Here is a 139,171-nt window from a genome sequence, read left to right as displayed (position 1 = left end):
CTTCTTGGCTCTTCATGGTCTACCATTCAGGTATACTACGGACCCATGCTCCCCGATTGGCTCTTCGTGATATGTCCTTCCAGAAATATCATGGACCCACTATTCATAGTCATTCCATTCATATCTTTTACATGTCATTTGTTTCTGCATGTTGGGCTCTTCATGGCTTATTGTCATGGACCCCAAATTCAATGTTTGGCTCTTCACGGAGTATTGCCGTGGACCCTTGATTCCTTTCTGCTGGGCTCTTCATGGTTTCTTGCCATGGACCTTAGATTCATTGCGTGGCTCTTCACGGTTTGTTGCCGTGGACCCTCGATTACTTCTTGGCTCTTCATGGTCTACCATTCAGGTATACTATGGACCCATGCTCCCCGATTGGCTCTTCGTGATATGTCCTTCCAGAAATATCATGGACCCACTATTCATAGTCATTCCATTCATATCTTTTACATATCATTTGTTTCTGCATGTTGGGCTCTTCATGGCTTATTGTCATGGACCCCAAATTCAATGTTTGGCTCTTCACGGAGTATTGCCGTGGACCCTAAATTCCTTTCTGCTGGGCTCTTCATGGTTTCTTGCTGTGGAACCAGATCCGGGACGGGCGGGGGGAACGGGCCCCCGCGCGAGTCTCTCTAGATCGTCCACGTGAAGGAGAGCCCCACCAAGGAACTCTCGAAAGAGTGCCCCTCACAGCATGAGCGGCGATGTAAAGTGAGATACCTCTCGATTCGGGGACTAGCCCAGATTCGAGGCGTACCTTAAACAAAGAAGAGTCGCCATCCAAGGAAGTGGGCCCTGGATCCCATGCTGTGCTCTGTCGCAACAGATAACCAGAGATACAAAGGGTTCGTGCCTGATGACGAATGGGGAAGGGATTAGGCGCCCCCAATTCGCCCAAGTGCTAGCACCTGGTCTCTTATGCCATTTATTATTAATTTTGAAGAGTTTTGGGAGAAAATCATGCGAAATGGGAACAAATATCCCCGAGATAACGTCTAGCTAATCATGCATGTCTCGGAGATGAATAAGAAGCACACACAAAAGAAATGAAAGATATGTCGCCTAAGAATAGCTAGGTTATGAGTGCCATGCCTAATTGGTGTCTAAGTTCTGGTGGACAAGCACATGCATGTTACAGCTAAAGGTATAGGATCTGTACATAAAAATAAGAAAACACAGCAAAACACACAACACAACACGACTCGACACACGACCCGACACGACAAACCCTAGACTCTAATGCAATACTTGACTCGGACCAGGATGGCCATCCATCCTAGCTGCACTACGTATCCCGGCCTCGGGAAGAATCAGAGCCAACGTAGTTCGGCGACCTGTGCTAAACTACAATGCCTAACCCTCTAGGACCGCTATCCTAGACTCGATCAACTAGACTCGACTAGTTTTTAAAGCTTTTTGTGCGATTGCTTAAATTCAAGTGAATGGTAATTTTTAGGACTCCCTATATGCCCTAACTAATGCAGGTGGACCTACACCCTAAGTGTGACTAGGCTGTGCGTCCTAAGGAAAACTATGGGTTGGCTAAGCGCATTCTAGTCTAGCCATCAGATCGACTAAGTGTCTAACCGACCACGACTCGAGGCATCCTAACTCTAGGGACACTCACACGACCAGACACACAAAGCAACATAATCAGGACAGACTCCTCACTCTATGACACCTCAAACACCTAGGACAGCCTCCTAACTCTATGGGAAGATCTTTTGAAAATTGTTTGCGAGGTTATTTTGAAGAATTTTTGTAGTTTTGGAAGGTTTTGAAGTTATGAAAAATGGTGAAAGTTGTGAGAAATATTTACAAAATGGTGTCTAAAAATGGTGAAAGGGTGTAAAAATGGTGACTGAACTCAGGGTGCCAGCAGCACGCCTGAGCTGCCTACGTACCCCTCAGCTAGGGATCAAGCCATCCGTAGTTCGGACTTGACTACTCCTAATGACTCGAGATTTTGAGATTTTTGATTTTTAGATGTTTTTGAATTTTCAAGTGTTTTTGGAATGTTTTTTTTTTTAATTTTTGACACAAGAGGACAGAACCCTATCATCATAAGGGTACGACAAGACTCCTGATATCCTGCAAAGGTTGGACAGCATCCTATGCTTTGCGGGGGAATTGGACAGAATCACGACTCTGCAAGGGTTGGACAGCATCATGTACCTTGCAAGAGCGGATAAAATGACCTGATGAGAGGATGGACAGAATCCTAGCCCCTATGATGATAGGAAAAACTCCTGGACTGACTGAAGGACCGACTCCTGTGCTGAAGACTGACTCTGAAAGATAGAAGGACGGAATCCTAAATTTTATGAAGGGATAGGACAGAATCCTAAACTCTACAGGGGTAGGACAGACACCTAAACCCTAGGACGGTAAGACTGACTCCTAAACTCTCTAGGACTGACTCTAAAGAGGAAGAAATCCCTTAACCTGCGAAAACTCTAAGGCAGGAAGGGAAGGGGTTGTACAAATCAAAATGAAATGGGTTGCCATTATTAAAGTGAAGAGGGCTGACATATATTAAAAAAATGAGGTGGCTGCCAATACAAAGGAGGTGAGGGCTGTCCATTATCAAATGGGATAGGGGGTGTGCATATCAAATAGGGCATGAGGGTTGCTTGAATAGTAAAGGTGTGCTTGACTCGACAGAGTCGGTGTGCTTGTGTAGGGCCCGCTGGCGTTGGGTCCCGCTACTGGGGTCCGCTGATGTGGGACCCTCTGTGGGTCCCGCTTTGGGACCCGCTGTGGGACCCGATGAGACCCGCCGCTGTGGGACCCGCTGCGGGACCCGCTTGTGGGACCCGCTGTGGGACCCGCTGTGGGACCCGCTTGTGGGACCCGCTGTGGGACCCGCTGTGGGACCCGTTGTGGGACCCACTGATGTGGGACCCGCTGATGTGGGACCCGCTGTGGGACCTACTGATGTGGGACCCGCTGTGGGACCCGCTGATGTGGGACCCGCTGTGGGACCCGCTGATGTGGGACCCGCTGATGTGGGACCCGCTGTGGGACCCGCTGTGGGACCTACTGATGTGGTACCCGCTGTGGGACCCGCTGATGTGGGACCCGCTATGGGACCCGCTATGGGACCCGCGGATGTGGGACCCCCTGTGGGACCCGCTTTGGGACACGCTGTGGGACCCGCGGATGTGGGACCCGCTTGTGGGACCCGCTTGTGGGACCTACTGATGTGGGACCCGTTGATGTGGGACCCGCAGATGTGGGACCCGCGGATGTGGGACCCGCAGATGTGGGACCCGCGGATGTGGGACCCGCTGTGGGACCCGTGTAGTGCAAAGAATGAATAATTATAAAATAAAATAAAAAAAATGAACTTACACCAGCTATGGGAGGAACAAGAGATCCAGGAAGGTGTTGACAGAGTCGTGCTTGTGTGGGGCCCGCTGATGTGGGACCCGCTGATGTGGGATCCGCTGGAGGTGGGGCCCGCTGGAGGTGGGGTGGAGGAGATGTGGATGCCGGTGGAGCTCCGGTGGTTGGTTGGGAGGATGCCAGAGAAGGTGGTGGTGATCGGTGGATGGCCGGTCGGAGATGGGTTTGGCCTCGCCGGATTCCGGCTGGGTTGCCGGAGGAGAAGACTCTCTCTCTCTCTCTCCCTCTCTCTCTCTACAGATCTCTCCTCTCTCTCTCTCTCTCTCCCCTCTGCAGATCTCTCTCTCTCTCTCCCTCTCCCTTTCTCTTTTTTCCTCTGGTTTTTCCTTCCTTTTTTTCCTCTGGTTTTTCTTTTCTGTTTTTTTTTTTCCTCCCTGGTTTCTCCTCGCGAGAGAGAAGAAAACCATCATGAGTCATCATGAGGGGGAGAGAAAAATGAGAGTGGTTGTCCCCCTCATGTCCCCCCATTTTCTTAATTTTTCAAAAAAAAAAAAAATAAAAAATCATTACATGCATAGGATACCAAAAGAAAACAAAAAACATAATCATTACGCCCGTTTTAAAAATCAAAAGAAAATGATGATGTCCTTATTCTCTCTTTGAATACAAGCGGATCCCACATTAGCAGGCCCCACACAAACGGGTCCCACACAAGCGGGCCCCACATTCTCTTTTGCTCGGATTAATTCCATTCGAATACGCGGGTTTAGGGCCCTGTCAAAATGGGGTGTCTACAGATGCCCCTCTTTGGCAGAGTGTGCTTGTCGCACGAAAGCCAAAGCTGAACAGACAACACATTTTGACTGGCCCAAAATCAGAGGGTTTTTTTTTTTTTTTTTTTTAAAAAATTTTGGATTTTTTTGTTTTTTTGTTTTTTGTTTTTTTTTTTTTTTTTTTGGATTTTTGAAAATGATACTCACAAAGATAACATGGTGAAATAGCCTTTCACCGGACTCTGACTCCACAAACGCTGGTGAGATAGCCTCTCTTGAACTCGTAACTCAATAATGGATATATGGATGAGATAGCCTCTCTTGCAAAGCTTTAAAGAATTGATTTGGCTGCGAGAGAGCCGGGAAAGATATTGGTATGGTTGCGATTGAACCAAAAGATCACGACACGTACTTGACTGCGAATGAGTCAAAGAAACGGGAACTGGCTTGGTTGCGAACGAACCGAAAAGCAAAGGGTTTGACTTGACTGCGAAAAAGCCAAAGTCAGGGATACTGGCCGAGTTGCGAATGAACTATGAGACCGAATAATTGACTTGGTTGCGAATGAACCAGAAAGTCAGGGATTGACTCGACTGCGAATGAGTCAGAGTTAGGGAGATTAGCTTGATTGCGAATGAGTCAAAGGAACGGGAACTGGCTTGGTTGCGAACGAACCGAAGCGAACGAACCGAAAAGCAAAGGGTTTGACTTGACTGCGAGGGAGCCAGAGTCAAGGATACTGGCCTAGTTGCGAATGAACTAGAAAGTGAGGGGTTGACTCGACTGCGAATGAGTCAGAGTCAGGGAGATTAGCTTGATTGCGAATGAATCAAGAAATCAGCAAGAAACTTGGCAGCGAATGAGCCGAAGAGTCTAAGATTTTAGCTTGGTTGCGAATGAACCAAAAGGATGGAATTTGATTTGAGCTGTGAATGAGTTAAGAATTGAAAGATTGACTCGACTGCGAAGGAGTCGAAGTCAGAGAGATTATCTTGATTGCGAATGAATCAAGAAATCAGCGAGAACTTGGCAGCGAATGTGCCGAAGAGTCCGAGATTTTGACCCGGTTGCGAATGAACCAAAAGGCCGGAATGATGACTTGGTTGCGAACGAACTAAAGTCAAAGAGATTAATTTGACTGCGAACGAGTCAAGAGTTTAGAAAACAGGCCTGACTGCGAATGAGTCGGAAACCTAAGATTTTGACCCTGTTGCGAATGAACCAAAAGGTCGAGGATACGAGCTAGACTGCGAATGAGCCAAAACTCAAAGGATTGACCTGGTTGCGAATGAACCGAAAGGTCGAAGATATGCAAACCTGAATTGGGATCTGAGAAGATAGCATCTTGGCAGATGAACAGGGCGGAATGATTAGACAGTTATCATGATCAAACCTATGACCTGGTTGCGAATGAACCGAAAGGTCGAGGATATGAGCGAGACTGCGAATGAGTCAAAACTCAAGGATTGACCTGGTTGCGAATGAACCGAAAGGTCGAAGATATGCAAACCTGAATTTGGATCTGAGAAGATAGCATCTTGGCAGATGATCAGGGCGGAATGATTAGACAGTTATCATGATCAAACCTATGACCTGGTTGCGAATGAACCGAAAGGTCGAGGATATGAGCGAGACTGCGAATGAGTCAAAACTCAAGGATTGACCTAGTTGCGAATGAACCGAAAGGTCGAAGATATGCAAACCTGAATTGGGATCTGAGAAGATAGCATCTTGGCAGATGATCAGGGCGGAATGATTAGACAGTTATCATGATCAAACCTAAATTGGGATCTGGGAAGATAGCATCTTGACAGATCAACACGGCGGAATGATTAGACAGTTATCATGATCAAACCTAAATTGTGATCTGGGAAGATAGCATCTTGACAGATCAACACGGCCGAATGATTAGACAACTATCATAATCAAACCTAAATTGGGATCTGGGAAGATAGCATCTTGACAGATCAACACGGCAGAATGATTAGACAGCTATCATGATCAAACCGAAATTGGGATCTGGGAAGATAGCATCTTGACAGATCAACACGGCGGAATGATTAGACAGCTATCATGATCAAACCGAAATTGGGATCTGGGAAGATAGCATCTTGACAGATCAACAGGGCGGAATGATTAGACAGCTATCATGATCAAACCGAAATTGGGATCTGGGAAGATAGCATCTTGACAGATCAACATGGCGGAATGATTAGACAGCTATCATGATCATACCTAAATTGGGATCTGGGAAGATAGCATCTTGACAGATCAACATGGCGAAATGATTAGACAGCTATCATGATCAAACCACTCTAAGAATCAAGAGCACGAAACTCAAGGAGGAACAATTTTGATTCAAGAAATCGAGATTTCGATCGATTCCATTACATGATTGATTGTCTCTTGCCGAGAACGTTAGGAGTGTGCGATCTCTGCTGAGAACCAGACACAGGTAACTTGCTGAGGTTTTGAGTATTGATCATTTTTTCTGATTTTGCCAGGGATTGAAGGCTGCGCGAGCAAATTCTAGACTCCGCTTGGGAAACTGATTTTCTTAGAGAATTGACTTTTCAGAGAGTGCACTGTCTGAGAAGTTTGAAGTTTGGCTCGAGATATACTCGTACATCTCTTATCTCAACTTACTGAAGACATTGGCACTGATTGCCTTTTGTGCTTGATATCTTTTATGACGCAAGTCATAAAAGATGCCCCTAGTGTGTTGTGATTCTATGACAATGATGGTTGAAGAAAGATGCATCGTTTCATGAAGGCTAGAGGATGCAGAGTTTTTTTGTATGGAGAGAATAGGACAATAACCATGATGGCTGAGTCTGAAAATCTCTTCTTTCGCATGGCTCACTTTTGGAGGCTTAAGGTCTCGGGTAGGTTTGAACAAGATGTCTCCTGCCCCTTCTGATACCTAAACCAGGATTTACTCTGAATTTTTTTTCGCATTTTGGAGGACACGCTCCCATTCTTCTAGCACCCGACAGTTTGGACTTTGCAAGGAAAGGGAACACAAATATGAAGGAGGAACAGATTTCCAAGGACTCAATCAAATAAGACTCTTATTGTTCGAAGGACTCGACTCACTTTTGACTTCGCTCTTGGATCTGATGTGTTATTTTTTAAGGGTATGGCTTAGCCACTCTTAGAGTATTTCGAAAACCGTGTCAAGAGGCACTACTCTCCTCTTTCGGTGTTTATGTCATGGTTATTATCCCTTTCAGATTGCTCGGTTTCAATGCCCCTAGTTTAGAGGAATGTTAAAGTAAGCTTACTGGCACTACTTGGACTCCGAGATTTTACCCTGGTTGAAGACTGTTTCTCCACCTCAATGATTCGCTTTTTGTTGGAAGTCATTGCCATTGACCAGATTGTCTTTTCAGGTTTTCAAACTGACGGACCGCTTGCCCTAACTTTTGCCTGGTTCGCCCTTTCGGGTTTTCAATCCAGCGGGCTCGATACCCTAACTTTTGCCTAAGCTGACTTTTCAGTTGTCAACTTAGCGGGTGAATGACCCTAAATTTTGCCTAGACCGCCCTCCCGGGTTTTCAGCCTAGCGGGTCTTCAGACTCCATCGTTTTTTCTTCTTGACTTTGAACCTCTGCTTGTTCACCAGAAGGACTTTCTAGGCGGGCTTGGGTTCAAAAAGGTTAGATATCGGAAGTTCAAACGATTTGGATCGAATCTGGTCTTGCCAGACTACCTACGTACCCCAAAAATGGAGGATCAGATCCGCGTAGTTCGCTTTGGGGTTTAACAAAGAATGGTTTAGCTTTTTAGCTTCAAAATTTTGAAAGATGGATGATTTAGCTTTTATCCCCAAGGTTTGACCGAACCTGAGTTGATCAGGTTGCCTACGTACCCCCGAAGAGTTGGGGATCAGGTCCGCGTAGTTCGGGTGCATAAAATGCCCCTGGTTTATAATGTGGTTGGAAGAAATATTTGGTTTTAAAACATTGGCTCAAAGGGCTCACAAAAGGATTTTTTTTTTTTTTAAAACGTTGGGATTTTGGCTATAAAGGCTCAAACGTCCAATGATGGCCTCATGGTGTTTTGACATGCAAGCTTTTTTGAAGAATAAGGTCCAACGACTTTGAATGTTTTCATCGAGGAGTCTGGCGGTATTTGCAAGCAAGACTTCAACCACGGTGCCTCATTTGAACTTGTGCGATTCTCGAATATCTTGAATTTATGCTCCAGGTTATGCAGCTCTCGATAGTCTCCAAATGTTGGAGACAATTTTGATATTCAATCTATCTCATAGACTCCATCACTTGGGTCTTTGATTTTTCTAAGGAGTTGTCTTAGGGACACATTCTCTTCTCTTTTCCCAGGCTCTTGTTTCTTCTAGATGTACTCTTTCTTTTGGACATAAGAATTGTCCCAACTATATGAATATAATGACTTGAAATCCCACCAAGATGTACAACTCGAATGTTCTTCTTGTGGATCAAGTTCTATGAATACAACTTCGCATCTGAACCTTCTCTCAATGTTCTCATCAACTTCACTTGATGTCTGATGTTTCCTTCTTTTGAATTTTGCTTTACAACTGATATCTAAAGTCGATGGAGTCTGGCTTTGCACAGGGCGTTCACCCGGTTTATCCTTATAGGATCAAACAAGACTACCTCAAACCCCTATAAACAGGTTTATCAAATCCTCGCTCTCCTCAGAAGATAAAATTTTGCCAATCCATCTTTCCCGAGTTTCGGATTTCAATACCACTATCAACAGCTTTGATTTCTCCTTTGAGTGACTATGCTCGACGCTCTTCCTCCTGTTTGACCCTGTTTCAGATCTCGAGGGGAATTTCGTCTGCATTCTCACCCGAGAAGGGTGTCTTTAGTTATTTTAAACATTAGATCCAAGAGTGAATCATAAAACATTGAAGATATTGAAATCAAACTTTATTGAATTGAAAACTTTCAAGTACATCAATAGTTCTCAACACGCCTCAGTGGGCTCTTCATCAGACTTGACAGAAAATAAAACACCGACTCTAAATGAAAAGACTGACAAACAGGACACCCCCTTCTTTTTTTTTCTCTCTTTTTTTTGACATTGACACTATGACTCACCAACTTTCAACACAAGAGTTGGTATACACTCGATAGAAGTTAAATCTTGAAACATGACATTTGGAACACCTCACTTGAAACATGACACTTGGACGTGGACAAGGACTAGGCACTGAAGTTCAGAAGTACACGTCTTCCTCCATGATGTTGTCGGCTAGTGGTTTCGGTCCTGGTATAGGAATCTCGGAAGAGGTGGTCCCATGTAGTTCTGTCGACCTGGCCCAAACTGCCCCTGAAAACCAGCTGGTGGCATCATGCTCTCTGCCCTGACATTCTTCGGAGGCTCACATTCTGACATTTTTTCTTTCCCTTTCGATTCATCCCTCTGCTTTGATGCAGCATAAACAGAGGTGGTGGAACCTTTGAAGGGTTGAATAGGTCTAACCGGTTCATAATTCATGATAGCACAGAGTTCAGGAAGAAGGGAAGAGTCTCCATCTATCTCGTCCTGAATTTTGTGTTTCAATGCCAGGCACTTTTCTGTTGTATGACCAATACCTCTATGGTACTCGCAATACTGATCTCTTCTCCAGTGCTTGGGGAGTGGGTTAGGAATAAGCTTCGGATCTAAAAGTGTCAAACGACCTTCGCTGACCCATTTCTTCATGATAACTTCCTGAGAACATGGTAGCTGAGCGTATTCCCTCCTCAGTCTCTGACCCATCCTCTCTTCCACTTCTATGATTGGCTTCTTAAAAGGTTGACGATAAGGTTCAACATTCTGAACTTCACTGGGAACGAATACAGGCTTCGTCCCACTATGCAAATCAACGTATCTGTCAAGAATTAAACTCTGAACTGATGTTTCTTCTGTCATAGTACCCACATCGGCAAACTGCTTAGGAGCTGAATCACATCCGGTAGACAGATATCGTATCTGAGTTTTCATCTCCCTCACTTCTTCAGTTAACATGGCCATCTGACCAAAGAGTTTAACCATCCAGTTTTCCATTCGGATGAGGGCCGACCTTTCAAAAGATTCCTCCATTGGTCGAAGGTTTGATGGAACAGGTGGCATTTCTGAGATAGGACGAATAAGGGATGCAGGATCCAATAATGGTTCATCTGTAGAGATAGCTCCTACCATCGGTAAAGGGCCAACTGATCTTTGCACTGGTTTTTTTGTAGCCCCGGGTTCTCCAACAACTACCTTACCATCCTTGATAAGTTTTAGGATCTTATGCTTCAAGGCTTAGCAACTGTTGGTTGAATGTCCATGAACTCGATGATACTCACAGAAGTCTTGTTCATAAAAGTTGCTAGGAAGAGGATTTGGAGGAGAAGAAGGTTCAGGAAGTTCAAGTTTACCCACTTCGACCAATTCTCTCAAAGCTTTTTCAAGATTCTTCGGCAATGGAGGAATCTCTTTATCTAACCTCTGAATAGGCTTGTTTCCTTTCCGAGCCACCTTCTTGAAGGGTTGACGAGAGGTCTCCACATTACTGACTTCTTCAGCTGCTACCATAGTCCTCTTTCCGTCTCTAACATCAGTTGAGGTCCTTGTCTTTAGGCCTTTAGCCAGTGCATCCTCTACTTGGGTTCCCGTCTTGATGAGGTGGTTGAAATCGAGAAAGTATTGGATAGCCATATGATGGTAATACTGTGGAGACAGATTCTTCACCACAATTTTAATCTGATCTTCATCGGACAATCTGTGGGTCATCCGAGCAGCTTTTCTTCTCCATCTTCGGATGAAGGAAGTGAAAGTTTCATTATGCCCCTGTTTCAACATTTTCAGATCCCTTTTGGTTACCTCTATCCCTTCCTCCATGGAAAATTGTTCCACAAACTTGTTAGCAATGTCTTCTAAGGTTCGGATCTCTTCAGACTTCAGACTCAAAAACCATTTCTTTGCAGTTCTGACTAGAGATCGAGGGAATACGAGGGCAATCTGCTCTGGAGAAAGTCCATGTTGCTGTAGAAGAGGAATGACAGATTTCAGATGATTGGTGGGGCATCCCGTCCCATCATATTTGTCAAGATCAGGTACTGTGAACTTAGGAGGAAGAACAACTCCCGGGACTATCATGAAGTCGGACATGTTCAACTTCTTAGGGCCTTGGAACTTCATGCTTTCCATTTCTCGGGTTAGCTTATCCAACCTATCTGTTATCGCTCTGCCCTCATTGGCTCTCTCCAGATGAGGGAGACAATTATCTTCTGCATACTGCTCATCCTCGACATCGTCTTCGACATTCAAAACAGCAGGCCTAGCCATTGCAGGAGGTGGGGGAGGTATAAGTGGAATTTGCCGGGGTACAGGTTCTTCAGAAGCAGAACCTCTATCACTTTTCAGACGGACTATCTCCTCACTCATACTATTCATCTGTTGGAGCATAGACTTCATCAATTCATTCATTTCAGCCAGAGTATTTCCAGATTCAGCCATAGGTTCTTGTGTGGGTTGAATAGAAATAGGTACTGAAAATGAGTGAAGCCAACAAGGTCAGACTCCTGCCATGGAATTGACGAACACTAGAGTTCAATATAGGGCAATCAAATGAAAATCCCATATACAAGCTGAGACAAAAGATGATACGAGTATATCCTCCCATGGATAAAATCCGGCAGCATAACATCTATGCAAGAAAATGTGGTAAGATAAGCACATGGTTTGTCAACGAACCAGAAAAGATAATGATTATGCTCAAGGTTTCTAAAAAAAAATCGGCAGCATGACGGCTATACTAGGAGATATGGTACGGTAAGCACATGGTTTGTCAACAAGCCTAAAAAGATAGTGACCACACTCAAGGTATTTAGGAAAAATCCGGCAGCATGACGGCTGTAGTAGGAGAGACTCAGCAACTAAACATGAAGAGTATGCCGTCATGGTCAAGATAAAGCAGGGCTCTCAGCAAGAACACACACTCCGGTAACGATGATGGCAAGATAAACTCATAATCGACATGCGGAGTGATCTGTTCAGGATCGATCAAATGATCAGGCTCACGGAAAACAGATCATGACTAAAAGAGCCGAGAATCTTATGATAATCCACAGAATGGATGGATGGGGAAAAATTGATTAGATTAGAAGGAAACCTAACTAAAAAGCAAGCCCTAATCTAATAATAAATATATACATATATATATACATCCTAACCAAGGGCACCAACCCTAGTCTAATCTAGCGGAGTCAAGGAAGTCTCGACTCAAGACAGACTGATGAGTGTACTAGGACCGTGCCTGTAGCCACATAAAGTGAGCTACCCTAGTCTAAAAATAGGATAAGGTCCCTAACTCTAGGCTCCACATGTGTAAGCAACACACGTTCGACCCTTATATGAATGCGATATACTTATATACACATGTGTACTTCCTAATTGGATTTCACTAAGTCAGTAAGTATATACATAATATATAAAACAAAGTAGGGCTCCGGACTCAATCTATCGGGTACTATGCTTATGAACCATACTTAATATGTATAACTCAAGTGCACCGAGTGTTATACATAGTATGCTTCATTGCTCATCAGCTGCTGTAAACACAAGTGCACCGAGTGTTTACGGCTGCAGCGCTGGCGCATAGCTTGGAAATAGATTCAACAGCACCATCAGGGTGTAATAACATCCCAGTCGGGCACGCATTGAATCTATCCCGTGGAGCCAATAAAAAAACAATGAAAATCAATGAAAGAAATAAAAAATATGACAATGCCTACTGTGCAGTGTGTGAATCCCTTGTTTTAATTACGCACCTACTTGGTGCCCCTGGATTCTAACGTTAAAGTTCCCATTTAACTTGGTTTTGACCCAAATTTCTTCAAAATTAATTAAAATGGCATTTTTACAGAGTTAGGCAATGTTTCAAGAGATCCCCAGCAGAGTCGCCAGTCTGTGGAACCAGATCCGGGACGGGCGGGGGGAACGGGCCCCCGCGCGAGTCTCTCTAGATCGTCCACGTGAAGGAGAGCCCCACCAAGGAACTCTCGAAAGAGTGCCCCTCACAGCATGAGCGGCGATGTAAAGTGAGATACCTCTCGATTCGGGGACTAGCCCAGATTCGAGGCGTACCTTAAACAAAGAAGAGTCGCCATCCAAGGAAGTGGGCCCTGGATCCCATGCTGTGCTCTGTCGCAACAGATAACCAGAGATACAAAGGGTTCGTGCCTGATGACGAATGGGGAAGGGATTAGGCGCCCCCAATTCGCCCAAGTGCTAGCACCTGGTCTCTTATGCCATTTATTATTAATTTTGAAGAGTTTTGGGAGAAAATCATGCGAAATGGGAACAAATATCCCCGAGATAACGTCTAGCTAATCATGCATGTCTCGGAGATGAATAAGAAGCACACACAAAAGAAATGAAAGATATGTCGCCTAAGAATAGCTAGGTTATGAGTGCCATGCCTAATTGGTGTCTAAGTTCTGGTGGACAAGCACATGCATGTTACAGCTAAAGGTATAGGATCTGTACATAAAAATAAGAAAACACAGCAAAACACACAACACAACACGACTCGACACACGACCCGACACGACAAACCCTAGACTCTAATGCAATACTTGACTCGGACCAGGATGGCCATCCATCCTAGCTGCACTACGTATCCCGGCCTCGGGAAGAATCAGAGCCAACGTAGTTCGGCGACCTGTGCTAAACTACAATGCCTAACCCTCTAGGACCGCTATCCTAGACTCGATCAACTAGACTCGACTAGTTTTTAAAGCTTTTTGTGCGATTGCTTAAATTCAAGTGAATGGTAATTTTTAGGACTCCCTATATGCCCTAACTAATGCAGGTGGACCTACACCCTAAGTGTGACTAGGCTGTGCGTCCTAAGGAAAACTATGGGTTGGCTAAGCGCATTCTAGTCTAGCCATCAGATCGACTAAGTGTCTAACCGACCACGACTCGAGGCATCCTAACTCTAGGGACACTCACACGACCAGACACACAAAGCAACATAATCAGGACAGACTCCTCACTCTATGACACCTCAAACACCTAGGACAGCCTCCTAACTCTATGGGAAGATCTTTTGAAAATTGTTTGCGAGGTTATTTTGAAGAATTTTTGTAGTTTTGGAAGGTTTTGAAGTTATGAAAAATGGTGAAAGTTGTGAGAAATATTTACAAAATGGTGTCTAAAAATGGTGAAAGGGTGTAAAAATGGTGACTGAACTCAGGGTGCCAGCAGCACGCCTGAGCTGCCTACGTACCCCTCAGCTAGGGATCAAGCCATCCGTAGTTCGGACTTGACTACTCCTAATGACTCGAGATTTTGAGATTTTTGATTTTTAGATGTTTTTGAATTTTCAAGTGTTTTTGGAATGTTTTTTTTTTTTAATTTTTGACACAAGAGGACAGAACCCTATCATCATAAGGGTACGACAAGACTCCTGATATCCTGCAAAGGTTGGACAGCATCCTATGCTTTGCGGGGGAATTGGACAGAATCACGACTCTGCAAGGGTTGGACAGCATCATGTACCTTGCAAGAGCGGATAAAATGACCTGATGAGAGGATGGACAGAATCCTAGCCCCTATGATGATAGGAAAAACTCCTGGACTGACTGAAGGACCGACTCCTGTGCTGAAGACTGACTCTGAAAGATAGAAGGACGGAATCCTAAATTTTATGAAGGGATAGGACAGAATCCTAAACTCTACAGGGGTAGGACAGACACCTAAACCCTAGGACGGTAAGACTGACTCCTAAACTCTCTAGGACTGACTCTAAAGAGGAAGAAATCCCTTAACCTGCGAAAACTCTAAGGCAGGAAGGGAAGGGGTTGTACAAATCAAAATGAAATGGGTTGCCATTATTAAAGTGAAGAGGGCTGACATATATTAAAAAAATGAGGTGGCTGCCAATACAAAGGAGGTGAGGGCTGTCCATTATCAAATGGGATAGGGGGTGTGCATATCAAATAGGGCATGAGGGTTGCTTGAATAGTAAAGGTGTGCTTGACTCGACAGAGTCGGTGTGCTTGTGTAGGGCCCGCTGGCGTTGGGTCCCGCTACTGGGGTCCGCTGATGTGGGACCCTCTGTGGGTCCCGCTTTGGGACCCGCTGTGGGACCCGATGAGACCCGCCGCTGTGGGACCCGCTGCGGGACCCGCTTGTGGGACCCGCTGTGGGACCCGCTGTGGGACCCGCTTGTGGGACCCGCTGTGGGACCCGCTGTGGGACCCGTTGTGGGACCCACTGATGTGGGACCCGCTGATGTGGGACCCGCTGTGGGACCTACTGATGTGGGACCCGCTGTGGGACCCGCTGATGTGGGACCCGCTGTGGGACCCGCTGTGGGACCTACTGATGTGGTACCCGCTGTGGGACCCGCTGATGTGGGACCCGCTATGGGACCCGCGGATGTGGGACCCCCTGTGGGACCCGCTTTGGGACACGCTGTGGGACCCGCGGATGTGGGACCCGCTTGTGGGACCCGCTTGTGGGACCTACTGATGTGGGACCCGTTGATGTGGGACCCGCAGATGTGGGACCCGCGGATGTGGGACCCGCAGATGTGGGACCCGCGGATGTGGGACCCGCTGTGGGACCCGTGTAGTGCAAAGAATGAATAATTATAAAATAAAATAAAAAAAATGAACTTACACCAGCTATGGGAGGAACAAGAGATCCAGGAAGGTGTTGACAGAGTCGTGCTTGTGTGGGGCCCGCTGATGTGGGACCCGCTGATGTGGGATCCGCTGGAGGTGGGGCCCGCTGGAGGTGGGGTGGAGGAGATGTGGATGCCGGTGGAGCTCCGGTGGTTGGTTGGGAGGATGCCAGAGAAGGTGGTGGTGATCGGTGGATGGCCGGTCGGAGATGGGTTTGGCCTCGCCGGATTCCGGCTGGGTTGCCGGAGGAGAAGACTCTCTCTCTCTCTCTCCCTCTCTCTCTCTACAGATCTCTCCTCTCTCTCTCTCTCTCTCCCCTCTGCAGATCTCTCTCTCTCTCTCCCTCTCCCTTTCTCTTTTTTCCTCTGGTTTTTCCTTCCTTTTTTTCCTCTGGTTTTTCTTTTCTGTTTTTTTTTTTCCTCCCTGGTTTCTCCTCGCGAGAGAGAAGAAAACCATCATGAGTCATCATGAGGGGGAGAGAAAAATGAGAGTGGTTGTCCCCCTCATGTCCCCCCATTTTCTTAATTTTTCAAAAAAATAAAAAATAAAAAATCATTACATGCATAGGATACCAAAAGAAAACAAAAAACATAATCATTACGCCCGTTTTAAAAATCAAAAGAAAATGATGATGTCCTTATTCTCTCTTTGAATACAAGCGGATCCCACATTAGCAGGCCCCACACAAACGGGTCCCACACAAGCGGGCCCCACATTCTCTTTTGCTCGGATTAATTCCATTCGAATACGCGGGTTTAGGGCCCTGTCAAAATGGGGTGTCTACACTTGCCATGGACCCTAGATTCATTGCGTGGCTCTTCACGGCTGGTCACCGTGGACCCTCGATTACTTCTTGGCTCTTCATAGCTTATGGCTATGAACCCTTGATTCTCAGTTTTTCTAATCCATTAATCACTCAATATCTTTCTTGCAAGGTTCTTCGTGGCTTATTACCACGGACCCCGGATTATGGCTTGGCTCTTCGCGGTTTGTTGCCGTGGACCCTCGATTTCTAGTTTCCTAAAAATAAAAAAATATAAATAAATTTCGTTCCGCGAGGCTCTTCGTGGCTTACTACCATGGACCCTCGATTCCCGTTTGCTTGGCTCTTCACGGTTCACCACCGTGGACCCTCGTTTTCTGCAAGGCTCTTCATGGCTTATTACCATGGACCCCTGATCAAAATTTTCATTCAACTGTTGTTCTTCCTTGTCTAATTTGGTGAAAAGCTGGACAACAACTCTCTCTAGTTATTTTGTTGTCAAGTCATGGTCCGTCGTTCCACAGTGTGCCGTCACCCAAGTGCGGAGTCAGGAATACCTGTGTGACCGATGTGTTACTCGAGTGTGACCGATGTGTTACTCGAGTTATTTCTCTGGTGGGAGGCTATCTCACCAATATGTTTTGAATGCTGAGTTATGTGTCCAGCATTTCACCAAATTAATATTAAGTCATGTTGAATGTGAAATTTTAAAACGAAAGTCTCTCTGAGAGCATCTTTGAGAGCATCAAGCCAATAATCAAAATCCTTTTCATTCAAAACCCCTGAGGCATCCCTTCCCTCCAATTCGAGTGAGACCCCTGAGACATCTGTTCCCTCCACGAGTTCAATCTTTGTAAAATAAATTTTGGGCCAGTCAAAATGTGTTGTCTGTTCAGCTTTGACATTCGCGCGACAAGCACACTCTGCCAAAGAGGGGCATCTGTAGACACCCCATTTTGACAAGGCCCTAAACCCGCATATTCGAATAAAATCCCGAGGTCAGACGGAAAATGAATGAAATTAATCCGAGCAAAAGAGAATGTGGGGCCCGCTTGTGTGGGACCCGTTTGTGTGGGACCCGCCTGTGTGGGACCCGCTTTTGTGGGGCCCGCTTTTGTGGGGCCCGTTTGTGTGGGACCTGCTGATGTGGGGCCCGCTGATGTGGGACCCGCTGATGTGTGGGGCCCGCTGATGTGGGACCCGCTGATGTGTGGGACCCGCTGATGTGTGGGGCCCGCTGATGTGGGACCTGCTGATGTGGGACCCGCTGATGTGTGGGGCCCGCTGATGTGTGGGGCCCGCTGCTGTGTGTGGGGCCCGCTGATGTGGGACCTGCTGATGTGGGACCCGCTGATGTGTGGGGCCCGCTGATGTGTGGGGCCCGCTGCTGTGTGGGGCCCGCTGTGTGTGGGGCCCGCTGCTGTGTGGGACCCGCTGATGTGTGGGGCCCGCTGATGTGTGGGACCCGCTGATGTGTGGGGCCCGCTGCTGTGTGGGACCCGCTGATGTGTGGGGCCCGCTGATGTGTGGGGCCCGCTGATGTGGGACCTGCTGATGTGGGACCCGCTGATGTGTGGGGCCCGCTGATGTGTGGGGCCCGCTGCTGTGTGGGGCCCGCTGTGTGTGGGGCCCGCTGCTGTGTGGGGCCTGCTGATGTGTGGGGCCCGCTGTGTGTGGGGCCCGCTGATGTGTGGGGCCCGCTGTGTGTGGGGCCCGCTGATGTGGGGCCCGCTGATGTGGGACCCGCTGTGTGTGGGACCCGCTGGTGTGGGACCCGCTGGTGTGGGACCCGCTGACGTGTGGGGCCCGCTGACGTGTGGGACCCGTTTATGTGGGGCCCGCTGATGTGGGGCCCGTTTGTGTGGTTTTCTTCTTTTTTTTTAGAGTCTGTCATAGAGAGTTTAGGATTCCGTCCTTCCATCTTTCAGAGTCAGTCTTCAGCATAGGAGTCAGTCCTTCAGTCTTTCAGGGGTCTGTCCTATCATCATAGGGGTTAGGATTCTGTCCATCCCCTCATCCAATCACGTGATTTTATTCACTCCTGCAAGGTATAGGATGCTGTCCAACCCTTGCAGAGTTGTTATTCTGTTCATCCCCCCCCCAAAAGCATAGGATGCTGTCCAACCTTTGCGGGATATCAGGAGTCTGTCCTCCCCTTGTGATGATAGGATTTTGTCCTCTTGTGTCGAAAAATTCAAAAACATCTGAAAAATCAAAAATCTCAAAAATCTCGAGTCAGTAGAGTGTAGTTAGGAAAATCTGGGTCCGAACTACGGATGGCTTGATCCCTAGCTGAGGGGTACGTAGGCAGCTCAGGCGTGCTGCTGGCACCCTGAGTTCAGTCACCATTTTTAGACACCATTTTTACACCCTTTCACCATTTTCAGTCACCATTTTTTGTAAATATTTCTCATAACTTTCACCATTTTTCATAACTTCAAAACCTCCAAAAAATACAAAAAACTTCAAAACCTTTTCAAAAAGATCTTCCCCTAGAGTTAGGAGTCTGTCCTAGATATTTAGGGTGTTTTAGAGTTAGGAGTCGGTCTTGATTTGTATTGATGTGGTGTGTCCTGTCGTGTGAGTGTCCCTAGAGTTAGGAGGCCTCGAGTCGATCGGTCAGACACTTAGTCGAACCGATGGCTAGACTAGGAAGCATATAGTCAGCCCATGGTTTTCTTTATGTTGCACAGCCTAGATACACATAGGATGTAGGGCCCACCTGCATTAGCTTAAGGCTAAACAACCTGCATTAGTTAGGACATATAGAGAGTCCTAAAAATCACAATCCACTTGAATTTAAGCAATCGCAGAAAAAGCTTTAAAAACTAGTCGAGTCTAGTTGATCGAGTCTAGGATAGCGGTCCTAGAGGTTTAGGCATTGTAGTTTAGCATAGGACACCGAACTACGTTGGCTCTGATTCTTCCCGAGGCCGGGATACGTAGTGCAGCTAGGATGGATGGCCATCCTGGTCCGAGTCAAGTCCTACATTAGAATTTTAGGATTTGTCTTGTTGAGTCGTGTGTTGCGTATTTTGCTGTGTTTTCTTATTTTCATGTACAGATCCTATACCTTTAGCTGTAGCATGCATGTGCTTGTCCACCAGAACTTAGACACCAATTAGGCATGTCACATATAATCTAACTATTCTTAGGCGACATATCTTTCATTTCTTTTGTGTGTGCTTCTTATTCATCTCCGAGACATGCATGATTAGCTAGACGTTATCTCGGAGATATTCGTTCCCATTTCACATGATTTTCTCCCAAAACTCTTCAAAATTAATAATAAATGGCATAAGAGACCAGGTGCTAGCACTTGGGCGAATTGGGGGCGCCTAATCCCTTCCCCATTCGTCATCAGGCACGAACCCTTTGTATCTCTGGTTATCTGTTGCGACAGAGCACAGCATGGGATCCAGGGCCCACTTCCTTGGATGGCGACTCTTTCTTTGCTTAAGGTGCGTCTCGAATCCGGGCTAGTTCCCGAATCGAGAGGTATCTCACTTTACATCGCCGCTCATGCTGTGAGGGGCACTCTTTCGAGGGTTCCTTGGTGGGGCTCTCCTTCACGTGGATGATCTAGAGACTCGCGCGGGGGCCCGTCCCCTCACGCCCGTCCCGGATCTGGTTCCACAGGGTTGAACTTGAGTTGAAGAGAAGAAGAAAAAATTAGCCTTCACTCACCTGAAATAAGCCTTTGGAAATAGTTCTTGACTTCTTGTAGTGGTAAGTTGAATGTATGCCTTCCTTTGCTCCAAAATAGACTTGGATTGAGTTGAAGAAGAGGGTAGACTTGTAGGAAATTTAGTAGAATAGATAGTGTAAGTGAAAGTAGAGAAGAGAAAGAGAATCACTTATGTGAAGGTGGAGGAAAAGAAGGTAGGGAAAATGCTATTTATAGAGTTTTTTATTGATTGTGCATTTAAAAATGACTAAAATACCCTTCCCAACAGCTATAAACGGTCACATTTTGAGGTTAAAATGGTCAAAAACCAAAAAGAGCCGTTGCAGGGGCATTGTCGTAAATTCTGCAAGTCAAACTAGCCGTTATGGACGATTTCGGCCGGAATGGAGAATTTCGTCCATTCCAGACGAAATTCCGGATTTCGGAAAATTTCGTCCGGAATGGACGAAATGGAACGAAATTTCGTCCGAAACGAAATTTTGTCAATTTCATTCCGGAATTTGAACGAAACCGGTTCGTTTCGTCCATTCCGGACGAAACGAAACGGTATTTACAACTATGGAGTAAACCTTAACAATCTAAATACAAAAGAAAACAATAGCAAAGAAAGACAAAAACAATAGCAAAGAAAGCCGTGTTTTCTCTCTCTTCCTTTCTCTTACATATGGAAAACCAGAAAATATAAGACTTCCCTAGGCTAGAAGAGGCACCACCTAAGGCCTTGAAAAATTAACAAATGGTTTCCACTTTGGCATTGAATCATATAATATAGCATGAAAAGGGTTCGAGAAAACTTACTCTAACAATATCCCCAACTTGAAGCTTCTTCCAGGGAATACTTTCCCACGTCTGATCTTGCAAAACATCAATATGACTGCTATTTATCACCATATCATTCTGCAAGCGTTTCTGCATAAAGAATTGGCAAATAACACAACCATGAACGTCAATAAAACAAAAAAGTACACACTCTGAAATGCAAAAAAAAAATCCAAAAGATCCAAATAACTTTGGAATCCAAATGAAACCAAACACTTCTGCTAAGCTGTAAAAATAATAAATAGATATTTTCTCATAATCACATTCACGCGTAAAGATATCAATATATCATCATAAAGATCATAAGCGTTGCTTAAGCACAGAGAAGAAGCTCAAATGCCTCCTTAACAAGAGACACGAGAAGAACAAGACTCAATGGAACCACATTTGTTACAGGATGAACAGGGCTGCATACAAAATCAAAATAAAATAATGATTAATACAAAATGCTTCATGTTATAACAACATCCAGAACAAGTGATAAGCCACATATGCTTGGATTTCAGTGGCGTTACGAGCATCGAATTCTCTAGACTAAAAGAAGTCGCCGTTCAGACAACATACGATAAGTAGTATTTGATAAGAAATTTAAATTTAAAAGAAGAAAAAAAACCAATTTGGTTGCGACAATTTGCCTTATTGGTGTCGTAGATAATATTGAAATCATGAGAAAGTACAAGTTTGCCACCCGCCTGAACTGTCAGTGTATGCACAATTACACTTTTCAGAAGAGTATAATGAATGAAACGAAAATCCAACGGTAACATCAAATATGTAAAATTTGAGAGAATTTCTATTAATCTTAGATGAATTACAATGGATCTCAAGGTGTGCTTATATAGGCAAGAGATAATTCTAGAAATCCTACTTACAAAGATTAGCCTAATTGCTAATTTAAGCTAGCTACCCAATCTAGGCAGGTTACCTCATTCGACCCACTTGCCTAATCTAACACCATGATAATCCAACCGTGTGAATTCAACATAATCTGACTGTGAGATCTCACATATTCCAACAAAATATTATTTATTTTTTGTTGTTCGACATGGACGGTGAAAAGCCATACATAGCCAGAGTCCCACAGTCAACGACACTGATAAGTCTTCGTTTCTCTTACCCATGACCCATGACCCAAAAATCAAACCAATGATCAACTGTAACATCAACTAATATGTATGTTTTTTTTTTTTTTTTTCAGCGTGGAAGGTCAAAAGCTATATTTCACAACCAGGTATGCCAGAATTTATATGGGGAAGGCATGCATCCCAAAAACACAGTGGGCCCACATTCTTTTGGTGATCCAAACCGTTCATTTGTCGGGCCCTTTACGCAGATAGGGTGTGCCTAGGAAATCTTCTCCATATGATGATCCTAACCGTATGATGTGTGAAGGTTTAAAATTGACGGATAGGATGATCCTGACCCTCTTATGTGTGAAGGTTTAAAATTGACAGCAGATATGGATAAGATTTCCTAGGCACGCCCTATCTACGTAAGGGCCCAACAAATGAACAGTGTGGATCACCCAAATAACGTGGGCCCTGCTGTATTTTTGGGTTGCACGTGCATGCACGACCTTTCTACCATATCATTTCTCTAACTATACAGTACGACCAATACTCAGTATTAAAAACTGTATAGATGTTAGGTTCATCATATGGTTCGTATAATGTGTTGTCCGTCTACTGATTGGAGGGTTAGAATCATCCTATGAAGATAATTTTATGGGCAACCTATTTATGTTGGGGCCCCATAAATGAGCGGTTTGGAACTTTTAACAAAGCGGGATCAATGTATATATAGAGAGAGAGTATCAGGCGAGGGAAGATTTTATGGGCCCCCAGCAATAGCAGAGTACCTATATAAAAAGTGCTCTGAGAAAGAGGGGTCAATTTTAGCAAAACACCCCCTCCGACTGCGAGGCAATGGTAGCAATCTCTCTCTACAGAGGAACCTCCACAGGGTCCTGACCTCGCACGGTGATGGCTAATGCTAAACCCTCATATCACCCTCCGAGATTTTAGGCGGCTCATTGGCAAGCGAGCCAATGCACTATCTTGACTCTACACTATCACCATCCCCATCACAGAGCAAGAGGACGGCGTGGGAGATAACTCCTCCAAACCCGAAATCACCGCCGTTCAGTTGATGGGCCTCAATGTGACTACTGACTAGACTGTGCATAAAAAATAATCTCCATTGGATGATGATCATAACCTTCCAATCAGTTAGATCATCCATTGGAAATGATTTTTCTTGGTACCACATATTTATGTTGGACCTAACAACATAACATAATGGTTTAGATCATTGAACAAGTGGGCCCTACTCTATTTTCAAAAAAAAGGTTTTTGACCTATGTACAAACATGATATACGGCTTCTTCAAAGATCTAAACAATTCATCCATGAAAGGGTTCCTAACTAGAGAGGTACTACTGGGGATGCCTTATGGCAGGACAACCAATTGGGGGGTGAATTTATTTTTGAAGGGGGCGATTTATCAGCCTCCTAATTTTACGGGAAAGGCTTATTAATGTTGTGGGACAACAAATGAAGGATTTATCAGCCTCCGCAGGTGTATGTATTTTCTTCATAAAATACAGTATCGCCCATGGCCCACCTTGTTCAAAGATCTAAACCATTCAATTGTAGGGGTTCACAAAGGGTTAGGGTTCCGGGAGAGAGATTGAACGGTTTTTCAGCTTCGCAGCCGTTACAAAGGTGACAAGGGACCCAAGAGAAGCTTATATAAAAAAAGAGGTGCCAATTTTAGCGAAAACACCCCCGTCTACCTGCAATAGTGCAATGGTGGCGATTTCCCTCTACAGGGGGAACCTCCACAGGGTTCCCGACCTCCCAAGACGATGGCTAATGCCAAACCCTGGTATAACCCTTCGAGATTTTAGACGTCTCGTTGGCAAGCGAGCCAAAGCCCTATCTCTCCTTTCCACCACCATCACAAAGCAAGAAGAAGAAGGCGTGGGAGATAACGAATCCTCCAAACCCCAAATCACCTCCAATAAAGACAATGAAAATGTCCTAGAGGAGAATCTCCCTCAGAAAATAACTGAAGATGAATCGGAGGACCGGGTCAGAACCAATGATAATGATGCCCTAGAGGATCCCAAAGTGAACGATGATTCTCCCTCGAAGCCCGCCGAACCGGATACTGGGAACGATCGGGAAGACGGAGGTGGGACCGCCACGAATGCTCAGGAGGAGAAGGTGGGGGGCACGGATGAGGCCAAAATGGTGGTGAGGATTCTTTAATTTGTTCCCATTTCCTTTCTTGTAGTTTCAATTTCTTTTTTTTTCTTTTTCTTTTTATTGTAGTTGTGAGGAGTTCTGAATTTGCTATAAAATTGTTCATCTTCACAAAACTATGTACTTCTAGAAAAATATAAAGAATGCCCTAGGATATTGCTGTTCTTGAAAATTTGCCGCAACGTACTAAAAAGGAAAAAGACTGGAAAACTGGCATTTTCATGGTCTCGATTGACAGATGCATTGTGACGTGCCTAATTGGCCGTAACACAGATAAACAAAATAAACAATAGAAAAAGAGGGGGAGAGAGGTTGATTCTAGGCAACCCGAAACGGTTCAATTCGAGAGGAACCATGATCTTCTGAAACATAAGTTTCTGTTTTGGTTGCAATTTCTCTACATTTTCATTATGATACAACTCCTTTACCCATAAAAAAAGATACAACTCCTTAAATACAAACACAAAGATTGCCTTATCGCTACCTTGTTAACCTACTTCAGCGACACATAATCAATCACTAACACCCACAACCCTAAAACACATTCCCACAACTACATAATAACTATGTTACAACTACCCACAAACACCATAATTATATGTACATATTATGCATTTTTCTACTTGTAAGAATTTTGGCACTTTCTTTTAATTTCCATTTTTTCCAATATAGTTGTGAGTTCTGAATTTGGTGGGAAATTGTTCATCATCACTAGCTATTTATTTCTAGAATATGATGGTGGGAAGAATCTTTTAGGATATTGGTCGGAATATTTTTTCGGTTGCTGCTGTTGACTAAATGCGCCGCAACATAATTGACAATTTAGTAATTTAATTAAGCAGAATTGAATATTTGGATTTCATGATCTTAGTGGACCGATAAGTCATGATTAATTGGTCTGATGGAGTTTTTTTTTTTTTTTTGGTATGTTGTTTGGGTTTCTGTTAGTGGTTTGTGATCTTGTTGTTGCTATGTCCACTGTCGTGCTCTTTGGAATATGAATTCTAGTTCTTTGACTACTTCAGAAAAAAGTCTATTCAATTGTTCTTGTTGTACTACTTTATTATTCCTCCGATGGATACATGGAATTTATTCTTCCGATGAATTGACAAGTCTGTAGCTGGTAAGCCTACTCATATTTTTTTTTGAAAGATACCAATTTTATTAATACTGTTAAACCTATTACATCAAAGGGACAAGGTGTCCCACTGTTGTAAGTTGTAACAGCCTTTACATCAACCCTAAATACAAGATTATATCCGGCAACCAAGGAGAAAGACTTCGAAGCCCCTTGGTCACCCCTCAGTTCCAAAGCCTACTCATAGTTGAGACTCGGACATTGAATTAATGTGTTTCCACTACTTCAGACTTCGGGGGCGTTTGGATACACGGATCTTAGAATCTAGGTTTTCGTTTGAAAACAGTGTACAAGAGGGTTCATGATCAAGCTGTTGTACTCTGTCCTGACAGCTCACAGCGTTTCTTGGATTTTAACTAAGAAATCCAGGTTTTAGAAATCTCTCCCCCATGTTGAGATTTCTAAAACCTGGAAACATGGGATGATCTCCTGCTCTCTTGTTGTCAGAAAAAAGGGCGAGAAATCAGAAAACGATGGCTGGTCTCTTTTTTCTCTCGTCTCCCATCTATAATTGTGAGGAAATCCAAGATTCTAAAATCTGTGTAATGTTTCCATTTTACGGAACTGATATAGCTATCTTGTTATGTTTTAGGATACCAGTTCTAGATTCAGTTGAAATGTTTTGAAATTTTTTTAGCCTGAATAACGTATCGGTCGTCAACTGTGCTTCTTTGTCTTTACCATATAAGGAATATGATTTGTCGTATTTTCCAGGAAAACAATAGCTTGGATGCTCTCAATGACAAAGCCAAGAGAAAAAAGGAAGTGGAGAAGAAGTTGGAGTTTCTAAATGAAAGAAAACATCAACTAGTACAAATGCTGAAGCAGGTATCTTCTTACTTTCTTTCTCTAGATTTCTGATGAAGCTGATTCGTCAATGTTAATTGCTCATATCTGCTTTTCCATGGAGTATGTTCTGTTCATTTTTCACTCCTATATCTTTGCATTCTATTTTTTTCTAAAGAATATCTTAAGCTCGGCAAGCTCCAGAACGTTTTTATTAACTAATTTGAAGATGCATATCTATTTCATTTGTGGTGCTCTTGTGACCATAGATTTAAATTTTGGTTTTGGCCAAGGCTGAAACTGAAATTTCGGCCGAAATCTGGTACCCAAAAAAAAGCCAATATTTTTTCATTTACCAAATTTCTTCGGTAATTTCAGCTGAAATTTTTGATAAAATACTACATTTAAAAAAAAAAAATCAATTTCACAAAATTTCGGCAGAAATTTGGTAAGTCCTAAATTTTGGATTTCAAAATTTTGTCAGAAATTTGATAAGTCATAATTTTCGGATTTCAGAAAATTTCGGTCTCGGTCCGAACTCCGAACCGAAATCCAAAATTTCGGATTTCAGACAAAATTTAAAATAATGCTTGCGACTACCTCATAACTTCACGGTGCCCAGGATGGTTCTTGCATGAGTAGTTGTACTGTTGTACATAGGGTAGACACTAAACCTCTTCTGATCTGTGGTTTGACAAAAATAGGAGTCTGAATAACCACATGCCACCTGACATTTGTTTTTTGTCTTAATGTTTAACCACGATAGCCTTCAATTAATAATGATGTACACCACTACAATATGTGTAATTATGGATTTCCTTCTTCATAGGAAATAAGATATTATATAACTTATTGTTCTGATAAGTTTGTTTGATTTCCAACAGATTTTAAATGCCGAGGAGGAAATGAAAAAACGAAATAGCATCCAGGCATCAGGTGTTCGTGGTGCTGTTCCTCTACCAGTGGAAGCAACACTTGAGACCATGGGGTCTATTACAAGGCATGCTATTCCCAAAACGAGTTCAGAGATGAATTCTGGTGGCGATCTAGGTGGAGAATCAGAAGATGTTTCTAATCATAATACACATGCACGCAGTTTGTACCTCATGCACAATACATCTCCGTCTGCTGCTTCTCCACTTAGAAGGCCTGCATTTGGTTCTATTCAACATAATACGGTAATTTCAATAAATTCACGCCCTAAAATATTCACATATTGTCATGTTGCTTTTATTATAGTAAGACTTTGGGGCATATCAACTAAACACTCCTTGCATGTCTATAGCTGTTAGTGACTGTTTATACATTTTCATCCTTCATCTATTCTTGATCTTTGGCTATTGCTGATGTCGTGGATTTGCAGCAAATTGTGTATGCTCTTAGCTGGGTAGATGATTTCTCTTACCTAGTCATCTGGAATGGTTGCTGAGAGGAAATTCAATCCCCCCTCCGGCCTTTTTTTTGAATGGTTGCAATTTTATACAAATATAAAGGAAGACTGAGGAGGTCAACCAAACAGTACAAAGGAAATTCAATCCCATTCATAGCTTAAAAGTTAACAGCATCAAGCTGGAACATCCAGGGATTATTATTATTATTATTATTGTTATTATTATTATTTATTATTATTTTGTTGTTGTTGTTGTTTCCTGCCAGCAGGTGACAATGACGTGTCTGGGCTCTCGCCGAACATATAAATCATTCAAAAAAAGCTATAACCAGCAGAAAATATGCAGCGATGACATAATAATGCTGTTTTCATTGTTTAGTTCTTTTATAGGTCATTTGTGATGTGGTCTAATTTGTGTATGCCTACTTCTAATCATTCTAAAAAAAGTGTATGCGTACTTATATACTTTGTTCTTTTCCAGGTCCTCCTAGAGTTATTACTTTTTGTTGGATTGTGGACTTGAAATTTTAACGGTGGAACATGTTAATCATCATAGAAGGTGCATTCCAAATTGATGCAACATGGGCTGAGCCTCATATGAATCAATGGATCACCTTCCTATCCATTGCTTATTCGCTTCCAGCTGCCGACATTTCATTGTCTCACTTTTAGGCATCTACTAGTAATTTTTTAACTGAATGCGAAGCTCCGATGTCCTGCTGGGGAATGAAATTCTTCCTAAATTTCTATGGGCTCCAATCATAAAACAAAGTGAGAGGAAGTTGGCAGGGTGGAAAAAATAATCTTTCTTTATGTTGGTGAATTATTTTGATCAAATTGGATCTTGAGAACCTTCCAACATACTAATGTCCATGTTTAAAATTCCAAGGGAAGTGGCTGGAAGAATCGAAAGATTAGTACGGAACATCCTTTTGGAATGTCAAAGGTAGGTTAAAAACATCAAACATATAGTCATTTGAGAATTGGTTTGCAAAGACAATAATGATTGTGGGCTTGGCCTTGGCAAGTTTACCCTTGGGAATAATGCGCTCTTTGGCAAATGGTGGTGGAGGTTCAATAACAAGAAAGAAGCTTTTTGGATAAAAATGATTGTGAGCAAATATGGGGATGAGAGGGGGTGGGAAGTCATGGAGCTAGGTAGAGGTCGAGGCTCAAGGGCATGGAGATTGGTGTGCCAAATTAAAGATGACTTTGGCTGGGTGTCCATTTGTTGGGGGGATGTTTGGCTAGGTAGAGTCAATCTCTGTCATAGATTCTTGAGAAAAAATGTAAGGGTTTTTTAGTGTTTCGAGAGAATTGGGGAGCGTGGTGTGGCATTGAGTGTTCTTTAGGAACTTGGAGGAGGAGGAAATCAATAGTACCACTAACCTGATTTTTGTTTTGGAACAATCATATGTCTAACAAGCGGAGAAGGATAAACTCATTTGGGCCCCGGACCCTAGGGATACTTACTCGGTCAAAATCTTTCTTCAAGGTCCTTGACAATGCCACTTATTTTTTATCAAAGATTTTGGAGCAATTTATGCAGTGCTTTTGTGCTCCTCCTATCATTGCATTCACTTAGACTGCATGTTTTGAAATGATAAGCACTCATGATTGTCTAAAGTAGAGGAAGTTCATACTTGCTAATAGATGCCCGATGTGCCATGGTGAAGAGGAGAAAATCAACCATCTTATTTATTGCAAGGTCAGCACATGGATATGGCAAATAATAATCACTTGATTTGAAGTTAGTTGGGTCTTCCCTAGATTGTTAAAAGATTTACTTTGATGTTGGAATCTTAGAGGGTTGGGTCCTCTTGGTAAGATCACGTGGAAGTCTGCACCTTTAGCCATAATATGGTCTATCCAGATCGAGTGTAATGCCATCATTTTTAACGGGGAAAAAACTATTAAGTTCAGGCTTTTGCCGAAAATAAAACTAATGATTATCGGTTGGGCCACAGTAGAAAGGGCGTTGGGGTTTAGCGTTTTCTGAACCGATCTAAGGATTATTGGGAGGTCTTCACGGGCTTCTCATACTTATCTCATGAAAGCAAGACTGAATCACCACATAACCGTGTTGATCTTCGATGGAACTAGTTGGTTGTATATCACCCTCGTCTGATATGTAGGAAACCTGATTAGCCCAAGCAAGCTTGACAAACTTGTCCCAACGATTATTTGGATTTTGATTAGTATGGACACAATGAGTACACAATGTTTAGTCATTGTTATGCTATGCTTTCCTGGACCTAGCATCCAATAGTGTGTGACTATTTGGAAAGGAAGGTGGGTGGGGAGGCGGTGTGGAATATTAAACTTAGGAGGAACCTCAAGGATATTGAGATTACTAGTATTTCATCACTCGTGGACCTTCGTGCATCCTACTACTGTTACTAGTCTTTCATCACTTGTGGGCCTTCTTGCATCCTATTACTTTTAACTTTTCTCCCTCTCACTTTGATCAGAGAGTGTGGGTCCCTATTCTATGCGCTCTTTCTTCTACAAGTTGTCTTTCAAACATTTGGTGATATTCGGCCCCTCAACGGGTGGTTGCTTTTGCATGGATGGTGGTAGAAGAAAGAATCAACACTTGTGATCACTTAAAAAGAAGGAAATTTCACCGAGCACGGTGGTGCATCTTGTTTAAAATGGAAGAGAAATCCTATGATCACATTCGTTTGCATTGTTCATTTGCGCAGAGGATATGGGGAGCCATATTAAGAAGCTTCGGATTGCTATGTGTTTTTTCACAGTTCTAATAAAAGCACCATTCTCCACTGGAATGGCTGCCATAATGGAGAAACAGGTCGCTTTTTTTGGAGACCTACTCCCTTCGTAGTCACGTGGTACTTGTGGAAAGAAAGGAACTCTAGGATCTTTGAAGACAAATTAAGGTGTGAGAGAAGGATCATATCGGATATAAGAGCTGATATTATCTTGGTCCAGGAGCAAATCCCTCGTGCCCATAATAGCACAAGAGGAATAATAGTAAGGAATTGGTGAACAGTGATCTTTGAAAAAAGATCAAAAAAGATTGTTGCTCCAAGGTGGAATCCACCCCCACTAGGATAGCACGGGAGAGTTCCAAAAGGGAATTTGGGTCATGCAGGGATTCGTTGTCTTTTTAGAGACTGAAGGTCAAATCATCCAATATTTTTCTGGACCAGTTGGGTTTTGTGGCTCTAATGAAGCGGAAGTTCGAGAGCTGTTGTGGGGATTAAAGATGGCTTGTGATGTCAATGGCTGGTCCTTTTTTTTTGAAATGGATAAAAAAAAAAAAAAAAAAAAAAAAAAAAAGGAGATTCCTCTAATGCTTTAGCATGGGCGATGAACAAAGCCCAGTTCTTTGGCAGCTAGCTGATGTAATATTGGAGATTCACAATTTAATAATTTATGCTCGGTCACTTGTCCCATTTTTAGCCACATGAAGCGATAGGCAAATTTTCATGCAGATAAGCTGGTGAACGAGTGGAAAAGGAGGCAATCATGGTTTCAGGCCTGATAGTGGAGTAGTGCAGTTTGTTTTGGGTGTAAGAGCGCCATTGCAGGCCTGAGGACGTTCAGTGGCTGTGTGTGTATTTGTGGGACATCTTGTCCCTGCTTATGTTTCGCTTATGCTTCATTTTTATTTTTACCTTGAACACAGGCCCCTCAAGTTGAGGGGACACAAGTTCAGTTCAATAACAAATATGCAGCAAGAAAGAAAGACGTATATGGTATCTCTTTGTTTTCAGGCCTCTATAGCCCCTGTAGAAACAGTAGACTAGAAGAGTAATGCAAGTCCAACCCCATGAACCCTGTATCACCATGGAAACATTTACCAATACCTCACATCCACCTTCACTACCGCCATCATGTTTTACTTCAAAGTTCAATGAGGTACAGAGGGATGCTTATATTTTATATCTATTGGAAAATTGCTGCCTCTGCTTTTTTCTTTTTCTTATCCTTTGCTTTTGGTCTCAACTCTCAACACTATATAGTATATAGAAGTTGAAGCTCTTTCAGATACTTTGATGCCCATCATACTTAGTCTACCATTCAGTTTCAAGGATTGTTGAAATTAGGATGCATTATACTGCACCAATCATAGGCATATTCTAAGTTGTGCATATAGGTATGATGTACATTTGGAAGGATTAGCCTCATGCTGTGGCTTCGCTTATATTTTTAATGCCCATGTGACTGCATACCCAAAGCACATAGGAGTTCTTTTCTCAACTTTCTGTAGTTTAGAAGGTACTCAGTCATTCACATTGTGTATATGCAGGTCTCTCTCACCAGTCAAACCAGTCTAGTAGCTAGTGGACATGGCCAGATCACATCCAATATGTTGACAGGTGTTACAGCAAGCCCATCTCGCTTTGCTCCCCCTGGGCATCAAGGCCATGCTCCGAATGTGCCGTCGGTATCTGTTTCTGGAACCCCTTTTATCACCTCCTCACCATCGCCTGCAGCCTCTGGGGGGACTTCAGTCTTTAGAGATTCCCGTCTGACTAGTCCTACGTGGAACTAGAGACTGTTCCGTTTTACTTCGTCTTCATTTCAAGGTAACTTGTAGCAGTACTTTAGGCAAATTTTTTTTTTTTTTTATGACATAGAGTATCCCAACCCCATTTTAGGGCGGGACTAATGCCTATGGATGCACGCAATTGTAACCATTGAATTGCGATGCATGATGGAATTCGAGGCAATCCTGCTCAGTGTCTTTCATTGTATTCTAATCTTTTTCTTTTATGGTAGTTTAGGGCTTACGTTACATTTCTGCATTGGGACTTTGCCACAATTCAGTGACCATGTTGTACTAGGTTAGTGTATCCGTTCAAATCAAACCTGTAAATCCATTGTAAGAACTCAGAAAAGAGAGATATATACAATTCTGTCTCTACTTGGTAATTATTGGTGGAACGCTGTTGGTGTTCTTGAATTAGAAGGCTTACGTGATCATAAATTAGAACGCAAAAACAGTGAGTCGTACTCAGCTTCATAGTTGTACATGTAGTCACAACTCACGCGTACCATCTCTGATATTTTCGAAAATATCATGATGTTTTGCACTTTTTTGATAGAACAAGAAAGGGAAGTGATAAAACACCCCCGTGTTTTTTCTTGGGACTGCCAGCTCCAATGTATCTATAACTGCAGAGGGGCTTATGTGCTTCACATGAGAAGGATTCATTGGGCCAGATTGCGACGTACACTGGAGCTGGCTGTCCCATGCATGGTTTTAAATTTCGGTTTCGGCTAAAATTTCAGACTTATCCAAAACCAACAAGCGCACGAAATGCCCTTTTTAGGGCAAAATATCGGTAATTTCGGTCGAAATTCTGTAACGGAATAAAAATAATAATATTTTATGACAAATTTTGTTGAAATTCCCTGAAGTAACGAAATTTTGAATGAAATTAACAAAATTTTGGTTTCGGAACGTTTCGGTTTGGTCCGGTCCGATTTCGGTCCAAAATTTTGGATTTTGGTTGAAATTTCATACCATGGTCCCACGCAAAGAAAAGGCGTGAATTTAACATTTCCCAACGAAAAAATCCTGAATTTTTACTGAGATTCTGAAAATTCAGTTATCTTCATATTGTATTTTTATCACAAGAATATCCTGGTAGATTCACGGCACTATTTGTTCTAATTTTGTTCTTAAATTTTATATATTTAAATATTTTACTTTCTATAAACCCAAAATATCCTGGTCTTTTTTCTTTTTTAAATTTTAAATTCCCGCTGTTAGGATCTCTAATCTGGATCATGTGGCAGTTGTCTAGATGATTTCGACTGTTCATGAACAGGCGAAGGCCCAAAGTAGGGGTGCAATTTGGGTCTGGTCGGATTGAGCTTTTGCTTGGAAATGAATTGGAATCAACCCCAAACCTGACCCGATCTTATTGTAAAAGCTCAACCGAAATTCTAAGAAATGCCTTTTTTGCTACTGTTTTTCTTTTCTATAATAGTTTTGCATCAATCTTGCTTAATAGCTTCCAAAGTAGACTCAATGTCTTAATTACAAATAAAATTAACTTAAAATAATTTAGGGAAATGATATCAGCACAACCATATTTTGATATTGTTACTAACCCATCTTGTCTTTTAGTATTTAAAGAGCTGTCAAAAACGTATATTACATTCCCCAAAGGGAAGTGATATATCCGCCCCTTTTAATTACTTGGGACACCCAGCAACAGTGTATCAATGACTCTAGAGCAAAGGATATTACATTCCCCAAAGGGAAGTGATATATCCGCCCCTTTTAATTACTTGGGACAACCAGCAACAATGTATCAATGACTGCAGAGGGGCTGATGTACTTCTCGTCAAAAGGATTCAATGGGGCTGATTGCCACGTACACTGCTGCTGAGTGTCCCAAGTAATCAAAAGGGGCGTATACACTACCCTTCCCAAAAAGCTCTCACAATCTAATAAAAGTAGAAAAGACAGCTGGGTTTGTGCAAATATCAAAATATGGTTGTGCTGATAACATTTCCCATAATTTATTTGTAAATAGTGACCTAGTTTTTGTGGTATCCAAAGAGGTCCCAATGTTAGAAGGAATACCAATATTTAGATTCAAAAATAGGCAAAGAACCCTAATTATAGTGGTTCGCCAATTAGTAATCTGATTTTGTTTGCTCAAACATAGTAAATTTTGAATAAAAAAATACCGAGCATTAAGGAGCCCAAGCATCTAATGGTAGAGATCTTGCTACAGCATTTGTTCTAGTCGATGTCAGAAATGCATAACTACCATCCAAGTGGGTAGGACCAAAATGCAGCATAATAGAGACCATGCCTTCAATTTCAGCTTACTTAGAGAAAAAAGTATTGACTTGACATAATGTAAAGTACATGGTTTATTAATAGGGTGGCTATCTCTAATCCACCAGTCTATGCCGTGTAACCCACTTTAAAAAGGGCCCCTCAGAAAGATCAAATAAAGGAGTAAAATGAAGAAAGAAATCTCTCCCACGCTTACTTGAGCAAATATACAAGGGAGGGTAGACTGCTTTTGAAGGTTCTTTTGGCTTTTGTTGGCTTTCAAGACAGTTTCTTCAATTTAGAGACATGGAATGTTCCTTCACTCAGCCTTCTGTACAGTAGTCTTGAACAAGAGGATATACAATTTATCCATGGAAAAGTAAACAAATCCTCCTACTGAATGTGTCACAAAAGACCCAAAACTGGTCCCTACAATACAATGCCATGCAGGGCCATACACCCCATCAAATTCCTGCACAAAGCCAAAACACATCCTATGTTCATACCTTCAAGGCTTCAACTAACAAACAAAAATAACAAACCACATCTTGTATTCAAAGTTCTACTGATAAAACACTCAATAAGGAAATCAATTTTTCTAGAGCACACATAAGATAGATAGACAAACAGATATATCATGAATTTCAGCCTGCTGTGGCGGTGGCTAGCAAACATACTATGGTGGGTCTCCATAGGCAAATCCCTTTCTATAATTGCAACACACTCATAGGTTCATTAGAAGCCAGCCTCTGCGGCAGTGCATGTCGATGTACTGGAAAACATGCTTTAATGGATCTTATTGATGTTTATGATGGCAAATGTTCGAGACTTCTTAGTCAGCAGTATGAGTTTTACTCTTGCTATAATGGCATCCAAAATCTACAATCATGGGGTGATCATCACCACAAGCACGTACGCACCATAAAGTCAAATCATAGACTTCAGCACTGATTTTGGGTAGCTGAGAAGCTGGTTCATGTGAACTAAAACCTATACATGATAATCCAATGGGACTTTATCCACGCAAGGTTTCAGGTTTCGGTTTTGGAATGCTTTTCAGCCGTGATAAAAATGGAAACATGTCGGTTTTGGATGACGAATGCATACTAAAAAAAATATCACATAAGCAAAAAAAAATAAAAAATAAAAATTCCCATAATAGTTAAAAAATAACGAACACCTAGTGAATACTGACATTCGCTGTCTGAGAATTCAGCTACTACATTTCACATGCTATTCATTAAAATGTTTATACAATGAATCAGCTGACGCATTGGCTAAACTGGGATTGGACTTGGTGGGAATGCGAATTACAGTAAACGATTTATCTGCGGTATAAAGCTTCTTCATCAGGCGGTGGTCCTCTCGATGTGGTGTATCTCTATTTAATGGTATGGTGTATGGGGGGTACCATGAAATTACTATTTTGTGGACATATGGTCTAACGAGTACTATGTTGGTGGGACGCCTTGTCCCCCATGATGTATTTGTTTTGGGGAATTTTAATAAAGCTTCTGTTACTTTAAAAAAAAATGTTTATACATAATGCTTAACATTTCATATGTTATTCATAAAAATATTTATACATAATACATATGTCACATTTCACATCCAATTCATATAAATATAATTATGTAAAGTAAAAGACATTGATATAGCAAACTATTAACACACTTATTGTTTGGGTATGTGTTTCAGTGAGATGGAAACAAAAACAATTCAGTCGTTTATGTCGTTTTGGTGAAAATTTTAAACTATTGATCAGTGATACCTCTTCACTATAAGGTTTGCTTTACAAAGTGATCATTTTCACCTGGCTAGTAAGGGAAATGGGAAAAAATTTAAGTGGAAAGGGAAACATTTGAAGTGGAAATCAATAACACCATGTGCAATAGACTTTAAACCTAGGCCAGTCTTTCAACTACACAGACTTCATCAACTCTGGTAGAATGAGTTATTGATGTCATTACAGAGATAATTGCAAAATCAGATGAAAAGACGAGAGAGAAGAACTTTTCTTCTAGTAAGAAAACCTGAATCAGGCTACAGTGGCAGGAGGTTATATCCACCGGATGGGGATTTTCTCTTGTTGCTATTATCTCTTTTTACAGTTACAGTTGTGAATTAATAACTTCATATGAATTAAGACTTGACTTCATATGAATTAAGACTTGCTAAAATGAATTCTAAAGTCAGGACAGTGGAGTGAGGGTGATTAATAACATCATAGACTCATAATCAAACCCCCACAGTTAAAAATGCTTCAACAATGGCAATGAGAACCCATATAAGAAAATGAAGGCACTTAACACAATTTCAACACAAACTATAAAAAAGCAAGCAACCCACCTAAATACACATGAACCATGAGAAAGCCTAAATAAATATTGGATGTTGGAAATTGGAATCAGTCAAAAAAAAGAAACAGATAGATTGGAAAGGGATGTTTTACCTTCTTGAGAGTAAAAGCAAAGGTCTTAGAGCTAAAATTTTCAAGCCCATCATAAGTCTTCCTAGCACAAGTCACAGCATGGATCAGCATAAAAGGAGGCATATCCTTAGCCATAACCTTTGCACCAAGATTAGAAAAATAACAACCCACTTCAATTTCTGGCTCACAAAAAGACCTCCTCCTAACCCCACCAACATCATTCAACAAAACCAATCTCTTCTCATCTTCATCTGCCTTTTCAATAACCTTAGGACCCATTTTCTCCATCTCTTTGTTTTTTGTGTTTGTGGGTTTGTTGGGTTGTTGATGCTTTTTAATAAGGAGGGATTTGGAAGGACCATTGTTGATGGAGATTGCCATGGCTTTAGCCTGCAAGTGGGCATCAACCCTAGGTGGATCTGCACCTTTTATGGGTAAAGGGGTCTTGTGATCTGTGTTACTTTTTGGGGTTTTGGTGCTGATTTTGTTGAGTGAAGACGAAGAAAAGGGATCTGATGGGGAAGGCTTGATTGGGTTCCTTTTGCGAGTGGGATCCATGGCTTTGTTGCTCCCCTCAGAGGCTGCACAGTGGCCTACTTTGTCATGGGGGTGTGTGTGGATAAAAAAGGAGAGGCAGGGAGATTAATGGCGATTCCAGAGCAAAGGTCGGCGCATTTTAGTCGTTTAATAGGGTGCTTATGTTAATGTACGCTGGGGCATCGAAAAAACCATATCATCTTGGTCAAAGGCTGCTTTTCGGAAGATGATAATAATACTACTACTTTGGATGGCTATATATTTTAGGGAAAATGAAGAAGAAATAGTATTCCCACAGGACCACTTCAGTTTGTGCTTTGACTAGTCTCCATTCATAGAATGATAAGTCATTGATGGGAACAAAAATGGCAAATGCTTCACATTCATGATTCAATGGCATAGATCCGATGAATAAGAACATAAGATGAGTTTTATCGAACCATAAGCCCTCCATATTAGATCTGACGGTTCAATGGCCAACGACTCGCCCCCACATGTCCTGAATGTACAATAATCGCGTCTTGTTAGCAAATTAGGCCCGTTTGTTTGAGATTATGACAACCGATTGTGAGCCCCAAGCCTATTATTGGGCTCAAAATTACATTTAAATTTGGGAAATGATATATGCACGTTTCATTACCTGGGACACCCGGCTATAGCGTATCTATGACTTCAAAGGGGCTGATATACTTGTACTTCACATTTGAAGGAATGAAGTGACCTGATTGCCACGTACAATGCATATGGGTGTCCCAAGTGGTAAAAAGGGGTGAATTTATCATTTCCCTTAAATTTGAATCTAATAATAGGCTCAGGGCTGATAACTGATTGTCATAATCTGAAACGAACACGGCCTTAGAATTTATAGAACCCCCTCTCTCTAATTAAAATATGAGGGCTGCTAGCAAAATCAGATTTTATTTGTAAAATAAAGACAAAATTCCATGTTGTGTCACATGTCGAAATGACCACATAGTTGGTTGATTTCACTTTCATCTTAAGTTTCCAAACCTTCCTGTTTTGGAAGTATTTTAATGCACTGTTATTATTGTTAATGAAAAAACAAGAAGAATTTCTGAGGCAGACAATCAAGACATGGAAGACAGGAAGAGAGGAGTTAGAGGAAGAAAAGAAGGGAGTGATGTAGGGAATTTGCGGGTTGAGAAAGTGTGACCCCCCAACTCTCATCAGTTTCTATATTATTTGTTCTCCAACAGTATAAAACTACAAGATGTCATTAGTGATGATGGGTCCCAACATAATACTCCATAACACGTTCTTCTAAACAGAAATTAAGAAGAAAAATAAGAGGTTCCTCAAGTGAGGAATTACTAGGGACAAAGAGGGTAGTGACTAAGATTCTCCCTCCCTCATGGATAAAAGGAGAAAACTCAAACAAGAAGATATACCATATGGAGAAGTAAAGGGACCTTTAGTAGCTTAGGAACCAAGATTGGATTTAATTTCATTCACAACGGATTCATCTACTTGGAAAGCTTTGGCCAAAACTTGATTAGGAATAGAAGGATTGGAAGCAAAGAGGGCGAGGGGAATGACGTCTACACCTGGCAATTGGCTATTAAAAGCTGTGATTGCAAGTGCCTTCCCCTTCCCCACATTGTAATCGAAGTGTATCATCCCCCTAGGAAACACAAATATATCGCCTTCAAGACCTTTGAGTATAGAACATTACCAGTAGTCACAAACCCAACAAGCAATCTTCCCTTCACTACAAACACAATCTCACTCGCACAAGGATGTGTGTGAGGGGGATTGACCCCACCGGGAGCGAAGTCGACACGGTTCATTGATAACCCAAGTGTGTTAAGTCCTGGGAAACTTAGGACATTGCCAAAAAAGCACACTAAACCCAAATATGTTTGTTGTGTTGCCTTCTTGTTCTAGGCCGTTGTAGAAGAAGTCGTCCGATGTTACTGTAGATGGACCCTTGCAGGTGAATCCATTCAGAAATATATTTGTGGCGTTTGGGAGTCCAACACAGAAGTCCTGCAGAGGATCAGGGTCTGCTGCATGGCATGAATGAAGGAGTAACATTGCTAAGGAGAGGATTAGGAACAAGGGTGAAGTTGCAAGGGACAAACAGGCCATGCTTGTTCTACTTTAAATTCTCCTGAAAAATGACTTCTCAAGGAGTTGTTTTGAGATATGGAGGGGAGATCATGTCAATATATATACAACATATTACTCTCAATCTATGCATAACGTCCATGCATAGACCACTTATATTATTACCATAATAATCAATGTAGAGGACTGCTAGCGAAACAGAAATCCATTAAAAACGGGATCTTGTATCGTGACAAGTGCGCAAAAAGAAAACAGGGAAGAGAGTTTGAATCCACGCCCTACTCGAAAAATAGTGTGAAAATGACTGAAAGGGGATCTTACAAAAGGGGACCTTATATCGTGACATGGTATAAAAAACAAGTAGAGAGCTCAACTTCCCACCTAATGTAAGCGTGCAAATGGATCCACTTTGGATCAGATCCACCTATTTCTTACTTAGAGTGTTTTTTTGGATCCTATTTCCCGTGTCTCAGTCATGATCCATTTCAAATCGGACCGTTCATCAGAGTATCGTAGTAGGTCCTATTTATATTGTACACAGTTAAAATTCTCAGAAGAGGGTGAGGGCGAGTTGCAGTGGATCCGATTAGAAATAATTTTGGATCCTACGATAGGGATTCAAAATGTGTCCATGGATCCTGGTATTGTGTTTAGATCATGTCCATTTAAGCTTGGACTAAGATGGTTCATCAGAGCGTCTGGGTCCATTTACACCCGTAACCAAATCTCAAAAACATTGTGAAAATTACCAAATCATTGGTCATTTTCACTTTCGTCTTTATTTTTAAACTGGAGTTCCATTTTGGAAGTGTTTTCCATCAAGAGGACTGCTACCAAAATGGAAACCTGTTTTGTGAAAAAAAAAGAGAATCTTATATCATTACACATGGCAAAAAAACTAGAGAGGTTAATCCCCACCAAACGCCACTGAAAATGACCAAATCGTTAGTCATTTTCACTTTGGTCCTTATTTTCAAATGGGAGTTCCGTTTCCCACGACCGACTTGTTAGTCACCCCCTTTACTTTCTTTGCCTTTAAAACTTAATGAATAACGTTGAAGGGGGGGCTTTTATCCGTCAGGGGAGGGGGGGGGGGGGGGGGGGGTATCATTTCCCTAATTATAAATGAATTAAATTTTGACTAGGGCTAGGTCAGCTGGTTGTTAGTTGTTCCAATGTGCACAGTCGATAAGGCATAAAAGAGGGATATTTGTTTTGTTTTGTTTTCTCCTAACCCCAGCTTATTAATCAAAAATGAAAACTATGAAAAAAAAAAAAAAAAAAAAACACCAAAAGAAAGTGAAGGAAATAAGCAGAGAAAATAAGAAATAAGGAAACAAACTACCAAACAAAAGAAACTATACCCTCGAGGAGGGTGATGTCTCCAAAGACAATCTCCGAACTTGGAAGCAAGAAAGATAATCTACTAAACTATTGGTTGATCTATACACATGTTGAATGCCACATCTAACCCAACGGATCACATTGAGTGAATTCCCTCCAAGATGATCTAGCGCATCTAAAATCATCTTACCCACTAATCTGATCCCATGGAGTTAGCTATCCTCATTGAGTTGATCTATCCACATGCTAAGATAGTTTCTATTTTTTTGGCTTATTTTTAGAAGGTTTGTTAATTAAGACTGTTATTGTAATTTACTAAAGTTTGAATAGGATTCAAGTTTCTAAGCCGCTTTAGGAGCTCTCTCTCCACATCTCTGTATATTGTAAGCTTCATGGCCATCTACTATAATGATTTAATGAAAAAAATTAAAGTTTTACAACCTTGCAATTTTCATGGATGTGATGTCTACAAATCTGATCTTGTTACCTAATTATCATTAAATGCCAATAATAGAATCCACTCTCTTTAATTAAAATATGAGGGCTGCTAGCAAAAGGGGATTTCAGTTGGAAAATAAAGACAGAATCCCATGTTGTGACACATGCGCAAGAAGACAAGGAAGTGAGCTCAAATCCCCACGAAATGCAAAAAACACCAGGAGTTATCACATCGTTGATCAACTTCACTTTCTTCTTTATTTTCCAAAGAACTCCTGTTTTGGAATTGTTTACCTTGATGTATTGTTATTATTATTAATGAAAAAGCAAGAAGAATTACTGAGGCAAACAATCAAGACATGGAAGAGAAAAGATAGAGGAAGAACAGAAGGGAGTGTAGGGAATTTGTGGGGCAGAAAGTGTGACCCCACAGCTCTCATTGGTTTATTAGTGATGATGGGTCCCATCATAATACACCTTAACACACTATTCTTAACAGAAATTAAAAAGAAAAATAAAAGGCTCCTCAAGTGTGGAATTACAAGGAGAAAAACCACACAAGAAGAACTTTATTTGTAGCTTAGGAACCAAGGTTGGATTTTATTTCTTTCAGAGTGGGTTCATCTACTTGGAAAGCCTTGGCCAAAACTTGATTAGGAATAGAAGGATTTGAAGAAAAGAGGGCGAGTGGAATGAACTCTAGCCCTGGCAATTGGCTATTAAAAGCTGAGATATAAACTGCCTTCCCGTTCCCCACATTGTAACTGAAGCATACCAGCCCCCTAGAAATCACAAAATTCTCTCCAGCTTTCAAGTCTATTGTGTACAGAACATTAGCAGTAGTCACAAACCCAAAACGCACTCTGCCCTCTATTACAAACACCATCTGAGTTGCACGAGGACATATGTTAGGGGGAACGACCCCTCCATGTGCAAGATCAATGCGGTCCATTGATAACCCAAGTGTGTTAACCCTGGCATAGTCAGGACATTGGCATTAGTAAAACTAAACCCGAAGATTGTTGTGTTGCCTTCTTTGGTTAGGCTGTCGGAGAAGAAGTCGTTCGATGTTACTGTAGATGGATTCTTGCAGGGGAATCCATTCAGAAATATATTTGTGGCGTTTGGGAGTCCAACACAGGAGTTCTGCAGAGGGTCAGGGTCTGCTGCATGGCTTGAATGAAGGAGTAAAACAACAATATCAGTCCTTACGTTTTACCCCTTAAGAATGGGTGTAATTAAAATGGGAAATTTTAATGAGTGCAAAGACAGAACCCGAAAAAAATTCCTTCGGTTTTTTAGGTGTTGAGTATACTAGTCCTTACGCTTTACCTCTATCTATGTTATGCAAAAACTCATCTATCAGATGATCGTAGCCATCCAATAAATTGTCTACAGATGACTGGTTCTTTAAGTAAGTGCAATTTTTGGTACATGGTTCAACCATGCATCTTTAATCAAGAGAACATGCTTTTTCTAGAGAAAGCTGAAATGGCTATAAATGACTCGTTCTTTGATTTGGCCTTTAGCTAGAAAATTTTCCATAGTCAGTTCCCAATACATGCATTGAAAGCTAGTAAAATGACGTAGTGTGTTTCTACTCTGAAAACTAGTAAAATGGCTTCATATGCTCTACCATAAATCTGTCCATTTTAAACCTTCACAAATTGAAGGGTTGGGATGATCTTATGGAGATGATTTTTTGGGCACAACCTATCTATGTCAGGGCCCATCAGATGCATAGTTTGGATCACCCAAACAATGTGGGCTGACCCCATTCCTGATCAACGGACCAGAAAATGTGAGCCCATATCTATCTATCTATCAAAATAATAATATATCCTGAGCTTGTAGGATTCCAAAATGTCATTCGTCTTTTTCAGGAAGAGTTTTTATAAGAAATTTTTTTCTCCGTAAGAAATCAAGTTTGCCGCCTATCAAATTGAATTTTCCGCTTTGGATTTTGATTTGCCGGCTGCTATTATTATTAACTTAAAATTTTTTGGTATCTCCAAAATCGAATTTCACCTCCAAAATAGATTTTCCAGCACCCTCCTCCTGATTTGGGTGCGCCAATTACGTCGCATTGCTTTCATAGTAACTGCTGTAAAATCTATTAAAATGATTTTTTTCCTGTTGTATTTTCTACTTCTATTGCCTTTAAATCAGATGCATATGACATGAGATAAAATAGTCATCTGCGTGCATTCCATTATAACTATGGGTTCTTTCCAATATGCCTTTCCAATGTCAGAATAGTCAACTCAATTTGTAATATGGGGAAGTTAGGAAATTTGTTTTCAATGCATAAACTATGAGTTGTTTTACTTTTGGGTAATCATATGATCACTGTGTGAATGTATGACTGTATTTGCTCTTGCAGTTTTTGCTCTCACTTCATGGAAATGATAGCGGAAATGATATATTTCCACTGCTTCTTGCACCCCAGTTTCGGTGGAGTGGGGTACAGCATTTTACACCCATGCATAGCATGGGCCCAGAATACTAGTATGATTATATAGATAGGGTTATGATATCACCACTACCGGTTTGGATCATCCTATGGTGCGGGCCATACAGTACCTTTTAATTAAGTGAGGAGTGCGATCATCAAAATAAGGTAGTGGTGATATCATTTCCCTATATATATATATATATATATATATATATATATATATATATATATATATATATATATATATATGCGAAAAGCGTTGCAAACAACTTGTAGGCAAATATCATTGAAAAAGAATATGACAAGAATATGATGCTCTGATATTTAGCAACTGAATAATCAAAGAAAAACAGAAAATGTTGTGATACTAGAAACAAAAATCACATCAAATGATGATTCCTCAAACAAATCTGTTATCTTATTTCATCTTGTATTACTGCCAGACAGGGCATCTGAAAAACCAAAGAATCAAGCCTGTTAAATACATGTCACGGGCAAAATCATTCTAAAATGGTTCATCCGATACTAAATAACATTTTTTCTAGACCTGATCGTTCGGCATCAGTTGTTGAACTCTCAGAATCTAACTGTTGTACACATGAAGTGCAGTTACTAGGCTATACAATGTATAACGTATTTGCTTAGTCATGTATATGTTGTAGATAATGATAAGAATAGAATGTAGAAACAGAACAGTAGAATTTGTTGGGCAAGGCACTTCTAGGAAGCTATCTTTAAGATAGTAATTTCCCACGTATAGATGCAGATGGACTCTTGAAATTCTATCTCCAGGATACAACACCGAGAATTTTAACAGGACTGCACTACCTGTATTCTCACGAACCAGAACCCACTCAGAAAATACGTTTAAAACTAGTATGAAAGTTAAAAGAGAAAAGACTATAGAAATTCTGGAAGAAGAAGTGTTATAACAAACTCGGATCGAGTCCCTTTTAAGGACTTCGAATAGGTGCAAATACACCCTTCTGAAGAGACTCAGAATCGGTGTAAAGACACCCTCTCATGAAGAGATTAGCACCCTTCTAAAGAAGGGGCGTAACTCTTCAAATATAGCCGTTTAACAAAAACTGGTTCGGCTATTAAAAATTTTTTTTGTTTAAATGACAGTTATAGCCGTTAGGCCTTAACCGTCTTTTTATTACTTGAAGTTCTTTCATGGTGCTCTCTCAAAGAGAAAGAGCTCCAAAGAACTTGAATGAGATGAGAGAAACTATCTCTTATTTATAGATGAATGAGTGAAGGGGTTTGAAACCCAAATCTCCATTTGGGATTCACCAAATTTCAAATACTTCCCACCAAAGCATTTGAAAAGATTCCAAATGAAAAAGATGGAAGGAACTTTGCACAACTTTCAAGACTTTGATTTTTCCCTTCAAATTAATGGAGGGAACTTGCACAAGTCTCAAAAACTTTGATTTTTCCCTTCAAAATATATTATTGTAATATAATATAATTAATAACACCAATTACATTATTAGTAATATAATAATTTATAATATATAACAGTATAGAGATTAGTGAGTGAGGATGCCCTGGATGCTCTAATCAAAGAGGCAAAAACATAAGGAAATCTAAATTGTACAGCATTCAAATATGTGTAAAATGAAAATGTTGACATTCACAATACCTTCTTTCCATAAGTAGAGATTTTCATGACATTAGCAGTTGACATAGGATTTGAGCAAGTTGATTGTGGGTGTGAGCAAACAAACTGCTACATAGTATTACAAAAGCAAAGTTATGTTAAAAGTCTTCCACTGCGGGAATAATTAGTTTACAATACAATTTCCAGTGGCTGATCGAGTTCCCACACGAAAGCAAGTATCCCACATGGGAAAAGTGAAAGAGATGTGGATAGGCTTATAAGGGCTTCAACACCCTCCCCTTAACGGCTAGCTTTTAAGGCTGAGTTCTACCTGGGCCGCAACAAGTAGATTCGATGGCCAACGACTTGCCCACATGTACTGCACCTACAATATTCTAGTCTTATTACCTAATTAGCATTAAATGCCAATAATAGAATCCCCTCTCTCTAATTAAAATATGAGGGCTGCAACCAAAATAGGATTTCGTTTGGAAAATAAAGATGAAATCCCATGTTGTGACGCATGTGAAAGAAGACAAGGAAGTGAGCTCGAATCCCCGAAGAAATGCAAATAACAGTGTGGAAATGACCGCATCGTTGGTAAATTTTGCTTCCATCATTATTTTCCAAACGAAATCCCGCTTTGGAAATGTCTTCCTTAATGTTTTGTTATTATTGTTAAGGAAAAATCAAGAAGAATTGAGGAGGCAAACAGTTCAAGACATGGAAGAAAGAAGATAGAGGAAGAAAAGAAGGGAGTGTAGGGAATTTATGGGGTTAAAAAGTGTGACCCCAACACTCTCATTAATTTATTATTTATTGTCTCCAACAGTAAGGAACTACAAGATGGCATTAGTGATGATGGGTCCCATCATAATACACCACAACACATTATTCTTAACAGAAATTAAGAAGAAAAATAAAAGGTTCCTCAAGTGAGGAATTACAAGGGACAATGAGCGTAGTGACTTATATTCTCCTGCCTCAAGGAGAGAAGTAGAAAGACCATACGAGAAGATATTCTATATAGAGAAGCATTTGGAGTATTATTAGCTTAGGAAGCAAAGTTGGCTTTGATGGCTTCCACAGTTTGTTTGGCTACTAGGAAAGACTTTTCCAAAACTTCATCAGGAATAGAAGGAATTGCACTAAAGAGCTCAAGGGGAATGACTGCTACCCCTGGAAACTGGCTATTAAAAGCATTGACTGCAGTTGCCTTCCCCTTCCCCACATTGTAATTGAAGTGTATCATCCCCCTAGGAAAGACAAAAAGATCTCCAGCCTTCAAGACCTTTGAGTACAGAACATTACCAGTAGTCACAAACCCAACAAGCAATCTCCCCCTCAGTACATACACTAGCTCAGTCGCACGAGGATGCACGTGAGGGGGATTGATCCCACCAGGAGCAAAGTCAATACGGTTCATTGATATCCCAAGTGTGTTAAGCCCTGGGAAAGTGATGGCATTGCCAAAAATCACACCGAACCTAAAGAAGTTTGATGTGTTGGCTTCTTTGGCTAGGCCGTCGGAGAAGAAGTCGCACCTGTTACTGTAGATGGATTCTTGCAGGGAAATCCATTCAGAAATATATTTGTGGCGTTTGGGAGTCCAACACAGAAGTCCTGCAGAGGATCGGGGTCTGCTGCATGGCATGAATGAAGGAGTAACACTGCTAAGGAGAGGATTAGGAACAAGGGTGAACTTCCAAGGGACAAAGAGGCCATGCTTGTTCTACTTTAAATTCTCCTGAAAAATGATTTCTCAATGAGTTGTTTTGAGATATGGGAGGGGAGATAATGTCTATATATATAGGACACATGTGTCTATATTTGCATAGAGTCCATGCACAATCAAATTGTAGACCCAATTATATTGTTACCATAACAATCATTAGGGATATGCCAGGGAATTTTGAGAAAGGCATTTCCCAACTGACTTTTGCTTCAGAGAACAGCCACCTCAGATGTATTAAATGAATAAAACAAAATCTGCTGAAAAGTGATCCTGCGTGGCTGTTCTCTCATGCAAAAATCAGCCACTAAATGCCTTTCCGCAAAATTCCCTAGCAAATCCCCAATCAATAAATATTACATGAAATTATAAAAAAAAAAGGGATTTGCTAGGCAATTTCGCAGCACAGGTCGCTTTTGCATGACACAACAGCCACCGCCATGAATTAAATGAATAAGACAAAATCTGCTAAAAGGTGAGCCTGCGTGGCTATTGTCTCCTGCAATAGTGAGAAATTGCCTAGTAAATCCCTATAAGTTGATTAAATTTAGACTAGGCAAAGAAAAGGGTAAGATGTCTCCCTAATTATTTTCCGATTCTGGTATGTGTAAAGAGGGGTAAAAGCCAGAGAACGACCGTTAATCTTCTTTTTTCTTCCCAAAACTCCGTTGGATTGCCTATGATATTCCTTAGAACCAAAACAACAATATCAGTAATTACGTTTTACCTCTTAAGAATGGGTGTAATTAAAATGGAAAATTTTGCTGAGTATAAAGACAACCCCAAATACTTTTCTTCAGTTTCTTAGGTTACGTATACCAAGATGATTTTTTCCATTTCAAAAAAAAGGTTACGTATACCAAGTCCTTACGCTTTACCTCTAGTATCTCTGTTTCCTTTTCTATATGACACCTATTTCAAAAACTCATCTATCAGATGAACTCAGCCATCCAATAGATAGTCTACAGATGACTGGTTAACACAACATTGACCAGATTTTGTAGATTGGTCCAGTTAGTGCAATTTTTGGTACATGGTTCAACCATCTTTAACCAAGAGAACATGCTTTTTCTAGAGAAAGCTTAAATGGCTATAAATAAATGACTTCTTCTTTAAGTTTTGAATACAACATAGATATATTCTACATGGGTTTGGTCGATACCAACTGCTCAGCAGTCTCCATGCTTTGATTTGGCCTTTAGGTAGAAAATTTTCTCAAATCAGTTGCCAATACATACATTAAAGCTAGTAAAATGATGTAGTGTGTTCTACACTGAAAGTCTGTCCATTTTAAACCTCCAAAAATTGAAGGGTTAGGATGATCCTATGGAGATGATTTTTTTGGCACACCCTATCTATGTCAGGGCCCATCAGATGAATGGTTTGGATAACCCAAACAATGTGGGCCCACCCTATTTCTGGTTGACAGACCAGATAACTTATTTCTGGTTAAGCCCATATATATCAGAAAAGTGTTGCAAACAACTTGTAGGCAAATATCATTGAAAAAGAATATGATGCTCTGATATTTAGCAAGGGAGCAATCAAAGAAAAACAGAAAATGTTGTGATACTAGAAACAAAAATCACATCAAATGACGATTCCTCAAACAAATCTGTCATCTTATTCCATCTTGTATTATTGCCAGACAATCTCCAAGAACACCATCATACTTGGGCATCTGAAAAATCAAAGAATCAAGCCTGTTAATTACATGTCACGGGCAAAAGCATTCTAAAATGGTACATCTGATAATAAATAATAATTTTTCTACACCTGATCGTTCAGCTTCAGTTGTAGAGCTCTCAGAATCTAACTGTTGAACACATGAAGTGCAGCTAGTACCCTATACAATGTATAAAATATCTGCTTAGTCATGTATAGAGATTAGAGAGTGAGGATGCCCTGGATGCGCTAATCAAAGAGGCAAAAACAGAAGGAAATGTAAAATGTACAGCATTCAAATATGTGTAAAGTGAAAATGTTGACATTTACGATACCTTCTTTCCATCTGTAGAGATTTTCATGACATTAGCAGTTGACATAGGATTTGAGCAAGTTGATTGTGAGGGTGAGCAAATAAACCGCTACATAGTATTAAAAAACCCAGTTATGTTAATTGTCTTCCACTGCAGGAACAAATAGTTGCTAATGTGACTATCTACAATAAAAAAGCATAAGATATTTGCTTGCCTCTGATACATATGCCTCGACATTCTGCTTCTGCCAAGAGGGCTTGCTTACCAAACTGTGCTCCTGATATAGTGGCAAAGCTGCATATAAATTGTTGTTTCAGGAAGGCAGAGAGCAGAGAGACAGATTTTGAATGTGACAGATATCGCAGAGGAAAGGTATTAGAGCTTGCAACTAACAAAGCGAGTATAGAGAATATGTGTGTAATATAATCTTACAGGTATTTTGCATGTCGTTTATTTCATTTGCAAACCAATACTAACCAAGTGGGTATAAAGAATGTAATATAATATTACAGGTATTTTGCATTTCATTTATTTCATTCACAATTCTTTATACATTAAAACTAACAAAGTGAGTATACAGAATACGTGTGTAATATAATATTACAAGTATTTTGCATTTCTGTTATTTCATTCACAATCCTTTATACACCAAAAAAAAAAAGGCTTACATGTTGGTCAAGCATATTGTGTTGGATCAAGCACCTTCCTGACACTTGAATGCAGTTCTCATGCATAAAGGAATTGGGAAGAAAGTGAACCTTGACTGCAGTGTGGAGTGTCTCACCAATGCAATCGCACGTTTGCATAAGGAATTGAGAAGCAAGAATTTGGAAGAACTGAATGGAAGATGTATTGATTTTTTGGGGTACGTAAGATGTATTGATATTAAGACATGAAACTAGTAAGGCAAACCAAAAAGGCGTTGTCTGATGCCAAAGGACAAGAATAGTGTTTGTGGGAATTTCTAAAATATAGAAATATGTAGAGTTGCTTCAAGGTGCGTAATCGCTTTCCTTAGACAAATTTCGCCCCCACTAGTTGTGTGCAAAGGGGATCCGCGAATTGCCTCCAAGATACAATGAAACCTTGTAGGAATGTCCTACAAATGTTTGATGGCACTTTGCACAAGCGGAATCAAACCCAAAATGCCTTTCAAGAACTTCAAGCCTTAGAGAAAAACACAAAAACTGTTTCTGCAGAAAACAGTTTTAGTGCACTGTTTAATGAATAAAATAACTTGAAAATCAAGGGTGTAGGAAATTGCTAGAGAGAGAAAGAAAAGTACAGCAATAACTGATTTTCAGTATATCAAAAAGACAGATTTCTGCTCTTTTTATAGAGCATTAGATGTCTATTCATCAAGGGAAACATCCCTTCAAAACATCTCTTGGATTGGTTTGAATAATGACCATTCGATCACAACCTTTTGTGATTTAAGTGGTTTGGATCATCCACAAGATGTCTCTTGTGTTTGAAAAACATCCATGATTGTTGGGGACCAAAAGACATGAAGAATAGTTGAAAAATGGAAGTGAATAGCCATGTCGATTTCTTCCCAACGGATACTTTTTCAAACATCCGCGGTCGCCCGCCAGCACGCTTCTATCCATTTTATTTTCTATGATCCAAAGAACCGTGGTAGACCGGGATACCCGCGGTCGCCCGTCCACACCTTTCTGGAAATTGTTTAAATTTCCAGTAACCAATCTGCGGTCGCCCGGGATACCCCGGTCGACCGGACCTGTCTGGAAATTGTTTTTCTAATTTAAATAAAACTTAGTAAAATTCTTTTAATTTTCTCAATATCATTTTGCAAAATTCTCTAACAAATAGTCCTTAGACAAGAGGCATCACCGATTGACTCAAGCTAGTATTCAAAGTAGCCATACTGGATAAGCTTCCTACTCAGTAATGGTGGAACATCATTTGGGTCATTGCATCATGAAGGGTCAAGGACCTTATGATACAATAATGTATGTCATGCATCTCAAAGCTTATACGCTACAAGCAATAGCAATCTAACTTGTGCATTCTATTATTTTCTGTTTTCTTTTGTTCCTGTTGTCTATCACTGGCTTATTGCAATCTGTAATCGCATAGGCACCATTTTCTGATGTTTGGATGCATCCCATGTTCTTAATATGATAGTAGAATAAGTTTAGTATAGTTTGGTTTAGTATTGTTTGTGCGTACATCTCTTTTTCCTTAAATTTTTTATCAAGTTTTTCAGCATACAGTGCTTCTGGAATTCCTAGCAAGCTTGCCCTAGAGAAAAAAAAGATTGGAGTTATTTGTAGCATCAAATTGAAAAAGCAAATGACATGGATTCAAATCTATCTGTAATTGGTATATCTATGGTTTCATCTTAGAGAAAGAAGGCAAAATAAACCTGTATCTCCCACAGCTCCTTGCCCAAGATTCTTGAATGGTGAAGCTTCTCTATCTACTTGAACCATATCTTCTAATCTTTAAAAACAAATGTAAAATACAATATATAAATGATAATGCATGGGCACAATATGTATATAGATTTGCATTAAGATAGACCTGTGTTTAGTGAAGCTCAGTTATTAATATTAGGTATTAGGTAAGAAGCATCCACTGTACCTATTATTTTCTTCTCTGCTATTCCTTGCACATGCTTCACGACCACGCTCTTTTTCTCTGACTTCTGTGTTCAAATTAGTAATAACAGTATCCTGAAATTTTTGTAAGATAACTCCCAAGCTCTGGATCTCAAAACGCAATACCTGAAACTTCAATGCTTTTAGGAAATTTATCACTAAGTAAACATTATCAGAGAGAGGTTAACGCCAAATTGAAATTTAGAAAGAAACCTGGTTCTCTGCAGTTAAATTCTGTATAATCTCTTCCTTCATTGATAAGGATTTCTGAAGGTAATGGCCATAAGGATAAAACACTGGATTCGAAACATTAACAGGATAGTAGAAGTCATCACTTTGGAAATAAATACCGCAAGTATATTCCCATTTCTCACAAAGTTTAAATGGATATCTCGTCTATTTGTGGCTCAAGGTTGCAGCTAACTTTTGCTTCCTTAAGCTGTTCTTTCAGTTCCCAAACAATGCCATCCTTTCTGCGAAGCTCATCCTGGTTATTTCTCAGCATATTTTCCAGGAATGAAATCTTTTCTGCAGCAAAATGGTTAAGTAATTGCAGGCAGGACCTTATAACAAACAGCATATCAAGTCTGATTAAATCTAGTCTAGCTCAACAATAAAAAGTGCTTGAGGTTTTAATATTAACATAAGAAAACTTCTTGAACTTCCCATCAAGCAACTATGCTTTCCACCTCCACCAATTACTATCTACCTAGTGCCCATTAATATAACAGATAAAGTGACAAGAGTTACTTTTTATTTGTAGAACATGCCAAAAGAACTACTTAATTAAAATTTTCAGACTAATTTTGGTTCAAGTTAGAACATGTTAAGTGCAAGATAAATAATAAGGGTATGATATTTCATAAGTTTTTGGCAGAATAGAACTCTACCGTATACACCTCGCTTTTGCAGAGGCTCCTACAACTACAGGTTCTTTGGCAAATAATTTAACAGGGATCAGAATCCGGCAAAGGTATTTCAAACACAGGCCCAGTTAGCCCACTTGGTGTATCGCATAAGCATGAAACAACATTTTGATGCCTCATTTAAGAGTCTCAATTCTGGTACAGAATTGTCACTAGGGAAAGTTGCAAGGGATTGCCAAATGGAGAAATATTTCCAAAGTTCAATCCTAAGTTTCAAATGGAAAAATGCTTTTTAAAAGCCAACACACTAACTTAGTCAAATCAGTTTAAACAACTGTTGAGCTAGAGTTTAAACACAAATCTAAAGTTTCTTGGCCCTTTAGGGCCATTTTGTAATTTATATTCTGATTGATATAATGAGGGGAAAAGACAAGTCGTGAAGAAAGACTTGAACTCCCATACCCAAGCATTCTTGTGGTTTGTTTGTGTGCCCTGTTCTCTCTTCTTCTCCAATTCAAGGAAAGTTGACATGATTGTGTTGGGAGTTGGGACACAGAACTCACTGGTTTAGCAAAATGGAGTTGAAAGAACAGCAGTACATGAGCTGAAAATTTGTATGACAACTTCATGTTTGGGATTCTTTTCTTGCCGAAAGGGTTTTGTATAACAGCTAGCTGATCAAAGAAGTGGTTGCACCTATTTAGGGATTCTTTTCTTCAATTGAAGTTCATGTACGATGACGAACACTCCATACTTGTGTCGTAGTTCGGTCAACTACTCCTGCTAGGGCCTCCCAAGATAATACAGAGTAGATATATTCCTTAATGAGTGGATCTGTATGGGTCCAAAAGAGGAGATCAAAATTGTATAATTATCTTTTGTGATTTCTTTCCTTCAGGGCAGAAGTTGCAGTAGAAACATATTAACTCATTTTTAGAGTACTTCAAGGAAGGAAAATTCCAAATAATTAACTGCTATGAAACTTTCACTTCATCATATAGAGGTAGTTAATTCAATTCCTATAGTGAGATCACCAATGCGCGTAAGATTGATGAATTATTACAATACAGAGATTATCATCTTCATAGTGATCTGTAGTCCTAAGTGAAATCATAATTAGCTAATAACGAGGATTTTTATTTTATTTTTAAATTGACAAATATTAATAACGAGGATTTGAACTTACCAAAAAAATCCTTTTCAAATGTCGAAATCTTGTCCATTTTCTTCTTCAATCCAGCCACTGGAAAGTGTATGTAAGATCCAAGCGGATGTAAGATCATGACAGATGTAAATTGTCATCAAAAGATCATGACAGATGTAAGATCCAAGCGGGCCAATGCCACAGGAGCTTCACTAATTATAAATTGAACATAGACATGTAAATAGTAGTAGTTTTGTAAATTACGTGCCTACTTTCTCTTTTTCATTCACAAGACATTGCACACTGTCCACAACTTGCTTCACAGCAACAGCTTCCTTTTCTATCGAGTCAAATAATAAAAAATGTGTTTGTAACTTCTCTGAAAGAACAGCAAGCTTTCTATCTCTTGTCTCAATGGAATGTTTAAGCTCACAAGTAGAATCCTGCATATGAATATGCATCAAAAAATATGGAATGGTTTCTAATCCAGAGTGGAACACATGATAAATTAAAGCATTCGCATGGCATGAAGATTCAACTGTGTAAAATACAGTGACTCCATCATGAAACTTCTGCTAGCAGAGGATTTATCAAATGAAAGGATGATGCATACTTGGCACAGGTTAGATTTGATAAGGGAATATTCATCAACATGATATATCCTTTAAACTGTAGGAAAGCAGAATGATATGCATAGACTGAAGATGAAGAAAAAACATCTTGAAGAACATGGGAAAAACTTAAAAACAGAATACAGACAAAACACTAACAGATTGCAGCATATCCCATGACTCATCATGTCAACACCTCAACCAGAAAACTGCACTTTTGAGTATGAAGTAGGTGCCCAAACATGTAACAGCTATCTGTGAAACTTAGGGAATTTCTTCACTCAAGAATTCGAGGTAATGCATGATGTTCGGAACTAATAGCATCATGAAGAACATAAGCAACTTTGTATTTGACAACATTATCTTGACCGCAAATCAAGGTGACATAATGAACCTTTCACTACTTTCAGTTTATATGTAATTAAATTTGCACCTTATATAGCTAATTTCATATGGAGCAATTTATTATTTATGATTATGATAGAAAAGAAAAGAAAAAAAAACCACCATAGAGATTCCAAACAAAAGGAAATTACAAACCTCGTAACGGCTTACAAAAGTCTCTCTTGATTGAAGTAGGCTATCTATAGTTCCCTTTAACTCCTTTTGCTTCTTTTCTTGCAATGCGTTGTCATTCTCAAGGTATTTCACCTGCAAATGATGAAATGCACTGTCACCCATGGCTTAACACTCCAGGGGCTACTGATCACCAATGTTTTGAATAAGGAAGCAAAGACTGAAGCAGTAAAGTGGTGCCTTAGGTCAAATTTGTTCCATAGAAGGTCTGTATTCTGTAATATGACGTCATAAATTGAACTAGAAACGTCTGGTCTAGACCAATCATACCGCCAAGTGGTCCTATGTTTTTTGGGGTTTTGATAATCCATGACCAATTTTGTTCCAGTCTGGATGGAAAGGTAAATTCGGTCCAGCTCTTAAACACATCATGACATTGCACCTATTTGCTGCTTCTACAATAGTCTTAATTTCTAATTCTATGCTAGATCATGTTATGTGCAACAGCATGGTTCATTACATAAACTTAGGTTGGTAATATATGATGTAAATTAGCACTTTATCACTTCTTCCTGATTATCTCATATACAATCTAGCAAGAATGGAGCTGCATGTAAAAAAAAAAAATAGTGGGCCAAACCTTTCCATCAACGCTTTTTCCCTAAGCATTCTGGAAAACTTTGATTGAGGACCACCAAAACGAAAAGAAAATTATAATAGGCGATATTATAGTAGGCTTCCTTTAAGCTTATTCAGGTTAGCCGTTCAAGTCTACACGTGATGAACATATGCTTTTCACCAACTCATGTATATACAAAGTGAACCATAAATATTACTGACAATGTCAAATTAGAGAAAATCCTCAGATTCGAGAGCTGACATCAGACTGAAATGTCATGTTGCAAATCAATTGTAAGCCATTAAAGTTCCCCTCCAATTCTCATGCTCATGGACTAAATATTAAAAATTCGAAACAATACACACAACATCCTCTCTTCTAAAGTTTCCTTTTATCATTACAAAGATTCTAGATTTCTAACTCACGCTGTCACGCATACATAGATACAATTTCAATTTCAACTAAATTCATATTTTGGATTGAAATTTGAACACTAAAAAACACAACTCCAAGTATACAAATCACTCGAAAAATCATTTTCGATCATATACAAATCATTCCAAAAGAAGAAAATCACCATAAATATAATACTCATACCATTAATTGCACAAATCGCACCTTATAATCAAATTGAATTCAAAATGAAATTCACTGACCTTGTTTTCGAGATTATGTTGCATCTCATGGCACAAAGCTAACTCCGCTTGCATTTCCTGAAACTTTCGACCTAATTCCACTTCATTTTGCTTTTGTTTCTAAATCAATCATCAGAAATAGTAAGATCTAAGAACAGGTAGGAAAAATACAAAAGCAGAATCAGATTACTCAAAAGAAAATGAAAATTACACAAAAAAAAAAGGAAAAATCAAATAAATCGCTTCAAAGCAACCTGGATTAGAAGGTGGAGTTCTTCTCTGGCACGCTGCTCTTTTTCCTGAGATTTGGAGAGATCAAAGAGATGATGAGAAAGGAAAAGAGACAAAGAAAGAAGAGATTAGAGCAATTAGGGCAAGAAAAGAGTATTACCTTGAGATCTCTGGCTTCGAAGATTAGGGCAAAAAGCTGGAGCTTGAACTTGGATAGGCTCAGAAGCTCCATTTTCTCCGGATTTTCAAACTTCCTAAATACTCGCGCTCTACGGATTTTATATAGGACGAGTATTTCCGATACGGAGGAATCGGCCGGTACGATATGGCTACTCGTTTAGGTCCTCCCCGAGGACGGGCCGGACCGTTCATCAGGTGGGACCGAGTCTAAAATCTAGCTGTCTGATTCAAAGATATTTATGTATTGAATCTGGACCGTGGATCAACTTCTTTATAATAGCACATTTGAAATGTTAGACATACTTCCTATTGGATGGTTCATACAGTTAGGGTATAAATTAAAACAATTTGTGATGGGTCCTACTTGATGAGTGGCTAGGATCAAGTAGATAAGTAGGGGTTTGGCGAGACCCCTAACAGTGTATTAAGATGAATGACCGTTTCGATTTTGGGTGATTTCGGTGTCGGTCTCCACCCAAATCCGAAATTTCGAATTTCAGTCGAAATTTAAAACCATGATTATAACACATAAGACGGGTTCTGTCCCGGTACTAAATATCCACTAAGACAGGCATACATAACTCAGAATAGGTCATCTAAATAAACCGGCAGGGGTCTCCGCCAAACCCCAGCTTTCCTATCCCGAAAGGAAACAAAAAAAAAAAAAAAAAAAACTCAAAATGTGACCTATCCGCCGCGGGAATAGACATACCCTACTCACCTTATTCATATGGGCTACTAGGGGACTAACAATGGTCTTCATTCTTGGCAATACTCAAGGCACGAAAGTGGTGAAAGAAGAATAAAATTTCCAAGTTCTACAATATTTCATTGTTTGGTTGCTTCGTCTACCTCGCTCTCGCTCTCTAAATCCTTCATATGGTATTTGGACGATTGATGATTCATTGTTCATTATTTTTATCTGGCTGATCCTAATAAATCAATGGCTATTAAAGAATAGTACGATCTAGTGATCAAAATTTAATGGCTAAAGAAGCCACTGAGTACCATAATTTTAAAATAAAGCTATTTCACAGTATTGAAGCTTTAAATTTTCGTGATACATTACCCAATATATTACAACATTTCAAAACATTGTCAAAATATTATGAGATATTAGCCAACGCATCGATATCGAAGGTATATGTTGACATCAATCTATATCAGAATATTGGCCGATATTTCCCGTTATTTAAAAATATGTGATATATTATACAATATATCAAAACTATCACGGAGATGCACCATAGATATAGTTTCAGTGGGCGATAGTTTCCTCAAGGACAATAAATTCAGACTCAGAGATCTTATTTCTTCATCTTGTAGTGAACTAGTGATGCGGTGAATAATTGCGATGACCAATGATGGTGGGCCCATTTATTATCATATTGCTGTACTTTGATAGCGGGAAGAAAGATAAATGTCGAATGTGTAAAATTTGAGAGAATTTCTATTATTCTTGGATGATATACAATAGAGCTCAAGGTGTGCTTATATTGAGCACATATATGATAAACATAGAAAGAGATCAAGCAAACTATGGAAAGAGATAATGATGGAATATTCTAATGTAATCTACTTACTAATTATATCTAGCTGCCTATTTTAGTGGGTTGCCTCATTAACCAACTTGCCTAATCTCCCACAAGAAGATCTAACGGTGAGATCTACACCTAATCCAACTGTGGATCTCACATATTCTAACAGAATGCGAAACTAGAGCGCCCATAAAAATGACAGAAAGTATAATAAAGAACCCACCTATACTTTCGTATAGCCTCCACAAGTAGGCCACATTCATACTCTCATATAAACCCATAACTCCACTCAGTACTCTCATGTGGGCCGACAAAGTAGCTAGGCACCATTCATTCTCACGTGGGCTAACAAGTAGGCCCTCTATTTCTTCACTCTATCGTTTGGGCTAGTTTCCACTTCTCGAGATAAACATATCTTGATATAATCCACACGCAGGTAAGTCCCAAACAATCATAAAGGCAAGTGCAAGGGTATGCTTACCAAATTGTGATCTTGTATTCTTGTGATCATTTACATGAGTGAAACGAGTGAGTACTCCCAGGATTCAAACAATGCAGACTCGAGCTAATCTCAAATTTTAGTTTGCACTGCTAGTAAGCTAAGTTGTGATTTAGTTTGCAACATTCCTTGAAGTTGCAATTCGAGTTAGAGCGTGACTATTATTTCAATGTGACCTAAAACTAACATCCACAACATTACTTAGCACCTCATGCTTAATATAAAAATATCGTGATACTAATCTACAAGCTTGCAAGTCCCTATCAATCACAAAGGTGGATACAGGGTTACCCTTAACGCCTTATATACTTATGTGATCAAATCCACACGAGAGAAATGAGTGAGTAGGCCCGGGACCTGAATTACCCCATTCGAGACCCAATTAAATTGACACATGACCCAACCGACAAGCCATTGGCCCCCATCCATTGCACCGGTGGGAGCATAGTTTCAAAACTCCCCATTGTCATCATCAACTCTCTCGAGTCACCTCCTTTTTACTTCGGCCACATTCGTGTTTGAGTTTGCTGTCCAAAGTAATGATAGAGTCAACCAAGGACTCAGTTGCACTGTGCCAAGTTGACTAGGATTTGCTTTGGCTGCATTTTAACCCGCATCCTCGCTTTGAAACAATGGGTGAGAGTGAAAAGACTATGAATTTGCAAACTCCTGAGGACTACTGAACCAATTATCTCCCCCAATCTCTGAAGATAGGACCAAGGCATGGGGACCTTGGGGTGCTTTAATGGTGATTGGATGTGTCTTGTCAAATTGGATCTCCCCAAATGAGTTTGGCTTGAAACATACTTCAATTAGCGAGTTGAACAATGTGTTGTATCCCACCAAAATGCGTGTTCTTTTGAACAAACCTTTGTCTATCGTCTCATCTTATCTAGGTAGGTTCAAGCACTAAAAGACTTGGACATTTTGAGGAGGAAGCCAAGGTACCTTCCTACATAAAATGCTCATTGTGGTTAGAGAATGGGATGTATCATTTTCTACACGATTGAAGATTTGAACATCATGTCTACACGTCACTTCTCATACCTACCAAATAAAAATCATTTCGCTTATCCACGTGAAGTTATCGACAAACTCAATTCGCGGATATCGATGCGTCGTGTTTGGTGATAACGATATTACGAAATACTCTTCTCCCTGCTCTCACCAAATTTGTGAAAGTTACTTTAAAATCAGGCGTTTTGGCTAAAGAGGCAAAGGGTGGGCCCCATGATATTCATGGTGGGTCCACCATGCTCTCCCATGTTTTGATAATGACGCTTTACTTTCTTTAGGGGCTGTTTGGAAATCTATGGAATAGCAAAACTCAACTCAACAAAGCCTTTTTCCCAAACTAGTTGGTGTCGGCTAAATGAATCCTTTAGAAAAATTTCATGAAGAAAGTGAAATGAATCTACCCGACACTAATCCTAGCTATAGTCTGGTTGGAAATCTATGGAAAAGCACAACTCAACTCAACTCAACAAAGCCTTTTTCCCAAACTAGTTGGGGTCAGCTAAATGAATCATTTAGAAAAATTTCATGAAGAAGGTGAAAGGAATCTACCCGACTCTAATCCTAGCTGTAGTTGGGTTGGAAATCTGTGGAAAAAATTTCATGGAAAATGAATTTTCCAGTTATGGTATAACTTATTTTTGTATGGAAAATTTTCCAAAAATTTTTTTTCCTTACTTTCAAGGAAAGTTGCAGACCATGAATTTTTTCCCCCATAGAATATTATTTATCTCAAAGAATTTGTTTTACATAATTTTTTCCTAGAAAAGCATAAATTGAAGAGAGGAATGTTATTAATCAAATATGGGAGTCCAAATATCATTTCACTCTATATATAGATGATTCTTAAATATTTTTTCTCTATGGATGATTTGATAACTCAAAAAACTTTTTTCTAATAAAAATTTCATGTGACCTTTTTTTCTCGGAAAAATTGCCAATGGGGAACACCAAAATACAAGAATTGCCAATGGGGGACACTCTTTTGAAAATTTATAAAGGGGGTCAAAAACAGATTATCAAGTCTAAAAAGGGGTTATTAAGTACATAAACAGTGAAAACTTGACCAAAATGCCCCTAGTGGTTATCAAGTGTAAAAAGGGGTAATCAAGTATGTAAACAGGGATTATCAAGTTCATAAAGAGTTTATAACCCCTATTTAGAGTTGATAACCCCTTATGAGACTCAACAACCCTATTGAGAACTTGATACCCCCGGGAGAGATTTGATAACCTTGTTTAGGTTAGAGTTGTTAAATCATATGTAGACTTGTTAACAAGTTGATAACCCCCTTTTAGACTTGATAGCCCTTTCTTAGACTTGATAACCCCGAGAATTCCGTTTTCGACCCCAATTTATAATTTTTCAAAAGATTGTCCCACATTGGCAATTCTCCAATTTTGGTGTCCCCCATTTGCAATTTTTCCTTTTTTTCTAATATTTTTTCCTAATATTTATTTATTTCTGATATTTTTGAGAAATATTCGCTAGCTATTTTGTCTATTCTCTTCTCAAGTGAAAATCCCCATTTAGATTTTCTTATTGTTTAAATTTGGGAACAACACAATGATTCAATTCTCATTGTCAAACTTTATATGGGAAATTTTCTTTTTGAAAAATTTCAACAAGAAATTATGAGCAACTAATATCTTTTCAACTTTGAGGTCATGAGGTTTCAATAGAAAAAAAAATTCATGAAACGACATCCATACCCCTTTGTTTTACACTTATCTAATGACATCTTTGAGAACAATTCTCCAAAATCATTCATGGAGAGGAATTGTGGAATCACAAAATCAATGCAATGGAGTACGAATTCCTGTAACTCCTTTGTGCTCCATGAAAACCTTCTTGAAATAGGCATTTCGTACGGAAATATGGGCCCACATTTTTTTTACCAAACACCATTCTCATTCTCTAGGGCTCTGTTCACTTGCCTTCTTGAGAAAGGAAAGGAGAAGAAAGTAAGCCAAATTTTCCCGTGATTGGACATGATTTGACATTTTCCGCTGTTCACTTGTTTTCTCGGAAAAGCATAATTACACAGGTGGAAAATTTAAATAATGACGTGGAAAACCAACTTTCTTGCACTTTCCCTCTAAATTTTCTCACCAAAAGGGTGAGAAAATCACTTTCCTGAGAAAACCACTTTGCCTGCATACTTTCTTTTCTTTTCTCGGCCAAGTGAACAACGGAATTTTCTCACAAAAGGAATTTTCTCACAGATTCTTTTCCTTTCTTTTCCAGTTTTCCACGTCAGATTCTTTTCCTGCAGCTAGAAAACAAGTGAACAGAGCCTAGAGGGAAATTGCTCGAAAGAATGGTTACCAGAATGGATCATAAGCTGTTAGAATATGCTATAATAATAATTCTGAAGAGCTATCAAAGATGTGTCATTATCAACATTAGGGGGATTAAATATCATTTTTAATTTTTAATTTTTAGTATATGAGGGAATTTCCTTCTTTGAATAACTTTTAAATAACTTTCTTTGAATATCTTATTTAAGACATTATAGGCTAATTATTCCATTCTTCTCATGAGATTTCCTGCCAATTGTCGGCAGTCGGCTACCAATTTTTGCTCCCATGAATTCACTAAAATGACGGAATTTCCTTATTTTACAATTTGAATTACATTAAAGTTTTTCTTTGTTTAAGATTATGAGTCCAGAACCAATTATTGGACTCAAAATTAAACATAATTCTAAGTACAATAATTGGTTCATGACTCACAATCGGTTGTCATAATCTTAAACGAAACAGAGGCTAAATCTAAATCATACACGTTGAACGGTTCTTGCACTTTTGTGGATTAAATATGGGCCGTGGCTTTAACACTTAATTTACAACCACCCAATCCAAGGGGTATTTTATTTTTCTAGACTTCGGGACATCAACGGCTGATATAGGTCTCGACTTATCAATGATCCAGATGATCCAATGTGAACATTCCGAATTTTTTAGTATTTCGGATCATATCATCTGATCTTGACACACCTAATAACATATCAATCACTTCACAGCCGTCCGATTAATTTCGTGTTTTGGTCCACAAACACGCGTAAAATAGTACTTGGAACTCGTGATTTCTAGCAAACGCCGCACACAACGGAAACCCCCCATATTATGTTCCCTCTCTGCTCACGAGGTGGGCATGGGGGCGCAATGCGCACTCCTTTTCCGATCCGAAAAATCTCAGGTCCGCTAGCTAAAATGCGCACCCTTCTCGGCCTTTATATTTTTCTTAAAGACCCCTTTACCCTTCCAGTTCTGCTTTCAACGGTTCTCCGAAATTCCTTTCCCTTCCAAAAAAAAAAAACAAACAAGCTTTTGCTCAATTTCAAATGCAGACGAACTGGGAAAACCAGTTCATACACTCCATATATTTTTTCTAGGGTTTCAAAACAATGCATCACTGTGAGAATTCGAAGGAATGTGAAGAAGCTGGATGAGAGAAATTGGGGTTTTTGAAGTCTAGTGTGGTTTTTTCTTGCCAATTTAGGGTTTTAGAGATGGATCCCCCTTCTATGATACACGAGAGCTCATTCCATTCTTCTAACGCGGCGTCTTCGTACGGATTCTCGGATATTTGGCAGTTCCAGCTTGATTCCGGTGGTGATTCCGGCGGCATTCTCGGGATTCAGTCTAGACCGAGGAGGGCGAATTTAGGGCAGAATGTAGGGTTTACAGAGCCGAGGACGGGACGGGATCTTTTGGTCGAGGAATCAACGGTAACGGAGCGGAGTGGGAGTAGAAAGCGGAGAGGCTCAGCGTCCGGGGACGAGTCTTCGAAGCTTGTTTCTACCAGTAGTGACAATGATATGGTCAGTATTCGATTGATTTCTAGGGTTTTTGTTTTTGGGTAATTTAGTATTTGGGAGCTGCGTTTGCTTTCTTTAGTGTATTACTAAGAAGAGTGACTAGGTTTCTTTACAGACAGATTTTTGTGTGATTACTAGGTTTTTGTCTGTAATTCAGTATTTGGGAACTTCTTCTGCTCTCTTAGGCCCTGTTTGGATTGCAGGAATTTTCTGGAAAAGTTTGGAAAGGGAAATTATTTCTGAAAATTCTACCTCTTTTTACACTCAAAAAATGATCTTTGAACCCACCCTAGTCAATTTTTGGTTAGAGAGACCTTCAATTTATGATAATATCCTTGTTAATCAACTATAATTATATCATTTCCCTATAAATCGTGGAAAGAAGAAAAAATTTCCATTAGAAATGATTTTCTTGTAATTCAAACAGGGCCTTAGGGTATTACTAAGAAGAGTGACAGGACAGACATATTTTAGATAAGTAGAGATGAAATACTGACCTTATTTCTTTTCAGAATTTTAAATGCTTTTGATATTACGATGTGTTTTAACATCAGGTTATTCGGGTGTTACTATGTGTATTTTTTATGCTTAGAAGCTGAATTTGTTGTGAATTGGGATGTAAGAGATTGGTTACTTTTATGATTCTCTTAGGAGTGTCTGGTACTGGGTATGTAGACATGGATATTAGTCGGTTTTGTGTTCTTACTATGGTGCTTTTGGTTCTGAATTTGTTGTGAATTGGGATGTAAAAGATTGGCTTATTTTATGATTCTTTTAGGAGTGCCCGGAACTGGGTATCTAGACTCGGATATTAGTTGGTTTTGTGTTCTTACTGTGGTGTTTTTGGTTTCCTTTATGAACAGACTGATTGCAATGGGAAACGTCTCAAAGTCGTGGGATCTAGGGATGAAAATGAGGGTTTGAAAGCTGAGGTGGAAGCGAGTTTGGGCAATGGTGACGAGCTGGCTGAACAGAGTGCGCAACCCTCTGAGGCACCAAAGCAAGACTATATCCATGTGAGAGCAAGAAGAGGTCAAGCTACTGACAGTCACAGCCTAGCAGAGAGGGTAAGGGTTTTTTCTGCTTATTATTATTTTGTTTATTTTTATGTTAGTGATTCATAGTCAGGCCTTTTCTTAAATAACCAGTAATGATTTTTGGAAATGATTGAGTTTGCCTAAAAAGAATGGGATTTAGATCCAAAATGGATATACTACTACCATTTTTGCTACTCATCACTTGGAACTGTTCCTCACACAGATATGCAAACCGTAAAAGATTTAATAAAAAGGAAAAAACTATGATCCACACAATCTGAATGTCTGTTGTCGACTGAAATTTTCATCTATTGAACAGGCTAGGCGAGAAAAAATCAGCGAGCGCATGAAGATTCTCCAAGATCTGGTCCCTGGATGTAATAAGGTGCAGTAAATTGTTTCTATGTTTTTATTGTATGTTCTTTTTTACCAGGGTCTGTGATGGGTAGGCCTTAACTGTTAACTGTACGAAAAACTAACAAGCCTTTGAGAAATATTGCAAACCCCTCCTATTTTGGCCATTTTAGTAAGTGTACAACATTTGACGTCTCCAAGTAACATGAGTGCTAGTTTTTTTTTTTTCTGAACAATGTTCTGACAAGGCTTATTCTGATCAGGTCATTGGTAAAGCATTAGTTCTAGATGAAATAATTAATTATATCCAATCACTACAACGTCAGGTTGAGGTATGCATTGTCAAGTGTTTTGCTAGTTGCTAATTTGTGTTGTAATTCTTTTCTCTATTGATTCTGAGTCATAATTACTGCTTTTTGTAGTTTTTGTCAATGAAGCTTGAAGCAGTTAATTCAAGAATGAACCCCAGCATTGAAGGCTTTCCAGCTAAAGATGTAAGTTGAAGAACACTGAGGTGTCTTTAATTACCTGGTTGATTGTTCAAAAAATGAGGAAGCATCTTTTGAAAACAATTTTGAAGCTAACATTTGTAATGTATTTCCTTTTTCTTGTTGATCTAGTGAAGAGAAGTTATATTCAAAATAGAAGTGGAACAAAAAGGAATACATTAGAGTGAAACGAAAACTGAAATAAGATTTAGGCATATAATGCCAAGGTTTCAAATATTTACATTTAGCTCCATAATTTTACTGGCTTATCAACCAGTATGTTTCCTTCTCGATATGAGAGTCCATTAAGTTCGAATGATCAAATGGTCCACACTAAAGAGTGAGACTTCTGTTGCCCTATCTAGTCCCAAGAAATTTCCCCATTCCATCCCCAAATAGGCTACTTGAAGTAGAAGCCCTATCAAGAATGATGCCTTTAATCTTCCCTCAAATCCAATTTATGTCAAATGTTGCGTAGGGTAGAAGGGGGAAGTATGCACAATAGAAATTCAATTCTCTTACATTCAATTGGATGACGCCCCTACCAACAAAGCAAGTGAATTATTTCAGTTTATACTGTTACGGATCTAAGTAATCTTGGAAAGAAAGCCATACTTGTCTCTCCTAGAGATACAAAATAAAGAGTTGGTCGAAGTTCTTTTGGTTCATCAGGAATGAAATTAATACTAGATGGAATATATTGTGTTTGATTAATTGATCACCAATAAGGCTCTTGTCATCCAGATCTAGTAATGTAAAATCCAAGGCTCTTAGTGTGGATTTGGGCTTCCAATGCTTAGTAGTTGCTAAAGGTATAGAAATATAATTGAAGGCACTTCCAAAAAAAAAAACACTGGATTCCATGTTCCATTTTTCTTGACCTATAAGACAAGTCCTCCAACTTGTTGGGTTCAAAAAGTCCTCCAACTTGTTAGGTTCAAAAAGTCCTCTGGGGTGCATCCCCAACTACCATCATGTTAGAAAAGTGACCATGTCTGTGATTTCCAGAATATCTAGTTAGCCACTATCTTGCAACTTAAGGTCCATACCCCTCCTAAATATGTTAGAGAAGTAAGGGGCATAATTCGTCTCCACACCATCCATCTGTCTAGAAAGACATTATCCTCATTACTAACTCTAAATCCTAGTAGTTCCTTGGGATTCTTAAAGGTGGGTTTCTATCTATTCCACATTGCAGTCCATATGAATTACGGTCGGTACAAACATTGGCCCCTTTTTCTCATTGTTGCTTCTCTAGCTCTCAACCAAAGCCAGACCGGGCACTGGAGATATGCCACCTCCATCTTTTGAGGACGGAAGATCAAATCTCTTGTGTTTCTTAAGCGGATAGCGCTCACATTTTCATTGGCAAACAAGCTCTTAATTGACAAGGTGAATATTCTTAATTTAAGAGTTGTGTCTTCAAAGAAAGTCATGCTACAACTTTTCAAGATTTTTACTTGCTAAGACTAGAATCCTATTATTGTTTGAACTTTAAAGTGTCGAAAATCCGGTCTGTATCGGGCACCCTAGATCTCATATAGATTTTATTATATCTTCCAATATATCTCATTGAGGGCGAGCCTTGGCGCAACGGTAAGGTTGCTCCATTGTGACCTGGTGGTCACGGGTTTGAGTCACGGAAACAGCCTCTCTGCAAAGCAAGGGTAAGGCTGCGTACATCTAGCCCTCCCCAAACCCTGCAATGGCAGGAGCCTCGTGCACTGGGTCACCCTTCCAATATAGCTCATACCTCAAAGGAGACCATCATTTTAAGGTGAATACTTTATGTATTAGACGATGCATTCACATTTCAATGTGTATCATCCAACTAAAATCCAAGGCATGCTCTGATACGTCTCGTATCAGATGGTACTTTAAACCATGGTTCCAATGAATGGACATGTAATTGATACGCCTCATATCAGATTATACTTTAACCATGGTTCCAATGAATGGACATGTAATAAGTTAGTGATTTTGACAAAGTAGACCATATTTGTGTTATTTTACTTGGGTGTGATGGACAATGTCCATTTATGTATCCCATCCCATCCCTCTCTAGACCCTACTTCAAGGAAATGGCTTCCTTGTCCTGCGTCATCACATTTGGCCATAAGGAGCATTTTTGCTCTTCACAGGGTTTATGTGTTTGGTTGGACTGCCTTCCCTGATAAAGATCCTTATGGTGGATCACTTTTAACCACATTATGTTTATTATCCACCACTGCGCTCTATATGTGGAGGTCGGGGAGTCAGTTGATCATATCTTTCTTCATTGCAGGATAGCCAGAGACGTGTGGAGCCCATCGCCAGGAGATTCAGGGCGTCCTAGGTCTTCATTTTACTACTTGTTGATCTATTAGTGTTGGTTCTTTGCCTCCTGAAGCCACATCCTCAAGAGACCTTACCGCTCCCGAGAAGATATGTCTGAACTGCCATCCTCCACGATGAGTAATTTGCCCTATCAAGTTTTATGGAGGTCAACGGAAAAGGAGCCTCCGCGGGAGAATAACTAGATGACCGAGTAGAGGGTGAAGGGGTGATCTCATCAACCTTGAGAGAGGCCATTTGATGAGCAGATGACTCCACGGGATCCATAATGGAGAACAAACACCAAGCAACAAGAACAGGCAACCGACCACAACCTCCAATGGAAAACGCACCAATAATGGCAACTGGCACAGTCACAGATCCAATAGCCATCACCAACAACAACCAATAATGGCAAACACAACTAGCAATCAACAACAACCTCCAATAAAATAACCAACAACTACCAACACCATCAAGGAGCCAACAACAATGCTCCAACAAGAATGCCGATGAGTCAACACCAACCAAACACTACAATGGCACCAACAACAACCAACAACAATGAGGTCGCTAACCACATAGTGAACCATCCACCAACAGAACACCACCACCGGTATCAATGAGAAGCCAACAAATAATGTCGCTAACAACCAAAAACCACCAATAACAGCTACTGAAACTAGCACACAATCACCACCGCCAACAGCACACCATAAACATACAAAGAGTTCACCAACAAAAAGCTCACTACCAACATACACTGTCAAAAGGCATCAAGAAGCGGTTCCGGGACCAACTAAGGATCAATAACACCACACAAACGTAGCATGAAGTAGGGGAGCCCACAAACCGATGTCCCGAAACCAATAACGGGGTGAAACGAGAAAGAATAGAAGTTTAGATCATAAATAAAATGGGGATTAAAGATTGATGTGAAAAGTTTTCGAGTTTAAGGATAGTGTTTGAAGTCAAAGATGTGAAAATTTTCTGTAATTTCGGCCGAAATTTCGGGAGAAAAATATGGGATTTCGATATCTTCTACTGAATTTCGGCAGAAAATTCGGTTTTGGTGAGGACCGAAATTATAGTCGAAACCGAAATTTAAAACCTTGTTGGGAAGATGGTTTCTTCCTCAAATGGGATGTTGGTGAGAAAGTATGGATTTTTTTTCTTTTTTTTAATGGATAAAGTATGGATTTGAGAATGGTGATTTGGGGTTTTGGATGGAGATGTGGATAGAAAAGGGTGAGGGATTAGGGGATTTGGACGGAGAATATGGTAGAATAGGTGGTGGAAGAATGAGGGATTGAGGATTTGGATGGACAAGGGTGGGGGATTGTGCAATGCGCAAATGGGTTATGGGGAAGGAGGATCACGGCAAGAGGGTTTTGCGCAATTGGGTTTTGAGAGAGAGGGTTTTGTGCAAGAGGGGGGAGGGCATGGGAAGAGTGTGTGGGTTAGGGTTAGGGGTGCGAGTGGTTGGGGGGCTAGAGAAAAAAAGAGAGAAATTTTAGGGTTAGTGTTAGGGTTAGAAAGATGGAGGAAAGAAGAAGAAAGGTTCAAGGGTTTAGAAAAAAAAAAAAAAAATCCTAGGGTTGAGGGAGATTGGTACAATACCTCAAGGAGGAAAAATTGTATCTTCAACCTTGAGCTCTGATACCATGTTGGATTCCTACATGGTGATAGGTAGAGAAAGGAAGAGAAGAAGAGAAGAGATGGAGAAATACGTAAGAGAGAGAGCTGGTTACTCTCCCACACGAAAATCATATACATATAAGAGATTATATTTATTTTTTTGAAGATGACAATATATTAATAAAGCCAATAATGGCAATCAGTACATGGGGACAAGACGTCCCCCAAATATATCAGACCTTACATGAGATCCCATTACAGATCAAGGGGGCCTTGAACTGAAACAATGACAGACTCCCGGTCCACCCCTTCCCGCACAAGTTTGTCCGCCATCTCGTTAGCCGATCGGCGCCGGTGTTGTAATTTAGGACGAATCAGAGTAACCAAGTCCCTGATCTCGTCAATTTTGTTCGTAAATTGCCACGGACCACCAGAATTATTGGAAGCCCATGCTATGGTATTGGAGGAATCACCTTCAACAATCACGGGATTAGTTCGGTGCTTCGCATACCATTGAAAACCGAATAGGAGGGTCGATACCTCTGCTTCGTTCGCGTCGCAAATCCCAGCCGGACCGGAGAAGGACATGAGTGTAGTCCCCAAATGATTGCGTAATAATCCACCAATGCCCGCCCTCCCTGGATTCCCACGAGAGCTTCCGTCAAAATTTAATTTCAGCCAATCTTCAGAAGGTGGTTGCCATAGAGGAGATATGGTATTTTTAGGTTTCCTTTCCTCCACAACAGAAGTCCAATGCTGAAGAATGTCACCCACTGGCTAATGGATACCACTTTTAGCTTTGGCCCATTTAATGATAGATAATTTAATTTCCAGGGTCACCTTTGCCGGGTATCTTTCTTTTCCAACAAAAATCCGATTGTTGCGTTCCGCCCATATATGCCATACAATAGCATATGGAATTGACGACCACATATCTTGGCCGGTACAACCAACATAAGCACCTCTCCAATTCATGATTAATTTGAGTATGCTTCGAGGAATAACCCAAGAGAAGCCAAAGGCTTTAAATATCGCCATCCATACCTCGAAGGAGAAAGGGCATAAAAGAAACATGTGATTGAGGGTCTCACCTGAGTTCTTGCATAAGACACATCGGTTGACTAAAACTAATCCTCGCCTCATTAATCTGTCCACAGTGTTGATACCTTTGTGGAGAAGAGTCCACGAGAATGCCACAACGCGAGGTGGGGCAATCGGATTCCATATTTTGGCGAGTCTAGAGGGATTGGCCTGATCGTCATTTAGCTTACGGAAAAAAGACTTGACTGAGAATCCACCTTGGGAATCCGGAGTCCAAATCCATCGATCCTCCTTGTTCACAGACAAGTAAATGGGAGATAATTGGCCCAAGAGATTTCCGAAGAGAACGATCTCCGAATCTTTTAGATGTCGCCTCATTCGGATATCCCAAACTATTTGGCAATTTCCACTGCTCCTGTTAGCGTAGTTGGCCATGGTTGCTTCCGGTACTAATGCAATTCGGTAAATCTCCGGGAAAGCTTCTGCCAGTGATAAATCCCCAAGCCAAACATCGGTCCAGAAACGAACCAGATTTCTGCATCCGGGTCTAAATCGCACCAACGGCAAGAACGCGTTCCTTGATGAGGCAATGGATTTCCAAACGCCGGACCCTTTTGGGTGTAAGGGGCCATTGCATGTCCAATCCCCTCAGCCCCTTCCGTATTTTGACCCAATCACAGAGTGCCATAGAGCCTCTTTCTCGGTTCCGAATCTCCAAAACCATTTCCCTAAGAGGGCCTTGTTCTGGAGACTTATCTTACCAATACCCAAACCCCCATTTCTTTTTTATTTACAAACCTTCTGCCATGCTAGAAGATGACAAAGTCGTTTTCCCCTCTCTTTCCCTTCCCATAAAAAATCCTTCTGCAACTTCTCGATTCGCTTTACAATGCTTGCTGGAGCTTTGAACAGGGACAAGTAGTACACGGGCATGTTTGCAAGTGCGGACTTAATCAGTGTTATATGCCCCCCAAAAGACAGATAAGTCTTTTTCCAGGTAGCGAGCTTCCTTTCAATTCTCTCGATCACCGGGTCCCATTGAGCGGCTTTAGGAATCCCATAAGCTAGTGGCAGTCCAAGATACTTGATGGGTAAGGAAGCATCCTGACACCCAAATAGGCTTGCATAAGATGCTGCCACAGCGAATCGAGGTTAACGCCAACCAGAACACTTTTAGACAGATTAATCTTTAAACCCGAGATGATTTCCAACCACCAAAATAATCTCTTCGCATTCATGATCTGAGAGACATTATCGTGAAGAAAGAGTACCTATCGTCCACAAACTGCAGGTGGGAGATGGTGGATGGCGATTGGCAGCTAGGTTTTAAATCATTGATGAAGCCACAAAGTTCAGCCTTGGTAATGAGTGAGCTTAGACATTCTGCCACTATAATAAACAGGTATGGAGCTAAGGGGGATCTCCTTGCCGGAGACCTCGAGAACACCCAAAATATCCTTCAGGTCATCTGTTAATTAAAATGGAGAACCTTGCTGTCTTTAAACATGCCGAAATCCATGATCTCCACTTTTCCCCAAATCCCATACGTGAAAGTATGTAGTCCAATACCCCCCAATCCACGTGATCTTACGCTTTCTCGAAATCTACTTTTATCATCACCCCCCCGGTCCCCGCCCCGCTTCATGGTGTCGAGGATCTCGTTGACGATTAGGATACCATCTAATATCTGACGATCACGAACAAAGGCCCCTTGGTATTTTGAGATGATGTCCCCCATCACTCCACTGATGCGCATGTCAAGAATTTTCGAGAGCAGTTTATACATGCCGTGAATCAGGCTAATTGGCCGGAAGTCTTGGATCACAAAAGCACCCTCCTTTTTCGGGATGAGAGTAACGAAGGTAGAGTTCATTTCTTTGCTGATGACGCACCTCTCATGGAATTCCTTCATGGACGCGAATACATCACCTTTAATAAGCTCCCAATTCCTCTGATAGAAAGCCATCGGGAAGCCGTCTGGCCCCGGCGCCTTATCTTTCTGCATGGCTGACAGGGCCCCCTCAATCTCTTCCAATGTGAAAGGCCTTTCCAGCCCTATAGCACTTTGAGCAGAAATGCGTTTGAAAATACTTTTGTAAGAACCTAATGTGAGGACCGATGGATTTGAACACAAAAAACTAATGGAGAATTTTCAGTTAGATTTATGTACAAGGCACCGGTAGGCAAAGGAGAAGAAGGGGCAATGATTGCGTCATTGTGGTCGATTCCAACTCTGCCACTAGTGTTAGTATTCAGAATTCAGATGGACAACAGGCCATGACAGAATTCTAACTATCGACCGCCTTATTAAAATGAATAGGAGCATTCAATATTCATGTTGTATGTGCCTGAATGCAGAAGATTCATTAAATCATCTTCTTATCCATGCCCAATTGCTGCTGAAATACGGAATTTTGTTTTTTCTATCAGTTGGCTCATTTATTGCTGCCTGGAGACATCAGATTGGTTGACAAGAGCGAGCTGCTTTTATTAGCTTCAATGTGGAATAGATGGTTGGAGAGGAATGAGAGAAATTTTAGAAGGAAACGTACAAATATTAAGATCTTAAAGAAGAAGCTAATTGGGAAAGTGGTAGAGTGGGCTGTAATGACTAATGACAATCTGTTTTAAAGGAGTGCAGGTTTCAAAGGTGTGAAGTGAAACTTTAATTTAACAAGTGTCATTCCAAAGTTCAAGATATTACTCAGGTGGAAACCACCCCCGTTGGGGTGTATAAAGATGAACTTTGACGTTGCACCTAGAGGTAATCCAAGTTGTGCAGGAATAGGAGGAATTATTGGAGACAGGAGTGGTGAGACAAGACTCGCCTATGCTGGTCTAGCGGGAGAAAAGAACTTCATTGAGGTGTAAGCTCTGGGTCTTAGGCAAGGTGTTAGGCTTTTGTTTCTGTTTTTAGGTGAGGAAGCTTATATTGAAGGGGATTCTCTTAACATTATCAGATTGTGCAAAGAGAGGCAAGGGTATTCATGAAAGTTGGTGGATATCTTTGAAAGTTGATGGATATCTTTGAAAGAGAGGCAAGGCAAGGGTAGCCACCCATGTTGGGTGTATTGGTGGATATCTTCCTAAATTTTTGTAAAAACTAGAGAGCTGCCAAATTTAGTTATGCCATGTGGAAATAGAAGCTAACAGCGAGGCTAATAGATTAGCCAATGAAGGTGTATCATGCACTGATTTGATTATTAGAGACTTTATGCTCGTATATTAATGGCACTTTCAGTTAGGACATAGTCTGTCCATGAGAAAAAGGATGGGCAGCATGGGATATTCCAGATCTTCCTCTTGGCTAACTCCTCTTTCTCATTATCTCCCTAAATGATGGCAACTTAAAGAAGATTTTGCTGAGAGACAAAGCCCAAGGCTCTCCTCCTCTTCCCTCTCCCGCTTCGACTTAAAAAGACCAGGGTAACTCGATTTGGAATAAAGTTGATGGATGAACTTCACCCCCACCATTGGAGTTCCCAGGAAAATCGACTCACCATAGCTGTGTTGCTGCTCAGTGGATCTTACATTTCTAACTAATCTATCAGTTCCACCTCGCTGAGTGATCCATGTCATGTTTCTCACAGGAGGCTACCCAAGTTCACTACTACGTTGTGATTTCACCTCCTTTTTCCTGCCTTTGTAAATGATTGTGGTATCCTTGAAAGGAAGTGTGCCCAAGTTCACTACTCCATTGTGATTTCACCTCCTTTTTCCTGCCTTTGTAAATGATTGTGGTATCCTTACATACATACATACATACATACATACACGCACATGTGCACACTCATATGCGCACACACGCACATATATAATGATAGGGAAATAATATCTACACACTCCTTTTGAGGGTGCATTTTCAGTGGGATGTTTCCTCGTTTGATGTTTTACCAAAACTGTCTTGATTTTCATCAGCAAACAAGTGTTGGATAGATTGGACTCTTCTTTCATTGTATGATAACTACATACATACATACGTGCGCACGCGAGCACACACACACACACACGCACGCATGCACACTCATGGTCACACACACACGAACACACACATAATGATAGGGAAATAATATCCACACATTCCTCCTCGAGGGTGCATTGTCAGCGGGGGTGTTCCTCTTTTGATGTTTTCCCTTCTTCCTTTCTCTGTTCTTTGCTTTGTATATCTCTTGTTTGACCATCTCGGTCGTTGGGCTCCTGCCGCTTTTCTTTAATAAAATTTTAGCTATGAAAAAGAGGGAGTTGGGATATCATTTCCCATTTATAATAAGTTATTTTGATGTTTTAGTTTGGTGTGCAGACATTTGATACCTCTGGTATGGCATTCGGCTCACAAGCGATGAGGGAATATGGTCAGGGATCACCACAAGAATGGCTGCATATGCAGGTTGGTGGTGGCTTTGAAAGAGCAACATAATTCTTAAAATCCCACTATTTATCAATAAGGGCATCAACCAGAATCCTCAGTCAAAGGTAGTGGAAAGATACTTTTCCATTAGCTCGGTTCAGAGAAGATCTGTTCTTAATATTGTTTTCTTCATCCAGTCTGGAGCCATGTTTCTGTTAATATGGTCAAGCTCAGATTGCACATTTGAATTGTCTCCATCTCAATTGATGTTAGAGAATCATTCCTTTATCTTCATATGTCATGTAACAGGATGTCCTGTTCTTCACTGTACTAGTAAACCTCAACAGAGGGTTTTATTAACAATGTTAATCATGTACTCTATATATGAGTGAAATAGGGAATGCTACTTTTCAAAATTTCTGTTCTCCTCATCTTGTAGAAATCTTGTTTTCTAAACTAGGTTTATAGTTTATAGTAATAAGCTCAGGCCAAAGAACTTTTTTGGTTATATATTGATGATATTAACAAAAAAATATGGGAAGTGATATATTCGCCTCCTTTTCTTAATTGGGACAGCCCTTTCTAGTGTATTCATGACCTGGTTTAAAATTTCGACCGAAATCCGGAATTTCGGTTACCGGTGGGGACCGAAACTGGAATTTTCTGAAACTCCATTTTTTGTCCTTTTCGGATTTCGGTTTAATGACATTATTTATTAAAAAAAAAAGTGTTACAAAATTTCAGCCGAAATTTCGGTCCGGAATTTGGAACCAAATTACCAAATTTCGGACCGAAATTTCGGTTTTTGGTGGGGTCCGAAACGGTTACCGAAACCGAAAATTTAAACCTTGTTTATGACTACTCTTCAACACTAGAGGGGGCTTTACCAAGTAAGAAAAAGGGGCCATATCATTTCCCATAAAAAAAATTAAAATATCCCGAGATACACACCCTTCCTGAGAAATTACCGAGACAAATATTTATGACAATTATCAGAATCCCTTCATTTAGTTCATGTCCATACTTCATTCATTTATTAATTGTCACTTTAAAATTCTGAGAATTGCTTTGTATTTTTCAACTTAGGTTTCTGCATCTCTTCGAGTTGAATGATATTTTGTTTTCTAGCAGGCGTCCATATCCTTTAAAGGCCATGTTTGGATTGCCAGAAAAGCATTTCTGGCAGGATTTATTTTTATTTTTTCACAATTTAGAGGCAATGATCTGATTATGACTTCTTTAAAGGATGCCCTTATAAATTGAAGGTCTTTCCAGATAAAACTTGAAAGTTGGTGGTTCAGCTTACTTTTTTCAGGTGTAATCAAACAATAGAAAAGCAAGAAACTCTAAAATAGTTTTTCTTTTCCAAATGTTCCAAAAAAAATAAAAAAATTCATGAAGCATCCAACCAAGGCCTTGAGGAAACTGGAGTCCTATGGTGTAGTAGTTGTAAGTTGTAACAAAGCCAACAGGTACTGAAAACAAAAACAAAACAACAAACAAGTAAAACCAAGAGTCCTAATCAAACAAAAGGAAGGAAATAACAAGCATATGCCGACGCGCATGGTGCCGACCTGCAATTCCCACGCATTGCATGTGGGCAATTGCATATGTATTGCATGTGAAGGCATCATAATCTTTAGGCTAAAACTACGGTATAGTGGGTCCCACCTTTGACAGGCTATGGTAGAAAATCATGCGAATCACCCAATTCTAACTTCTATTAGTATGTATGTACTGGTTCTTGTTGGGCATGGACGGTTAAAAACCTAGTACATATCTAGGCAACCATTCACCAATCAAATCTATGTTAACCTCTCAACTCACACTTCCTAGAATAAATTTCTTCATTGATATGAAAAAAGACCATTAACATGTTAAATAAAAAATGCCGCTCACCATTTCCTCTAAAACACCTACTAAAACCAATCTTGATACCGTAATCCTTATCTCTAAGACTCCTACTCATACCAATCAGCTAGATAACAAGCTCACAAGCTACACAAATCTAAACTAATTTATTCCACCCAAGTGGGACCCATCCGAAGCTGAGACCCACTATGCTGCAGTCGACATGAGCTCTAATGAAGGCATTCCTGCATATGATATATAGGTTTACTATTCATTTGTTGGGCTCGGACGTAGATAGGCCATGGCCAAAAAAATCATTTCCACAGGATGATCATAACACTTCCTCTGTGGAGGTTTCTATACTGTCCATCCATTTTAAACATCCAAAGATCAGAGGGTTAGGCTCATCCTATGGAGAAGAGTTTTGAAGCATGGCCTGTAAGCATTAGGGCCCAACAAATGAACAGTTTAGATGACCCAAATACACGGCCCACACCATTTTCTTCCTTCCTTATTTCTCACGCGACCCTATTAATATAATAAACACTGGTGTGACTGCAGACCAGCCGTTGTAACCCGATCTGACATGAACCGGCCATTACATAATGGGTTGGCATGGATTAAAACTGGTTCAACCAGATGAATAAATCCGGTTCCTCTGGTGACCATGTGAAGCTAGGACTGATGGATCAAGGGTCTAAGATCATCAGATCAAGATGGGTCCCTATAAATCGACTGGGCTTATGTTCGCCGGCCAGATCAACGGATGAATAACATCCACGTGAATTTTATTCTTAGAATCAAATAAGCTTTCAAACCTATTAAGAATGGAAACTTCTACAATAATTTCCAATTTTTTATACTTAGGTGGTTGGTGTGAGATAGGTAACATTAGGTTTACAACTCTATCAACTACTAAACAAAGAAATAAACCTATTTGCCTAGCTATTCTCTTTGGGCCCCACCACTAATCTCCACTGGGCCCCACACACATTCCCACTTAGTAATCACCGCCAATACCATCTAAAAACAACTCGCATACACCAAACACACACGTCTTTTTCCTTCTTGCTCGCTCGTGTATACACCAAAAGACAAACACTATAACAACACGTGGCAGGAATACATAGATGGGTCCCACGACATAAGAAGATGCCGTACGCAGACAACTGCCGCTATGGTGCGTCTATTGACTTTTAGGACTTGGATGGGAGATCTGAAATCAATACAGAGAGAGAAAGAGGACAAAAAAAACAAAAAAACAGAGGAGCTAATAAAAGACCGTCTCTGCTTTCTCCAACCTTTCGTCTCTGAGAGTGCATACACCGAAACATCTGTGTATGTTCTTTCATTCTTTCTTCTTTGTTTCCGTTTTATCAGTTTGGGAATTCTCGTATTTTCTTGTTAGTATGTAAAAATTTAATTTTAGGGTTTGATTAAGGAAAGAAAACATGGGGAGCTGTGTTTCTATGCCTGATGCTTGTGTTGGGAACGGGAGATCGAATGGTTCAAAACAGTCTAAAAAAAGGAGAAAAGTATTTAAGAAAAAGGGTTTGTCTAGGAAATCTATTGGATCGATTCAGAAAGTGGGTGTTACAGTGGCAGGTGTGCCTGGTCGTCGTTCATATAGTATTCAAGGTTTGTAATTCTAATTCAACTGTTTAATTTTTTTTTAATGAATTTGGTGTTGTTGGGTTATTTCTGTTGTTTGGTTTTGTGGGTTTTGATTGATCTTGTCAGAAATTGAAAACCCAATTGTGAATTTGGTTTTGGATTATGTTCTAATATTTGTTTGATTGCGATCGTTTTTTATAGTTTAAAGGGTTTAGAATTGTGGGTTTAGCTTGCTGCATTGATGTTCATAGTGATTTAATTTGATATTATTTCTTTTGTTTAATTTTAAGAGTGGAGTTTTGTGATGGTTTAAGATTTCTTAGGTGAATTTTCTTATGGGCTATTAGTAATTCTTCAAAGTTTGGAACTTAAAGAAAATACTTGGTTAAATTTTTAGAAAATTTTGAGATTTGAGAGAAATTTTTGCCTAGAAATTTGTCGAACGATCATGTTGCAATTTTGTATTGTTATTATTGTTTGATTGTTGATGCCAATTATGTACTAAAGAAACCTTTGAATTTTCTTAATTTAGGTGAAGGTCTCAATTGATTAATTCTACTGTTTCCCTTGGACTGCACAACTAAGAAAACTAACCCATGAGAACATTCAACTTCTCCATGTCTCGTTTACTTGCTCTGGTTATTGGAATTGACTAAGCCCTCTGATCAGCATTCTGTGATCAGAACCTTCACCTACCTTTAGCTTCGTTTATTTACTACTCTTATTTCCATCCTTTTTGTTAATGTAATTTTCCTTGTATCGATAAAGAGAGAATGGGTAGGTGACATTGGCCAATCGTTGTAAATTACTGATTCGAACATTAGATTTGGAGTTATTGAAGCATCAAAGATTCTGAGTATATGTCGGGGTCCTGCCTAACCCCAGCTTACCAATAAAAAAAAATTAAAGATTCTGAGTATATTGACTTTACAAAATAGTCGCATCTTAGTACAAATTAATGACAATGTTCAAGAGTAATCATCCTAAAGAACTTAGCAAAAAGTTTTAATGAGAATAATTTACGGCAAGTTCAAGGGAATCTATGTAGTTATGTAAACACATTAACCCCCCTCCATTCTGAACCCGATGACTATGGTTTTAACCAGGTAGGGATGGCATTCTTCCTTTCATAGCTTCTTCAAAAATTTGATGGAATGGCGAGCAAGTACTTAAATTTTCTTGGTTTGCACTTGGAAGGCATAGTCAGGGAAGTGAAATGAAACCCATATTCATGTAGATGACAATGGTGCTAGGTGACCTCACTGTTCAAGAATGCAGAGTGGCTGCGTCATGTTCCTTGAAATAAAGGAAGGACTATGAAAAGCAGAATCCAAAGGCGGATTTTTGTTTGTCTTTCACTTATGTTTTCTCCTTCTAAGGTTATTTTAACCGCTTTTGTACTTTATTTGGTCTTCATTTCTACAAAGATGGTGCTATTAGTATGTAAAATTAAAAGTTGATCCATCTCTTAGTAATGAATGCCTTCCCTAATCCAATCATTAATATAATTAATCTAATCTCTTGTTGACACTCCATCTTTTGTCACTATTTATGCAGATTCTTTATCTGAATTTATGATCTTATGCTGATTTATAAGTCTAGTTTCAAGACAAATCTTGCTAGAAGGTTCTTCATGATGGAGCTGCTTTATTCTTTAGGAAATTGTGGTTATTATCCTATGGCATGATAATATTTTAACATTACAATGTGATTGAATTTGCAGGAAGTACTGACGAGGCATGGTTTGATTCTGTTGCAATATTTGAGTCTGATTATGATGATGATTTTCAAAGTGTTCAGGACGGTACATGTCATAAACACCATAACCCTTACAATTGTTTGAAATGTTAATTAAATATCCTTGTCACATAAATTTTCGATTTGCACAGATGTATTTTCCTTAAATGGCTTTGAAGGTGCGTCTGTAACCAGTATTTCTTCTCTGAAAGATGCTAACCATGAAGACATTAATGGAACTATTCCAAGCATCCCTTCCTCCACCGACCTGCCAAAACTAGGGGAACTGCATGTGGAAAATTCGGCATTTGAATATGTCAGTGGGTCCAGTAATAATTCAAGACCCCCTGTTTTGCACTCAAGAGAAGCTGATTTTCAATCAAATTTTGATGGCCCTTTAAATAATACTGGGACTCCAGTTTCCCTTGATGAAATCTCTAGACTTTCTGTAGATGAAGGTGCTAACAGGGAGGAAGGGGGAGTATTGAACCATTGTGGTACTCTGCCTACTGCCTGCTTGCCTTGTCTTGTTCATACTGCCCCTTCAATTGACAAGAGAAGATCTCTCAGCCCCGGCCCACCAAGTGCAAGGAAAAAGTCTGCCTCGAAACTTTCCTTCAAATGGCGGTCCATGGAAGGTCATGCTAACCCTACACTATGTGAGTGTCTCCATTATTTATTTGAGTGTGATATTTTGGGTTATTCAAGCATAAGTTAGACATACAGTGTTTGATTTATTTAGTGAACTTGTAATAAAAAAAAAAAAAAAAAAAAAATGGTGAACGTGACTGTTATTCTTATCAGGAAACTACTCCGAAGATTTGATTAGTATTTGACTGCATAAAACTGAAATTGCCTAAATTGTCATTCCTTTATTGGTCCGTGAAGTTTTGTTGTCATGCCTTTATTAGTATGCATTCCTTATGGATTTGTCAAGTACTGGGCTTCATCTTAATGTTTGTTTGTGTTGAAAAGTTGAACATAATCTTCATTAGACGTTGACTGCTTTCTTTCTGCTTAAATATCTGGATGTTCATTCCTATGTTTATGTGCCACTCACATTCTCTGATGATGAGAAATTTTCTTTTGTTGGTTCTTAATATTTGTCTAATACACTATTACAATTGAACTAGTGTACTTTTAAAAAAAAAAAAAAAAAGATGATGGAATTGTATTCAAAAGAAAAAGGGCCAAAAGCCGAGGACCGAGGTGGTCAGATACAAGCTCAAAAAGAAGAGAATTTGGACTAGTTTACTTTAGAGATGAACAGCATCGTTGGATTTAAAGTTCATGATCTCAGAAGGAGAAAAGTCATACAATATGCATCAAAACATTTTATTCATGTTGAGGAAATTCCATTTAAGCTTACTTGTTGCAAGCTACATACTCAAACTTTGAAATTTGTAAATGTTCTTGATTTATAGCTGAGAAGAACTTTTAAGCATGTAATTATGCATCAATTCTCAGATAGAAATCCCAAGACCTGATTTTATATTTATATGTGTGTGAACATAATGCAAAAATTCATTGTTGAATCAAGCTTTCGTATAGAACAAGTTAAGCTAAAAACCCCTTTAGTTATTGACAAAACCAATCCCGAGTGGACTTCATTGCTAGCACCTCTCACTTTTTCAAACATTCTTCTTGTGAAAAATCATTAAACCCTTATCTATTTTGCTTGGAATTGCACATATCTTGCAAAATCTTTAAAGTATCAACATAAAAGTCAAAAGGGTAGCTCCACTGTGCTTCATTTGAACAAGATTTCAAGTGTATCAGCCTATTGTGTAATGAAAATTTTAGAATCGGATCATATTCAGCATTAGTTTCCTTTTTACTGAATTTCAGTAAATTTATATATTTTGGTTTCTTGGAAGTGACTTCATTTTTTGAAAGATCGGTGTCTAGAGCATAGTTAAACAGGTAGAGCATGTTGTATACCTCTCTACATCAGATTTTAATTCAAGGCTTGTTTTTGCATTCTGCTATCTCTTTGCCAATCCACACTTCTCCTTTTTTGCATTTTATAAGGGACTTATAGAGAATTTTCCCATGTCCTCATAGGTGTTGGCTGATGATCTTGCAATATGAATGTGACCTTACATCTCTCTTGGTGATTCATGAAACAGGACCCCTTCACATGGAATCTTCTATGAAGTACTTTCTAGAATAATACCGTGTAACTAAACAAAAAAATAAAACAAATAAACACATCGTTAATTCCACTTGAAACAGTTATTTTTTTATAACGCGTTATTGATAAAGCAAGATATAATAAATATTGCACCCGGGAATATATGGTCCAATACGTATATCTGGCGTAACTGCACCTTCCCTAAGCTAGAATCTATGCCATATCATTCTCTTCACATAAAACGTGAATGAAAGATGCATCAATGACAAATGATAGATCCTTAAGCAAGATATAATAAGTATTGCACCCGGGAATATATGGTCCAATACATATATGTGGCGTAACTGCACCTTCCCTAAGCTAGAATCTATGCCATATCATTCTCTTCACATAAAATGTGAATGAAAGATGCATCAATGACAAATGATAGATCCTTAATCTCATCTATGATGCATGCTGACATCCTTGGGCTTGGGTTATAAAAGTCCCCATAATCTTGAGATAAATAGCCGTAATCCTTCCATGTATTAGCCATAACTTCATTTCAATATTTAATTCCCATGTGGAGCAAAAACGTCATAAAAACCTCTTCATATTATTGTCTTTGAATACTCGTCCAGTCCCTATTTACCGGCCCTGGATTGCTTGCCGAACTCCCATGAAGTATAGTTCTCTAACATTCCTTTAATAGATGATTTTTTTTTTTTTGAAAATAATAGATGAAACTTGTTGAACCCCGAGTAGTTTTTCCAAGAGGGAATTATGTAGAAACAGATGTGCTTTTCATAAGAAAGGATGTGTTGAGGAATGATCCTTATGCATGTACTACATGTTGACCTCTTATAGTTACATCGACAGTTGTACCACAAAAACACTGTGACACACATTGAGGCTGCTCACCCTGTTTAGTGAATGCATAATGCTTTTCAAATAGAGTACTCTTTTTCATATTTTAAAATGCCCCCCTATGCATCATATTATGGATGGATTTTCAAATAGCTGCCTGAAGCTTTTCAACTTGACTGTAACCACCACCCTTCTCTTGACGCTTTTCCTTCTTCCTTGATTCCCCAACACACTGTTTCTCATAAAGACCACTTACTTGAAGGAAAGGCCAGCTCCTTACTCATGTTTTCTTTTTCATATTTTAAAATTTATTCATCATATTATAGATGGCAGCACCTTGATGTTTTAAAATCGTGGATATGAGCTGAACACATGCTGAAAGCGATGATGTAGTTTATCTTATCCTCTTTCTGTTGCTGTCTCAGTTTCTACAAGGAGTTTTGTGGATAGACCATTAGCAGGTTCCCAAGTTCCATTTTGCCCACTAGAGAAAAAAATGCTTGATTGCTGGTCAGATATTGAGCCTGGTACATTCAAGGTTCGGGGGGAGAATTATCTCAGGTAAAGAAGTGTATGCAGTTGGCTGTTTTTTCCATTAATCTTGTTTCAAACATATTTTTCACATGGAAATTGTTGTACCATGAACCTATCATTTTCTACAAGAACCTATCTTAATTTAGCATCCATTTTGGATTGTATGGCAGGGATAAAAAGAAAGAATTTGCGCCAAATTATGCTGCATATTATCCCTTTGGTGTTGATGTCTTCTTATGTCAGCGGAAAATTGATCACATTGCTCGGTTTGTAGAACTCCCAATTACAGATGCACCTGGCAAGTTTCCACCTATGCTTATAGTAAATGTTCAGGTAATCCTATTTTACACTTTTGACAGCTTTTGCTGATGATCCATTTTTATTTTAGTTTTCTTCTACCCTATTAAGTGCTTTAATGCATTCAATGTTTTGATCATAAAAGATAATCTAGCTTGGGTGTTTTAAATTATCCTTTTTGTACCTTTAGGAAAACACAACAAAGCCTAAGTACATAGCCTTCATCAATATAGAAAAATGAAAAGTCAATACCATTTGATCATTATTGACTTAGTTTACTTCTCGTAGCATGAATTAATATGAATTGCGTTGTGTAGAGTTGCTTTCTGGTGAAATCTTTAGACATTTTTTAGTGTTGGTGTTCATCTGGACCACTCTCTGATTTAATTTAACCATAAATTTGTAATTTAAAATAATCCAGAGTTACTTCAAAGGAATACATTATCCTTTGGGCCTTGCTAATCTCTATTTTCTTGCTTTTAGGAGCAGTTGAATTAAAAGCCCATGTTTTCTTCCTTGTCCAGGTGATAACATATCATAATAACACTTGTTTCTGGCTTTTTGCAGGTTCCATTGCATCCAGCCACCATCTTTCAGAATGAAATTGATGGGGAAGGGATGAGCTTTGTTTTGTACTTTAGGCTTTCCGAGAGTTTCTCCAAAGAACTTCCAACTCATTTCCAAGACAACTTCAGAGTATGCCAAACTCACCATCACTTTGTCTTTTCGGTTTCTGCTTATATTTCTGCAGTTTTGATCCCAGATTACCCCACCCCCACCCACCAAAAAAGGGTGGGTTTATATCCACACTAATCCACTTCTAGCCTTGCCAAAATGCCAAATTGCCCTTTGTCCGTTCTCAAAAAAACTCCCGTATGCATATATGTCCATCACTTAAATTCTTCTAAGCATATCATCTACTTGAACCCAACTACATGTGGTAATCTTCATCACATCACAAGTGAAATCTTTATTTATAGAAAACAAATAGGTATAAGTAAGACATGTACTTAGTTTATTTGTCATATACCAAGGCCTTGGAACATGTAGATTTAAAGTAGGTAGTTGAGGATACCAACTAAGTTTCCATATGTGTGTTTTACTGAAATATAAAGTGTGCTGAAATCCAACATGTATATTTTCTTTCTATAGAGCTCTTCTTAATTATCATTAAAAAAAAACAGAGCTCTTTAATTATTGTTTCAAGAGCTCTGTTCTGTTGAAAGAACTTTGCATTTCATAGTGCTGGTGGTTGTATATCCTATTTTCCCTGGCGCCGGAGTAAATATCCATCAGAAATATTTGGGGATTTACCATGTTTTTGTCAATTTATGTCCATGTTCTTTTGGAACAGAGGTTGATAGATGATGAAGTAGAAAAGGTTAAAGGTTTTCCTGTAGATTCAATTTTACCCATCCGAGAAAGATTAAAAATCTTGGGCCGTGTATCAAACGTGGATGATCTTCACTTGGGTGCAGCTGAGAGGAAGCTTATGCATGCTTACAATGAAAAGCCTGTTCTTTCTCGTCCACAACATGAATTTTACTCGGTGAGTTCATTTGATGATTTCCGCGCGCTAATTATGTTTTTTAATGGCAACAATTTTATTAAGATTTCTGCTAATTATTTTACTTTATGATCCGAATGACGTCTCAACATTCATTATCTTGATCTATTTCAAAGAAAATTGAATCATATCCAAATGCATTGAAATCTTTAATGATTTTAGGTTTAAATTTTGGAATGTATTCACAACTATGAAGCGTTAAACACTACTATATCTACACATTTACAGGGAGAAAACTATTTTGAGATTGATATAGACATGCATAGATTCAGTTACATCTCGAGAAAAGGGTTCGAAGCATTTCAAGACAGACTGAAGCATTGTGTTTTGGATATTGGCTTGACAATTCAGGTTAATTGTTCATCCTGAATTTGTGTTCCAAATTAATTGCTTGCCTGTTTACGTGTATTTTTAATTTGTAGATGGTGGTAACACATGTTATTTTGGTGAAACAGGGGAATAAACCCGAAGAATTGCCGGAGCAGGTCTTATGTTGTGTGCGGTTGAATGGGATCGAATACGCCAATTATCCTCAACTAGCAATGACTTACGTATGAGTTGTGCGTCGGTGAGCCCAACAAAGGTTCCGATATTGTATCATTCAATTAATAAACGCTAATCAAGATTAGCATCCCTTTAAGCATCTTCTTCTCCTTGATTTTGAAATGCTAATCATCTCTTCTTTCATCATGCATATCTTGAAGAATTATTTTTGTGGGTTGGAGATAATTATGGTGCTTGACCATCTGCATCCTATAGGTCCATATACATTGATGGGCAAGACTCTGGTACACACTTGGGAACAGAATTGGGAGGCTTCTTTATCGTTCTTCTCTACTGATTTAACTTTCATCATCTTTAGTGAGGAAGGTTTTACTTCTGTATACCTTGATAGAGAACTTGAATGAACAGTCAGCATGATGAGCATGGATGATTAGCTGAGCAGAAGCCGACGACGACACACAAGAAAGTGTATGATCCATTTCATTCCTTTAATAAATGATCTGTTAATTCGTTTACAATCACCAAGATTATAAATGCATTTCATTTCTTCAAGAAGTTTTTTTTTTTTTTTTTTTTTGAAAAGATAGCTTCTCACTCGATACAATTAGACTACTCAACTCAATTAGTCCTCGGGAAACCAAATCATTTTGGGACAGATTGGCAAAAGGACTAGTAAGGGAAAATAAGTGGTTCTGAAGACCCTAGTGGTGTAATCCATGGCACTTTGTGGTAGGCTCCTAGATCTCGAGAGAAATCTTGACCTCTACCTGTAATCTGTCCTGCTGTTATTAATAAATCTGTTACTGGTTACCTTCTAAAAAAACATTCAGAGGTTGAGAATCAGAGTTGCAACCCAAGCCAAAGCATTCGAGGAGTCTGTATATGATTGCGTGAACCATTTTAAACAACAAAGAAGAGCCTTGGCTTCTGCCTCATTGAAGTGTTGGGCCCAAAAAATGTTTGAAATCGTACCTCCACTGGTGTCACAAAAAATGCCTACGGTCCTTACCTTTCTAAGCTTTCCTTTTGAACTACTATCAAAGTTAAAACTTCACCCAACCTGATGGAGGGGACTACCAACCAACTGCTTTGGGTGGGTCTTAAACCGATCGATCAAGAGGACAAATAGGCAATCTTCTGAAGGAATAACCGTATATTTGAAGACAAATCAAAGCAGGTTGGAAAGGATCATCATAGAAATGGATTTAGTAGCTTGAGGTAGGCAAGACCAAGGTTTTAAATTTTGGACGAAATAAAAAATTTCGGATTTCTATCAGCACCGAAACCGAGACGTTCCGAAACCGAGATTGCCAAAATGTACCAAATTTTGTTCAAAATTTTGGCAAAATTTGTGATAAAATATTAACTGTTTATTTCTTTACAGGATTTCAGCTGAAATTACCAAAATTTCAGTAATTTCGGCCGAAATTTAGGCCCAAAAAACCGACATTTCGAGCACGTCTACTGAATTTCGGTTTCGGTGAGAACCAAAATTACCCCGGAAACCGAAATTTAAAACCTTGGGCAAGACAGCATGCTAACATCTTATAGCATGACAGACATACGATGGATCTTGAAAACGGTCATTTTGGAAAAGAAAACAGACAATGCACATGACGAAACCCATCATTTATTTTACCTCACAGTATTAAATGTTGATATTGTTTTAGCTGGTGTAACAAAAACTCTCTATATGGGCAGCAAACTCCTCGACTCGATCTTTCATTTCATTTTGTCGATCCTGCATATTTATTATTTTACATTCAGGGAGTTCATGACGAATTCATAACTCTCTAATGTTGAGCATGGGCGCCAATCAAAAAATGAACCTCTCTCCAGAAAATTAATGTCACATTTCTTAAATAAAATTAAAATTACATAAATGATATTCTCCCCCTCTTCATCCATGGCCACCTTCTAGTGCATCTATGACCATGGTTTTAAATTTCGACTGAAATCCGAAATTTCGGACTGAAATTTTGGATTTCGGTGGAGACCGACACCGAAACCACCCAAAACCGAAATGGTCATTTATTTCGGCTGAAATTTAATAATGAATAAAATATTGTTTTCGGGTTTTGTACCAAATTTCAACTGAAATTTCGAAATTTCAAGGTCCGAAACTGGTGCCGAAACCAAAATTTTAAACCTTGTCTATGACTACTCTTTTACACTACAAGAGGTTGGCCCAGGGAAGAAATGGGGGTGAATATATCATTTCCCTTCAGATAATCTTATTTGCAAGTAGGGAGCAATCTCGATGTCATCCAAAAGTAGCCCTTAACTAATAATCTGACATTGACGCAATAGATATTTCTATTGACTCAAAAATATCATGCATGTATGATCGACCGGTGGGATGTTGAAATGATAAGCTATTTATGTTGGAGGCACATCATCCAGGGTAGTAAATAACTGATCATGATGATGATCACCACTCTATAATAAGGAGAGTGACCAAGGTTCCCAAAATAAGATTTTTTAATACTGAACTTCAAACTCAGTGTTATACACAACTAGAGAAAATTTTGCTACACTTCAGGTCATCATATATCTTCATCCTAAACAAGAAAAAAAATATTTCTTCATCCTAAACCAGAGATAATCTATGATGAACATACCTTGCAACTCTTCCTACAAAATCCAGGTGACTTGGGGGAACCCACCATATAAAGAGGATTCTTTTGGCACTCACCAGCGTCGGCCCATTGGGAGCAAAGCTCGTCTTCATCTACACACTCTCCACTCCCCGTCCGCCTCTTCACATCATCAAAACTCCTCACATGAATCCATTTTGTTGCAGACCATTTCTCACCCTCGATAACTGGGCAACTTCCATGTAAGCTGTCTGGATCGGTCGTTGCATCGGGATGAAGACTGAAGAATAGCAAAGCATCGCCCTTGTTGGCTTTTACTGCAAAAAACAATACCAATATAGAATATGTAAGACATAACAGAAAACAGATCATGGAAAGAGTCCTGAATTTTGTTAGCACTTTCTGAAGCACGCATCAGAATAAACCACAGGTTCATTCTTAGTGATTAGAGTAAATAATAACCTAACAATAACGAACTTCTGTTGCGTTCTTCCTTGGATGCTGACAGGCACATTTAATTTACATATTGCATCTATTTGTGTTAGCGGATGATTAGGCTAAAATATTTTGATTGCTACAAGCATTTTAGAAAGCCTTTGAAGCATTAAAATAAAGCGCCGGAGCATCCCACAGAAATCAGGACCCTACTCTTAAATCACAATCACAAAAGATTCTCAGGACCCATTTCTATTTTAAAGCTCAAACAGCATTGAACGATTAGGCATTGTGACTTGCTTGATTTTGATTCTCTTTCTTTTTAATTTTTCCCAAACTCCATTGCTACAGGGTTTACTCATTTGTGCAGTATGACTTACTCATTTGTGCAAGTGACATAAGCAGTGCTACAGGATCAGAGGATGAATTTCAGTTTTTTTCTCCTTTATTTTTTTTTGAGGACGAATTTCTGTATTCATAGGGTCTTCTTAATTTCCCAATTAATACCTGCATGGCCTTTTTTGGCACAGTCTGACCACGTATCATCCTTCACTTGAGTCTCCCTAGTCTGCAGAGTATGCCGGCTTAATTGATACATGGAAAATAATGAAAGAATTATGGAATTAATTGAAATTACTTACCTCTGCATTAGGGAATATAGTTTCCCCTCCCATCTCAACATTAGACAAATACATGAGCACTGTGGCAATTCTGTGCCCTCCAAGTTCTTGATTGGATTTGTCATGGAAATAATCGAAATGTGGCTCATACTTCTGACCATGTTCATAGTGAAGTATTTGAATGGATTCACCATTTTCTGATCACCACATTGGACACATGATAAGGTTGAATGAGAAGTCATAAGTTAACCAGAAAAGTTTAATAACACTACCTCTTGGAAGGAAGGTCCAAGCAGCAATCCTGCTCTCAATAGCTGCAACAGTTTCATCCTTGAAAGGCAAAAAATGGAACATAAAATAAAATTTCCAGCCTTACAATTAGATAAGGCCACAATCATTGTCCACGAGAAATAAAAACAGTAGAAAATGGCCTCAAAATGCTGATAGGAAACAATTAATAAGGCCAAACAATCCGTAGTCCAGTTACTGACAAATGAAAAAAGAGAACAGCGGAATTTATAACTCAGGTTTCTTCCTTTAAATAAGACATTCAAATTTAACAAAAACCATATATGTCTCAACCAATCACGAAAAACTGCAACCTGCATGCAATGTGTCAAGTTTAAGTTTTGAAACTATGTGAAGAAGCCCACAAATTATGTAGAGAAACTGAGACATCTTTTTGCAAATTGTAAATTTGTAAGAGAAGAGTAGCTGATTCATTAGCTAGAGATTCTGTAAATAGGACTGATCTATGTGAGGGACAACCTCTACCCCTTTCATAATGAGTTTTTTCAACAATAAAATTTCTATTACTACCAAAGAATTATTTTTTGCACTATAATCGCGATAATATTAATTGAAAGAGAAAAGCTACAAAGGGGCAAGGCAAGCACTCTAGGATGCATTGAAAGATTTTTTTTTTTAAATCAATTCAAAAAAAAAAAAAAAAAATTTCTCTAGAGAAAATCCTTCGCCATATTACAAAAGATTTTATGAATTACAAAGTTTGATTTGTTAATAGAAAGAGAAAAGACACAAGGGCCAAGGTGACCCCCGTAAGCCAAATTAAAAGAAAATGAGAAAAAAAAGGCTTAAGCCTGTAGCTCAATTGGTCAAGGCTTTGTTCTTGAACCTTGAGGTTGGAGGTTCAATCCTAACTTACTCGCCAAAAAAGAAAGAAAATTAAAAAAAGGGAAATGATAAATGCGCCCCTTTACATCACTTGGGACACCCAACTGCAGTGCACGTGGCAATCAGATCCGTTGAATCCTTCTGACGTGAAGTACATCAGCCCCTCTGCAGTCATTAATACACTGTTGCTGGGTGTCCCAAGTGATGAAAAGGGGCGGATTTATCATTTCCCTAAAAAAATCCTCTATAAATAATCTTCGCCACATTACAAAAATTTTATGAATCATAATGTTTGATTTATTAATGGAAAGAGAAATGCTACATGCGGCCAAGGCAGCCCACTAGGCTACATTAAAAGAAAAAGTGAAAACTAAAACTCCTCCATAAAGAATCCTTCGGCACATTACAAAAGAGACATGGTACAATGTAAGTTGAAAATGGATAAGTTCATAGCCTCTCTATTGTAATAGAGAACCACCGGTCCGAAGGCCCAAGTTAATAACCTCTATAAGTTACCATTTAACAATATTTTCTAAATATTTGCCCAATTCCAGTGTTTTTATTTATTACTAATAGAATATCTACTTAAAAACATATAGGAGGATCACTACTTAAAGAACCTATCTAAGTTGCATATAGGACAATTACTGCTTAAAGAACCTATGTAAGGTGTCTCCTCAACAAACTAACCATTGGTATAGTGCCTCTTTAATTGAAAGAGATGATACTTTTAATTGAAAGAACAGTTAATCCATTAATTGGGATGATGGTTAATCTTTAGGAGTTCCTCCGATATCAACCCCTCCATAGCAAGATGGTCCCCACATCATTTGACACTCTTAGGAGCTTAAGGCAGAGAGATAACACCCTACTATGGTCTAACACTTCCACAACTGTATTCATTGAACATGAGGAAACAGACTCTTACTTGATGTCCAACCAATCTCATTCACTAAATATCCTTCTAACCCTTGAGGACTCACAGTTGCTCTTCTTAAACTTTTAACCCAGTTAGTAAATAGTGACACTTTGATCTCCTTTGTCTGAATCATTAATGATGATAAGAAGGGAGAAGACTTGCAATCTATGCCACCACAACTCTAGTTACATTACATCTACGATGGTGAGTCGTCCCAGATTACTACTAGATTCTCCATCAAAACTAAGTTATAGGATACTTAGGGGAGATAGGTTCCTTCAGCTATCACCGACCTCATTTGAAACCAAGTCACGAAAAAACTTGTAATTCCAGAGGATGTCACACAGTAACTCGTGCAAAAACTCTTTTCTTGCTTGAGCCCAATGAATATGGAAAGCTTATTTGTTTGTTATGAAGCTTAACATCGATGGTTGCTCTCTTGGCAATCCAGGTTTAGCTGGTGATGGAAGTGATAAAATAGAGAAATTAAAGAGAAAATAATGACAATGAAAAATAAAAGAAAATCAAGAAATCAAGAAACATATCTGTGTGGTTTGAATAAGATCAACACATTGGATAGGCTCAAAAAGCACAACTTCCAATTGGCAAAGGGGTGTATTTTGTGTGCAGAGGAAGAGTCCATAGGCCACCTCTTCCTTCACTACAAAATTGCATCCTCAATATGGAACCAGGTCTACAAGTGGTTTGGCATTCAGTGGGTTGCTTCGAAATCCGCCACATATATCATGATGAGCTGGCACATTTGTGGCATTGGCTATTTGGGGGGCGATTCTTTGGGAGCTCACTCCTTTTGAGATCATGAGAGAAATATATAAGGAACATGCATACCTTTGAGGATAGGTGGTCGTCCAAGCATTGGTTGAAGTGGAAGATCAGATTTAGTGAGCCATTGAGAGAGAGAGAGAGAGAGAGAGAGAGAGAGAGAGAGGGGGGAGGGGGAGGGGGGGAGGGAGGGAGGGAGGGAGGGAGAGAGAGGGAGGGAGGGAGGGAGGGAGAGAGAGAGAGAGAGAGAGAGAGAGAGAGAGAGAGAGAGAGAGAGAGAGAGAGAGAGAGAGAGAGAGAGAGAGGATTTAGTGTTGCGAGTTGGATGACATCGCAGAAAGAATTCTAGGGTTATTCAGTTAACATCATTTGAAGGAATTGAAAGGCTGTTATAATGGGCAGAATTCCCAAGATGGAAGTTAGTGCTAGATGGAAGTCTCCTCTCAATGATTCGAAGCTTAACGGAGGCATAGCTGGCATTGTAGGTGATGAAATCAAGATTATCAAAGAGCAAATAATCACAATAAAAATATAAAAGAGAAATCAGGACACAGATTCAGTGACAGCATGGGCATCATTCTTTAAACTAGAGAATTTCAGCATAATCTCCAACCTCATATTTGCATGTTTATAAGCTAGGGAATTTCTCCTATATGTATTCAAGAGGCCTATCCAGCAACATTCTGCACCTTTGCTTGTTCATGTGGCATTTTGGTCTTTCAGGAAGTTTGTTTCCAGTGTTGGCAAGATACAATTGTTTATCAATTGGTCATTGCAGGTTTATTGTACGGTGTCTACTATTGTCTTTGACCTACGAGTTTTTTTTTTTTTCCTTCCTTTTGGAAGTTATCCTCATTGACATACATTGTTTACTCAAATTTTTTATAAAACTACATATAAAAATTGAGACTAGATATTGATGGTACACATAAAAGATGAAAATTTCATAAAAGGTAGTAAGCAAGTAGAAAAGGAGACAGCCTTTAGATCCCTCACTCATCCCAATTAAGGGTTATGCAACCTCCTTCTTTTGCAATAAACTGAGCAAAAAAAGGACCTCCAGAAATAAAGTCCATATATAATGTAGAAGTTGTGCATGGGAAGAGAGAAGGAAGCAATCAACTCTTCCGTTTTTATGATGAGGAAATTGCATTTTATTCTGTTCTTACAAAATTTCCTAATATAATGCAAGAAGGGCTTCTAGGTTTCCATCAATCAATATAGATATATAGAGATAAATTGAGTATAAAATATAACTGCATTTCTATCCTCAGGAATGCTTTACCCATAAATCCACCTCTTGCTCCGTTGTAAACTTCTATGAGTCATTGAGTTGACAAATAGAATAAGATAATTTTGGAAAGTTAAAACATCATATGGGTCTATATAAATGCTAGAAAAGGAGCCAAATAAGGCCTATAAACGCAATGAAAGGGTATGAAGAGATGAAGACCTAGCAATAGATAAATTAATTTAATTGTAAAATGATCGTCAATAACATAAACATGATGTATGCCATGATGCTGTTCCCATACACCTACACATGGGACATTGGGTCTCTAGAGGAATTTGAAACGTACTACAAGACGGTGCTTCAAATGAATCATTATGAGTGATCCAATACAAACAGTCAAGTGTAACCACAGAACTTCTATTACAATTGGATGCTAAAGATGATAGATATGTTAGTTCATAGGGTGTACAATGAGAGGGACCTCTTATGCTGATGATCATCTAAGATGGCCAATGGAAAATTCCAGCATCACAGAGGCTAATCGAATAGTCTCGCATTTGTGTGTATGGTTCTATTTATTTTTTTCTCTTATACCTAGAAGTGCCAACGCTTTGGCTGACCGTCAAATTAGGAGCTTCTACAAGACGGTGCTTCAAATGAATGATTATGAGTGATCCAATACAAACAGTCAAGTGTAAAGAGAAATGGACCACATAACTTCTATTACAATAGGATATTGAAAGATGATAGATATGTTAGTTCATAGGGTGGACAAGCGGCCCCAAAATGTGAAAAATGGTGGACAATGAGAGGGTAAACCTCTTACGTTGATGATCATCTAAGATGGCCAACGGAAAATTCCAGCATCACAGAGGCTAATCAAATAGTCTCGCATTTGTGTGTATGGTTCTATTTATTTTTTCTCTTATACCTAGAAGTGCCAACGCTTTGGCTGACCGTCTTGCCAAATTAGGAGCTTCTAGCGAATCTTTGTTTATGGGGCAATCTTTACCCCTCGAAGTGCACCTGTAATCCATTCTTGCTGTTTTAATAAATTATTAACTTCCCCCCCCCCCCCCCCCCCCCCCCCACACAAACACACACACACACACAAAAAGAGTGTAGCCCACATTGCCACATTAATTCTCATAGGGTTAATCCATATTTCAGCTAATAAAGTTTCCTAATCTCATAGGGAGTTCTACTCTAATTAAGAAAATGGCTAACAATAGGAGACTAATAAACCCTAACCGCCAAGATATCCTATATACTAAGTACCTTCTTAACGAGATAAGAAAATTACGAGGATTAATATGAAGGTTACTTGATCTAGCAAGGGTAAGCTTGTGATTCTATTGATTCGTGTGTAAGGATTTGCTTAGATTGGAAGATCCTTCCATCGATCGATGTTAATCATCAAAGGGAACATGACAAAAGTGCGCAAAATTCAGCTCTGAATTTATGGACCTAACAATCCAAAATGGGGCCTATAAGTCAGTATGTTTTACCCAATAGAAAATAGTGTCATCACCTATACAAAATAAAACAGGATATCAACAGAATGTGCATCAATCAGAACCCAAAAAAAATAAACAAGAATGAAATCACAAAAGAACCAAGCAATTATAGCAAATAAAAAAAAAAATACTAAGATTAGACTCTGCAATACCTGACCCTTGCTGATGAACATGCCGGAACTCGTTCGCACTGTGCTCATTATACTCTTCCCAGAATCGTTATCCGCCACCATTGATTTCTCCAGCTTACCCTTAGACTGATTTTTTCTCACAAAATAAGAAATCTTCACAAATTCAATTATACTTATACCCAATTGAAAAAAAAAATACCAGTTCAATTAGGTGATCACATTCCTCATCCGAGAGAAAACCCTTGTACAAGAAAGCCCTAGAATAAAACCCACATATCTGAGAGTAAAAATCGGAGGAAAAAAATAGAAAAAAATAGAAAAAAATTGATAAAGATAAGAAAGATTGAGACCTAGGATGCCAGGAGAGTTGGGTGACTCGAGTCGGATCAAAAGCAGAACGCGGGTCCGTCTTCATTTTCAGAACTGACCCATCCCTGAAGAAAAGAGAACAAATGAGAAAATAGAGAGAAAAGAGAGAGAGAGAGGGAGATGAGAAGAAGGGGGCCTACTTTTCTCCGAGCCAACCAGGAAGGTGAAGAGAGGAGGAATGAGAGAGACGAGGAACAATTAAGAAGAGTGAAAGAGAGAGGAGGAGAATCTGAAACCCCATTTTTTTTTTTTTTTCAAGAAAGATTAATGGAGAGCTTCAATTGATCGATAAATGTAGAGAGGAACAAAGGAAAAGAAGAAAATGGGTTTAGTGGCCGGGGGGGGGGGGGGGGGGGGGGCTGAAATTGTAAAAGAGGGGGTGCAGTTTTTTATAGACGCGGAAGGTCTCGGTTTCGTGTAGACTCGACAGAGAGGCGCCCATTGATTTTGTGTCAAAGTCTCCCGTTGATTTTGTGTTCTCTCTCTCTCTCTCTCTCTCTCTCTCTCTCTCTGTCTCTCTGTCTCTCTCGTATAGACATCAACGAACCAAAATGTTGTGCACAGATGTACTTTAGAATCCAGGCCGTTCATATGGTGGACCACAATACCACTTTTTCTTGATTTTACACTTGTTATGCCTATTTCATGATTTTACACTTGTTATGCCATCAAACTATGGAGGGTGAGGATCAACCCTCTAATATTCAGTCCCTCTATAGATCGGGGGGTAAGGGGTTAGGATCAATCTATGGAAATGATTTTTGGGGCATTATCTATTTAGGTTGTGGCCCATCTAATGGATGGTTTGGATCATCTTATGGTGTAGGCTATACCGTACTTTTTAATAAAGTGAGGAGTGCGATCATCAAAATACGGGAGTGCTGATAACATTTCCCTACAAAAGAGGGGGAGAGGTTAATTCAAGGCAAGTAGACCTCCTAAGGATTCAATCGGACTTCCTAACAAAATGCACAAAGATAGAAATAAATTAATCCAAGACAATCCTTACATAAGTAAGGCTAGTCTAATCCTAATATAATTTTGATGAGATACGATGTATCCCATTCATAACAACATAAACTACTTCACAAATACTCTCTCCTAGAGGACATGGGAATCCAGAGATTCTTCACGTGTTTGATGTAGATCCAACGATCCACGTATAACAACTCAACTCAAACTAAGCCTTTGTCCCAAACTAGTCGGGGTCGGCAACAATCCACGTAGGACACAGATGAAAATCATCCTGTATTTGAACTTGATGAATGTAGACAAATATATAAGTCCACGTGCTGATTATGTAATGAAAAAGAAGTTGATAATGTTTGAAACATTTTCCATTAGGGTGATAAACATTGAATTAACCTAGTCATTTACGAGTCTTAGACGTTTTCTACTGGTAGGGTTCAATGGCTGAGTAAAGATCCCGCACTCTTAAGAGTCCAAAATTGCTAAGAGTCCAAGTGCATGAGGGAAGCTAACTCCAATTCATAGGGGTATCCTATGTAGGGGTGCAACTCGGGTCGGGTTGAGGCCAGCCCAAACCCAACACGAGGAGCCATTTACTCAACCCGAACCTGAGTTCTAACCCGATGAGGTTCACCCCCGACCCAACCCGAGGAACCCTTTTTTTTCCAATTCGAATCTGATCCTACCCGAGTTCCAACCCGACCCGACCCTAGTTTTTAAGCTTACTAAAATAAAATAAATAAATAAATAAAATGTTAGGTTTCACTTGGGTCGTTTCACTTGGGTCGGGTTGCCCAACCCCTCAACCCGAACTTAACCCAGGTTAGGAAACCCGAACCCGACCCGAAACACACCCAATCTGATCCAACTTTTTTTCGGGCTGAACCCAACCTGAGTTGCACCCCTAGTCCTATGTGTCAAATACAATGCCTCAAATCCATTGTCAGTCGGATCCTATTTGGATTGTTCTTCAGATCCTACATCCGGTGTCTCGGTTACAATCCATTTCAAATCGGATGGTAGATCAGAGTGTCCTAGTAGGTCCTAGTAACATTGTACATATATAGTTAAAATTCTCATAAGAGGGTGAAGGCGAGAGGTAAACCGCAGCGACACATTGGTTTAAGGACTTAAAATTTATTGGTGAGAGAAGGAAGAGAAGAGGGTGACTTGAGACTCGAGAGAAGAATGGTGAAATACTGAAAATAGGAATCATTTGAAAAAATAGACATGATTAATTTTTACTAAAATATACTTGAAAAATTACTTAATGTTATAAAAATTGGAGGGTATTTTCATAAAATAATATAATAAAATCAGATTTAGAAACGTCCCACGGGCTTTTGTTAGTTGTCTGTATCAGATCGGTAACTTTTTCAGATCCGAAATATGTTCATGAATCCTAGTAGTGTGTCTAGATCCTATCGGTTTAAGGTTGGATTTGGATGGTACATCAAACTGTCTGGGTCCATTGACACCCATACTGATTCTTGTTTATATAAATCAAGTAGTTGCTTAAAAGGAGCAACATACATCAAGGCAAACAAAAGCAATTAGGGTTTTTTCCTGGGTGTTCCTTGTTCTAAAAAGGAGAGGCTGAAAATTACATTGATCTAAGCATAAGGACATGGGTAGATTGGGTCTCTTCAGTGCTTGCCACACAGTGTTCATCGGGAGCATCTTCAACAGTCAGATCGCACACACGTAGTCTCTCAATTCCATCTGATCATCATGGTTGGGTACGATTCATTTTCTGCATAAAATTCGAATGTAGTTAACAGAAATCAATCATAATAGAAGTGGTACGAAGTGATTGCATAGAAGAAAGACAAAGGGGGTTCCCAGTGGTCCAATTTTGTGCGGTCCTAGACCCAAAAGTGCTTATGTGGGCTCAGCTCAATGGGCCTTTTTTTTGTCTTCCTCGGGCAACTCCAAACAAGAAAGGTTGTTCTCCTGATTTGAACCTCAGAATAACAACCACACGAAAAGACATGCGCATGGGGACCATGAAGGGACTGATCATCCCGCTCTAATAGACTAACACCATGAAGTAGTCTAAAAACACAATATGAGAACTCAATCATTTGTGCTAAGTTTGAGAATTGTAGTTTGCACTGGGGGTTTTGTTTATGGTGGCGTGAACAATACAAATCATGAAACTTTAAACAAAATACCTAAAGATTGAAAGAAGTTAATCTAAGATAAATAATCCTAATATAAATAAGGCTAGTCTAATCTCATACCAATTGTGACGACATAGGGGGCACCTTGGGTCGGGTTGAGATTAGCTTTTGCTGAAGAAATGAACTGCAATCAACCCGAACCCGACCAGATTTCTTGGTAAAAGCCCAACCCGTATTCCCAAAAAACGAGATATGGTGTGTCTCATTCACTAACCTGTGCAAGTTTCTTAAACTATGGCATCCAAAGAAGGAAAACCCTTGTTTATATCTTACATTCAATATTTTGTTGTGTCACATATAGACCTAATCTATTCTTAATGAGGCAATGATAAATCGACCCCCATATATCTTATATCGACCCCCATGAGAGAGAAAGACGCATGGGGTCGATTTATCACTCCCCAAAAAGGCCTCCATCTTTTTTTGAAATGACAAAAATATTCCTAGCTTAGTTCGTGCGGACGTTTATTTCCACAAGCAAAAAAGTAAATTACGGCTGCGCCTACTTATTTATGTATATGTTAGTTCTAAAAAAATTCTTCTCCATAAGATGACTCTAACCCTTTAATTTGTGGAGGACCTATTGGAATCACGGACTCCAATGAGGTGTAAGTGAGAGCGGCTCTCCAAGGGATTAGGTTGATTGAGAGTAGAGATATGAATAGCTTTAGAGTGGAAGGTGGTTCTCGCAATGTCATAAGACGGTTGGAAGGTACGAACCCTCACCTATGGAGATTTGCCCACTTTATCGAGGAGATTTTGGATCGGGTGGTAGTTTACGATGCTTCTGTTACATACCCGGATCGGTTCGTTACGTGATTGATCTTCTTTGAGGGAAGATCGGCCTCTTGACCCACTTCGAGGGAAGGGTCGTCCTCCTTTGTGCGCAAGACACAACTTGAATAAATTTCTACAGACCTTATTATCATGATAATGGCTGCTCTTATAGAATGAGAGCCCAATGATTACAATGCATACAAATAGGGAAATAGGTAACACTTCTAACTAATCTAGATACATGGACCTATGAGACTAAGCCACATAAGCTACACACAGCTGGACTCTTAAACGTTACAAGAAACATATCTTGCACACGTCTTTATTGACAGAAAATAAAGGAGAGTAATATGGGAACTAACTCCCCATATCACGCACATAACATCCCTCCCCCCTTGAAATCAACATTGTCCTCAAGGTTGGAAATTAAGTGCTCGCCCAATGGTGAAGGGTTTGCACAAAACCTTTCAAAACTCTTCCCTCTTTTCTTTTTCTTTCTCCTTCTCGCTCCCTTTCTTATCTTCCTCTTGTAATTAGTCACCAAGTGTTGAGGAAGCTCCACCTTTAAATCAATTTAATCGTGTTTTTCATCAAAGCTCCATCGTCGTGCTTGTTTGGAACAATTGGGACTTTGACGCACAAATGGTCGTGGATGGAGATTTTCTTGATGGCGTATAGGCTGAGATGAATGACGAATTTTCGGACGACAACTTTGTTGAAATTGACAACGATTCTTTCTCGCATTTTTCTTTTCTTCTATTTGCTTTCTTTCTCCCTTCTTCTTTTCTCCTCTTTTTCTATTTCGTCATCTCTTTTTCATCGTGCAGGGTTTTCGATCATCACACTTATTTTCTTCAAGCCTTCCGAAAAATTTCTTTGTCTTTCCATCATTATCAAAACCAATGCCTTAATCTCCTGTAGATCTTCACGTATGGATTCTCAAAGCACCGAAGGTGCAGCCATGGCTCAAGATCGATAGCTCTGATACCACTTTGTTACGTACTCGGATCGGTTCGTAACGTGATTGATCTTCTTTGAGGGAAGATCGGCCTCTTGACCCACTTCGAGGGAAGGGTCGTCCTCCTTTGTGCGCAAGACACAACTGGAATAAATTTCTACATACCTTATTATCATGACAATGGCTGCTCTTATAGAATGAGAGCCCAACGATTACAATGTATAAAAATAGGGAAATGGGTAATACTTCTAAGTGATGTAGATACATGGACCTATGAGACTAAGCCACAAAAGCTACACACAGCTGGACTCTTAAACGTTACAAGAAACATATCTTGCACACGTCTTTAATGACAGAAAATAAAGGAGAGTAATATGAATTTAACTCCCCATATCACGCACATAACAGTTTCTTTTCAGCACGTCAAAAGGTCGGCTAATAACGAGGCAAAATGACTTGCTAAAGCGGGGGCCAAAGAGATAATTTGGAGATCTTTGATTTTTCTGTTTACAGCATGTAATTTTCCTTTTTAGCTGTTTAGGGCTGCAACAGGGTCGGGTTTTTCAAAACCCTAGCCCAACCCTAAATCCCATTATCTCGGCCCTGACCCGCCCTGACCCTAAGTCAGGGCCGAAGAACCTCAACCCATGGCCCGCCCTACAGGGCTCAGTGCTGGCCCTAACCCGTCCTGATTGGGCAGGGCCGGCCCTAATTGACCCTAGTGCAAATACCTGTTAAGAGTGCCAAAAATAAAGCAACCACTTATCATATAGAACAAAATGATCAATAAACAGAGAAAGGGAACAAACTAAGACAATATGAATTCAACAACATGACGGACAACAGAGACAATTAATAATAATAATCTAAAGAAACATCAATCCAAGATAATAGAAAACATTAGCAAAAGAAACATACATAGATGGTTTAATTCTATAATAGAAAACTTAGGGTCGGGCCGGGTCAGGGTACCCGAGGCATTAACCTAGAACCCGACCCGACCTGAGTCATGGTCTAAAAAAATGAACCCTGACCCGACCTCAGGGTTGGAAAATCCAGCCCTGACCCTGTTCGGGCTCAGGGCTGACAGGGCCAAACTTGCACCCCTATAGCTGTTTGTATTCTTCTCCTGACCTTCTTAGTTGGCTTGCTTATTATTCGTTTGCTTTTTTAATAAATTTCCATCATTGATTTGCTAGTGTCCATCGCAGAAGGCATTTCGGGGATGGTCTGTTGCATCTGAGAGCAGCCACCTCGTGAATGAAGACAAAATCTACTAAAAAGTGAACCTGTGTGGATGCTGTCAGATGCAACAGATCATTCGTGAAATACTGAAATGCCTTCTGCGATGGACGCTAGCAACTCCCTTAAAAAAATTGTAAGCAATGGTATTTAAACATTTTGAGTCATCTATTTTACACAAAATATATCGGAGGGTTAGGATCACCTGATGAAAAGAGATTTGGGGACATGAAATATCTACGATGGGGAGCAACAAATGAACGGTTTTGATCATCTCAATAAGTGGGCCCTAATGTATTTTTTTGCTCTTATACTTCTATTAAAAAAGTAACACCCTATTATCATATAATAAAAGATGGACAGCCTTGCACACAAGTGTAGAAAAAAGAAAAATATACAGTGAAGCCGCTTTATAGAGTGGTCTGAGCCATTCACTTGTTGGACCCAACACAGGTAGGTTGTGCAATGAAAATCTTCTCTATTGGATGATCCTAACCGTCCAATTTATTAAGTTCAAAATGGAGGGCACAGTATGTAAACCTCAACAGCTTGAAAGGTTAGGATCATCTTATGGAGAAAATTTTAGCACAACGCCTATCTACAGCGGCCCCTGACAAATGAATGGTAGAGATCAACCCCAATAATGTGGGCCCCACTATCACATAATTTTCCAATTTTCACACATGATGAGTCAAACTTTGTATTGAATATTCGGCGCGGCCACGTGACGCAATTTTCACGCATGAAAATAATTGCGTGAAACTTCGTATTTTCATGCATGATGAGTCAAAGTTTGAAGCACACTTCAAAAAATTATGAACTTAAAACAAATTATACTAACTTGACAGAATGCTTTATTGACATCCACTTCCTAACACTATAAACATAAAATCTTAAAGACTATAGCAAAATTATAAGAAAAATAAAATGGAAAATTAGAGAGTACTTACCGAAAGAAGATACTTGCCAGAAATATTTGATGATGATTTTGATAAAGAAAGAAAAAAAACTTGGATTGTAGCTCGGTCAAAGCTCCAGTGATATCCGAAAAAGATGATGAATAGCCTCCTTTCCTCTTTTAATTTCTTCAATTTTACTCAAATTTCTACTCCCAGCTCTCCTTTAATTCTCAGATCTGAGCTCTGGTTCAGCCTTCAATTCTATGTTCATTATACGGCAAAGTATCTTTGACAGGAGATTGTAAACAGGCATCTGCTGGTCAACGATCTGATTCGTGGACGCCTCAATCTGTTCTATATGCCCCTGAGGAAAGTAGAAAACTCTCTCACTTACTCGAGGAATTGTCACAAGCGTGCCAGAGCTCTGTATAGAGAGAGTCCTCGGAATCTTTTCCGGCAGCCGGAGAAGCTGAAATCCGGCACGGCGGCTCCGGAACGGCCTTCCTTGCGATTCCGCCATCGTTTGGCTTGCTACAACCGGAAGAGAAACTCTCTCTTCCACTACAACTATTTCCCTTCACAGAAACTTAGGAAGAAACCATAACTCACAAAATCCTCAACAGATCTCACATCTGCACCTCCTCCTTCCGATTTTTCCTAATCCGAAACCTTACCAGCTCAAACAGCAGAAAAACCGATACAAAACGACAGAAAACCGATACTCCACCACAGATCTCACACCTTCAATTCCTCGATTAGGTCCTCACAACGAAGAACAGGAAATCCAAAAACCTACCAGTTCAAACCACCTCCAAAACACAAAAAAAAAACTAAGATGAAAAAGCCGAAACTCTTCGAAACCTCCTCAAAAGCGATAATCACACCAAATCTGAAACCTCCAGCTTGTAACGAAGAAGCTTTCTTCCAATCGAAGTCCTTGATCCCTTTTCCCTAATTCCTCTTGAATCGTGGATCTTCCTCAGAACTTATTCAATTTTTTTTAGCTCTAATCTACTCTCCTATTCTTTCCTTTTCTTCTTTGAACTTCTGAACTATTTTTCAACAGATCCGATTAACTAGAGCTAAGCCTCGATTGTTTAAATCAGCTCCAAAGCTAGATCAAAAGGTTTAGAAAGTACATCTAGGGTTCCAAGCTTCGAATCTAGGGTTTGGCCATAAAAAAAAAACAGATCAAAGATCTTCAAGGAGATTTAACTAGCATTACAGGTGCCAATGTGATAACAAAGCAGAAATCCGGTGAAGGAATGCTCGCCGGAGCTCCGGCGAATCGATCGGAAATGGTGGGATTAGGGTTAGGGTTCTAAGGATCCTCTTTTTTTCTCTCTCTCTCTAACTCTCTGCTTTAGATCTGAAAAATAAAGAATCCAAACCCTACTTAAACTTATCTTCCCAGATCTCTCTATTCTATTCATCTTGCCATCGAAACGTTTCGTTTCTTAAAGGAGACATAGATCCGCTCCACGTTGCACAGATCCGAAAGCTATAGATCCAGCAGTAGAGAACCAAGGTAAGGTGTAGAGCATGAGCTTTCGATTTCTTCGTTGAACAACCGGTTTTGGAGAGTATCTTTGAGTTTCGCCGTTGCAGAGCATGATCGGAGTCGCGGAGTTGCCGGAACTTGCAGAGGTTACCGGAGAAGAAGATGCCGGACAGAGATTTGCCGGAATGGAGGACAGATTCCGGTAACAACGAGGAAGAAGATAGCAGTGAGATGATTGAGACCGGCAATGGAGAAGCGAAGATGGCCGGAGGAATCGGAGAAGAAGATCTAAACAAGAAAATCCCATTTTCCTCTCTCTCTCTCTCTCTCTCTCTCTCTCTCTCTCTCTCTGTTTTTCCCCAAATTACTCACGAAAATTTCTCTCCTTTTCTGCTGACCCTCGCTGCCTTTTATAAGCATATAGCGAATTTTCATGCCCCCCCTCTTACCTCATTGGACAGCCACCTTGTAATATATTTGGTCGTCAATTTTGCTCTTAAAGTAGTCCGAGCAAGAACAGGGGTTCCAAAAAGAAATGACATATAATCTGCCCCTTTATATCTTCCATGGACAGCCCATTTTAGGTGATTCATCCCCCTTCTGGATTGAACTACGCTCAGTGCTCGCCTCGTTCGTCAGGCAAACGCTCTCGGATTTTGACGAAATTTTATGGGGACCTAGCTGGGACCCTAACCTACCTTGGGACGAAATTTGGGGTCCTAAAGCATTGGTTTGATAGGGTTTTACTCAAACTAGAGAGATTTAGGGTACGGTCAAAATGGGGTGTCTACAATACCTTGTTATCATGACAATGGCTGCTCTTATAGAATGATACCTTGTTATCATGACACCTTGTTATCATGACAATGGTCGGGTTGGGTTTTTCAAAACCCTAGATCCCATTATCTCGGCCTTGACCCGCCCTGACCCTGAGTCAGGGCCGAAGAACCTCAACCCATGGCCCGCCCTACAGGGCTCAGTGCCCGCCCTGATTGGCCCTGATTGGGTAGGACTGGCCCGGGCCGGCCCTAATTGACCCTAGTGCAAATACCTGTTAAGAGTGCCAAAAATAAAGCAACCACTTATCATATAGAACAAAATGATCAATAAACAGAGAAATGGAACAAAATAAGACAATATGAATTCAAACACGGCCTTTTTTGTCATTAGATCATTTTTCTTTATTTCATTTATTTTGTCTCTTTCCTCTTTTCTCTATTCAATGAAAAATGAGTGTCACTAATACATTTCCACAAACATCCCTCTATTATATTGGCAGTGTATTGTAATGTTTTTCTGCCCTCGTGGCCCTCCTATTTTGTAATGTTTTTGTTGTTTAATATATGTGGTCGGGGTCCTGCCTAACCCCAGCTTACCTACCAAAAAATAAAATAATGGCAGTGTATTAATACCCATAAAAAAAATTGTTTTAATCTAATTACTAATATAGTCCTATCAATAGTCAAGATGGTGGGATTCGACTAGGACATATGATGTAGGTCCGTTGGAGCGTCTCATTTGAGACATAAACACGAGTCTTATTTAAACGGATGAAACCCTATTGTCAAAAAAGTTAATCGCAAAGGTCTAGATCCGAATCCTCTTTTGTTTTTTACTTACATGAGAAACGTGATCGTGTATTTATTTAATCACCAAATTGCCATACGTTGAAAATCCGTACAAAATTTCAACTCTATAAAACAATAGTATAACGTAGGACACTCTAACAAGCGCTCTAATTCTTCGTGGGACTGTGATATAATCACAAAAAGTAAGATCTGTGGATTTAACTAAGTACGATCCGACCGAGTTAGGATTAACTATAAAATTTAACCAAACATAGACACGGGTTTGTATTCCTAACTACTCTTATTAAATTTTGAGCTAGTCCCCGATGCATAAAAAGAGGGGGCGGCTAGGGTCCTTCCTATTTGGGCCTCATATGTCTCACATGATCATGATCGGATCTAGTGAGCCGCATGTAGACCATATTTACGAGCAATTGACGGGGAGACCAACTTGAGCATAACCCCTTTGACTCGGTTGAGCGTTGTTTAGGGTTTCATAGAGAAATACTTAAACCTTAAAAAAATGAACCCTGACCCGACCTCAGGGTTGGAAAATCCAGCCCTGACCCTGTTCGGGCTCAGGGCGGGTTAGGGCTGATAGGGCCAAACTTGCACCCCTATAGTTGTTTGTATTCTTTTCCTGACCTTCTTAGTTGGCTTGCTTGTTATTCGTTTGCTTTTTTAATAAATTTCCATCATTAATTTGCTAGTGTCCATCGCAGAAGGCATTTTGGGGATGGTCTGTTGCATCTTACAGCAGCCACCTCGTGAATGAAGACAAAATCTACTAAAAAGTGAACCTGTGTGGCTGCTGTCAGATGCAACAGATCATTCGTGAAATGCCTTCTGCGATGGACGCTAGCAACTCCCTTAAAAAAATTGTAAGCAATGGTATTTAAACATTTTGAGTCATCTATTTTACACAAAATATATCAGAGGGTTAGGATCACCTGATGAAAAGAGATTTGGGGACATGAAATATCTACGATGGGGAGCAACAAATGAACGGTTTTGATCATCTCAATAAGTGGGCCCTAATGTACTTTTTTGCTCTTATACTTCTATTAAAAAAGTAACACCCTCTTATCATATAATAAAAGATGGACAGCAAGAAAAATATACAGTGAAGCTAGACCTGGGAAAAGTGACCCGTGCCCGCGGGTCCACCCGACCCACCCGCAAATTTGCGGGCACGGGTCTAAGTTTTAGTGACCCGTCAAAATTAACCTGCGGGTGACCCAACCCGCAAAAACACCCGCAAAAACACGGGTCGGGTCAACCCGTGGGCACCCGCATTTTTACCGTATTTTTTAATTTTTTTTTGAGAATGTTATCAGCACTACTGTTTTTACGAGGGAACTCCTCACTTTATAAAAAGTACGGTATGGCCCGCACCATAGGATTATCCAAACCGTCCATTAGATGGGCCATAGCCTAAATAGGTTATGACCCAAAATTATTTCCATTGGTTGATTCTAACCCTCCGATCTATAGAGGGTTAGGATCAACCCTCTAACATTCAGATTGGAGGGTTAGGATCATCCTATGGAAATGATTTTTGGAGCATAACCTATTTAGGCTATGGCCCATCTAATGGATGGTTTGGATCATCCTATGGTGTGGGCCATACCATACTTTTAATAAAGTGAGAGTGCGCTCATAAGAAAATAGTAGCGTTGATAACATTTCCTTCTGTTTTTTATTTTATAAGAATTTGCTACCAAACTTCTCCTATGGCAACTTCTCGGCATGCGGCCATCGTGGCGCACATGGCAAATGTCACCACGGGCAAATGTTGCTGGCAAACAAAAAAAAGTAATCATTACACAAAAAAAAAGAAGAGTAAAATAGCTAAAGTTATAAAGTTTTAAATGAAAAATTACCTGAGTTTTAAAATTACAAAAAAATACCAATAAATATTGAAAGTTATGACAATTACGGAAAAAACAGATGCGGTCAAATCCCCATAGAAATGGTGATAAAGTTGTAAAATTACAAAAAAAATACCAATAAAATATAAAAAGTTATGACAATTATGGAAAAAACAGATGCGGTCAAATCAGGAAAATTATTACAATTCCCATATTTGCCGGTGACCCGGGTTGACCCGGCCCACCCGGGGCCGCGCGGGTTACCTAAATTCTGACCCGCAAAAATGCGGGTCATTTCCTCATCCGACCCGTGGACCCGCACCCGCATCACCCGCGGGTTGACCCGGCCCGACCCACCCGTTTGCCAGGTCTAAGTGAAGCCGCTTTATAGAGTGGTCTGAGCCATTCACTTGTTGGAACCAACACAGGTAGGTTGTGCAATGAAAATCTTCTCTATTGGATGATCCTAACCGTCCAATTTATTAAGTTCATAATGGAGGGCACAGTATGTAAACCTCAACAGCTTGAAAGGTTAGGATCATCTTATGGAGAAAATTTTAGCACAACGCCTATCTACAGCGGCCCCTAACAAATGAATGGTACAGATCAACCCCAATAATGTGGGCCCCACTATCACATATTTTTCCAATTTTCACCCATGATGAGTCAAACTTTGTATTGAATATTCGGCGCGGCCACGTGACGCAATTTTCACGCATGAAAATAATTGCGTGAAAACTTTGTATTTTCATGCATGATGAGTCAAAGTTTGACTTATCATGCGTGAAAATTGCGCGTCACGTGGTGACTCTTTGACAGGATCGTCACGTGGGCCCTTTTCCTTTTCTTAAATCCTTTGATTTTCGTGTGGGCCCTCTTTCTTTTCTTAAATTCAGAAAATACTAGAAATATTTCCGTACATGTGACACGTGTGTGCAGGTAATCAGGACCGTTAATCTAAGAGGCCATCTTAGATGATCCGCAGGTCCCTTCTCAACATTTGGGGCACGTTTGGCTACAGTGATAATCAATACTGAAGAGAAGTTCCCTCCCCTAGATAGAATCACCTACCTGTAGCTGATGAGATCATAGGAATGAGTTTTCTTTCTCCACTTGGTTTCAGTCTTTTTTTTTATCGATATGTTTCTGTCTTCTTTCTCTTCTTTATTTCTGAGTCTTGGGTTAAGAGGTGTATTCTATGTGTCTCGGTTTTGTTTATTTTTACTGGGTCCTGGTTTTGGTCTTTGGGTCTCCATTTATTCTCTTTAAAAATTCCTGCTTACTTCAGCATGAAAAGTAAAATAAATGGAAGCATCACAAGGCCCCACCAACTGTCATTTTTTTGTACAAACTGCCAAGGTCTTTAAAGCTCTTCTCAGCTTTTTTTTAATGTGAAATCCCAACCTGGAGGAGAAAATGGAAAAGTAGGAAGGCGTGTAGTTCCTTCCCACCCAACTTCACAATGTGAAATCAACTCAATTTCTGTTATTCTGTATGCTTATATAAGAGGGAGGAGGGAAGTGTAGAATTCTAACAAGCAAGGCAGAAAAAATCTGGGTATTGTAAAAGAGAGAGAGAGCAAATCAAAGAGAAATATAATGGACCAAAATTCTTTGGCTGGACTGGGTTCAACCCTTGCAAGCCTCATGTTCTTATGGGCTGTTGTTAGACAATACTTCCCAACTGAGCTCCAAATCTTGCTCACAAAATACACCGGAAGATTGACAAGATTTCTAAATCCCTATGTTGATATCACAATCCAAGATTACACGGGGGAACAATTCAAGCGGAGCGCGGCCTACACCGACATCCAATCCTACCTGATGGCCAACTCTACCAAAGAGGCCAAGAAACTCAAGGTCCAAGAAGGGAAGGATAGCAGCAATCTTACCTTCTGCATGGATGACTATGAGCAAGTCACTGATGAATTTCGTGGTGTGAAGCTCTGGTGGACTGCCAACAAGATAACTTTCTCCAAGCAACCTATCTCTTTTTACCCAGCCCAAGAGAACCGATATTACCGCCTCACATTCCATCGAAACCACCGACAGCTCATCACGGATGAGTATCTGGACCATGTTGTGACAGAAGGAAAGGCAATTAAGCTGAGAAACCGGCAGCGAAAGCTATTCACCAATAATCCCACCGAGAAATGGTATGGGTACAAGTCTTCGGTGTGGAGCCACGTCGTCTTTGAACATCCGGGGACATTCCAAACACTGGCTATGGAGCCAGAAAAGAAGGAAGAGATCATACAAGACCTCTTGACTTTTAGCAAGGCAAAAGATTATTACAAAAAGATTGGGAAGACATGGAAGAGAGGATACCTACTTTATGGCCCACCCGGTACCGGAAAATCCACAATGATCGCCGCCATGGCCAATTTCTTGGACTATGACATTTATGACCTTGAATTGACAGCCGTGAAGAACAACACAGACCTGAAGAAGCTCCTTATAGAGACCACTAGTAAGTCAATCATCGTCATTGAAGATATTGACTGCTCTCTTGACCTGTCTGGACAACGGAAGAAAGGTGAGAAGAAAAAGAAGGACGGCGATGAGGATGAGAAGCAGCTTCCCCCTAAACCTGACAAAGAGGAGAAAAGTAGCGAAGTTACCCTCTCAGGACTTCTCAATTTCATCGACGGACTCTGGTCTTCCTGTGGAGGAGAACATCTCATTATCTTCACCACAAACTATGTGGACAAGTTGGATCCGGCTCTGGTCAGGAGAGGTCGGATGGACAAACACATTGAGCTATCTTATTGCAGCTTCGAAGGATTCAAGGTACTTGCCAAGAACTATCTAGACCTCGATTCGCATCCATTATTTGAGGACATCCGCCGACTGATGAAGGAGACCAACATCACCCCAGCAGACGTTGCAGAGAACCTGATGCCCAAGTCCTCCATTGCTACTTCTGCTGAAAATATTGAAACATGCCTCATAAACCTGATTCATGATCTTCAAAAGGCCAAGAATGAAGCAATTCAATCAAAGGGAAAGGCCAAGGATGAAGCAATTCAATCAAAAGAAAAGGCTAAGGAAGAAGCCATTCAATCAAAAGAAAACAACAGTGGAGAGACAACAATGGTGAGTAATGGCGACATTAAAGGAGAATGCAAGTAAAGCCACATGAAAATAGTAATCGCACTTTAGAGTAGTGTTCAGTAGTATGAACCATTTATAACATATCCATATTCTCCAGCTGATGTTTTAGGGTTGTTTTTATGCTAGTGTTATGTAAGTGGGCAAATGGGTTGGTGATGTGGCACACCTTGATGCTTGTATATAAGTAGTGGTAATTGAATGAAATGAAAGAAGAGAAATTTACCACAAAAGCAAAGTTATGTTTCTAGGAGAGTCATGTTCCTCTCGATTTGAACCACTAGGAGATCCGGTTGCCTTGAATCAACCATCTCCTCTCTTTTTTCTCTCTTTTTTAAAGAATTCTGTTGCTGCCAAATAGGCACATTACACTTTCCTTCGTCAGAACTATGAATTTTGCGACTAGACTGCAAGTAGCCTTGTTTTGTGGCAGTTGTTTCCACCATAAGCTTGTATTGGCCAAGGAGAGCTTACTTCGTTCCATTTCAACTCATGTAAATTGGTTCTTGATGTGATCTTCCTAGTTCAATAAATAAAAAAGAACTTTCCTGTAATGTTTCAGAAAAGACACTTGGCACATAGGGTTATATGACCAGTTTACATTAATATTTTCTTCCTGGCTTCATGTTTTCTCCTTTGTCCTGGCAGCCGTTAACAAGTGGCCGAATGTTCGAAGATTTTATCCATTCAACTACTAAGCAAAAGTAGTTAAACATGGCCATCTCCCAAATTTGAAACATGGGCCAGGACCACGAGGGTCAAACTAGATTCATTTGTGTAAGCTGTTAAGTAGCCAAATCATAAATAGCAACATATGATACAACAAAGTACAAGATTATGTAATGCTTTAGAAAAGACATGTTCTCTAGAAACTTGAAGTTGTAATGGACAAATACCAGGTCATTCAATCTCTGGTTCTCCAACCTGTTTCCCTTTGCAGAGTGGATGTGTTAAGTAGCAAAACCAGAATAAAAACACATACGAGACTGATGAGAAGGCCTACAAACTCAAAATAATCTCCATCGGATCGTATCACTGTGGAAAGCAGTGCCTACAAGCCATGGAAGTTCACAAAGGGCGCTATCTAAATGCAATTCTCTCTCGAAACTTGGATCTCAGCTTAGAGAATTACTTAGTAGAGATCAAGAAAATGGAGATGCGAGCACGGAGCTGCTACTCAGAAAGCACCAACCACCTTGAGAGCGATGAATTTGTTCAAATGATGGTGGTTGATGGCTGTTTCATTGTCGAGCTTTCCCTCAAGCACAAGGAGGCAGTGAAGGCTAAGGAGAAAGGAGGGTTCGAAGAAGATCCCATATATGGCAGAAATTGGATTCTTCCTCTTGTAGCCCATGGCATGCTTCTCCTAGAGAACCAACTCCCTTTCTTTGTCTTACAGTCTTTATTCTCTTAGAGTGGATGTGTTTGAAAGTGTTTCTTTGCAGAGTGGACCACAGAACTTCTATTACACTAGGATGTTGAAAGACGACTGTGATGTTAGTTCATAGGGTATACAAGAGGCCCCAAAACGTGTGACAAAGGGTGGACAATGATAATCGTCTAAGATGGCCAACGAAAAATTCCAGCATCACAAAGGGTAATCGAATAGTATCTCATTGGAGATAGAAGTGTAGCCCGCATTGCCACATTGATTCTCATGGGGTTAATCCATATTAAGGCATTTACTCAGTAATGGATTTTAGCTAAAAGTTTCCTAATCTCATAGGAAGTTCTACTCTGATTAAGAAAGTGGCTGATAATAGGAGAGTAAGAAACCCTAACCCCAAGAAATCCTATCAAAGTGCACAACATTCAGGTCTTAATTTATGGATTTAACGATCGAAAATGACGAGTTTACCCAACCTATACAAAATAAAACAGGATATCAACAGAATGTGGATCAATAAGAATAAAAAATCATTAACCAAAACATAAACTAAAAGAGAATGAAATCACATCAAATATCATAAACAAAGATGAGACTCTGCAATACCTGACCTGACCCTTGCTATGGAACAGGCCGGAACTCATCCGCACTTTCCTCATTAATTATACTTTTCCCAGAATCTTTATCCGCCACCATTGATTTCTCCAGCTTACCGTTAGCCTATTTTTTGTCTCACAAACTAAGAAATCTTCACAAAATTCAGTTATACTTTTTTTCTAAAGTGTGAAAAAAAACCTTCCAGTTCAATGAGGTGATCGCATTCCTCATCCGAGAGAAAACCCTTGTACAAGAAAGCCCTAGAACATAACCCAAATATCGGAGGGAAAAAATAGTAACGATTTTTTTTTTTAAAAAGGGAAAAATACAGTTACACTCTTCAACTTTCTGACACATTCAACTATAACCCTATAGTTTCAAATTCATCAACGACACCCCTTACTTTTCAATGTGTATAAGGTAGACCCCTTAGTTGACGGTCCGTCCACAAATCGAAGGGTTACGATGATCTTATGGAACTTATTTTTGGGGCACACCCTATCTATGTCAAGGCCCATCAAATGAATGCTTTAGATCATCCAAACAATGTGGGCGCACTGCGTTTTTGGTCGGGGACTAGAGAAGGTTCTCTAGTCGACCGACTAGAGAAGGTTCTCTAGTCAACCGACTAGAGACAAGATCTTAATTAGTATTGATAGTGTTTCAAAAGATGGGGTCTAGCACATTGGAAAGTGAGGGGGTGTAGTTGATGAGTTTGAAACTATAGGGTTATCGTTGAATGTGTCAGAAAGTTGACAGAGGGTAACTGAAAGGGAGAAAGATTGATACCTCGGATGCCAGGAGAGTTAGTCATAAACAAGGTTTGGAATTTCGGTTTCGGAATGCGTTTCGGTCCTCACCGAAACCAAATTCTGGCCGAGATTTTTCGGATATAATCGATTGAAATTAAATAAAGTAATATTTTATCCAGTAACAAATTTTGATGAAATCCTCAAAATTTCGGTACTGATTTTTTGGAGATATTCCTTAAATTTTGCCCTGAAATTTTGGGGGAAATGAAATTTCGATCGAAGTTTCTAAATTTCGGTCGAAATTTTGTAACATTTCGCCTTTATCCAATTTTGGTTTCGGTCCCGACCGAAATCCGAAATTTAAAACCTTGGTCATAAATATACCAGAGGGGGTGGCCTGCGTAAGGAAAAGGGATAGATACATCTCTTTCCTATTTAAAAATCATTACGAGTTGAACTTATACCAAACCACATGATCTGAGAAGAAGTGGGCGACGGTCCAAATTCAAGTCCTCTGATCGGCTGGCTAGAAATGGATGATGATTTTCAAGTTATATCATCTCCATAGTGGGCCCACATGGATGAACCGTTTGGATAATGATATCATCTTTTGGGATGTGTTGGGGACTGCTTAATGGCGAAAAACCACATCAATCAGATGATTAAGAACCCAAATATTATGAGTTTTTAGATATCAAATGTGAATAATCTGTCTTTTTCCAGCTTCCATCTTGATGGAATTTGTCAGATAAATGGACGATTCTAGATCATGGACACGTGTATTGAGATTAGAGGATCTAACATCGAAAAGAAATGAAAAGGAAAAAATAATTAACAGTGTATCCCTGAAAATTTTCATGAAAATTAAAAAAAAAATAAAGAAATGGTTTGATGGAAAATTCCATTGAAAAATTAAAAAATGGATTAATTAATGGAAAGAGTGGTATGAGGTTATTGCATAGAAGAAAGACAGAGAAGGTCCCTAGTGATTCAATTTCTTGTCTCTTCATGGACCAAAGATGATCCTTGACTCAAAAGTAGTGCCTATGTGGGCTCACCCTCCCATGGGCCCATTTTTTTTTTTTTTTTTTCTCTTCCTTGGACACAGCTCCAAACAAGAAAGGTTGGTCTCCTCATTTGAATCTCAGAATGAGGACATGAAAATGACAACAGAATCATGGACTGATACCATGAAGAAATCTAAAAACACAAAAAGAATATGAAAACTCACTCATTTGTACTAAGTTTGAGTATTGTAGTTTGTGCTTATAGAATCTTAAAAGGAAAAAAGAAAACAAAAACCCTAAAATGTTTTTGTAATGGTGTTACCCATACAGAACATGAAACTTACTCTAAACAAAATACCTAAAGATTGACAGAAGTTTAATCTAAGATAATCCTTATCTAAATAAGTCTATTCTAATCTCATTCTAATTGTTATGAGATCTGGTGCATCTCATTCACAATAATCTACACTACTTTCTTGATACCAATGACCCTTTTTGTTGTGTCACACGCCTAATCTTATCTGAATGACCAATTCTTTTATAGGGATGTAATTTGTTCACCCTTTTTCTTTTACTGGGGACATCCCCTCTAGTTTATTTTTGACTACTCATTTACACAATGGGTTGTCCCATGTAAAAAACGGTGAATATATCATTTCACTTTTTATAATAGAAAATGCTTATATATATATATATATATATATATATATATATAGAGAGAGAGAGAGAGAGAGAGAGAAGGGTTGTTGCACTCGAGCGCAGCTAGTGGTGGGGCCATTGTGTGTGTGGGGGGTGATCCTAACCATTCATTTGGAAGGCCCCATCATGGATGGGTGGCCTACAAAAAATCAGCTCTATTGGATCACCCATTTGTGGGGCCAAAAATAGACAAATACTGTTTGTCCACAAATCTGTCCATTTTTGGCCCCACAAATGGACACCCTAAGGTGATCTAATCAAGTTGATTTTTGGTGGACACCCTACCCATGAAAGGGCCCATTAAATGAATGCTTTGGATCCCACCCAAAATGTGGCCCCACCCTGTTTCTGTGCTCGAGCGCAGCAACTCTATAATGCTTTGGATCATCCAAACAAAGTGGGCCCCTTATGTTTTTAAGCACCACCTCATATAAGCTATATGAGGTGACACCTCTCTCTCTCTCTCTCTCTCTCTCTCTATATATATATATATATATATATATATATATATATATATATATATATATATATATATGATGAAGTCTAAACTGAAGGGAGCCCTTGCAAAAAAGGGGTGAAAGGGCTCCCCCATTGGCTGCACATCACCATCATGTTTGACTTTTCAGCAGTTATTAATGCATGATGGTGATGTGTAGCCAATAGGAGAGCCCATTCACCTCTTTTTTGGCAGGGCTCCCTTCAGTCTAGAATTCCGCTATATATATATATATATATATATATATATATATATATATATATATATTATTTATGAAAAGACAAATATATTCCTATCTTAGTTCGTGTGCGAGTGGGAAATTCCCTCGAAAAAAGTACATTAGGGCCTACTTATTTGGGTGATCTGAACCATTTATATGTTCTAAAAAATTCTTCTCCATGGCATTATTCTAACCCTTCAATTTCTGTAGTTTTTGTAAGGATGCTATTTAAAATTTTGAGCCATTTATTTTACAGACATAATATAACGAAGGGTTAGATGGCCCAAAAAAGATTTGGAGGCATGAAACATCAATGACGGGTAGACCTGGCAAAATGGGACCTGTACCCGCGGGTACACTTGGCCCGCAGGGGTACGGGTACCAATTTCATCACCTGCGAAAAAAAATACCCGCACCCAACCCGTACCCGAGATCCGCGCGTGGGACTGGGTCGGGCGTTGGTGCCCGCGGGTTACCCGCCATTTGGTTCTCAACTTTTTATTCTTAAAGCCTAAACACTAAACAGTAAAAAATAGACTATGTGAGTGGGCCAACAAAACAAGTCAAAGCAATCAGACTATGTGGGTGGCCAACAGTCAATTGCACTTACATGTCCCTGTGTGTGGGACCCAAATTTCAACGGTTGGGATTGATCCACCTAATTAACTTTAATTGGGTGCTGAAATTTGCAACGAATGGTTGGTAAACTTACAACAATTAACAACAATATAGGCCACGAAATGAATAGAACTATGACCGGTGAATTCAGTAATCTTAACCGTCGAGGGGTATTTCCACATTGTGAGTTGATTCTGAGTAAACCCACGAGAGCTCAACAATTCCCTCTTATTCTTGCTCCATAGTAAAGAGCAAAATTGTGAGCCAGTATCAACAGAATTCAAACAAGGAATTCAAACAAGCACCTGTGTGACTGATCCAAAACTTAATAGACCTATCTCCAGTATCCCCACCAGAAGCAATCAAATTGCTCTGGAAGGGACACCAAGCAAGTGCCTTCACAACGGGGATGTGATCTTCCAATCTGTGAAGCCATTGGGTTAGAGAATTCGAAGAAGCCATGGATCTGTCCCATATGTGAAAGAGATTATCGTTGGCCCCCACTTGCTACTTGTTCGCCCGAACCTGACGAATTTAGACGGAAAACCTCTTGTTGATGCTCTCTATATGTTTCAATGATAGGATGTAGGTGTTCCAACAAAGAGAACCGACATACGATCGGGCCTGCCTTGTATAGTTCTCTGTTGTAGAAACACATGCAAATGAGAATTAACAATAACAGTCAGATCACCATCAAAATATCCCTAAAATAGGGTGTTTTTAACAAATCCTTAAAACAGGGTGTTTTTAGAAATTTGTTATCACAAAACCATAGCTAAGAAGATAACATTTCCTGGTTTCATAAAGACTAAGGGTGCGTTTGGATTGCAGGAATCAAGAAATGGAATCCACATTCCATTCCAATCTTATTCTGATTTTCTCCGTAAATGGAATGTAATGCCTGATTCTAGTGTTTGGGTAAGAACGTGAAAATCAAACGGAAATGATCTTAATCCAAAAAAAAAAAAAAAAGGAAAAAATGAGAAGACTTTCTGCCATGGAAATGTTTCCTTAAATGAGGGAGAATAGAGATGGTTTAAGAACAGATCTATTTGAAATCTGTTGAAATCTTTCCCTTTTAAGAGAAAAATATTCTATTGGTGAGAAATTTTAGGTGGGAGATATTTTAGGTGAGGGAGAAAGAGAGAGACGCTGGAATGAACGAATCACACCTATTTTGGGTGGTATCCATCTCCACTCTTATTTCCAGTAAATATTCCACCACACGGTTCCTTTTACGCCACCAATGGCTAGCCAAACGCTAGAATCACCCAAAAAGGAATGAAATACCAATTCCTATTTCCAATTCCCGCAATCTAAACGAGCCCTAAGGGAAATAGTAGACGGGAATGAGAAAACACACACCTTTCGATTGGCAGTGGAGTCTCATAGCTGCACCTCAGAACTGTTGAAGCTCACAAAAATATGTCGTCCATCAAAAGCCCAACTCACACCGGTAACATGACCATTCTCATCATTCACGAACATGAGCTCCGATGTAGACCCATCGGGAGCATCCCACAAGTACACGGTATTTCCAATGTTACTACTCCAATTCAGCAAGTTCAAACAGTAGCCATCTACAATCTTTGGGGCATCTAATGTCCTCGATGTAGTCTCTAAGATCATAAAAGGATGATCAGTAAAAAAAAAAAAACTTTGAAACAACAAATTACTTCGAAAACAATAAATCCCAAAAGAAAAGCATGAATAAAAGAAGCATAAAAACAAGAAAGAAGGAACATAAGAGAATAGCATAAGTGAAAGAAAACCCACTTGTGGGATGTATCTGTGAGACTTTGAGGACTTTGTTTGATGGAAAGGAACATTGTCACAATAGGCTTGTTTTTTTTATTCCAAATGAAGGCTCTCTACCATCCATCTCTAAAAGTCCCTCCTCACATCCGTAAGGCTCTGTTGCCAAAACGTAAATATAAATATTATATGAGGAAAAGGATTGTACGCTCGAGTGTACCTAAGCTTAGGTACGCTCGAGTGCCAAATCACATGGGTCCCAAATATTTTTTGGTCATCTAAACCATTCATATGCAAGGCCCCATCATAGATAGGGTGCATACCAAAAATCAGCTCTATAGGATCATCCCAACCCATCCATTTGTGGAGGTCAAAATGGACAGACACTGTTTGTCCACAAATCTGCCCATTTTGCCCTCCAGTTTCGGAGGGGTTAGGATGATTCAATGGTGCTGATTTTTGGTACACACCCTATCTATGATGGGGCCTTGCAAATGAATGGTTTAGATGACCAAAAAAAAAATGTGGGACCCATGTGATTTGGCACTCGAGCGTACCTAAGGTTAGGTACACTCGAGCGTACAATCCTTTTCCTCATATTATATTATGTTATAGAAGATTATATTCATGATAGACAATAATAAAAAGGATCAAAAGGAGAACGATGTTCATAAATACCTGGGTAGCAGTTATGGAGTGAAGTTCCCCTTTTCTTTTTATCCATAACAGATTGGTAATAAAAGGCCATTGATATTTGCATCACCATATTTGTATGGTTGCACTAAATGACCCTGCCTTTTATTATTTGACCAACGGTCAAGCTTATAACAATTCCCAAAGAAATTACAGAAGTGAACAGACAAAGTGAGTGCAATTATCAAACTATGGCAGTGCCAATATCAATTGCTTAATAAAAGAGCAAATTTGAAAGCACAACTCTTATACTATATTCAAAGCAACCATTTTTTTTTTTGGAAAGGATAAGTGCACTCTCTTCATTGACGAACATACACACACATATCTATATATAGGTATCCAAAACGGCCAGAAAAACCTATGTGGAAGAACCACACACCCCATTTTTTTGTTTGTACGTTGATGAGAGCGGGAAATCTGCAGTTTGAGCTAAGAAAAACCTATAAGCAAGATATCCCATTTAAACAAAGGGCGATGATAAATTCGCACCCCCTGTAGGATAATACGCACCCCTTTAATGTGAATTGATGTGGCAGACTTTAAACAAAGGAGCCATCTTGGAATCTAACTTGTGTTTTGTTCCTTGTATTTTTTCATGTTGAACCTGAAAAAGCATTTTCATGTTTCCACTTTTATGGCCAATTATTAAAAGCACACATCTATATATGGGTATCCAAAAACCCCTAAAAACCTAGCACACACCCCATTTTTTGCTTGTACACTAATGAGTGCTGAATATGTGCAGCTCAAACCCACAAATAGCTATCACCAAGATATCTCATTTGAACAAAGATAAGATTGCAGACCAATGAACGCATGTAGTTTGACTTTAATCTTTAAATGTTCTAATGTTAAAATAAAGAAAAAAGATGTTAGAAGAGTTTAAAATTACCTGCCATCTACGTAAGGCTCTGCTTGGATGGAAAACAGAGTTGTCTGTTTGCTCCTTGCTGAGAAATGACAGAAGAATTCATGGGTGGCAAAAGGAATAAACAAAAATAGAAGGGTTTAATAGATGCACACAAACCCTTAAATTTATCATTTTGGATTTATTTATTTATGTAACTTTAAAAGAAGTCAATAAACATGTGTACTGAAAAATATGAGCAGATGAAGATATTAAGGAGAGTGCTGCTATGGAGACGGATTTGGGGACCTAGAGTGGAACCGCACAAATCGTTACATGCCATATGGCATGGGAAGGGTAGTTTTGCCATTTAAGGGGAAAATGCCAAAAACAAACAACCATAATTGCTAAGTTGTGAAAAGGCTATTAGTTCGGTTCCACTCTCGGCCCCAAATCTTTCTCCATATCATTATTCTACTATGGACAATGGAACTACAAGTATGCAAAAGGATGAGCATATGAGGATTTATTTATTTATAATATAATTTTTTGGCTGAAACATAAACGAATCAGAATAAACAAATAGAAACAATATTGACTATCTTAGCAACAACCATAAAGCCCAAATTCATAGAAACGAAAGAGAATGTTGAAGAACATTACCGCCACTTCCATTGGAATCATACCATATAGGGTAATGAATACTATTGTTTGGAGGTTTGATTAACTTTTCCCTAATTTGCTCTTCAGCTTCGTCTCTGGAAGACAAAAACTTTGTTGGACTCTTGATTTGAGGAATATCGTCAAACAGTTCGCGGGCATTTTTGCAAAGGAAGTTAAACGACAGACAGTATTTTTGCACTCATTCTCGTTTAACATCTGTCAAAAAGAAGACTTTCTAACGTTAACTGCATCATTTTATTTGAAGACTATTTACATTTAGAGGAAATCCAAAGTAGAGGACAATGCAATCCATCTGGTTTTTTACTATGTTGCAGGGGGTTTTCAAAGATAAAGGAAAAAAAACATAACCAAAGAATCAGAAAATCTTAGCATTATTCTTCAAAATGTATACGGAAAATCGTACACAATCAAACCTTATTTGCAAAGAACCCCATTAATTCTAAAACCTTTTGTGCAAATAACTTTTTAGAGATATCAAAAGAAGCCATGAGCTTGTTAACCATTTCGAGGAAAATGGAATTAAGTATTCTGGATGGAAAAGGCTGCAGGGAGTGGTATTCTTGGGTGTACCTGTAAATCAGTAATGAAATATGTAAATGAGAGAGAGAGTGAGAGAGAACATTAATCTTCTAATATAATAAGGAGAGAGGGGGGTTTACTGTTCACTGCCCATGTGGCAGCCCTCCCCTTCCTCCATTCACACTTTTTGACTTTCTTTTTAGACAAAGGCACCCATTCAACCCACGTATTTGCAATACTACGTCCTCCTTTATGCTTTTTCACAAAGGCACCCATGAGATACACATAATTACAATCCTACCCCCTCCCCTCATATCTGTACAAACTATATGTGAGGGTAAAATTGTAATCTACATACAAATTATTGTCCTTTTATTTCACCCCGAAATATTACTCTTTTACCATTAACCTCTTTGCTGATATCTAACATCTAACTCTATGAGAAATTATTTGAGGGTAAAATTGTAATCTACGTACGGAAAATACCGACAAGGGGTACCTGTCTATGACAATTACAGCGAAAAAATACCAAGAAGAGGTAAATATATATGACAATGACGGAAGAACTACTTTATATTACTCATGCAGGACACTTGCAAAATATTGATGGATTCCAGGCACCTCAAGAGGAACAACAATTATGAAAACCTCTATCAATTGGAGGGCTAAGATCAGCCTATATCGATTGGAGGGCTACGATCAACCTATGGAAATGATTTTACGGGCACAACCGATTGATGTTGTGCTCCATCACATTGACGGTTTCGAACAACCTATAAAGCCAAATAATTTCAATCTTACCTCCCTCCTTTATGCACATATATGTACAAACTATATGCGAGGGTAAAATTGTAATCTACATAGAAATTATTGTCCTTTTATTTCACCCAAAATATTACTCTTTTACCATTAACCCCTTTGCTGATATCTAACATCTAACTCTATGAGAAATTATTTGAGGGTAAAATTGTAATCTACATATGAAAAGTCTCGACAAAGGGTACCTGTCTATGACAATTACAGGGAAAAAATACCAAGAAGAGGTAAAGACATATGACAATGACGGAAGAACTACTTTATATTACTCATGCAGGACACTTGCAAAATATTGACGGATTACAGGCACCTCAAGAGGAACAACAATTATGGAAACCTCTATCGATTAGAGGGCTAAGATTAGCCTATATCGATTGGAGGGCTACGATCAACCTATGGAAATGATTTTACAGGCACAATCGATTGATGTTGTGCTCTATCACATTGACGGTTTCAATCAACCTATAAAGCCAAATAATTTCAATCTTATCACCCTCCTTTATGCTTTTTGAATAAAAAATCTATAGGGTGATCTTAACCATCCGATTTAAGAGGAACAACATATTATGGAAACCTCTATCGATTGAAGGGCTACGATCAGCCTATGGAAATGTTTTTTTCGGGCACAACCTATTTATGTTGTGTTGCATCACATGGACGGTTTCGATCGACCTATGATGTGGTCCGTACAGTTCTTTGTCGGCCCATGCAATGCACGGGGTTTTTTTTTACTATGTATATAGAGCAGAAGAGAAAATGAGAGAATTATTTTAATTTCTCCCAAAATTTTATGAATTTCGTTACACAAAAACTAAGTAGTTATGAATACTTTGTTCCCGTGTCGTGCCACCCCTCCCCTTGCTCCCATGAATCTATGTGGCAATTATATTCCCATGTGGCATTGGCAATTAATACATGGAAAAAAATCATTTCTTCTTATGATTCTTTAATTTCATAGGACGTTTCTATTGTCACTATTTAAAGCTCATATCTTTCCTGAAATTAATATAGCCTTACTCATTCTAAAAACGCATAATCTTTTTCAAATACAATTTCTATGAAATCAATTTTATATTAAATTTCCTATATCCCATACAACCTTTCCATTTATTGCTAGAATTTCATCCCTAATTTATTTCCCTAACTCATTTCCATAAATATAGTGCATCGGTTACAGCTCTAATTACAACTCTAATTTCCTATTCCCACGTCTCCCTCCCAAGTAGAAATTGCCTTTTCCCCTCCCACATAGTAACTGCCTTTTCCTATTCCACCCCTCATTTACGTGGCCCATTTAAATCACCTTTGAGAGAGAGAGAGAGAATTGTCTTCCTGAAATCCTATTAGAGTTCAAGCCTCTGAAAATCCAAGAAAAACCACAGGTCTAAGATGGCTTTGTGAGACCATCAGTAGCGGCAAAAGGTAAAAACCTCTTCGTCATCTTCTTCTCCGCTGACACTTTTATTGCTTTAATTTGTGCTTTATATTGTGATTTTTGTTACGCAGGAATATTTATCTAATTCAGTTTGTTTGTTACGTTGGATATCTTATATGATCCGGAATTGAGTTTCTAGCATATGCTTTGTTGCATTAATATTTGATATCACAACGTACATGTTCCACTTTTCGTACAAAATGGAAAAAATTCAAAAAAAATTATCTTTTTATTTTGGAGTTTTGTAGCATACTTTGATCAGAAGGTTCAAGATAAGTATGCAGACACCAAGGGACTATCTAAAAATGGTGATGAGGTATTAAGTGAGTACTGCAATTCTTGCCATCAACAGCTGATGCAATTCTTTCTTTTTTATTGCTTCAGCAATGTCCATTTCCAAACCATTAAATTGTTTCTTATTTTATTGGGTTTCACATGTTTTTCCTTATGCAAAATTTTAATGACCGGATACACACCATGATCAACAAGAATGTCTTGCCTTATTCAAGTAATCAATTCATGCTAATTGTCTCCTTAAATCATTATCTATTGTCACTGACAATGGCTTTTTATTGTAAAATATATATCCCCACTAGTATATAAATAAACCCATTTTCTAAATTTGTAGAGACTCGATCTTCACAGATAAATTAGTAAACGGATGCATTAAATTCCGTTAATTTGTTTAGAGTGATGAAAAACAGAAGAGATATCACGCTTTTGAAACAAGAAAGAGAGAGAGAGAGAGAGAGAGTTAAGAAAGACTGTGTGGTTCCGTCTCTTCTCTACTTCGTACTATACAAAGACTTTAAGTAAGGGAAGAGGGCCCACACGAAGATCAAAGTCTTTAAGAAAAGGAAGACTGGAAGAGGGCTCACATGATGACCCTATCAATAGGTCATCACATTACGCGATTTTCACACATGACGAGTCAAACTTTGTATTCAATATTCAGCCGGTCAATATTCAGAAAATACAAAGGAATATATCCGTACATATGACACGTGTGCAGGTAATCAGGACCGTTGATCTAGTAGGCCATCTTAGATGATCTACAGGTCCTTTCCAAACACTGAGATATCATTCCCAAGATTGAGACATGCAACAATCGACGGTTTTAAAAGGCCGGATGTTTTCATCATGTTCAATCTGCGGTCTAGAATCATTTGATGAGAATGGGACAAAGGGTGTCGGGTAAGATTTGTGATGACCAACAATATCTATGTTCTAGATCAACAAATGCATTAAATGAAGTCCACGCCACCTTTTTGAGGAAACGAGGAATGTGGTTGGTAGATCACTGTCCTCTATGTTTATCCGCTGGGGAATCCATTGACCACCTTTTCATACACTGTAAGGTCGCTCGCCATATTTGGGGTCTTATTTTTTCTCGTTTTGGAATCAGTTGGGTCCCCCCCAACTCTATGGTTGAATTCATTCAGAGTTGGGCCTGGACTCCTTGGAAAAGGAAAGGCAGAACGCTGTGGAAGATGTGTCTCCTGGCCTCATGGTGGTTCTTGTGGAAAGAGAGGAATGCTCGTATCTTTGAAGGGAAGGCTAGATCTCCCTATTGGATTTATATTCAGTTGATAGTTGCGGTCATATCCCGGGCTCGAAGCCTTCCCCTGTTTCGTTTTGTTTCAGCTTTCGACCTCTGGGAAGGATGGTCAATCATATGCTTGGAATCGGCTACCAAAGTAAAAATCCTCCCCTCCTGGATTCCTCCTCCTCCGGGGTCCCTGAAACTTAACTTTGACGGATCGTCTATCGGCAATCCAGGAATGGCAGGAGTAGGGGGGTTATGTAGAAACCACAAAGGGGAAGTCCTCTGGGCCTACTCGGGGCCTATCGGAGTGGCAGACTCAAACGAGGCAGAGGTCCGAGCCGTTCATAGCGGGCTTCTCTCGATGCCTCATCTAGAGTGCGACAAAATTATCGTCGAAGGGGATTCCTTAAATGTTATTCGCTGGCTTTCGGGTAACGCTTCTCCCCCTTGGTGATTTTTGCCTCTCTTAGAGGAAATAGAGGACAGAGCTAAGGGCTCCTCAATAGTTTTTCGCCATGTCAGGAGATCAGCCAATGCGGAAGCAGACACCCTTGCCAAGAAAGGAGTCTTTCGGGCGGCGTTTGAGTGCTTTGACTATCTACCTCCTTGAATTATTGTACTGCTATCTTTGTATTATCTTTGTTCCTTCAGGACCACCTCGGTTCTGTTTTTACATATATATATATATATATATATATATATATATATATATATATATATATATATATATATATATTCTGTTGCCCTTTTCAAAAAAAAAAATGGAGTCCACGCCATACGATAATTATTTTCTTTTTTCTTAGCTATGTTTCTTTCTACATAAAATTAAGGGTGTAAAGGGATCGAATTCGAATCGGATGTTGCTATATCCGAATTCAGATTCGACGGATGTTTATTCTTTGTTACCGAATTCGAATCCTACGGATATTATTCGTATCCGTTTATCCGGATTTAAATCCGAATTCGAGTTCAGACCCTTGGAAACAAAAATCTGTGATGATCAGAAGCACAAAATGAGTAATCGGAATTTGCAGAGGTTGCCGAACTTCGGAGGTGGCCGGAGCTCAGGTCCGGTGGCCAGATCTCCCTTCCCTCTCTCTTCTGTAATTTTAGAAACTCTAGATCTAGGTGGAGAGGATGTGGGAATGGAGAATCGGTGGTGGCGAGGTGGTGGTGGAGCTAGAAAATAGAGCTGGGGCGGCGGAGATGGCAGAGAAGGTGACGGTGTTGAATATGGTGGTGTTTAATGGCAGATCTGAAGCTTGGGGGTGGTTGTAATGGCTGCTCTGTGGTGGAGATTGGTGGTGTTCGGTGGAGGAGGAGAATGTGTGTTGTAGATCTAGGGTTTGGTAGAGATGTAGATGGTGGTTTTTAATGACTGTAAATGGGGAGAATCAAAATGGGTTTGGGGTGGACCTAAGATTTCGAAGGTCAGGATGGTGGTTAATGGTGGCTGGACCGAGGTAGAATATGGTGGTGGAATGGCGGCTCCTCCCCCTCTCTCTCAATGCTTCCGGTATTTAGGGTTTTTTCCCAACCTCTCCCTCTCAGTCGAATAAGTTTGTCTTTTTCTTTTTCTTTCTTAAAAAGTGCTGTACGGACACACTATATGATATCCAAACCGTCCATGTGATGGGACACAAAGTAAAAAGGTTGTGCACAAAAAATCAGGATGATCTAAACCGTCCATGTGATGGGCCACAAAGTAAATAGGTTGTGCCCAAAAAATCATTTCTATAGTATGATGCCAGCCCTCTGATCTATACAGAAATGCATATTATAATAGAAATGCATATTATAATATTATGGAAACCTCCATAGATCGAAGGGCTAGGATCATCCTGTGGAAATGATTTTTGGGGAACAACCTATTTATGTTGTGTTCCATCACATGGACGGGTTGGATCACCTATGATGTGGTCCGTACAATACTTTTTGAAGAATACGGGCTTATAAGGGCTTACACTTGCACCATATAAAATGACACTACACACCATATAAAATCTCATTTTATATTTTCTTTACACACTTTTCCACAAAATTACAACAATCCAAACATGGCCAAGCTAGTTAGGTTTAGATAGAAATAAATTAAATAATTAGCCCTCCAAGGCTGTAGGTGTGTTAATGGACCCAGACAATCCGATGGATAGTCCGAATGCGAACCTTAATAGACATGATCTAAGCACATTATAAGGATCCGTGGACATATTCAGGAGATCCACATCAGGTTATATCTTTGTAACATTTGTTAAAGGGACTTCTTAGCAACTATTTAAAAAAAAAAAACTAGGCTCATTGGATATTATGTGATTCTTAAGGACTATTTACAAAAAAAATTTGCAAAACTAGGGAGTTATATTAAATAAATATTAAAATGTAAATATATATATATATATATATATCGATGATAAAAATGTAAATCTAATTATATTTGAGGATTTATTTGTTATTCCACGTATTTGATGATATTATTAATAATAAATATAAAAATAAAATGATTCCGGATACGGATTCAGATATACGGATGCGGATACTGATATTTAGGATATACGGATTCGGATACGGATTCAGATATACAGATACGGATCTGGATATTCGGGAAAAACGGATGTACTTGTCGGATTCAGATGTTAAATGGATCGGATGTACCATTTACCAGATTCGCCGCTAAGAGCCGGATATCTCATAAATGGATTCGGATAATATCTGCTTGAAACGAATTTGGATAATATTCGCTTTAAACGGATTCGGATGTGGACGGTAATTGAATTTTCGAATGTCCATTTACACCCCTACGTAAAATGGACGTAAAACAAATTTTACATCCTTCATTTAAGTGAAAAAATAGCAATAAAATTTGTTTTATGGTCATTTTATGTCAATAAAGCGAGCCTTAAATTTTTATTTACCGGTACACTTATGATAATTATGAATGTAGTTCGGTGACATGGATCCAATGGGGGTCGCCCTTGTGTTTGGGTTTTCACAAGAGTAGCCTTCAGTTTAGCACTCCCCCTAATTTCATTGTCTCTGTTTCTTTAGACGTAAAATTTGTTTTATGTTCATTTCAACATAAAACAAATTTTACGTCCATTTTTACGTTGAAAGAAACGGTGTAAAATGGGGGTAAAACAAATTTTACGGCCATTTTAGGTAATTAGAAAGTTAGAAACAAAGTGATAAATGTGATTGGATGATATGGATCCAATGAGGCACTCTTTAGCTTATTATTCATCAAAAAATAATGAATTTTTTCTTTCTGGTTCTATTTGTTTGAATTAATTTCCTAGGAAAGAACCGAGAAAGTGGGAGCAAGAGCTCGTGGGCAGTCTCAGTCGACAGATATTTTTTTCCACTTTCCAACTAATTTTCAACGAATTGAATTTCCATGTATTTTTCTAAGAAAGTAATGCAAGGACGAGGAGCTTCGGAATTTCAATGCACGTTAATAATTAACTAGAAAGGTGTGAAATAAAGAAAAAAGTGTCATTATTAAAAGATGAATATCAATTTCCAGAATAGAGCCAAAATTAGTCTTACTTTGATAATCAATGGGAAAGTAGAATCACTGGCGAGAAGTTCCCTCCCCTAGATAGAAATATAGAATCACTTGTGTTTTCTTCTCCACTATTTTATGGGTCTTGGGTTGGTATGTGTCTTCTCTCTATTCTGGGTCTCTCGAGTCTTGTACTTCAGCCAAACAAAAAACGGAAAACAAATGGAAGCATCCCAAGGCCCCCACCACATGTCATTTTCTTGTACAAAATGCCAAAGTCCTTAAAGCTCTTCTCAGCTTTTTTTAATGTGAAATCATTGGTACACATGACATTCAATTCAGAGAAAATGGAAAATGCAAAATGAAGACGTGCAGTTCCTTCCAACACAAGTTCAATGTGAAATCAACTCAATTTCTATATGCTTATATAAGAGGGAGGAGGGAAGTGTGGAATTCCAAGGAAGCAGGATTCTTCCCTGGGAGCCTTCGATTCCTGCTTCGATTCCCGTTTCGATTCCCACTCTGGCAACCTTGAGTAGGATTCTTCCCTGAGAGCCTTCGATTCCCGCTTTCGATTCCTGTTTCGTTTCCCGCTTTCGATTCCCACTCTGGCAACAGGAATTCTATCAAGCAAGGCAACAAAACCTGGGTATTGTAAAAGAGAGAGCAGATCAAAGAGAAATATGATGGAGCGAGGGTCATTGGCTGGGCTCGGTTCAGCCCTTGCAAGCCTCATGTTCTTATGGGCAGTTGTTAGCCAATACTTCCCAACTCAGCTCCAAATCCTGCTTACAAAATACACCAGAAGATTGACAGGATTTCTAAATCCCTACCTAGATATAACAATCCAAGAACACACCGGCGAACGATTCAAGCGGAGCGAGGCCTACACCGCCATCCAATCCTACCTGATGGCCAACTCAACCAAAGAGGCCAAGAGACTCAAGGTCCAAGAGGGGAAGGATAGCAGCAATCTTACTCTCTGCATGGATGACTATGAGCAAGTCACCGATGAATTCTGCGGTGCGAAGCTCTGGTGGAGTGCCAACAAGATAACTTCCTCCAGCCAAGCTAACCCTTGGTACCCAGCAGCCCAGGAGAGCCGATATTACCGCCTCACATTCCACCGGAACCACCGACAACTCATCATGGATGAGTATCTGAACCATGTTGTTACAGAAGGAAAGGCAATTAAGCTGAGAAAGCGGCAGCGAAAGCTATTCACCAATAATCCCACCGATAATTGGTATGGGTACAAGTCTTCAGTGTGGAGCCACGTCGTCTTTGAGCATCCGGCGACATTTCAAACATTGGCTATGGACCCAGAAAAGAAGCAAGAGATCATACAAGACCTCTTGACTTTCAGCAAGGCAAAAGATTATTACAAAAAGATTGGGAAGGCATGGAAGAGGGGATACCTACTTTATGGCCCACCCGGCACAGGAAAATCCACATTGATTGCCGCCATGGCCAATTTCTTGGACTATGACATTTATGACGTTGAATTGACTGCTGTGAAGAACAATACAGATCTAAGGAAGCTCCTCATAGAGACCACGAGCAAGTCAATCATCGTCATTGAAGATATAGACTGCTCTCTAGACCTGTCTGGCCAACGGAAGAAAGCTGAGAAGAAAAAAGAGGACGGCGACGAGGATGAGAAGAAACAACTTCCCCCTAAACCAGACAAAGAGGAGAAAAGTAGCAGCAACGTTACCCTCTCAGGACTTCTCAATTTCATCGACGGACTCTGGTCTTCCTGTGGAGGAGAACATCTCATCATCTTCACCACTAACTATGTGGACAAGTTGGATCCAGCTCTGGTCAGGAGAGGTCGGATGGACAAGCACATTGAGCTATCTTACTGCAGCTTTGAAGGATTCAAGGTGCTCGCTAAGAACTATCTAGACCTTGATTCGCATCCTTTATTTGAGGACATCTGCCGACTAATGAAGGAGGCCGACATCACTCCCGCAGACGTTGCAGAGAACCTGATGCCCAAGTCCTCCATCACTACTTCTGCTGAAAATATTGAAACATGCCTTAGAAACCTAATTCATGACCTTCACAAGGCCAAGGAAGAAGCAATTAAATCAAAAGAAAAGGCCAAGGAAAAAGCAAGTCAATCAAAAGAAAAGGCCAAGGCCAAGGAAGAAGCAAGTCAAACAAAAGAAAAGGCCAAGGAAGAAGCCATTCAATCAGAGGAAAACAACAGTGGAGAGACAGCAATGGCGAATAATGGCGACACCAAAGGAGAAGGCAAGTAAAGCCACATGAAAATAGTAATCACACTTTAGAGTAGTGATCACACGAATATTTTTAACATATCCAAATTCTCCAGATGATGAATTTCCACCCTTTTCTTGTTCCCTGGAACAATGTTATGTTTAGTAGTTGCTTTCCTTCTTCAAAAGAAATATGACTTGTGATTGAATAGACAGCAAGAAGTCTTTGTTTTTGGCAGTTGTTTCCACCATAAGCCTATGTTGCCCTGGGAAGGCTTACTTAAATCCATTTCAATCCATGCATATTGGTTCTCGATGCGATCTTCCTAGTTCAATAAATAAAAAGAACTTTCCTGTAACTGAAACAATCGCAGAAAGAAAATGGCCTCGATATCTATCATCTGATAAAATAACTAAGGCCCCAGTTGACCACTTGCATCCTTACTTCCCCAAAGTTCTACCTCTCGTTGAGCCAACCGCAGATCATATCCTGATTAATTATAGAGATTGACGAGAATGTGGTGCTAGTCAAGAAGCATACTTGAGCATCCCACCATAAGTTTTGGACAGGATTCAACCTGGGGCCAAGACCATAAGAACTTTCAAACCAAACAGAAATAAGATTCTCTGCACTTCTGTTTACTAGTGATGGAATTAAATGGCTGAATGACCTTTGCACACAGGGTTACATGACCAGTTTAACTTAATATTTTCGTCTTGGCAGTATGTTTTCTCCTTTTCAAGACAGACGTATCCAACAAGTGGCCGAAGGTTGGAAGATTTTAATAATTCAACTAATAGTCAAAGCAATTTGAAACAAGGGCCGGACTACGAGGATCAAACTAGATTAATTTGTGTAAGCTGTTAAGTAGCAAAATCAGAAATAGCAACATATGATACAGCAAAGTACAAGATTATGTAATGCTTTAGAAAAGCCATAAACTCTAGAAAAATTGTTCAAGCCAGGCAACCCACAGCAATTCGAGTTGTGAACAATCTCGATTGGGTGAATAAAAAATATCATCTTAACGAATGAGTGGTCAGAGAGAATTACAATAGCAATATATTGAAGCAGTTCCAACTGGTATAAGATGATGTAAATTTGAAAATGCAATGTTACAAGAATCTAAGAAAGTACTTAATCTCGAATAAATGAAATGCAGTTTACCTCAGGAGAGACAATGCTTCTATTACAATATTAAAACAAGAAAAGCAACAGTTGGATTGCAAAGGGACGATGCTTTTCTTGATTTTTTAAAAATCGGATTGAAAAAAATAAAAAAACTTTATATTACTCTATAAGCCTTTTAGGCATAGTGTACATTGGATAAGTTGAACAAGGAACAAGCCAACAGAGAACTCCCTACAATTTGCCACCCACTAATAGATTGCTTGGGCGTGTTAAGATACAGAGTGGATGACTACCTATCTACAAATTCTCAGCATCATTTACTCCTTGAAACCGCTGAATAGATTACAACGGCGTGGTTGCTAGCATAGGCCACAGGAAGGTACTCAATAACCCCCTTCATGTGCTACCAAAACTTAATGATATAATGACATAAAAGAAATATGGTAAGATATTACGGGACAATGAAAGAACTATGCTACTGCCTAAAGTGATGAGATCATTACATGCTATAGCCTCATTGATTGACCGATCAAAATCATCTGCAAAATTTTGACATAACAGTCGGTAACCAATTGCCACAAAGGTAAGACAATCAGGAGAAAGTAAAGCCAAAACTATATCAACAGTATTCTCAGGAAAGAATAAGACAGGCACATTGCCTAAGCACATGAAGCATATTTAAGCACATATTACAGACAAAGAATATCCTGTTGTTTCAAAAGGTCTACCTCACCAACATGTGCCATAACTTGATCTGCTGACCGGAAAGAAAAAAAATCATCAGTATATCATTGAGATATTTATAAAATTAGGAAAATATCAGAGGGTTCGATTTTAGATCTCAAAAATTTTTATCCTATGATGAGCAGTGGAGACAGGGTAACTGAAAGACTTGGTGCAAGTAGAAGCTTGCCCCAAATCTGACGCCTGTTTGTGGATGAAGTGGTGGTATTTTTGCATGACAGAGGAGGACAGAATTTTTGATCTACTCAAAAAGAGTTTCGAGTGGTTTCCTACCTAAAGATGACTTCATGTAAAATACCAATGTCGATGAGGTTCTTCTATCATTTCTTGCAAAGATTTTGAGGTGCAAATCCATGTAGCTTCAAATCACTTGGTGCTTCCACTCAGCCTACGGAATTAGTAAAAAATTCTATATAGGCTCTGTTCACTTGCCTTCTTGAGAAAGGAAAGGAGAAGTAAGTAAGCCAAATTTTCCCGTGATTGGACATGATTTGACATTTTTCGCCGTTCACTTGTTTTCTCGGGAAAGCATAATTACACAGGTGGAAAATATAAATAATGACATGGAAAATGAACTTTCTTGCACTTTCCCTCTAAATTTTCTCACAAAAAGGGTGAGAAAATCACTTTCCTGAGAAAACCACTTTGCCTGCATACTTTCTTTTCATTTCTCGGCCAAGTGAACAACGGAATTTTCTCACAAAATGAATTTTCTCACAGTTTCTTTTCCTTTCTTTTCCAGTTTTCCATGTCAGATTCTTTTTCTTTCTTTTCTTTTCCTGCTGCTAGAAAACAAGTGAACAGAATGGGTAAAAGTTGTAGAAAGTGTGGAGAAAAAGGAAAAAAGAGGTATCTATATTTTGAAGGGAGAATTAATCTAATCAAAATTGATTTACCCCATCTACCACTTATGTCATTATTCAATATTCCTGAATTGCAAATGCTTAGAAAAACCTCAAGGGGGCTTCTTTTGGGAAGAGAAGGAGAAACAGGAAGGAATTAGACAACTCATGAGGTGGAAGGGCAAATTGAAGAGAAATGGATGACATGCCATTGATAATTTGAAGTTAAAAAACAAGGCTAAAAAAGTGGTCCTGGGGGTTTGGCAAAGATAAAAACGTTCAAGAAAAGATTAGTGGGAGCATATATGGGCAGAGATGGTGATGGGACATAAATAGGGCGCGACTCCCAAATCTCGCCACGTGTCGTCCATGCACCAATGGAGCTTAATTATCATGAAGAAAGGTGCTGATGAACAGCAAGATCATACGGTTACGACACGTGTCACCTTCTCGCCGTCCAAGCCTCATCATCACAAATTATGGAAGGGATTACACAGCAGAACCACGAGCGCCGTCAACCCAGGAGAACAGCCCAATCCTGCGAAGGAAGGTCTCCTCTCCGTAATGATGAAAAGGCCCGCACGCCACCCCTTAAAAGCAGGAGAAGGGAAGGAACTACACGTCTTCATTTTGCATTTTCCATTTTCTCTGAATTGACTGTCATCTGTGTACCATTGATTTCACATTAAAAAAAGCTGAGAAGAGCTAAGGACTTTGGCATTTTGTACAAGAAAATGGCATGTGATGGGGCCTTGGGATGCTTCCATTTGTTTTCCTTTTTTTTTTGTTTTGGCTGAAGTAGGCAGGAATTTATTAAGAAGAAGAAATAGATTCCTTGGAGATGAAGGGAAGACCCAAAGAGCTAAAGCGGCAGACCAAAACCAAGACCCAGTAAAAGTAATAGAATATAAAAATCGACCAAAGACTTGAGAGACCCAGAATAGAGAGAAGACACATACAACCCACGAGGCCACGACCCAGAAAAAAGTGGAGGAGAAAACACATTCCTTTGATTTAGACACGGGTGATTCTATCTTGGGGAGGGAACTTCTCATCAGTGGTTCTACTTTCCCATTGATTATCAAAGTAAGACTCTAATTTTGGCTCTATTCTGGAAATTGATATTCATTTTTTAATAATGACACTTTTTACTTTACTAGTGGTTCATCAGCATAAAAAAATAATAATCATATATGTTTGTTTTTTCTATCAACATGGATCAGTGCTTATATCTTGAGTGCCTGTGCAAATGCCATCAATTATTTTATTTTGTTTCGAAGATGATCATTGCCTATCTATTTTAAATTATGACATGATAGTCATATTGAAGAGACTTGCAAAGGGTTTTCATTTGCTTTATGATCATATAACATATGTAGTATATATACTATTATATATCAGACTCTTCATGAAATGTATGTTTGCTGACAAGCATACTATTATATTTCAGATTTTATTAAATGTTATTTTATTGCAAATAAGTAGAGAAGTGAATAAAGGTAAAAGGGAATAGTGGGAAGCAAAATATCCTTTTGAAGTTATTTTAATGCATATAAGGATAGAAACCCTAAACCCTAAATCAAAGAGAATGACAAAAAATGTCTTAAAAGGGTTACAATAAAATGAGTAATGCTAAATTCAATGCTTAATATCATTCAATAAATAAATTGATGGGATGCCAACATCCTTCCCAGAATGGGCAAGCAATCTATTTCATGAAAAAAAAAAAAAAAAGGTACACCTAAATTATTTGAGAGATGACACAAGAAAATGACTCTAATTCTTCAATAATAATTGATGATAAAAACTACTTCAATATGTACCATTCACTAAACAAATTGGTAGGAAAATGATATACTGCACTCCCATACTATGGTGATGACTCTACTGTATTTGTAAACTTATCTAATTGAGGTAAGCCTGAAAGTTCTCAAACTCAACAATCAGATAAAACAGGGCCTTGTGCCAATCTTATTGATTTTCTAGTGAAGTTTTAGTACATAAATACTACTAATATGCATCCTAACATTTACCCACTAATATAAAATTTTAAAAGCCAATTTAGAACCAACATAGCAAAAAATATGAAACCCATAACATGTAAAAGTGTTAATAAGTTCATGTAATTAAATCCCTGTGTTGTCTAAGACTCTTTAACGTGTGCCTATAGCAAACATGAATTATTATATAAATCTCATTTTGGTCAGTAGAAGTCTATGTCTAGAATCATAGCAATGTGATATCTCTTTACATGGATCCACCTGGTGTAAGCCCATGTAGTGAAGTATTTTTCAATAAGCCGGTAGGGGTCCCCACCAAATCCAGATTACCTATTAAAAATGTAGCGAAGTTTTTTTCAAAAAGTATTTTACGGCCTACACCAAAGGATGATCCAAACCGTCCATTTGATCATTCCCATATGATGATCCCGTCCCTACGATGTATAGAGGACTGACATATTTTGGAAACCTCTATTGATCACTGGGTTGGGATCATCCTATGGAAATGATTTTTGGCACACAACCTATGGTGTAAGTTCGTATAGTCAAATATATTTTAAAAGTATCGTAATAAGGGACTATAAGGGCTTATTTTGATAATGACACCCTGTCGTGCTTTCAATGGGAAATGTGAAATGTCTACGGGGAATCGAAAGCAGAATCAACACAAGACAGCAAGCATGTAAATCCTTCTATTGATCATGACACCCATTATGAAAGCAAAGGAGTGCGGATATCATTTCTTCAGCCTAATATCACCAATTAAATATTTGACGGACCAAATTTTCCTCACCAAATGACCAATATATTAGCCCGCTTAGATAATATATAGACGATTTAACTACACCCTTGTATTGATAATGACACCTACTTTTTTGAAAAATAAGGGACTATATCATTTCCACAAGATGATCCCAACCCTTCGATCTATAGAGGTGTCCAAAATATGCCTTTCATCTATAGATTGTAGGCACATGATTTTTGGTACACACCCTATCTATGATGGGGCCTTGCAAATGAATGGTTTGGATCACCACAAAAAATGTGGGAGCCATGTGTTTGGGCACTCAAGCTCATATAAGCTTAAATGAGCTCAAGCTCACGAACATGAGTTTTTTTAACTTTTTATACAGTGACCATCCATCAAGGTCATATAATTTCTCTAAAATGGGCTGGTAAAAAGTTAAAGAAGTTGGTGTATATAAATAGGGAAATGTTATCCGCACTACTGTATTTTGATGAGGGCACTCCTCACTTTATTAAAAGTACGGTATGGCCCGCACCATAGGATGATCCAAACCGTCCATTAGATGGGCCACGGCATAGGTTGTGCCCCAAAAATCATTTCCATAGGTTAATGCTAACCCCTCCGATCTTAATGTTAGAGGGTTGATCCTAAACCTCTATAGATCGGAGGGTTAGGATTAACCTATGGAAATGATTTTTGGGGCACAACCGGCCATACATACTTTTAATAAAGTGAGGAGTGCCCTCATCAAAATACAGTAGTGCGGATAACATTTCCCCATAAATATCCACAAATTGAACGGTTAAGATTATCCTGTAGAGAAGAAAAATGCTTGTATGTATATAAACATCCACAAATTGAAAGATTAGGATTTCGGTGAATGAAGGAATAAATAAGGGCGGTGATAAATTCACCCCCTACTGTTCAAAATGGATTGTACAACCCACAACATAGGATGATCCAAACTGTCCATTTGATGGGACACATATTAAATAGGTTTTGCCCCAAAATCAATTCCATAGGATGATCCTAGCCCTCTGGTCTATAGAAAAACTCCATATAATCAAACTTCTATAGATTGGACGGCTAGGATCATCCTATGGAAATGATTTTTTGGGGCACAACCTATTTACATTGTGACCCATCAAATGGATGGCTTGGATCATCCTATGGTGTGGGCTGTCAAGTCGATTTTGAAAAATAGGGGTGAATATTGTAATAGTCTAATACAAGGAGATGAATTTATCACTCGTGATAGTTTCGATAAAGGAAGGAAAATAGGTGGCAGGATACGAACAAAAAGGCATTAAAGCAGGATACAGTTGGCTTGGTAAAAATCGGTGTGAACTGCCGAGACTATCCTTAAAAGGAAGCAACAATTTTGTTCAAAAATCATTACGGGATGAAGAAAGTGCCATGGGATATGAATGGATTTTTTGGCAAAGAGTGGAATGAATTGGTAAGGATTCAGGCTTTGACGTGTCTGGGCAAACATAGTCAAAGTTTGGAGTTATCTTTGAGAGGCAAAATAGGGAATTGCTAGGGTATTTATTGCCCAAATTGAGTGCCGAAGACCCTTGGGCTCTGTTCACTTGTTTTCCCGCTACAGGAAAGGAATCTGACGTGGCAAAATGGAAAGAAAAGAAAAAGAAACAGTGATTTTCCCCCGCTTTCTCGCTGTTCACTTGCCCAAAGAGCGAGGGAAAATCACAGTTTCCTTTCCTTTTCTTCTGTGAAGTAAAGAGGAGATTGCAACATAATAGAGAAATCTGAACCCTAGAAACACCAAGTACATGAAATCCAACCCAGAAATCCGACCCAGAAAACTACAGATCAGAACTTTCGGTTCTTAAAAATACATTTCTGCAAAACCCATTTCGCAAAAATGAAGAAAAGAAACCCTAAGAAGCAAAAAAGAATGAAATAATCAGAGCAGAGAGAGAGAGAGAGAGAGAGAGAGAGAGAGAGAGAGAGAGAGAGAGAGAGAGAGAGAGATCATTACCTTTGCCGGAGTTTGATCGGCGGTGAAACGAGCTTGGTGGACACGAATAGATGGCCGGAGAAGAGGTAGATGGTGAAGACACGATGCCGGAGTATGATCGGCAGTTAAATGGGCTTGCCGGAGGCAACTTGCTCGCCTGAGAAAATGAGATGGTGGCGAGGGGTAGGGTTTCTTAGTTCGCGGTCGAGAGAAATATGAGCGCGACTTTTTTTTCTCTTTCTCAGGAAAATAGGTTTCCTACGCTTTTAGTCGGAAAATATATCGCGACTTTGCGAGAAAATTCCAATTCCACATCTTTTTTTTGACTTTCCATGTCAATATTTATTTTCCCTCGAGAGAACAAGAGAACGGCGAGAATTTAGCTTTCTCTGGAAAAAAAACCACGCTTTCTTTTCTTTTCCTTTCTCGAGACAGCAAGTGAACAGAGCCTTAAGGAAAATCAGAAATGTCAATGCAAAGGTATTGTGCTGGGCTGTGGGACATAAATAGAAATAACGCAAAAGTGAGGATGACTTTAACCCCTGATTGCATGTCTCAATCTTGGGAATGATATCTCAGTGTTTGGAAGGGACCCGGAGATCATCTAAGTTGTCCTACTAGATCAACGGTCCTGATTACCTGCGCACGTGTCATATGTACGGATATATTCCCTGTATTTTCTGAATATTGACCGGCTGAATATTGGATACAAAGTTTGAGTCATCGTGTGTGAAAATTGCGTAATGTGATGACCTTTTGATAGGATCTTCATGTGGGCCCTCTCCCGGTCTTCCTTTTTCTTAAAAGACTTTGATCTTCATGTGGGCCCTCTTCCCTTACTTAAAGCTCAATCCGAATTCCCAAAGACCAACCCGAGTTGCACCCCTATTAATATAAATGGAGAGGGAATTATTTTTTATAGAAATGTAAGGACAAAAAAGTAAATTAGGGTCCACTTATTTAGATGATCAAAACCGTTCATTTGCCATACGGGATAGAGAGGGGCTGACACGTGGCACCACCACGGCTTAGAAGATTCCGACGTCTCAATCTTATTTATTTTTTTGCCATGTAGCAATCTATGGTGGGGTCCACAGATGGATGGTCAGGATCAGCGATCGGACTCTGGCGAAGACCGATATTTTTCTTGTGTAGATTTATTGAACATTCCGAATGCATATGACAGATGAAAATTGCCAATTTAGCCGTTCACGAATAAGACAAGCGGTTTTGAAATAGCTGACTCATCATTCCACCACTGCCAACGGTCTATAGAAAAGCTTCCTAAAAGTAGACTGAGCTCTAATGACACTGCTAGGCCCACTCGCGAGCACAACTTCTATGATCTCACATGCAAAACATACCGTTGCACATGTGGGAGCCACCTTGATCTCAATCACTCTAGAGAGAGTGGGAGTAGCAATCCTCTCAAACCTTTTAATACATATTAATTAGATGTAAATATGTAATTATGATACTTAAATGGTACATAA

At 39.5% G+C, this 139,171-nt stretch overlaps 6 protein-coding genes and 6 pseudogenes across 17 annotated transcripts; 5 read left to right on the top strand and 7 right to left on the bottom strand.

Moving 5' to 3' along the window:
• The first annotated feature begins 23,779 nt into the window (after window positions 1-23,779).
• On the top strand, window positions 23,780-32,539 carry LOC143858791 (uncharacterized). Of its 3 annotated transcripts, none has more exons than XM_077369506.1 (4): window positions 23,780-24,311; window positions 26,173-26,286; window positions 27,129-27,422; window positions 27,904-28,110. In XM_077369506.1, the coding sequence occupies exons 1-4, from the start codon at window positions 23,862-23,864 to the stop codon at window positions 28,033-28,035; spliced, it is 990 nt and encodes a 329-aa protein (XP_077225621.1). In that variant the 5' UTR covers window positions 23,780-23,861; the 3' UTR covers window positions 28,036-28,110. The 3 variants fall into 3 exon arrangements, with proteins under 3 accessions (XP_077225621.1, XP_077225622.1, XP_077225620.1); XM_077369507.1 differs by lacking the exon at window positions 27,904-28,110 and adding an exon at window positions 27,608-27,823 and having other exon boundaries at window positions 23,784-24,311; XM_077369505.1 differs by lacking the exon at window positions 27,904-28,110 and adding an exon at window positions 31,911-32,539 and having other exon boundaries at window positions 23,787-24,311.
• Window positions 32,540-34,415: 1,876 nt separating this feature from the next.
• Window positions 34,416-37,958, bottom strand: LOC143858751 (uncharacterized). Its single transcript, XM_077369462.1, has 2 exons — window positions 36,856-37,958; window positions 34,416-34,875 (listed from the first exon to the last, which is right to left on the bottom strand). The coding sequence occupies exons 1-2, from the start codon at window positions 37,390-37,392 to the stop codon at window positions 34,723-34,725; spliced, it is 690 nt and encodes a 229-aa protein (XP_077225577.1). The 5' UTR covers window positions 37,393-37,958; the 3' UTR covers window positions 34,416-34,722.
• A 583-nt stretch (window positions 37,959-38,541) lies between these two features.
• Window positions 38,542-39,554, bottom strand: LOC143858753 (germin-like protein 3-7; annotated as a pseudogene).
• Window positions 39,555-41,821: 2,267 nt separating this feature from the next.
• Window positions 41,822-42,688, bottom strand: LOC143858483 (germin-like protein subfamily 2 member 1 pseudogene; annotated as a pseudogene).
• Window positions 42,689-46,040: 3,352 nt separating this feature from the next.
• LOC143858482 (germin-like protein subfamily 2 member 1) lies at window positions 46,041-47,027 on the bottom strand (annotated as a pseudogene).
• Window positions 47,028-48,533: 1,506 nt separating this feature from the next.
• On the bottom strand, window positions 48,534-56,556 carry LOC143858603 (uncharacterized). 3 transcript variants are annotated; one of them, XM_077369293.1, is made up of 14 exons: window positions 56,420-56,555; window positions 56,283-56,327; window positions 56,050-56,148; window positions 54,799-54,909; window positions 53,916-54,090; window positions 53,690-53,746; window positions 52,029-52,165; window positions 51,851-51,910; window positions 51,621-51,763; window positions 51,403-51,479; window positions 49,228-49,307; window positions 49,035-49,121; window positions 48,811-48,880; window positions 48,534-48,715 (listed from the first exon to the last, which is right to left on the bottom strand). In XM_077369293.1, the coding sequence occupies exons 1-14, from the start codon at window positions 56,489-56,491 to the stop codon at window positions 48,702-48,704; spliced, it is 1,227 nt and encodes a 408-aa protein (XP_077225408.1). In that variant the 5' UTR covers window positions 56,492-56,555; the 3' UTR covers window positions 48,534-48,701. The 3 variants fall into 3 exon arrangements, 2 of the variants coding, with proteins under 2 accessions (XP_077225408.1, XP_077225409.1); XR_013238984.1 differs by lacking the exon at window positions 51,403-51,479; XM_077369294.1 differs by lacking the exon at window positions 51,403-51,479 and having other exon boundaries at window positions 51,621-51,684; window positions 56,420-56,556.
• A 6,192-nt stretch (window positions 56,557-62,748) lies between these two features.
• LOC143858563 (transcription factor BHLH094-like) lies at window positions 62,749-74,957 on the top strand. 3 transcript variants are annotated; one of them, XM_077369224.1, is made up of 6 exons: window positions 62,749-63,316; window positions 64,177-64,380; window positions 64,670-64,735; window positions 64,968-65,036; window positions 65,127-65,198; window positions 74,485-74,957. In XM_077369224.1, exons 1-6 carry the CDS (start codon window positions 63,005-63,007, stop codon window positions 74,599-74,601), a joined length of 840 nt encoding a protein of 279 aa, XP_077225339.1. In that variant the 5' UTR covers window positions 62,749-63,004; the 3' UTR covers window positions 74,602-74,957. The 3 variants fall into 3 exon arrangements, with proteins under 3 accessions (XP_077225339.1, XP_077225338.1, XP_077225340.1); XM_077369223.1 differs by having other exon boundaries at window positions 74,473-74,957; XM_077369225.1 differs by lacking the exon at window positions 74,485-74,957 and adding an exon at window positions 67,477-68,740.
• Window positions 74,958-77,625: 2,668 nt separating this feature from the next.
• Window positions 77,626-86,171, top strand: LOC143858586 (uncharacterized). 5 transcript variants are annotated; one of them, XM_077369263.1, is made up of 10 exons: window positions 77,626-78,021; window positions 79,721-79,801; window positions 79,887-80,393; window positions 83,140-83,275; window positions 83,419-83,581; window positions 84,113-84,241; window positions 84,900-85,094; window positions 85,341-85,463; window positions 85,568-85,680; window positions 85,817-86,171. In XM_077369263.1, the coding sequence occupies exons 1-9, from the start codon at window positions 77,835-77,837 to the stop codon at window positions 85,667-85,669; spliced, it is 1,623 nt and encodes a 540-aa protein (XP_077225378.1). In that variant the 5' UTR covers window positions 77,626-77,834; the 3' UTR covers window positions 85,670-85,680; window positions 85,817-86,171. The 5 variants fall into 5 exon arrangements, with proteins under 5 accessions (XP_077225378.1, XP_077225377.1, XP_077225376.1 ...); XM_077369262.1 differs by having other exon boundaries at window positions 85,568-85,695; window positions 85,872-86,171; XM_077369261.1 differs by having other exon boundaries at window positions 77,627-78,021; window positions 85,872-86,171.
• A 1,908-nt stretch (window positions 86,172-88,079) lies between these two features.
• Window positions 88,080-95,672, bottom strand: LOC143858640 (putative prolyl 4-hydroxylase 6). The gene is made up of 8 exons (XM_077369334.1): window positions 95,496-95,672; window positions 95,337-95,420; window positions 95,186-95,243; window positions 95,008-95,112; window positions 89,541-89,598; window positions 89,290-89,465; window positions 89,156-89,216; window positions 88,080-88,530 (listed from the first exon to the last, which is right to left on the bottom strand). Exons 1-8 carry the CDS (start codon window positions 95,594-95,596, stop codon window positions 88,223-88,225), a joined length of 951 nt encoding a protein of 316 aa, XP_077225449.1. The 5' UTR covers window positions 95,597-95,672; the 3' UTR covers window positions 88,080-88,222.
• A 13,122-nt stretch (window positions 95,673-108,794) lies between these two features.
• On the top strand, window positions 108,795-110,688 carry LOC143858547 (AAA-ATPase At3g28580 pseudogene; annotated as a pseudogene).
• Window positions 110,689-116,242: 5,554 nt separating this feature from the next.
• LOC143858481 (cell division cycle 20.2, cofactor of APC complex-like) lies at window positions 116,243-119,559 on the bottom strand (annotated as a pseudogene). The gene is made up of 4 exons (XR_013238961.1): window positions 119,553-119,559; window positions 117,608-117,828; window positions 117,382-117,470; window positions 116,243-116,850 (listed from the first exon to the last, which is right to left on the bottom strand). The product of XR_013238961.1 is annotated as a cell division cycle 20.2, cofactor of APC complex-like (transcript).
• A 9,115-nt stretch (window positions 119,560-128,674) lies between these two features.
• LOC143858766 (AAA-ATPase ASD, mitochondrial pseudogene) lies at window positions 128,675-130,544 on the top strand (annotated as a pseudogene).
• Window positions 130,545-139,171: the final 8,627 nt, after the last annotated feature.

Source organism: Tasmannia lanceolata, unplaced genomic scaffold, assembly GCF_043159265.1.
Source record: "Tasmannia lanceolata isolate RefF3 unplaced genomic scaffold, GAP_Taslan_0.1 ptg000026l, whole genome shotgun sequence".
Lineage (NCBI taxonomy): Eukaryota > Viridiplantae > Streptophyta > Magnoliopsida > Canellales > Winteraceae > Tasmannia > Tasmannia lanceolata.
This window is presented reverse-complemented; position numbering and strand designations above follow the sequence as displayed.

Coding starts and splice junctions, on each gene's coding strand:
- LOC143858791 (XM_077369505.1), top strand. CDS start 23,862: ATGGTGGCGATTTCCCTCTACAGGGGGAACCTCCACAGGGTTCCCGAC. Junction 26,287..27,128: donor TAGTACAAATGCTGAAGCAG/GTATCTTCTTAC, acceptor GATTTCCAACAG/ATTTTAAATGCCGAGGAGGA. Junction 27,423..31,910: donor GTTCTATTCAACATAATACG/GTAATTTCAATA, acceptor GTGTATATGCAG/GTCTCTCTCACCAGTCAAAC.
- LOC143858751 (XM_077369462.1), bottom strand. CDS start 37,392: ATGGATCCCACTCGCAAAAGGAACCCAATCAAGCCTTCCCCATCAGAT. Junction 34,876..36,855: donor TTGCTTTTACTCTCAAGAAG/GTAAAACATCCC, acceptor GGCTTTGTGCAG/GAATTTGATGGGGTGTATGG.
- LOC143858603 (XM_077369293.1), bottom strand. CDS start 56,491: ATGGAGCTTCTGAGCCTATCCAAGTTCAAGCTCCAGCTTTTTGCCCTA. Junction 53,747..53,915: donor GAATGAAAAAGAGAAAGTAG/GCACGTAATTTA, acceptor TACACTTTCCAG/TGGCTGGATTGAAGAAGAAA. Junction 51,764..51,850: donor ATTTAACTGCAGAGAACCAG/GTTTCTTTCTAA, acceptor TTGAAGTTTCAG/GTATTGCGTTTTGAGATCCA.
- LOC143858563 (XM_077369223.1), top strand. CDS start 63,005: ATGGATCCCCCTTCTATGATACACGAGAGCTCATTCCATTCTTCTAAC. Junction 63,317..64,176: donor CCAGTAGTGACAATGATATG/GTCAGTATTCGA, acceptor CTTTATGAACAG/ACTGATTGCAATGGGAAACG. Junction 64,381..64,669: donor GTCACAGCCTAGCAGAGAGG/GTAAGGGTTTTT, acceptor TCTATTGAACAG/GCTAGGCGAGAAAAAATCAG.
- LOC143858586 (XM_077369263.1), top strand. CDS start 77,835: ATGGGGAGCTGTGTTTCTATGCCTGATGCTTGTGTTGGGAACGGGAGA. Junction 78,022..79,720: donor TCGTTCATATAGTATTCAAG/GTTTGTAATTCT, acceptor TTGAATTTGCAG/GAAGTACTGACGAGGCATGG. Junction 79,802..79,886: donor TTTTCAAAGTGTTCAGGACG/GTACATGTCATA, acceptor CGATTTGCACAG/ATGTATTTTCCTTAAATGGC.
- LOC143858640 (XM_077369334.1), bottom strand. CDS start 95,596: ATGGGGTTTCAGATTCTCCTCCTCTCTCTTTCACTCTTCTTAATTGTT. Junction 95,244..95,336: donor CAACTCTCCTGGCATCCTAG/GTCTCAATCTTT, acceptor GTTTTATTCTAG/GGCTTTCTTGTACAAGGGTT. Junction 89,217..89,289: donor CTATATTCCCTAATGCAGAG/GTAAGTAATTTC, acceptor CATACTCTGCAG/ACTAGGGAGACTCAAGTGAA.